This window comes from Salmo salar, chromosome ssa09 (genome assembly GCF_905237065.1).
Source record: "Salmo salar chromosome ssa09, Ssal_v3.1, whole genome shotgun sequence".
In the NCBI taxonomy this organism is placed as follows: domain Eukaryota; kingdom Metazoa; phylum Chordata; class Actinopteri; order Salmoniformes; family Salmonidae; genus Salmo; species Salmo salar.
The window spans coordinates 108,076,089-108,201,961 of record NC_059450.1 but is presented as its reverse complement, the minus strand read 5'-3'; the positions used below and the strand labels follow the sequence as shown (position 1 = coordinate 108,201,961).

At 45.3% G+C, this 125,873-nt stretch overlaps 1 protein-coding gene and 1 pseudogene across 1 annotated transcript; one reads left to right on the top strand and one right to left on the bottom strand.

Annotated features, from left to right (window-relative positions):
* The first annotated feature begins 15,092 nt into the window (after nucleotides 1–15,092).
* On the top strand, nucleotides 15,093–98,544 carry LOC106594318 (vesicle-associated membrane protein 7-like; annotated as a pseudogene).
* Nucleotides 98,545–104,168: 5,624 nt separating this feature from the next.
* On the bottom strand, nucleotides 104,169–119,030 carry LOC106612323 (calnexin). The gene is made up of 12 exons (XM_014213373.2): nucleotides 118,926–119,030; nucleotides 118,568–118,629; nucleotides 117,909–117,982; nucleotides 115,654–115,712; nucleotides 108,552–108,693; nucleotides 108,334–108,415; nucleotides 107,898–108,090; nucleotides 105,394–105,659; nucleotides 105,056–105,175; nucleotides 104,746–104,911; nucleotides 104,589–104,662; nucleotides 104,169–104,501 (listed from the first exon to the last, which is right to left on the bottom strand). Exons 2-12 carry the CDS (start codon nucleotides 118,625–118,627, stop codon nucleotides 104,457–104,459), a joined length of 1,281 nt encoding a protein of 426 aa, XP_014068848.2. The 5' UTR covers nucleotides 118,628–118,629; nucleotides 118,926–119,030; the 3' UTR covers nucleotides 104,169–104,456.
* Between the last annotated feature and the right edge of the window lie 6,843 nt (nucleotides 119,031–125,873).

Sequence of the window (125,873 nt, the reverse complement as noted above, 5' to 3'; positions counted from 1 at the left end):
ATCACTGTGAGGTATTGTTTGTTTTGTGACACACGTCTTTCAGAAATCTGGGTTTCCAGTGAGTTACTCATCCCGTGTATGATCGTTTTTGCCTATTCCCTGCCTGTACTATAGCCTATTGGATTCCCTGTTATCAACCTATTGCCTGATCTCCCAGACTATGTTACTAGCCTTTTCCTGCCTGTACTGTTGTCCTTTTGGACCCCCTGTGTATGACCTTCTGCCTGCCCCTGGACCCAGCTACCTGCCTCCTCCTGTGGTCCTTTCCAATAAACACCTGCTGCGCCCCGCGCGAAACCATCTCTCTGTCTCCCCGTGTTCATTACATGTATATATTAATGATTTGGCTGTACGTATTTTTAGATTTAGGCCTATTGTAAATGTGTATTGTTGCGTCACTATCTTTATTTCAAAAATAAATACAAGTACAAACAATTTTAAGCTACGTATTATTTTGACAGAGGTAATGAACTGTCCATTGATCAGCACAGCAACTGATAAAACAGGACCATGTTTGAAACAAGTGGTCCTGAGCATATGTCAATATTACACAGGTAAGCTACCAGTTCCAGAAATCAGGAATGCAGACCGGCTCTTTATCTGAGCTACTGTGTCCAACACACCACAACCTGTTGTTATGTTGTTACTAACTGACCCCAGAAATATGTAATTATGATCATTTTTCTCAATTACATTTTTTTAAAATAAAGTTAAGGAAATACAGGTATGCATTGCGTACAAGACAAAACAGATCGAATCAAGCCTGATGGTCTTGTAAGTATAAAAGCAAAGGTTGCTTTCATTTAATACAAATGAAGCATAAAAAGGTAGCGTGATGGGATACTGTCTTACTGTGGTGTTTGAAGAATCCATCAATTTGGCTTGCACCTCTAATAGTACTGTATGAATCCAGGCTGTATGAGGAGGTTTGAATCCTTAGCAACCTGCCTACAGGTCTGAAGTACAATACCAACATAACTACTCTAGTAGGTCGAAGCTGTGTGCTGGAAACCCTTGGTAGAGAATAGGTGGAATAGGCATTTTTGGAGCTCATGGGAATTTCCTATACTTCAGACCAGTGCCTATTCTCACTTAAAATGTAGTTTTTGTTTTTAATATATGTACACTCAGTGGCCAGTGTGTTAGGTATACTCATCTAGTACTGGGTCGGACCTCCTTTGCTCCAGAACAACCTGACTTCTTTGGTGCATGGATTCTACAAGGTGTGGTGTTCAAACGTTGCTCAATTGGTATCAAAAGGGACCCTAACGTGTGCTGGAAAACTATTCCCCACACTATTACGCCACCAGCCTGTACCGGTGGACACCAGGCAGGATGGGGACATGTACTCATCCTGACTCTGCCATCAGCATGATGCAACAGGAACTGGGACTTGTGGGACAAGGCGATGTTTTTACACTCCTCAATTGTCCAGTGTTGGTGATCGTGTGCCCACTGGAGCGTCTTCTTCTTGTTTTTAGCTGATATGAGTGGAACCCGGTGGTCATCTGCTATAATAGTCCATTTATGACGAGTTGTGCATTCTGAGATGATGCTCTGCACACCACTGTTGAACTGTGCCGTTATTTGCCTGTTTGTGGCCCGTCTGTTATCCTCCGAACTCTCTCTTCAACAAGCTGTTTCTGCTCACTGGACTGCTGCTGACTTTATGCTTTTTTTTTGTTTGTCGCACCATTCTCGTAAACCCTAGACATTGTCGTGCCTGAAAATCCCAAGAGGCTGGCCGTTTCTGAGAAACTGGAACCGAGCGCGCCTGGCACCGGCAATCATACCACGCTCAAAATCGCTTAGGTCACTTGTTTTTCCCATTCTAACGTTCAATCGAACAGTAACCGAATGCCTCAATGCCTGCCTGCGTATATAGCAAGTCACGACCACGTGACTCGCTGTCTGTAGCAGCGATTTCATTATCGTGAAAGGGGTGGTGTATCTAATAAACTGAGTGTGTATACTGGTATATAATGGAGGTATGTGTGTATATATTGGTGTGTGTGTGTGTGTGTGTTTTGATGAGATGTATTTATTATTGTTCAGTGTCTTATGCCAGTATGTGAATAAAGGTTCAACTGAACTGCCTGGTAACTGTCACCATAAGAATGGTTGGGGACACCTAGTGGCCAGCGTATGACACTGCATGTAACAACCACTAACTCATAGTAGTCTGCAGTGTGCACACCAGTCAGTCAGCAGATAGAAGTCTTTAATTTCCTCAGTGTTGAGAGAACAGAGAACATGGTGAGTACAGCAGAATGGGTCAGAGGTCAAAGGTCATGGTGAGGATAGCAGAACGGGTCAAAGGTCAGAGAACATGGTGAGGAGAGGCAGAATGGGTCAGAGGTCACGGTGAGGAGAGCAGAATGGGTCAGAGGTCATGGTGGAGGAGAGCAGAATGGGTCAGAGGTCATGGTGAGGACAGCAGAATGGGTCAGAGGTCACGGTGAGGACAGCAGAATGGGTCAGAGGTCACGGTGAGGACAGCAGAATGGGCCAGAGGTCACGGTGAGGACTGCAGAATGGGTCAGAGGTCACGGTGAGGAGAGCAGAATGGGTCAGAGATCACGGTGAGGAGAGCAGAATGGGTCAGAGGTCACGGTGAGGACGGCAGAATGGGTCAGAGGTCATGGTGAGGACAGCAGAATGGGTCAGAGGTCACGGTGAGGAGAGCAGGTATAGATGGATAGAGGAAGACGACAGCAGGATCACACAGCTTAATGAGCCCTCACATTGTTTAACATGTTTTTTACAAAAGGATAGATTTGGATTTTTTGGGCAGGTACATATGCAGGATGCTACCCTCCACAGCATGGCCTTCGCTCCAGATCAAAACTCCAAACCTAAAACCTAATTTTGACCAAAATTAACTGGAGATTACTGCTTCCAAGGTTTTCTTTTTCCAAGCTATACGGAGGGTTCTCTAGCAAACAAACAGCAGAGACCTGAGGACACCATCCAACCTGGAACTGAGTGAGTAGTGTTTGGTCTGATGCTATTTTGAAAGCCAAGAAGAAAAAGCAAAATGAAAGTACATTACAATGATATATTTTACTTTATGGGGACTGAATGCTGAGTTAAGGCTCCCATGCTTTCAAGGACATGCCAGATACAAATTCAATTAGCACTAAGGTGTGAAGTAAAAGGCCTTTGGGCCCAACTAGTGTCAGTAGTATTTGAAGCGTCCTCTGAAGCCCCCCTCCCCTGCTGTTCAAAGACCATCCACTGGCATTTTCTACAAGAAATCTGCCTGCAGAAATAAAAGCTTCTCCCAAGCTACTCCCGTTGCCTGCTGCACTGCTGCTTGGATTCCACCTGGCGATCTGTTCACCGTCTGCCCTGGCCTGTCTCCCCCTGTCTGATACAGGTACCACCACCACCTCACCCCTCTCTGTTCACCGCCTGCCCTGGTCTGTCTCCCCCTGTCTGTTCACCGTCTGGCCTCGCCTGTCTCCCCCTGTCTGATACAGGTACCACCACCACACTCACCCCTCTCTGTTCACCGTCTGCCCTGGCCTGTCTCCCCCTGTCTGTTCACCGTCTGCCCTGGCCTGTCTCCCCCTGTCTGGTACAGGTACCACCACCACACTCACCCCTCTCTGTTCACCGTCTGCCCTGGTCTGTCTCCCCCTGTCTGTTCACCGTCTGCCCTGGCCTGTCTCCCCCTTTCTGGTACAGGTACCACCACCACACTCACCCCTCTCTGTTCACCGTCTGCCCTGGCCTGTCTCCCCCTGTCTGTTCACCGTCTGCCCTGGCCTGTCTCCCCCTGTCTGGAACAGGTACCCCCACCACACTCACCTCTCTCCCGAGCTTCAGCTCGCCTCCAGCACACACGCACTGTTGGGGCGAAGTGACTCTGAACTTACAATGGCTAGCCCCAAGCCGTTATATATTTCTAAAAATGATTGTGCATTTTACTATTTGCCTCATGACTCCTGCATACTTTGTTGACAACAAACTTTCTTTACCCAACTGTGGGACATACTATGATTGCTCCCACATTCGGGACTCTGACTGTCTATTGGTTACACAGACTTTTGGCCTCCCACCCTATTCTAACCACCTCTCGCCGGCTTTGTATTCATGTTACGAGATGAAATTGCTGTATAATATGATCTTGTTGCCATCTGATGCACATTCAGGTGTCATAAATCAACACTGCAGAGCTCTCCCTGTCCTCTGCCGTGCCCCAAATTGTATTACTGTTGATGATATCTGGAAATGTGCATGTAGCACCCTGGCCCATCTACTGTTGCTTGCCCCAATTCTGACTTGTGCTCTGATAACTGCTTCACTGATTTCTGCTCTCGTAAAAGCCTGGGTTTTCTAAACGTTAACACTAGAAGCTTATTACCTAAAATTGATCAATTGAAAGTGTGGGTTCACAACTCCATTCCAGATGTGTTGGTCATTACTGAGACGTGGTTAAGGAAGAGTGTTTTCAATACTGATGATAATCTTTCTGGTTATAACATTTTTCAGCAAGACAGATCTTCCAAAAGTAGAGGAGTAGCAATCTTTACCAAGGATCACCTTCAGTGCTCGGTTGTCTCCTCCAAGTCTGTCCCCAAACGATTTGATTTGCTGGTTTTAAGCATTAACCTCTCTAGGGTCGTCCCACCTACTCAACAGCCAGTGGAATCCCAGTGGCGCGATATTCAAATACCTTAGAAATGCTATTACTTCAATTTCTCAAACATATGACTATTTTACACCATTTTAAAGACAAGACTCTCATTAATCTAACCACACTGTCCGATTTCAAAAGCCTTTACAACGAAGAAAAACATTAGATTATGTCAGCAGAGTACCCAGCCAGAAATAATCAGACACCCATTTTTCAAGCTAGCACATAATGTCACAAAAAACAAAACCACAGCTAAATGCAGCACTAACCTCTATAGGCTAGGTGGGACGCTAGCGTCCCCCGTGGTGCACTCCATCAACAGCAGGTGCATTTCAAGAGCGGCAAATTTGAATCCAAATAAATGTCAAAATTCAAATTTTTCAAACATACAACTATTTTACACCCTTTGAAAGATAAACATCTCCTTAATCTAACCACGTTTCTACGATTTCAAAAAGGTTTTACGGCGAAAGCATAAATTTAGAGTATGTTAGGACAGTACATTTACAAGAGTTGTGTGTAATGTTTTGTCAAGTCAAAGACAGGGTCACCAAAACCATAAAACCAGCTAAAATGATGCACTAACCTTTTACAATCTCCATCAGATGACACTCCTAGGACATTATGTTAGACAATGCATGCATTTTTAGTTCTATCAAGTTCATATTTATATCCAAAAACAGCGTTTTACTATGGCATTGATGTTGAGGAAATCGTTTCCTCCAATAACCGGCAGTCAAGTCAACACCACAAATTAAATAATTAAAAATTAGAAAACATTGGTAAAATATTATATTGTCATTTAAAGAATTATAGATTTACATCTCTTGAACGCAATCAACTTGCCAGATTTAAAAATAACCTTACTGGGAAATCACACTTTGCAATAATCTGAGCACTGCGCCCAGATAAATACGCGTTGCGATACAGACTAGATGTCATGTTGGGGAGATCTAAAATTGAAAATACTATGTAAATAATCCATTACCTTTGATTCTCTTCATCAGATGTCACTTCCAGGTATCACAGGTCCATAACGAATGTAGTTTTGTTCAAAAAAGCTCATCATTTATGTCCAAAAATCTCCGTCTTGTTAGCACATGATCTAAGCCAGCCGGACTTCTGGTCATGAACGAGGGGAAAAAAATATATTTACGTTCGTTCAAACATGTCAAACGTTGTATAGCATAAATCATTAGGGCCTTTTTTAACCAGAACATGAATAATATTCAAGGTGGACGAATGCATACTCTTTTATAACGTATTGGAACGAGGGTACCCAACATGAACTCATCGCCAGGTGTCTAATGGGCCATCATCGTTCCATGGCTCTTGTTGGTCAGATCTCCCTCCAGAAGACTCAAAACACTTTGTAAAGGCTGGTGACATCTAGTGGAAGCAATAGGAAGAGCCAAAATATTCCTCAGCCCCTGTGTTTTCAATGGGATAGGTTTAAAGGTAATACAACACATCAGGTATCCACTTCCTGTCAGAAATTGTCTCAGGGTTTTGCCTGCCAAATGAGTTCTGTTATACTCACAGACACCATTCAAACAGTTTTAGAAACTTTAGAGTGTTTTCTATCCATATATAATAAGTATATGTATATTCTAGTTACTGGGTAAGATTAGTAACCAGATTAAATCGGGTACATTTTTTTTATCCAGCCGTGCAAATACTGCCCCCTAGCCCTAACAGGTTAACCTTTAATGATCTTCATCAGATGACACTCCTAGGACATTATGTTATACAATACATGCATGTTTTGTTCAATCAAGTTCATATTTATATCAAAACCAGCTTTTTACATTAGCATGTGACGTTTCAGAACTAGCATACCCACCGCAAACTTCCGGTGAATTTACTAAATTACTCACGATAAACGTTCACAAAAACATAACAATTATTTTAAGAATTATAGATACAGAACTCCTTTGTGCAATCGAGGTGTCCGATTTTAAAAATAGCTTTTCGGTGAAAGCACATTTTGCAATATTCTGAGTACATAGCCCAGCCATCACGGCTAGCTATTTAGACACCCACCAAGTTTAGCCTGACCAAACTCCGATTTACTATTACAAAAAGTTTGATTACCTTTGATGTTCTTCGTCAGAATGCACTCCCAGGACTGCTACTTCAATAACAAATGTTGGTTTGGTCCAAAATAATCCATCGTTATATCCAAATAGCGGCGTTTTGTTTGTGCGTTCAAGACACTATCCGAAGTGTAAGTAAGGGTCACGAGCATGGCGCAATTCGTGACAAAAAATTCTAAATATTCCATTACCGTACTTGAAGCATGTCAACTGCGCTGTTTAAAATCAATTTTATGCCATTTTTCTCGTAAAAAAGCGACAATATTCTGACCGGGAATCTGCGTTTAGGTAAACAGACAAAAGAAAACAAAGCATGGGGTCGAGCACGAAGCCTGAGTCTCACAGTACTGTAACCAGCCACTACCCAAACGCGCTACTTTTTTTCAACCAGAGCCTGCAAAGCCACGATTCAGCTTTTGCCGCCTTCTGAGAGCCCATGGGAGCCGTAGGAAGTGTCACGTAACAGCAGAGATCCTCTGTAATGGATAGAGATAATCAAGAAGGGCAAGAAATTGTCAGACAGGCCACTTCCTGCATGGAATCTTCTCAGGTTTTGGCCTGCCATATGAGTTCTGTTATACTCACAGACACCATTCAAACAGTTTTAGAAACTTTAGGGTGTTTTCTATCCAAAGCCAATAATTATATGCATATTCTAGTTACTGGGCAGGAGTAGTAACCAGATTAAATCGGGTACGTTTTTTATCCGGCCGTGTCAATACTGCCCCTAGCCCTAACAGGTTAAATTCTCTACAACAAAGCTTTCAAAGTGTCCAACAAGCTTTCTCTACCCTTAACCTCTCTTGGGCAGGTGGGACGCTAGCGTCCCACCCACGGTTCACACTATTCAACAGCGCCAAATTCAAAACCACAAAATGTCATAATTCAAAATTCTCAAACATACGACTATTTTACACCATTTTAAAGATACACGTCTCCTTGATGTAACCACATTGTCCGAGTGTTTTCTATCCAAATCTACTTAATATGCATATTCTAGTTTCTGAGCCAGAGTAGTAACCTGTTTAAATTGGGTACAGTTTCATCCGGACGTGAAAATACTGCCCCCCTATCCCAAAGAGGTTTTAATAATCTAAGCTTTCTGCTCATATCAGATATGTCTATGTCCTGGAAAATGTTCTTCTTACTTAAAACCTCATGCTAATCACATTAGCCTATGTTAGGGTCAACCATCCCTCCCGGGGACCCACCGATCCTGTAAATAATTGGTGTAATAAGACTAATAAAGACTGATAATATGTGTTACTGTGAGGAAAATGCTAAAAGATGTCCCAGTATATGTATTTAGTAAAGTATTACCAGAGCATCTGCTAAATTACTCAAATGTAAATGTAATAATGGTAGAAATATGATAAAAAGCTGAAAATAAGGTCAGTTTAAGATGGGCTTAGGAGATCTTATACGTTTCCTTTTATGAGATAATATCAGTCATTTAACATGATCAATTATGAAGCCTTTATGTGCTTTATGTGCATAAATGCTTAAAAAAGCTGATGAAGATGGTTGGTAGAACAAAACGTATAACATTTCCTAAGCCTGTATTTACCAAATAAGTCATTTCGGCAATAATACAAAAACTACAAAAAACAAACATTTATTACCCTATAGACTGTCGAAAGAACCATGGCGGAGTTAATGCCTACAAAAATACGCCATTACTATTTCTCTCTATAGCTGTAACGGGTGCTGGCTGGATGAAGTGGCTACGGGCAGGGGTCGGACCCCCTGCCCTGGGATTGGCTCCGGGTCTCCCTGGGTCGGCCCCAGCCCTCTCTGGGTGAATTTGGTAGCACCCCTATTGCTACTAAACGGGCCCCTTTCTCCAGCGGTCGGCCCCCCCTCCCTGTGTTTGTCCATCCCTCTCTGGCTGTCTCCCTCCTCTCTTCCTGGTGAAGAGAGCAGGGTGGATGTAGTGGCGCCACCTGGGGGTCGAGGGCAGGGTGTCTGCCCCCCTCTCCAGGGGACGCCTCCACTTTCCCCTGGGCCGGCCCCACCCCCTCTCTGGCCCTCTGTAGGGAGCTAGGTGGATGTAGTGGGTCCCCCTGGTGGCCCTGGGTGGGGGTCGGCCCCCCCTCCCTGGGTCTGCCTCAGATCTCTGGCCCTCTCCCCCATATCCCTAGGGAAGGAAGCTGGGTGGATGTATTGGTGCCCCCTGGTTGCCATGGGCGGGGATTGGCCCCCTTCTCTGGGAGATGGCCCCATCACTTGGTGGAGCCTCAGCCCTCTCCCCTCATCTCCCTGGTGCAGGGAGCTGGCTAGATGTACTGGTGACCGCGGGGGGAGGTAGGCACCCCTCTCCGGGAGTCGGGCCCCCTTCCCTGGGTCAGCCTCAGCCCCCTCCGGCCCTTCTCCCCAATATCCCTGGGGAAGGAGGGGGTCGGTCCACCCAGTCTCTGGAGCGAGACTCTAGACAGAGTCCCTGAGTTAGAGCATTAACATCACCTATAAATGCACACTGAACAGGTGTAATGCACACTGAACAGGTGTAATGCACACTGAACAGGTGTAATGGGCCCCCCCGGCCCAGTATGGGCCCCCCCGCCCAGTACAAAAAAAAAATGTATGTATGAAATGTATGCATTCACTACTGTAAGTTGCTCTGGATAAGAGCGTCTGCTAAATGACTTAAATGTAAATGTGTAATGCACACTGAAGCGGGTATAATGCACACTGAACGGGTATAATGCACACTGAACAGGTGCAATGCACACTGAACAGGTGTAATGCACACTGAACAGGTGTAATGCACACTGAACAGGTGTAATGCACACTGAACAGGTGTAATGCACACTGAACAGGTGTAATGCACACTGAACAGGTGTAATGTACGCGTGTAACAATAACCATAACAAGCGTTCTAATTACCTGTAAATGCACACTGGACAGGTGTAAAGAACACATGTACAAAAAATGACATTTGACACTTGAAAAAAGCAAGTGAAAAATGACCTCCAAGGCCTTTACGCTAACTTGCTAGCCTCGGCCTGCTAGCTGCCTGAAGCCACTCACTGGACTCCTATGATTCACTCGGGCTACACATGCCTCTCGCTAACGATCAATATGCCTTGTCCATTGCTGTTTTGGTTAGTATTTATTGCCTTATTTCACTGTAGAGCCTCTAGCCCTGCTCAATACTGCTTATTTAACACTTTAGTTCCACCTACCACACATGCAATGACATCACCTGGTTTAAATGATATTTCTAGAGACAATATCTCCTTCATCGTCACTCTATGCACAGGTTTACCTCCACTGTATTCACATCCTACCATACCTTCGTCTGTACATTATGCCTTGAATCTACTCTACCGTGCCCAGAAATCTGCCCCTTATACTCTCTGTTCTGAATGTACAAGGCGACCAGTTCTTTTAGCCTTTAGCCGTACCCTTATCCTACCCCTCCTCTGTTCCTCTGGTGATGTGCAGGTTAATCCAGGCCAGTGCCTAGCTCCACTCCCACACCCCAGGCGCTATCATTTGCTGACTTCTGTAACCATAAAAGCCTTGGTTTCATGCATGTTAACATTAGAAGCCTCCTCCCTAAGTTTGTTTTATTCACTGCCCTAGCACACTCTGCCAACCCGGATATCCTAGCCGTGTCTGAATCCTGGCTCAGGAAGACTACCAAAAACCCTGAAATTTCCATCCCCTAACTATAACATTTTCCGACAAGATAGAACTGCCAAAAAGGGGCGGTGTTCCAATCTACTGCAGAGATAGCCTGCAGGTCTGTGCTCAAACAATTCGAGCTCCTACTTTTAAAAAATCCACCTTTCCAGAAACAAGTCTCTCACCGTTGCTGCTTGCTATAGACCACCCTCTGCCCCCAGCTGTGCCCTGGACACCATATGTGAACTGATTGCACCCTATCTATCTGCAGAGCTCGTGCTATTAGGTGTCCTAAACAGGCACATGCTTAACACCCCGGCCATCCTACAATCTAAGTTTGATGCCATCAATCTCACACAAATTATTAATGAACCCACCAGGTACAACCCCAAATCCGTAAACACGGGCACCCTCATAGATATCATCCTAACCAACTTGCCCTCTAAATACACCTCTGCTGTTTTCAACCAAGATCTCAGCGATCACTGCCTCATTGCCAGCATCCGTAATGGGTCCGCGGTCAAACGACCTCCCCTCATCACTGTCAAACGCTCCCTAAAACACTTCAGCAAGCAGGCCTTTCTAATCGACCTGGCCCGGGTAGCCTGGAGGGATATTGACCTCATCTCGTCAGTAGAGGATGCCTGGTCATTCTTTAAAAGTGCCTTCCTCACCATCTTAAATAAGCATGCCCCTTTCAGAAAATGTAGAACCAGGAACAGATATAGTCCTTGGTTCTCTCCAGACCTGATTGCCCTTGAACAGCATCAAAACCATCCTGTGGCATTCTGCATTCGCATCGAATAGCCCCCGTGATATGTAACTTTTCAGGGAAGTTAGGAACCAATATACACAGGCAGTTAGCTTTTTCAAGCAGAAATGTGCATCCTGTAGCACAAACTCAAAGTTCTGGGACAATGTAAAGTCCATGGAGAATAAGAGCACCTCCTCCCAGCTGCCCACTGCACTGAGGCTAGAAAACACTGTCACCGCCGATAAATCTACTATAATTGAGAATTTCGATAAGCATTTTCTCTACGGCTGGCCATGCTTTCCACCTGGCTACCCTTACCCTGGTCAACAGCCCTGCACGCCCCACAGCAACTCGCCCAAGCCTCTCCCATTTCTCCTTCACCCAAATCCAGATAGCAGATGTTCTGAAAGAGCTGCAAAATCTGGACCCCTACAAATCAGCCGGGCTAGACAATCTGGACCCTCTCTTTCTAAAATGATCTGCCGAAATTGTTGCAACCCCTATTACTAGCCTGTTCAACCTCTCTTTCGTATCGTCTGAGATTCCCAAAGATTGGAAAGCTGCCGCGGGCATATTGGAAGACACTGTCAGTAGTGATGTAATTTTGTAAATGTTATATTGTGATGTTGTTTCATAAACGTGTTGCAATGTATATATATGTGACATATGGTGGCAGCAGTGGGATTCGAACCCACGCCTCCAGAGAGTATGTCACGTAGAGTAGGCCAGAAGGCTAAACTGGAAAACCTAACCTCTATAAAAAATAAAAAGATGGCGGAGCCGCAAAAGTTCTTCTGTGCAACGGTGTTTATTTACATAGTGATTCCGGAACAAAACAACAGTACTGCCATCAAACGTATACCTTATGGGACAGCTTAAAAACAAAGCTGCCCCACCCACAGCTCAATCCAAAATGCCCCTTTCATGAACTGAAAGAGAGGCTCCTTTTGTAGGGGTAGCCCCTCCCCTCAGAACAATTAACACTAATTAATTAAGCAATTACCTATTCAACATACAGTTTCCATTTATCTAAACATACCAAAATATATACATTGCAACACGTTTATGAAACAACATCACAATATAACATTTACAAAATTACATCACTACTGACAGTGTCTTCCAATATGCCCGTTTACATTAATGAGCCATTCCGGACAGGCACTACAAAGTAAGCCCAATTCCCTTAGCTCGGGTCCTTATCCAGCATACCTGGAAGCTACAGAGATGGAGAGAGAGAGGAACAGAACAAACAACCGTGCTCATCCATAACATCGATAAGTATACTAAATATTGCTTATATTAAATATGAACACCTGTCTTTATTTATTTATACCCTAACTGGTTACTGAAGTAAGTGTGAAATGTATGTACTAAGATAGAGACGTTAACTTGTGTGTCGACCCACATTGTTAACTTATCTGATAACGGAGCAGGGAGGAGTGATGAATGTGTGCGTGCGTTAAAGTACCAAATGCTGCCCGCGGCAGTGACGGACTTCTCACGTCACACAGACTTAACAGCCTTGGTTTCTGAAATGATTGCCTCGCCTGGTTTACCAACTACTTCTCAGACAGAGTTCAGTGTGTCAAATCGGAGGGCCTGTTGTCCGGACCTCTGGCAGTCTCTATGGGGGTGCCACAGGGTTCAATTCTCGGGCCCACTCTCTTCTCTGTATACATCAATGTTGCCCCTTGCTGCTGTTGATTTTCTGATCCACCTCTACGCAGACGACACCATTCTGTATACTTCTGGCCCTTCTTTGGACACTGTGTTAACTAACCTCCAGACCAGCTATAATGCCATACAACTCTCCTTCTGTGGCCTCCAACTGCTCTCAAATGCAAGTAAAACTAAATGCATGCTCTTCAACCGATCACTGCCTGCACCTGCACGCCGTCCAGCATCACTACCCTGGATGGCTCTGACTTAGAATTTGTGGATAACTACAAATACCTAGGTGTCTGGCTAGACTGTAAACTCTCCTTCCAGACTCACATTAAGCATCTCCAATCCAAAATTAAATCTAGAATCGGCTTCCTATTTCGCAACAAAGCATCCTTCACTCATGCTGCCAAACATTCCCTCGTAAAACTGACCATCCTACCGATCCTCGACTCGGCGATGTCATTTATAAAATAGCCTCCAACACTCTACTCAACAAATTGGATGCAGTCTATCACAGTGCCATCCGTTTTGTCACCAAAGCCCCATATACTACCCACCACTGCGACCTGTACACTCTCGTTGGTTGGCCCTCGCTTCAAACTCGTCGCCAAACCCACTGGCTACAGGTCATCTACAAGTCTCTGCTAGGTAAAGCCCCGCCTTAGCTCAGCTCACTGGTCACAATAGCAGCACCCACTCGTAGCACGCGCTCCAGCAGGTATATCTCACGTGGTCATCCCCAAAGCCAATTCCTCATTTGGTCACCTTTCCTTCCAGTTCTCTGCTGCCAATGACTGGAATGAACTACAAAAATCACTGAAGCTGGAGGACTCATATCTCCCTCACTAGTTTTAAGCACCAGCTGTCAGAGCAGCTCACAGATCACTGCACCTGTACATAGCCCATCTGTAAACAGCCCATTCACCTACCTCATCCCCATACTGTATTTATTTATTTATCTTGCTCCTTTGCACCCCAGTATCTTTACTTGCACATTCATCTTCTGCACATCTACCATTCCAGTGTTTAATTGCTATATTGTAATTACTTCGCCACCATGGCCTATTTATTTCCTTACCTCCCTTATCTTACCTCATTTGCACTCACTGTATATAGATTTATTTTTTTCTACTGTATTATTGACTGTATGTTTGTTTATCCATGTGTAACTCTGTGTTGTTGTATGTGTCGAACTGCTATGCTTTATCTTGGCCAGGTCGAAGTTCCACATGAGAACTTGTTTTCAACTAGCCTACCTGGTTAAATTAAGGTGAAATAAAACATAAAAAATCATTAAGTGTTAAAACATGTTCGGGTAAGACGATTTGATTCGTTTGGCATGCCGTAGGCTATTAGGATCTCGCTTGCATGCTTGGCTCTGCCCATCTCCTTGCTTCTGCCCACTATGACTGTTTTCTTATTGGAAGCGACAGGCAGTGGTCTATCTTGGTTTAGATATAAATCTTTGGTAACATCGCTGAACTACAATGCTTCCTGTTTCGTCGCGTAAATGTGACATTTCTGGAAAAATACGTGGCGTTAGTTAGAGACACAACCAGAAAGTAGTTGTACACAAAGAAGTGTAATTCAAATATTTCTCACGCATATTCATTGTAAGCAGTAGTTCCTAGTCATAAATAACCACATTTCCCTTGATTGAACCGGCGAAAGCTTTTAATGAGGATCCGGAAAGCTGAAGTCATTCGATAGGATTATCGAAACCGTTGTTTAATAAATGTTGAAAACACATCGTTTTGAAGACTGCAGAGCCTCGCAGGTGTGTATATTGATGTTTTATTGTTTATTACTGCTAACAAAACATTTTATATGGTCGTATTATTCGCTAACGATGAGGTACCATGATGATCGTAGTCTTAGGTACCCAGGATGCTGTAAGTTTAGCACAGTTTTTGTTAACGTTATTTTTGTAAGTTATACTGACCAGCCATCAACATAACGTTACTTACCTGCAGTACTTTTATTCAAAACAAAAACGGTAATGTAAAGTTAGCCACAGTGGTGAATCTTTTGCCGATGTCACCAGATGTTCACCTTTGCAGGCAAACGGCTAGCTAGTGCACTGGATTTGGTTGGTTAGTTAGTTAGCTAACCTAGTTAGCTACATGTCAGTGTTGTTGATCTTAACAATGTTGTTGTTGACTTGGCTACTATTAATTGCCTACCTTGCCACTAGCTTAGTGGTGAAAATATCTTAACCCACCATTTCACTCTATCCCCAAATTTTTTTCCTTCCTCTCAGTGAATCCCTGACCAGCTGACCTCCCTGACCCTGTCCATAACCATGGCAATCCTGTTTGCAGTGGTTGCCCGTAGCTGCACCATCCTGGCGAAGCGTATGCGTGGTGTGGCGGTAATTTCCTGGAGGTGACAGAACAGATCCTAGCTAAGATACCATCCGAGAACAACAAGCTCACCTACAGCCATGGCAGGTAGGGTTAACACTCAGACAGCACACACATATCTGCCTGGAGTTGGATAGTCCTGTTCTACTTGTAGTGTAACTATGTTAGTGTGACCGTGAAGATCAATTCAAACTGAGTATCTGACTGAGTATCTTGTCTTGTCCTTCAGCTATCTCTTCCACTACATCTGCCATGACAGAATCATATACCTATGTATCACTGATGACGTGAGTATACACAATTTCGTTTTCATGTGTGAGTATGTGAGTGTGCTTTGGTGTATCTCTGTATCTGAGTAATTTGCAATTCTGTATGGATGTGCTGCAATATTTATTTTTTTGTCAACTGTTAACCCCCTAGAGTTGATGTCCGCTCACACACTGAAATCGAATTAGCATAATAAATAAATCACATCAACATCGGGCAATTTAAGCTGCGGCCCTTCCGCATCTGTGGTGAAGGGTGGCCAAGCCACAGCGGTGTTTGTCAGTGCATGAGACTTCTCACAAAAACGTCTGTATCATCCAAACGGTTTGGCCTACCAAAATGACCACAATATGGAAAGATGAGACTCTTACGAACACGATGGTGTTCTCCGTTTTGCTCTACGACCCCCATGTCTGAAGTCGGTACCGCCGATCTGCCAACTTCAATCTGTAGCGTCAGAACAGTGTGCACTACACAATAATATGACCCCACTATGGAAAGTTGATACTCCTAACGAACCCGTTGGTTGGTTTGATCTAGGACACCCACAATCCTCGTCTGAAGGTAGCTCGGAATGGAAGTATAAACTGAGTGTACAAAACATGAGGAAAACCTTCCTAATATTGAGTTGCACCCCCTTGTGCCCTCAGAACAGCCTCAATTTGTCGAGGGCATGGACTCTACAAGGTGTCGTAAGTGTTCCACAGGGATGCTGGCCTATTTTGACTCCAATGCTTCCCACTTGTGTCAAGTTGGCTGGTAGTGGATCTCTACTCCAAATAGCTTGTTCCATCTCATCCCCACAGATGCTCAATTGGATTGAGATCTGGTGACTGGGAAGGCAACTGCTGTAAGCAGAATTCACTGTCATGCTTGTGGAACCATTCCTGTATAGTCCTAGCCTTGTGGCATGGGGCATTATCCTGTTGAAAAAATCTATTTGCAGATGATACACTGCTGCCATGAAGGGATGCACCTGATTGGCATTGATGTTCAGATATCTTGTGGCATTCAAACATTACTCCACTTTTATCAAGGGGCCCAATGTGTGCCATGAAAACACACCACCAGCCTGCAATGTTGACACGTGGCATGCTGGAAACATGTACTCATGGTATCCTCCATACCCTAGTCCTCCCATCAGAGTGAACAACATGCAACATGATGGATACATGTACTCATGGTATTCTCCATACCCTAGTCCTCCCATCACAACATGATGGATACATGTACTCATGGTATTCTCCATACCCAAGTCCTCCCATCAGAGTGAACAACATGATGGATACATGTACTCATGGTATTCTCCATACCCTAGTATAATAATAGTAGTAAGGAAATGCAATGTTTCATAAAACATGTTTTATACCGAAAGGGTCTAAATTACCCCCCGTCCTAAAAGGGTCTAAAGTAACCCCCCACCCCCCCGAGTCCTAAAAGGTCTAAATGAACCCCCTAGAGTCCTAAAAGGTCTAAATTAACCCCCCCAGAGTCCTGAAGGGTCTAAATTACCCCCCAGAGTCCTAAAGGGGTACTAAATTAACCCCCCAGAGTCCTAAAGGGGTACTAAATTAACCCCCCAGAGTCCTAAAGGGTCTAAATTAAACCCCCCAGAGTCTTAATCCTTAAGTTCTGTCTGTCTGTTGGGACTGCAGTGTCTGTCTGTTGGGACTGTAGTGTGTATTGTCTGTCTGTCTGTCTGTCTGTCTGTTGGGACTGCAGTGTCTGTCTGTTGGGACTGCAGTGTCTGTCTGTTGGGACTGCAGTGTCTGTCTGTTGGGACTGCAGTGTCTGTCTGTTGGGACTGCAGTGTCTGTCTGTTGGGACTGCAGTGTCTGTCTGTTGGGACTGCAGTGTCTGTCTGTTGGGACTGCAGTGTCTGTCTGTTGGGACTGCATTGTGTATTCTCTGTCTGTCTGTTGGGACTGCAGTGTGTGTTGTCTGTCTGTCTGTTGGGACTGCAGTGTGTGCTGTCTGTCTGTCTGTCTGTCTGTCTGTCTGTCTGTCTGTTGGGACTGCAGTGTGTGCTGTCTGTCTGTCTGTTAGGACTTTGAGCGGTCGCGTGCATTCAGCTTCCTGGGAGAGGTGAAGAAGCGTTTCCAGACGACGTACGGTTCCAGAGCTCAGACACAGCCCTTCCCTACGCTATGAAATCAGAGTTCCCCTCCACTCTGATGGCTCAGATGGTGAGACACACACACACACACACACACACACGCACACTCCCTGATCAGATGGTGAGTTAGTTGTCCTCCACTCTGGCTCCGGTGATGAGAACCTGTCCTGTAGTATGGTAGTGAGTGGGAGTATGGTAGTGAGTGGTAGTATGGTAGTGAGTGGTAGTATGGTAGTGAGTGGTAGTATGGCAGTGAGTGGTAGTATGGCAGTGGTGGTAGTATGGCAGTGGTGGTGGTATGGCGGTGAGTGGTAGTATGGCAGTGGTGGTAGTATGGCGGTGGTGGTAGTATGGCAGTGGTGGTAGTATGGCGGTGAGTGGTAGTATGGCAGTGAGTGGTAGTGGTGGTAGTATGGTAGTGAGTGTAGTGGTGGAATATGGCAGTGAGTGGTAGTATAGTTAGTGGTAGTGGTGGTAGTATGGCAGTGAGTGGTAGTGGTGGTAGTGTGGCAGTGAGTGGTAGTGAGTGGTAGTATGGCGGTGGTGGTAGTATGGCGGTGGTGGTAGTATGGCGGTGGTGGTAGTATGGCGGTGAGTGGTAGTATGGCAGTGAGTGGTAGTATGGCGGTGAGTGGTAGTGAGTGGTAGTATGGTAGTATGGCGGTGAGTGGCAGTATGGCAGTGAGTGGCAGTATGGCAGTGAGTGGCAGTATGGCGGTGGTGGCAGTATGGCGGTGAGAGGTGGTAGTGTGGTAGTGAGTGGTGGTGGGTGGTATTATGGTAGTATGGCGGTGGTGGTAGTATGGTAGTGAGTGGTAGTATGGTGGTGAGTGGTAGGTGAGTTGGATGCATGTACTCATGGTATTCTCCATGCCCTAGTAGTGAATGGTAGTATGGTAGTGAGTGGTAGTATGGTAGTGAGTGGTAGTATGGCGGTGGTGGTAGTATGGCAGTGGTGGTAGTATGGCGGTGGAGTGGTGGTATGGCGGTGGTGGTAGTATGGCGGTGAGTGGTAGCATGGCGGTGGTGGCGGTGGAGTGGTAGTATGGTGAGTGAGTGGTAATATGGTAGTGGTGGTAGTATGGTAGTGGTGGTAGTATGGTAGTGAGGTAGTGAGTGGTTGAGTGGTAGTCAGGTAGTATGGTAGTGAGTGGTAGTATGGTAGTGAGTGGTAGTGAGTGGTAGTGAGTGGTTTTATGATAGTGAGTGGTAGTATGGTAGTGAGGTAGGGAGTGGTAGTGAATGGTAGTCAGTGGTTGAGTGGTAGTCGGTGTATGGTAGTCAGGTAGTATGGTAGTGAGTGGTAGTATGGTAGTGGTGGTAGTATGGTAGTGAGTGGTAGTATGGTAGTGGTGGTAGTATGGTCGTGGGTGGTAATATGGTGCGTGAGTGATAGTGAGTTGTAGTATGGTAGTAAATGGTAGTATGGTAGTGAATGGTAGTATGGTCGTGGGTGGTAGTGAGTGGTAGTATGGTAGTGTATGGTAGTCAATGGTAGTATGGTAGTGAGTTGTAGTGAGTTGTGGTGTGGTAGTATGGTAGTGAGTGGTAGTATGGTCTTGCGTGGTAGTATGGTCGTCAGTGGTAGTCATTGGTTGAGTGGTAGTCAGGTAGTATGGTAGTCAGGTAGTATGGTAGTGAGTGGTAGTATGGTAGTGAGTGGTTTTATGGTAGTGAGTGGTAGTATGGTAGTGTGGTAGGGAGTGGTAGTGACTGGTAGTCAGTGGTTGAGTGGTAGTCAGGTAGTATGGTAGTCAGGTGGTATGGTGGTCAGGTAGTATGGTAGTCAGTTAGTATGGTAGTGAGTGGTAGTATGGTAGTGAGTTGTAGTATGGTAGTGAGTGGTAGTATGGTCGTGAGTGGTAGTATGGTCTTGCGTGGTAGTATGGTGCGGGGTGGTAGTATGGTAGTGAGGTAGGGAGAGGTAGTGAGTGGTATTCAGTGGTTGAGTGTTAGTGAGTGGTAGTCAGGTAGTGAGTAGTCAGGTAGTGAGTGGTAATATGGTAGTTAGTGGTTGTTGGTAGTGGTGGTAGTATGGTAGTGAGGTAGGGCGTGGTAGTCAGGTAGTGAGTTGTGGTATGGTGGTCTGGTATTGAGTGGTAGTATGGTAGTGAGTGGTGGTATGGTAGTGGTGGTGGTAGTATGGTGGTGTATGGTAGTCAGTGGTCGTGTGGTAGTATGGTAGTGGGGTAGTATGGTAGTGAGTGGTAGTATGGTAGTGGTGGTAGTATGGTAGTGAGATAGGGATTGGTAGTCAGTGGTTGAGTGGTAGTGAGTGGTAGTGAGGTAGTGAGTGGTAGTGAGGTAGTGAGTGGTAGTCAGGTAGTGAGTGGTAGTATGGTGGTCAGGTAGTTAGTTGGAGTATGGTAGTGAGTGGTAGTCAGTGGTTTTATGGTAGTGAGTGGTAGTATGGTAGTGAGGTAGGGAGTGGTAGTGAGTGGTAGTCAGTGCTGAGTGTGGTAGTCAGGTAGTATGGTGGTCAGGTGGTATGGTAGTGGTGGTAGTGAGGTAGTGGAGTGGTGGTGAGGAAGGGAGTGGTGGTGAGGAAGGGAGTGGTAGTCAGGTAGTGGTGGTAGTCAGGTAGTGAGGGGTAGTCAGGTAGTGAGGGGTAGTCAGGTAGTGAGTGTTAGTATGGTAGTCAGGTAGTTAGTGGTAGTATGGTAGTGAGTGGTAGTATTGTAGTGAGTGGTAGTGAGTGGTTTTATGGTAGAGAGGTAGGGAGTGGTAGTCAGTGGTAGTCATTGGTTGAGTGGTAGTCAGGTAGTATGGTAGTCAGGTAGTGAGTGGTAGTGAGGTAGTGGTGGTAGTGAGTGGTAGTGAATGGTAGTGTGGTAGTGAGTGGTAGTATGGTAGTGAGTGGAAGTATGGTAGTGAGTGGTAGTGAGTGGTTTTATGAGGTAGGGAGTGGTAGTGAGTGGTATTCAGTGGTTGAGTTGTAGTCAGGTAGTGAGTGGGAGTATGGTGGTCGGTAGTGGTGGTAGTATGGTAGTGGGTGGTAGTGAGTGGTTGTATGGTAGTATGGTAGTGAGGTAGGGAGTTGTATTCAGTTTGAGTGGTAGTCTGGTAGTGAATGGTAGTCAGGTAGTGAGTGGTTGTATGGTAGTGAGTGGTAGTATGGTAGTGAATGGTAGTCAGGTAGTGAGTGGTAGTCAGTAGTGAGTGGTAGTCAGGTAGTGAATGGTAGTCAGGTAGTGTGGTAGTCAGGTAGTGGTGGTAGTCAGGTAGTGAGTGGTAGTCAGGTAGTGAGTGGTAGTATGGTAGTGGGTGGTTGTATGGTAGTGAGTGGTTGTATGGTAGTGAGTGGTAGTATGGTAGTGAGGAAGGTAGTGGTAGTGAGGAAGGGGAGTGGTAGTCAGGTAGTGGGGGTAGTCAGGTAGTGAGGGGTAGTCAGGTAGTGAGGGGTAGTCAGGTAGTGAGTGGTAGTCAGGTAGTGGTGGTAGTCAGGTGGTGGTGGTAGTATGGTAGTGAATGGTGGTCAGTGGTAGTATGGTAGTGGTGGTAGTGAGTGGTTTTATGGTAGTGAGTGGTAGTATGGTAGTGAGGTAGGGATTGGTAGTCAGTGGTTGAGTGGTAGTCGGGTGGTATGGTAGTGAGTGGTAGTATGGTAGTGAGGTAGGGAGTGGTAGTGAGTGGTAGTCAGTGCTGAGTGGTAGTCAGGTAGTATGGTGGTCAGGTAGTATGGTAGTGAGTGGTAGTGAGGTAGTGAGTGGTAGTGTGGCAGTGGTGGTAGTGTGGCAGTGAGTGGTAGTATGGTAGTGAGTGGTAGTGAGTGGTAGTATGGTGGTGAGTGGTTGTATGGTAGTGAGTGGTAGTATGGTAGTGGGTAGGGAGTGGTAGTGAGTGGTGGTCAGTGATTGAGTGGTAGTCAGGTAGTATGGTAGTCAGGTAGTATGGTAGTCAGTTAGTATGGTAGTGAGTGGTAGTATGGTAGTGGTGGTAGTATGGTAGTGAGTGGTAGTATTGTGGTGAGGGGTAGTATGGTAGTGAGGGTAGTATGGTCATGGTGGTAGTATGGTAGTGAGGTAGGGAGAGGTAGTGAGTGGTATTCAGTGGTTGGTGGTAGTCAGGTAGTGAGTGGTAGTGAGTGGTAGTCAGGTAGTGAGTGGTAATATGGTGGTGAGTGGTAATATGGTAGTGAGTGGTTGTTGGTAGTGAGTGGTAGTATGGTAGTGAGGTGGGGAGTGGTAGTCAGGTAGTGAGTTGTAGTATGCTAGTCAGGTATTGAGTGGTAGTATTGTAGTATGGTAGTGGTGGTAGTATGGTAGTGTATGGTAGTCAGTGGTCGTATGGTAGTATGGTAGTGAGTGGTAGTATGATAGTGAGTGGTAGTATGGTAGTGAGTGCTAGTATGGTAGTGAGTGGTAGTGAGTGGTTTGATGGTAGTGAGTGGTAGTATGGTAGTGAGGTAGGGATTGGTAGTCAGTGGTTGGTGGTGGTCGGGTAGTATGGTAGTGAGTGGTAGTGAGGTAGTGGTGGTAGTGAGGTAGTGAGTGGTAGTGAGGTAGTGAGTGGTAGTGAGGTAGTGAGTGGTAGTGAGGTAGTGAGTGGTAGTATGGTAGTCAGGTAGTTAGTCGTAGTATGGTGAGTGGTGGTAGTATGGTAGTGAGTGGTAGTCAGTGGTTTTATGGTAGTGAGTGGTAGTATGGTAGTGAGGTGGGGAGTGGTAGTGAGTGGTAGTCTGCGCTGAGTGGTAGTCAGGTAGTATGGTAGTGAGTGGTAGTGAGGTAGTGAGTGGTAGTCAGGTAGTGAGTGGTAGTCAGGTAGTGAGTGGTAGTATGGTAGTCAGGTAGTTAGTGGTAGTATGGTAGTGAGTGGTAGTGAGTGGTGTATGGTGAGTGAGTGGTAGTATGGTAGTGAGTGGTGGTATGGTAGTGAGTGGTGGTGAGTGGTAGTATGGCAGTGAGTGGTTGTATGGTAGTGAGTGGTTGTATGGTAGTGAGTGGTTGTATGGTAGTGAGTGGTAGTATGGTAGTGAGGTAGGGAGTGGTAGTGAGTGGTAGTCAGTGATTGAGTGGTAGTCAGGTGTATGGTAGTGAGTGGTAGTATGGTAGTGAGTGGTTTTATGGTAGTGAGTGGTAGTATGGTAGTGTGTTAGGGAATGGTAGTGACTGGTAGTCAGTGGTTGAGTGGTAGTCAGTGGTTGAGTGGTAGTCAGTGGTTGAGTGGTAGTCAGGTAGTGAGTGGTAGTGAGTGGTAGTCAGGAGTGAGTAGTCAGGTAGTGAGTGGTAATATGGTAGTGGTGGTTGTATGGTAGTGAGTGATAGTATGGTAGTGAGGTAGGGAGTGGTAGTCAGGTAGTGAGTTGTAGTATGGTAGTCAGGTATTGGTGGTAGTATGGTAGTGAGTGGTAGTATGGTAGTGAGGTGGTAGTATGGTGGTGTATGGTAGTCGTGGTCGTATGGTGGTATGGTAGTATGGTAGTGAGTGGTAGTATGGTAGTGGTGGTAGTGAGTGGTTTTATGGTAGTGAGTGGTAGTATGGTAGTGAGATAGGGATTGGTAGTCAGTGGTTGAGTGGTGGTCGGGTAGTATGGTAGTGAGTGGTAGTGAGGTTGTGAGTGTGGTAGTGAGGTAGTGAGTGGTAGTGAGGTAGTGAGTGGTGGTCAGGTAGTGAGTGGTAGTATGGTGGTCAGGTAGTTAGTCGGTAGTATGGTAAGAGTGGTAGTATGGTAGTGAGTGGTAGTCAGTGGTTTTTATGGTAGTGAGTGGTAGTATGGTAGTGAGGTAGGGAGTGGTAGTGAGTGGTAGTCAGTGCTGAGTGGTAGTCAGGTAGTATGGTAGTCAGGTAGTATGGTGGTGAGTGGTAGTGAGTGGTTTGATGGTAGTGAGTGGTAGTATGGTAGTGAGGTAGGGATTGGTAGTCAGTGGTTGAGTGGTAGTCGGGTAGTATGGTAGTGAGTGGTAGTGAGGTAGTGAGTGGTAGTGAGGTAGTGAGTGGTAGTGAGGTAGTGAGTGGTAGTGAGGTAGTGAGTGGTAGTGAGGTGGTGAGTGGTAGTATGGTAGTCAGGTAGTTAGTCGTAGTATGGTAGTGAGGTGGTAGTATGGTAGTGAGTGGTAGTCAGTGGTTTTATGGTAGTGAGTGGTAGTATGGTAGTGAGGTGGGGAGTGGTAGTGAGTGGTAGTCTGCGCTGAGTGGTAGTCAGGTAGTATGGTAGTGAGTGGTAGTGAGGTAGTGAGTGGTAGTCAGGTAGTGAGTGGTAGTCAGGTAGTGGTGGTAGTATGGTAGTCAGGTAGTTAGTGGTAGTATGGTGGTGAGTGGTAGTGAGTGGTGGTATGGTAGTGGTGGTAGTATGGTAGTGAGTGGTAGTATGGTAGGAGTGGTAGTGGTGGTAGTATGGCAGTGGTGGTTGTATGGTAGTGAGTGGTTGTATGGTAGTGAGTGGTTGTATGGTAGTGAGTGGTAGTATGGTAGTGAGGTAGGGAGTGGTAGTGAGTGGTAGTCAGTGATTGAGTGGTGAGTCAGGTAGTATGGTAGTGAGTGGTAGTATGGTAGTGAGTGGTTTTATGGTAGTGAGTGGTAGTATGGTAGTGTGTTAGGGAATGGTAGTGACTGGTAGTCAGTGGTTGAGTGGTAGTCAGTGGTTGAGTGGTAGTCAGTGGTTGAGTGGTAGTCAGGTAGTGAGTGGTAGTGAGTGGTAGTCAGGAGTGAGTAGTCAGGTAGTGAGTGGTAATATGGTAGTGAGTGGTTGTATGGTAGTGAGTGATAGTATGGTAGTGAGGTAGGGAGTGGTAGTCAGGTAGTGAGTTGTGTATGGTAGTCAGGTATTGAGTGGTAGTATGGTAGTGAGTGGTAGTATGGTAGTGGTGGTAGTATGGTAGTGTATGGTAGTCAGTGGTGTATGGTAGTATGGTAGTATGGTAGTGAGTGGTAGTATGGTAGTGAGTGGTAGTGAGTGGTTTTATGGTAGTGAGTGGTAGTATGGTAGTGAGATAGGGATTGGTAGTCAGTGGTTGAGTGGTAGTCGGGTAGTATGGTAGTGAGTGGTAGTGGGTTGTGAGTGGTAGTGAGGTAGTGGTGGTAGTGAGGTAGTGGTGGTAGTCAGGTAGTGAGTGGTAGTATGGTGGTCAGGTAGTTAGTCGTGGTATGGTAGAGTGGTAGTATGGTAGTGAGTGGTAGTCAGTGGTTTTATGGTAGTGAGTGGTAGTATGGTAGTGAGGTAGGGAGTGGTAGTGAGTGGTGGTCAGTGCTGAGTGGTAGTCAGGTGGTATGGTAGTCAGGTAGTATGGTAGTGAGTGGTAGTGAGGTGGTTTTATGGTAGAGAGGTAGGGAGTGGTAGTCAGTGGTAGTCATTGGTTGAGTGGTAGTCAGGTAGTGAGTGGTAGTCAGGTAGTGAGTGGTAGTGAGTGGTAGTGGGTGGTAGTGAGTGGTAGTGAGTGGTAGTGTGGTAGTGAGTGGTAGTATGGTAGTGAGTGGTAGTATGGTAGTGAGTGGTAGTGAGTGGTTTTATGAGGTAGGGAGTGGTAGTGAGTGGTATTCAGTGGTTGAGTTGTAGTATGGTAGTGAGTGGTAGTATGGTAGTCAGGTAGTGAGTGGTACTATGGTAGTGAGTGGTACTATGGTAGTGGAGTGGTACTATGGTAGTGAGTGGTACTATGGTAGTGAGTGGTAGTATGGTAGTGAGGTAGGGAGTGGTAGTCAGGTAGTGAGTTGTAGTATGGTGAGTCGGGTATTGAGTGGTAGTATGGTAGTGAGTGGTAGTATGGTAGTGAGTGGTAGTATGGTAGTGTATGGTAGTCAGTGGTCGTATGGTAGTATGGTAGTATGGTAGTGAGTGGTAGTATGGTAGTGAGTGGTAGTATGGTGGTGAGTGGTGGTGAGTGGTTTTATGGTAGTGAGTGGTGTATGGTAGTGAGATAGGGATTGGTAGTCAGTGGTTGAGTGGTGGTCGGGTAGTATGGTAGTGAGTGGTAGTGAGGTTGTGAGTGGTAGTGAGGTTGTGAGTGGTAGTGAGGTTGTGAGTGGTAGTGAGGTAGTGAGTGGTAGTGAGGTAGTGAGTGGTAGTGAGGTAGTGAGTGGTAGTGAGGTAGTGAGTGGTAGTCAGGTAGTGAGTGGTAGTATGGTAGTCAGGTAGTTAGTCGTAGTATGGTAGTGAGTGGTAGTATGGTAGTGAGTGGTAGTCAGTGGTTTTATGGTAGTGAGTGGTAGTATGGTAGTGAGGTAGGGAGTGGTAGTGAGAGGTAGTCAGTGCTGAGTGGTAGAAAGGTAGTATGGTAGTCAGGTAGTATGGTAGTGAGTGGTAGTGAGGTAGTGAGTGGTAGTGAGGTAGTGAGTGGTAGTCAGGTATTGAGTGGTAGTCAGGTATTGAGTGGTAGTCAGGTATTGAGTGGTAGTCAGGTAGTGAGTGGTAGTATGGTAGTCAGGTAGTTAGTGGTAGTATGGTAGTGAGTGGTAGTATGGTAGTGAGTGGTTTTATGGTAGAGAGGTAGGGAGTGGTAGTCAGTGGTAGTCATTGGTTGAGTGGTAGTCAGGTAGTGAGTGGTAGTGAGGTAGTGAGTGGTAGTGTGGTAGTGAGTGGTAGTATGGTAGTGAGGTAGGGAGTGGTAGTGAGTGGTAGTCTGTGATTGAGTGGTAGTCAGGTAGTCTGGTAGTCAGGTACTATGGTAGTGAGTGGTAGTATGGTAGTGAGTGGTTTTATGGTAGTGAGTGGTAGTATGGTAGTGTGGTAGGGAGTGCTAGTGACTGGTAGTCAGTGGTTGAGTGGTAGTCAGTGGTTGAGTGGTAGTCAGTGGTTGAGTGGTAGTCAGGTTGTATGGTAGTCAGGTAGTATGGTAGTCAGTTGTAGTATGGTAGTCAGTTGTAGTATGGTAGTGAGTGGTAGTATGGTAGTGAGTGGTAGTATGGTAGTGAGGGGTAGTATGGTCTTGCGTGGTAGTATGGTCGTGAGTGGTGTGGCGGTAATTTCCTGGAGGTGACAGAACAGATCCTAGCTAAGATACCATCCGAGAACAACAAGCTCACCTACAGCCATGGCAGGTAGGGTTAACACTCAGACAGCCACACACATATCTGCCTGGAGTTGGATAGTCCTGTTCTACTTGTAGTGTAACTATGTTAGTGTGACCGTGAAGATCAATTCAAACTGAGTATCTGACTGAGTATCTTGTCTTGTCCTTCAGCTATCTCTTCCACTACATCTGCCATGACAGAATCATATACCTATGTATCACTGATGACGTGAGTATACACAATTTCGTTTTCATGTGTGAGTATGTAGTGTGCTTTGTTGTATCTGAGTAATTTGCAATTCTGTATGGATGTGCTGCAATATTTATTTTTTGTCAACTGTTAACCCCCTAGAGTTGATGTCCGCTCACACACTGAAATCGAATTAGCATAATAAATAAATCACATCAACATCGGGCAATTTAAGCTGCGGCCTTACGCATCTGTGGTGAAGGGTGGCCAAGCCACAGCGGTGTTTGTCAGTGCATGAGACTTCTCACAAAAACGTCTGTATCATCCAAACGGTTTGGCCTACAAAAATGACCACAATATGGAAAGATGAGACTCTTACGAACACGATGGTGTTCTCCGTTTTGCTCTACGACCCCCATGTCTGAAGTCGGTACCGCCGATCTGCCAACTTCAATCTGTAGCGTCAGAACAGTGTGCACTACACAATAATATGACCCCACTATGGAAAGTTGATACTCTAACGAACCCGTTGGTTGGTTTGATCTAGGACACCCACAATCCTCGTCTGAAGGTAGCTCGGAATGGAAGTATAAACTGAGTGTACAAAACATGAGGAAAACCTTCCTAATATTGAGTTGCACCCCCTTGTGCCCTCAGAACAGCCTCAATTTGTCGAGGGCATGGACTCTACAAGGTGTCGTAAGTGTTCCACAGGGATGCTGGCCTATTTTGACTCCAATGCTTCCCACTTGTGTCAAGTTGGCTGGTAGTGGATCTCTACTCCAAATAGCTTGTTCCATCTCATCCCACAGATGCTCAATTGGATTGAGATCTGGTGACTGGGCAGGCAACTGCTGTAAGCAGAATTCACTGTCATGCTTGTGGATCCATTCCTGTATAGTCCTAGCCTTGTGGCATGGGGCATTATCCTGTTGAAAAAATCTATTTGCAGATGATACACTGCTGCCATGAAGGGATGCACCTGATTGGCATTGATGTTCAGATATCTTGTGGCATTCAAACATTGCTCCACTTTTATCAAGGGGCCCAATGTGTGCCATGAAAACACACCACCAGCCTGCAATGTTGACACGTGGCATGCTGGAAACATGTACTCATGGTATCCTCCATACCCTAGTCCTCCCATCAGAGTGAACAACATGCAACATGATGGATACATGTACTCATGGTATTCTCCATACCCTAGTCCTCCCATCACAACATGATGGATACATGTACTCATGGTATTCTCCATACCCAAGTCCTCCCATCAGAGTGAACAACATGATGGATACATGTACTCATGGTATTCTCCATACCCTAGTATAATAATAGTAGTAAGGAAATGCAATGTTTCATAAAACATGTTTTATACCGAAAGGGTCTAAATTACCCCCCCGTCCTAAAGGGTCTAAAGTAACCCCCCCGAGTCCTAAAAGGTCTAAATGAACCCCCCTTAGAGTCCTAAAAGGTCTAAATTAACCCCCCCAGTCCTGAAGGGTCTAAATTACCCCCCAGAGTCCTAAAGGGGTACTAAATTAAACCCCCCAGAGTCCTAAAGGGGTACTAAATTAACCCCCCAGAGTCCTAAAGGGGGTACTAAATTAACCCCCCCCCAGAGTACTAAAGGGGTACTAAATTAACCCCCCCAGAGTCCTAAAGGGGTACTAAATTAAACCCCCTCCAGAGTCCTAAAGGGGTACTAAATTAACCCCCCAGAGTCCTAAAGGGGTACTAAATTAACCCCCCAGAGTCCTAAAGGGGTACTAAATTAACCCCCCTCCCCCCAGAGTCCTAAAGGGGTACTAAATTAACCCTCCCCAGAGTCCTAAAGGGGTACTAAATTAACCCCCCAGAGTCTTAATCCTTAAGTTCTGTCTGTCTGTTGGGACTGCAGTGTCTGTCTGCAGTGTCGGACTGTAGTGTGTATTGTCTGTCTGTCTGTCTGTCTGTCGGGACTGCAGTGTCTGTCTGTTGGGACTGCAGTGTCTGTCTGTTGGGACTGCAGTGTCTGTCTGTTGGGACTGCAGTGTCTGTCTGTTGGGACTGCAGTGTCTGTCTGTTGGGACTGCATTGTGTATTCTCTGTCTGTCTGTTGGGACTGCAGTGTGTATTGTCTGTCTGTCTGTTGGGACTGCAGTGTGTGCTGTCTGTCAGTCTGTCTGTCTGTTGGGACTGCAGTGTGTGCTGTCTGTCTGTCTGTTAGGACTTTGAGCGGTCGCGTGCGTTCAGCTTCCTGGGAGAGGTGAAGAAGCGTTTCCAGACGACGTACGGTTCCAGAGCTCAGACAGCCCTTCCCTACACTATGAAATCAGAGTTCCCCTCCACTCTGATGGCTCAGATGGTGAGACACACACACACACACACACACACACACACACACACACACACACACACACACACACACACACACACACACACACACACACACACACACACACACACACACTCCCTGATCAGATGGTGAGTTAGTTGTCCTCCACTCTGGCTCCGATGATGAGAACCAGTCCTGTAGTATGGTAGTGAGTGGGAGTATGGTAGTGAGTGGGAGTATGGTAGTGAGTGGTAGTATGGTAGTGAGTGGTAGTATGGCAGTGAGTGGTAGTATGGCAGTGAGTGGTAGTATGGCAGTGAGTGGTAGTATGGCAGTGAGTGGTAGTATGGCAGTGAGTGGTAGTACGGCAGTGGTGGTAGTACGGCAGTGAGTGGTAGTACGGCAGTGAGTGGTAGTAACGGCAGTGGTGGTAGTATGGCAGTGAGTGGTAGTGAGTGGTAGTATGGTAGTGAGTCGTAGTGAGTGGAATATGGCAGTGAGTGGTAGTATAGTTGAGTGGTAGTGAGTGGTAGTGAGTGGTAGTATGGCGGTGAGTGGTAGTGAGTGGTAGTGTGGCAGTGAGTGGTAGTGAGTGGTAGTATGGCAGTGAGTGGTAGTATGGCAGTGGTGGTAGTATGGCGGTGAGTGGTAGTATGGCAGTGGTGGTAGTATGGCGGTGAGTGGTAGTATGGCAGTGAATGGTAGTGAGTGGTAGTATGGCAGTGAGTGGCAGTATGGTAGTGAGTGGCAGTATGGCAGTGAGTGGCAGTATGGCAGTGAGAGGGTGGTAGTGTGGTAGTGAGTGGTAGTGAGTGGTATTATGGTAGTATGGCAGTGGTGGTAGTATGGTAGTGAGTGGTAGTATGGTAGTGAGTGGTAGTGAGTACATGGATACATGTACTCATGGTATTCTCCATACCCTAGTAGTGAATGGTAGTATGGTAGTGAGTGGTAGTATGGTAGTGAGTGGTAGTATGGCAGTGAGTGGTAGTATGGCAGTGAGTGGTAGTATGGCAGTGAGTGGTAGTATGGCAGTGAGTGGTAGTATGGCAGTGAGTGGTAGTATGGCAGTGAGTGGTAGCATGGCAGTGAGTGGTAGCATGGCAGTGAGTGGCAGTGAGTGGTAGTATGGTAGTGTAGTATGGTAGTATGGTAGTGTAGTATGGTAGTGTGGCAGTGAGTGGTAGTGTGGCAGTGAGTGGTAGTGTGGCAGTGAGTGGTAGTATGGTAGTGAGTGGTAGTATGGTAGTGAGTGGTAGTATGGTAGTGAGGTAGTGAGTGGTTGAGTGGTAGTCAGGTAGTATGGTAGTGAGTGGTAGTGAGTGGTAGTGAGTGGTAGTGAGTGGTTTTATGATAGTGAGTGGTAGTATGGTAGTGAGGTAGGGAGTGGTAGTGAGTGGTGTCATGACGTTGGCCTCTTTTGGTACAGGGAGGACAGTTGACCCCTCCCTTTTGCACACAATCCACCCTGTGTGTAAAGGGTCGTAAAAACTTTAAAATTCCAGGAGAGTCTCTGGCCACATGGCTCATAGAGAGACACAGGAAATTCTTCCAACTCATAGAATTGGAGAGCCAAGCGACATTTTGTGTTCTGGAGAAGGTATGGAAGATTGGTGAAGAATCCAGCTACGAACTGATCCGCTTGGTACCATTTTGTCATACTCAGAAGAGACAATATAGCCATATTACCATAAAACTGTTTATATAATAGACTCAGTTTAAGACTGCATCATATGGGTGTATGGAATGTATTAACCTCTTGGGGCTAGGTGGGACGCTAGCGTGCCACCCGTGGTGCACTCCATCAACAGCAGGTGCATTTCAAGAGCGGCAAATTTGAATCCAAATAAATGTCAAAATTCAAATTTTTCAAAAATACAACTATGTTACACCATTTGAAAGATAAACATCTCCTTAATCTAACCACGTTTTACGATTTCAAAAAGGTTTTTCGGCGAAAGCATAAATTTAGAGTATGTTAGGACAGTACATTTACAAGAGTTGTGTGTAATGTTTTGTCAAGTCAAAGACAGGGTCACCAAAACCATAAAACCAGCTAAAATGATGCACTAACCTTTTACAATCTCCATCAGATGACACTCCTAGGACATTATGTTAGACAATGCATGCATTTTTAGTTCTATCAAGTTCATATTTATATCCAAAAACAGCGTTTTACTATGGCATTGATGTTGAGGAAATCGTTTCCCTCCAATAACCGGCAGTCAAGTCAGCGTAACAAATTAAATAATTAAAATTAGAAAACATTGGTAAAATATTATATTGTCATTTAAAGAATTATAGATTTACATCTCTTGAACGCAATCAACTTGCCAGATTTAAAAATAACCTTACTGGGAAATCACACTTTGCAATAATCTGAGCACTGCGCCCAGAAAAATACAGCGTTGCGATACAGACTAGACGTCATGTTGGGGAGATCTAAAATCGAAAATACTATGTAAATAATCCATTACCTTTGATTCTCTTCATCAGATGTCACTTCCAGGTATCACAGGTCCATAACGAATGTAGTTTTGTTCAAAAAAGCTCATCATTTATGTCCAAAAATCTCCGTCTCGTTAGCACATGATGTAAGCCAGCCGGACTTCTCGTCATGAACGAGGGGAAAAAATATATTTCCGTTCGTTCAAACATGTCAAACGTTGTATAGCATAAATCATTAGGGCCTTTTTTAACCAGAACATGAATAATATTCAAGGTGGACGAATGCATACTCTTTTATAAAGTATTGGAACGAGGGTACCCAACATGAACTAGCGCGCCAGGTGTCTAATGGGACATCATCGTTCCATGGCTCTTGTTCGGTCAGATCTCCCTCCAGAAGACTCAAAACACTTTGTAAAGGCTGGTGACATCTAGTGGAAGCAATAGGAAGTGCCAAAATATTCCTAAACCCCTGTGTTTTTCAATGGGATAGGTTTAAAGTCAATACAACACATCAGGTATCCACTTCCTGTCAGAAAATGTCTCAGGGTTTTGCCTGCCAAATGAGTTCTGTTATACTCACAGACACCATTCAAACAGTTTTGGAAACTTTAGAGTGTTTTCTATCCATATATAATAAGTATATGCATATTCTAGTTACTGGGTAGGATTAGTAACCAGATTAAATCGGGTACATTTTTTTTATCCAGACGTGCAAATGCTGCCCCCTAGACCCAACAGGTTAATAAGGATAAAGCTTTTGTAAGACATTGAGATGCTATGTACTGATGTAATGTGATAGAATTGTATTTCTGTAACCAAATCTAACTCAGTCATAGGCACGCCCCCAGGGACCCATACAGGACCAGGCGTCATTTGACAAGCTGTTCTATGGGCACTATAAAACACCCCCGGATTTACATTTCTTCAGACCAGGCCTACACTCCGTTGGCTAATAGGTTTTACCTTCCAATTCCTCTACTGAAAGTGAACCATACCACGTGGTTAACTTTTAGACTATCGATACTGACAGAATAAGAACAAGTCTTTGATATTAATTATTTGTCTGCAGCTAAGTAAATTATATCATTGAACGCGAAGACCGACGAAACAACCATTCTATGACGACATTAATGAATGTTGCTCTGAAAGATCCATTCTAACCGAGAGAGAGAGAGAGAGAGAGAGAGAACGCGGACAAAACTCCCCAACAGAACTACTCTCCAACAAGAATCAGAACGACACACTGAGCGTAAATATATATTGATTGCAATTGTTCCCGAATGAGTGAGCCTTCAATTGTCAATTGTTAATATTAATGAACCCTGTGTAACTTCTCAGCCGACCTTTTATGATCCATTGTTCAACAGGCCGACCTGCCTGTTTAGCCAGTAGGGCACATTCCGATACCAATCCTTTGTGACGATAATTACTGTTTGTATGTTTTTCTGTTAATTACTTAGGGTAGTAAAGAAATGATTTTAAGACAATTGATGTATGGATGATTTTAGTAAAGACTGGGTTTGTGCAGATACAACAATTTACGACGTTTAGGAATGAGACTGGACTAGAGGTAAATACACCATTTAAACTAGAAGATAATCGACCTATACTATAATAGAATATAATATTATAGTACAGGAAAGTTATATTAGGAAAATTATAGCTTTGTAATCTGAATATTCTCCTTGGTGCCCCGATCTCCTAGTTAATTACAATTAAACGATTAATACGTTTAATCGCGTGATAATAATTACAGGGAGCTAATTGATAAACATATCTTCCGTTTAATGGTAACCCAAAGACACGACAGTGGTATTCAGTGGTTGAGTTGTAGACAGGTAGTGAGTGGTAGTATGGTAGTGAGTGGTAGTATGGTAGTGAGTGGTAGTATGGTAGTGAGTGGTAGAATGGTAGTGTATGGTAGTCAGTGGTTGTATGGTAGTATGGTAGTGAGTGGTAATATGGTAGTGAGTGGTAGTGAGTGGTAGTATGGTAGTGATGTAGTGAGTGGTTCAGTGGTAGTCAGGTAGGGAGTGGTAGTATGGTAGTGAGTGGTAGTGAGTGGTAGTGAGTGGTTTTATGATAGTGAGTGGTAGTGAGGTAGGGAGTGGTAGTCAGTGGTTGAGTGGTAGTCAGGTAGTATGGTAGTGAGTGGTAGTATGGTAGTGAGTGGTAGAATTGTCGTGAGTGGTAGTATGGTCGTGAGTGGTAGTATGGTTGTGAGTGGTAGTGAATGGTAGTATGGTAGTGTATGGTAGTCAATGGTAGTATGGTAGTATGGTAGTGAGTGGTAGTGAGTTGTAGTATGGTAGTGAATGGTAGTGAATGGTAGTATGGTTGTGGGTGGTAGTGAGTGGTAGAATGGTAGGGTATGGTAGTCAGTGGTAGTATGGTAGTGAGTGTTAGTGAGTGTTAGTGAGTGGTAATATGGTAGTGAGTGGTAGTGAGTGGTAGTATGGTAGTGAGTTGTAGTGAGTGGTGGTGTGGTAGCACAGTGGTAGTATGGTAGTGAGTGGTAGTGAGTTGTAGTATGGTAGTGAGTGGTAGTATGGTAGTGAGTTGTAGTGAGTGGTGGTGTGGTAGCATAGTGGTAGTATGGTAGTGAGTGGTCGTTAGTGGTAGTATGGTAGTGAGTGGTTTTATGGTAGTGAGTGGTAGTATGGTAGTGAGATAGTGAGTGGTAGTGAGTGGTAGTCAGTGGTTGAGTGGTAGTCAGGTAGTCAGGTAGTATGGTAGTGAGTGGTAGTGAGGTAGTGAGTGGTAGTGAGGTAGTGAGTGGTAGTATGGTCGTGAGTGGGAGTATGGTCGTGAGTGGGAATATGGTCGTGAGTGGGAGTATGGTCGTGAGTGGGAGTGAGTGGTTGTATGGTAGTGTGTGGTAGTATGGTAGTGAGGTAGTGAGTGGTATTCAGTGGTTGAGTTGTAGACAGGTAGTGAGTGGTAGTATGGTAGTCAGGTAGTGAGTGGTAGTATGGTAGTCAGTGGTTGAGTGGTAGTATGGTAGTGAATGGTAGTGAGTGTTAGTATGGTAGTGAATGGTAGTGAGTGGTAGTATGGTAGTGAATGGTAGTATGGTAGTGAGTGGTAGTGAGTTGTAGTATGGTAGTGAGGAAGGGAGTGGTAGTCAGTGGTTGAGTGGTAGTCAGGTAGTATGGTAGTGAGTGGTAGTGTGGTAGTGAGTTGTAGTATGGTAGTGAATGGTAGTATGGTAGTGAATGGTAGTATGGTTGTGGGTGGTAGTGAGTGGTAGTATGGTAGGGTATGGTAGTCAGTGGTAGTATGGTAGTGAGTGTTAGTGAGTGTTAGTGAGTGGTAATATGGTAGTGAGTGGTAGTATGGTAGTGAGTTGTGGTGGTGTGGTAGCATAGTGGTAGTATGGTAGTGAGTGGTAGTGAGTGGTAGTGAGTGGTTTTATGATAGTGAGTGGTAGTGAGGTAGGGAGTGGTAGTCAGTGGTTGAGTGGTAGTCAGGTAGTATGGTAGTGAGTGGTAGTATGGTAGTGAGTGGTAGAATTGTCGTGAGTGGTAGTATGGTCGTGAGTGGTAGTGAATGGTAGTATGGTAGTGTATGGTAGTCAATGGTAGTATGGTAGTATGGTAGTGAGTGGTAGTGAGTTGTAGTATGGTAGTGAATGGTAGTGAATGGTAGTATGGTTGTGGGTGGTAGTGAGTGGTAGAATGGTAGGGTATGGTAGTCAGTGGTAGTATGGTAGTGAGTGTTAGTGAGTGTTAGTGAGTGGTAATATGGTAGTGAGTGGTAGTGAGTGGTAGTATGGTAGTGAGTTGTAGTGAGTGGTGGTGTGGTAGCATAGTGGTAGTATGGTAGTGAGTGGTAGTGAGTTGTAGTATGGTAGTGAGTGGTAGTATGGTAGTGAGTTGTAGTGAGTGGTGGTGTGGTAGCATAGTGGTAGTATGGTAGTGAGTGGTCGTTAGTGGTAGTATGGTAGTGAGTGGTTTTATGGTAGTGAGTGGTAGTATGGTAGTGAGGTAGTGAGTGGTAGTGAGTGGTAGTCAGTGGTTGAGTGGTAGTCAGGTAGTCAGGTAGTATGGTAGTGAGTGGTAGTGAGGTAGTGAGTGGTAGTGAGGTAGTGAGTGGTAGTATGGTCGTGAGTGGGAGTATGGTCGTGAGTGGGAATATGGTCGTGAGTGGGAGTATGGTCGTGAGTGGGAGTGAGTGGTTGTATGGTAGTGTGTGGTAGTATGGTAGTGAGGTAGTGAGTGGTATTCAGTGGTTGAGTTGTAGACAGGTAGTGAGTGGTAGTATGGTAGTCAGGTAGTGAGTGGTAGTATGGTAGTCAGTGGTTGAGTGGTAGTATGGTAATGAATGGTAGTGAGTGTTAGTATGGTAGTGAATGGTAGTGAGTGGTAGTATGGTAGTGAATGGTAGTATGGTAGTGAGTGGTAGTGAGTTGTAGTATGGTAGTGAGGAAGGGAGTGGTAGTCAGTGGTTGAGTGGTAGTCAGGTAGTATGGTAGTGAGTGGTAGTGTGGTAGTGAGTTGTAGTATGGTAGTGAATGGTAGTATGGTAGTGAATGGTAGTATGGTTGTGGGTGGTAGTGAGTGGTAGTATGGTAGGGTATGGTAGTCAGTGGTAGTATGGTAGTGAGTGTTAGTGAGTGTTAGTGAGTGGTAATATGGTAGTGAGTGGTAGTATGGTAGTGAGTTGTGGTGGTGTGGTAGCATAGTGGTAGTATGGTAGTGAGTGGTAGTGAGTAGTAGTATGGTAGTGAGTGGTAGTATGGTAGTGAGTTGTAGTGAGTGGTGGTGTGGTAGTATGGTGGTAGTTAGTGGTAGTATGGTAGTGAGTGGTAGTGAGTTGTAGTATGGTAGTGAGTGGTAGTGAGTTGTAGTATGGTAGTGAGTTGTAGTATGGTAGTGTGGTAGTGAGTGGTAGTGTGGTAGTGAGTGGTAGTATGGTAGTGAGTGGTAGTATGGTAGTGTGGTAGTGAGTGGTGGTGTGGTAGTGAGTGGTAGTATGGTAGTATGATAGTGAGTGGTAGTGAATGGTGGTGAGTGGTAGTATGGTAGTGAGTGGTAGTTTGGTAGTGAGTGGATGTGTGGTAGTGAGTGGTTGTATGGTAGTGAGTGGTAGTGAGTGGTTGTATGGTAGTGAGTGGTTGTATGGTAGTGAGGTAGGGAGTGGTAGTGAGTGGTAGTCAGTTGTTGATTGGTAGTCAGTTGTTGAGTGGTAGTCAGGTAGTATGGTAGTCAGGTAGTATGGTAGTGAGTGGTAGTATGGTAGTGAGTGGTAGTATGGTAGTGAATGGTAGTGAGTTGTAGTATGGTAGTGAGTGGTAGTGAGTGGTAGTATGGCAGTGAGTGGTAGTGAGTGGTTTTATGAGGTAGGGAGTGGTAGTGAGTGGTATTCAGTGGTTGAGTTGTAGTCAGGTAGTGAGTGGTAGTATGGTAGTGAGTGGTAGTATGGTAGTCAGTGGTTGTATGGTAGTGAGTAGTAGTATGGTAGTGAGTGGTAGTGAGTGGTAGTATGGTAGTGAGTGGTAGTGAGTGGTTGTATGGTAGTGAGTGGTAGTGAGTGGTTGTATGGTAGTGAGTTGTAGTATGGTAGTGAGTGGTGGTGTGGTAGTGAGTGGTAGTCAGTGGTTGAGTGGTAGTCAGGTAGTATGGTAGTGAGTGTTAGTGAGTGGTAGTATGGTAGTGAGTGGTGGTGTGGTAGTATGGTGGTAGTATGGTAGTGAGTGGTAGAATGGTAGTGTATGGTAGTCAGTGGTTGTATGGTAGTATGGTAGTGAGTGGTAATATGGTAGTGAGTGGTAGTGAGTGGTAGTATGGTAGTGATGTAGTGAGTGGTTCAGTGGTAGTCAGGTAGGGAGTGGTAGTATGGTAGTGAGTGGTAGTGAGTGGTTTTATGATAGTGAGTGGTAGTGAGGTAGGGAGTGGTAGTCAGTGGTTGAGTGGTAGTCAGGTAGTATGGTAGTGAGTGGTAGTATGGTAGTGAGTGGTAGAATTGTCGTGAGTGGTAGTATGGTCGTGAGTGGTAGTATGGTTGTGAGTGGTAGTGAATGGTAGTATGGTAGTGTATGGTAGTCAATGGTAGTATGGTAGTATGGTAGTGAGTGGTAGTGAGTTGTAGTATGGTAGTGAATGGTAGTGAATGGTAGTATGGTTGTGGGTGGTAGTGAGTGGTAGAATGGTAGGGTATGGTAGTCAGTGGTAGTATGGTAGTGAGTGTTAGTGAGTGTTAGTGAGTGGTAATATGGTAGTGAGTGGTAGTGAGTGGTAGTATGGTAGTGAGTTGTAGTGAGTGGTGGTGTGGTAGCATAGTGGTAGTATGGTAGTGAGTGGTAGTGAGTTGTAGTATGGTAGCGAGTGGTAGTATGGTAGTGAGTTGTAGTGAGTGGTGGTGTGGTAGCATAGTGGTAGTATGGTAGTGAGTGGTCGTTAGTGGAAGTATGGTAGTGAGTGGTTTTATGGTAGTGAGTGGTAGTATGGTAGTGAGGTAGTGAGTGGTAGTGAGTGGTAGTCAGTGGTTGAGTGGTAGTCAGGTAGTCAGGTAGTATGGTAGTGAGTGGTAGTGAGGTAGTGAGTGGTAGTGAGGTAGTGAGTGGTAGTATGGTCGTGAGTGGGAGTATGGTCGTGAGTGGGAATATGGTCGTGAGTGGGAGTATGGTAGTGAGTGGTAGTATGGTAGTGCGGTAGTGAGTGGTATTCAGTGGTTGAGTGGTAGTCATGTAGTGAATGGTAGTGAGTGGTAGTATGGTAGTGAGTGGTAGTATGGTAGTGTATGGTAGTCAGTGGTAGTATGGTAGTGAGTGGTAATATGGTAGTGAGTGGTAGTATGGTAGTGGGTGGTAGTGAGTGGTTGTATGGTAGTATGGTAGTTAGTGGTAGTATGGTAGTGAGTGGTAGTATTGTAGTGAGTGGTAGTGAGTGGTTTTATGGTAGAGAGGTAGGGAGTGGTAGTCAGTGGTAGTCATTGGTTGAGTGGTAGTCAGGTAGTATGGTAGTCAGGTAGTATGGTAGTGAGTGGTAGTATGGTAGTGAGTGGTTTTATGGTAGTGAGTGGTAGTATGGTAGTGTGGTAGGGAGTGGTAGTGACTGGTAGTCAGTGGTTGAGTGGTAGTCAGTGGTTGAGTGGTAGTCAGTGGTTGAGTGGTAGTCAGGTAGTATGGTAGTCAGGTAGTATGGTAGTCAGTTAGTATGGTAGTGAGTGGTAGTATGGTAGTGAGTGGTAGTATGGTAGTGAGTTGTAGTATGGTAGTGAGTGGTAGTATGGTAGTGAGTGGTAGTATGGTAGTGAGGGGTAGTATGGTCTTGCGTGGTAGTATGGTCGTGAGTGGTAGTATGGTAGTGAGGTAGGGAGAGGTAGTGAGTTGTATTCAGTGGTTGAGTGTTAGTGAGTGGTAGTCAGGTAGTGAGTAGTCAGGTAGTGAGTGGTAATATGGTAGTTAGTGGTTGTATGGTAGTGAGTGGTAGTATGGTAGTGAGGTAGGGCGTGGTAGTCTGGTATTGAGTGGTAGTCTGGTATTGAGTGGTAGTATGGTAGTGAGTGGTAGTATGGTAGTGAGTGGTAGTATGGTAGTGTATGGTAGTCAGTGGTCGTATGGTAGTATGGTAGTATGGTAGTATGGTAGTGAGTGGTAGTATGGTAGTGAGTGGTAGTATGGTAGTGAGTGGTAGTGAGTGGTTGTATGGTAGTGAGTGGTAGTGAGTGGTTGTATGGTAGTGAGTTGTAGTATGGTAGTGAGTGGTGGTGTGGTAGTGAGTGGTAGTCAGTGGTTGAGTGGTAGTCAGGTAGTATGGTAGTGAGTGTTAGTGAGTGGTAGTATGGTAGTGAGTGGTGGTGTGGTAGTATGGTGGTAGTTAGTGGTAGTGAGTAGTAGTATGGTAGTGAGTGGTAGTATGGTAGTGAGTGGTAGTATGGTAGTGCGGTAGTGAGTGGTATTCAGTGGTTGAGTGGTAGTCATGTAGTGAATGGTAGTGAGTGGTAGTATGGTAGTGAGTGGTAGTATGGTAGTGTATGGTAGTCAGTGGTAGTATGGTAGTGAGTGGTAATATGGTAGTGAGTGGTAGTATGGTAGTGGGTGGTAGTGAGTGGTTGTATGGTAGTATGGTAGTTAGTGGTAGTATGGTAGTGAGTGGTAGTATTGTAGTGAGTGGTAGTGAGTGGTTTTATGGTAGAGAGGTAGGGAGTGGTAGTCAGTGGTAGTCATTGGTTGAGTGGTAGTCAGGTAGTATGGTAGTCAGGTAGTATGGTAGTGAGTGGTAGTATGGTAGTGAGTGGTTTTATGGTAGTGAGTGGTAGTATGGTAGTGTGGTAGGGAGTGGTAGTGACTGGTAGTCAGTGGTTGAGTGGTAGTCAGTGGTTGAGTGGTAGTCAGTGGTTGAGTGGTAGTCAGGTAGTATGGTAGTCAGGTAGTATGGTAGTCAGTTAGTATGGTGTGAGTGGTAGTATGGTAGTGAGTGGTAGTATGGTAGTGAGTTGTAGTATGGTAGTGAGTGGTAGTATGGTAGTGAGTGGTAGTATGGTAGTGAGGGGTAGTATGGTCTTGCGTGGTAGTATGGTCGTGAGTGGTAGTATGGTAGTGAGGTAGGGAGAGGTAGTGAGTTGTATTCAGTGGTTGAGTGTTAGTGAGTGGTAGTCAGGTAGTGAGTAGTCAGGTAGTGAGTGGTAATATGGTAGTTAGTGGTTGTATGGTAGTGAGTGGTAGTATGGTAGTGAGGTAGGGCGTGGTAGTCTGGTATTGAGTGGTAGTCTGGTATTGAGTGGTAGTATGGTAGTGAGTGGTAGTATGGTAGTGAGTGGTAGTATGGTAGTGTATGGTAGTCAGTGGTCGTATGGTAGTATGGTAGTATGGTAGTATGGTAGTGAGTGGTAGTATGGTAGTGAGTGGTAGTATGGTAGTGAGTGGTAGTATGGTAGTGAGTGGTAGTGAGTGGTAGTATGGTAGTGAGATAGGGATTGGTAGTCAGTGGTTTAGTGGTAGTCGGGTAGTATGGTAGTGAGTGGTAGTGAGGTAGTGAGTGGTAGTGAGGTAGTGAGTGGTAGTCAGGTAGTGAGTGGTAGTATGGTAGTCAGGTAGTTAGTCGTAGTATGGTAGTGAGTGGTAGTATGGTAGTGAGTGGTAGTCAGTGGTTTTATGGTAGTGAGTGGTAGTATGGTAGTGAGGTAGGGAGTGGTAGTGAGTGGTAGTCAGTGCTGAGTGGTAGTCAGGTAGTATGGTAGTCAGGTAGTATGGTAGTGAGTGGTAGTGAGGTAGTGAGTGGTGGTGAGGAAGGGAGTGGTAGTCAGGTAGTGAGTGGTAGTCAGGTAGTGAGGGGTAGTCAGGTAGTGAGGGGTAGTCAGGTAGTGAGTGTTAGTATGGTAGTCAGGTAGTGAGTGGTAGTATGGTAGTGAGTGGTAGTATTGTAGTGAGTGGTAGTGAGTGGTTTTATGGTAGAGAGGTAGGGAGTGGTAGTCAGTGGTAGTCATTGGTTGAGTGGTAGTCAGGTAGTGAGTGGTAGTGAGGTAGTGAGTGGTAGTGAGGTAGTGAGTGGTAGTGAGGTAGTGAGTGGTAGTGAGTGGTAGTATGGTAGTGAGTGGTAGTGAGTGGTTTTATGAGGTAGGGAGTGGTAATGAGTGGTATTCAGTGGTTGAGTTGTAGTCAGGTAGTGAGTGGGAGTATGGTAGTCAGGTAGTGAGTGGTAGTATGGTAGTGGGTGGTAGTGAGTGGTTGTATGGTAGTATGGTAGTGAGGTAGGGAGTTGTATTCAGTGCTTGAGTGGTAGTCTGGTAGTGAATGGTAGTCAGGTAGTGAGTGGTTGTATGGTAGTGAGTGGTAGTATGGTAGTGAATGGTAGTCAGGTAGTGAGTGGTAGTCAGGTAGTGAGTGGTAGTCAGGTAGTGAGTGGTAGTCAGGTAGTGAGTGGTAGTCAGGTAGTGAGTGGTAGTATGGTAGTGAGTGGTTGTATGGTAGTGAGTGGTTGTATGGTAGTGAGTGGTAGTATGGTAGTGAGGTAGGTAGTGGTAGTCAGGTAGTGAGGGGTAGTTAGGTAGTGAGGGGTATTCAGGTAGTGAGTGGTAGTCAGGTAGTGAGTGGTAGTCAGGTAGTGAGTGGTAGTCATGTAGTGAGTGGTAGTATGGTAGTGAGTGGTAGTATGGTAGTGTATGGTAGTCAGTGGTAGTATGGTAGTGAGTGGTAGTGAGTGGTTTTATGGTAGTGAGTGGTAGTATGGTAGTGAGGTAGGGATTGGTAGTCAGTGGTTGAGTGGTAGTCGGGTAGTATTGTAGTGAGTGGTAGTATGGTAGTGAGGTAGGGAGTGGTAGTGAGTGGTAGTCAGTGCTGAGTGGTAGTCAGGTAGTATGGTAGTGAGTGGTAGTGAGGTAGTGAGTGGTAGTGAGGTAGTGAGTGGTAGTGTGGCAGTGAGTGGTAGTATGGTAGTGAGTGGTAGTGAGTGGTAGTATGGTAGTGAGTGGTTGTATGGTAGGGAGAGGTAGTATGGTAGTGAGGTAGGGAGTGGTAGTGAGTGGTAGTCAGTGATTGAGTGGTAGTATGGTAGTCAGGTAGTATGGTAGTCAGGTAGTATGGTAGTCAGTTAGTATGGTAGTGAGTGGTAGTATGGTAGTGAGTTGTAGTATGGTAGTGAGTGGTAGTATGGTAGTGAGTGGTAGTATGGTAGTGAGTGGTAGTATGGTAGTGAGGGGTAGTATGGTCTTGCGTGGTAGTATGGTCGTGAGTGGTAGTATGGTAGTGAGGTAGGGAGAGGTAGTGAGTGGTATTCAGTGGTTGAGTGGTAGTCAGGTAGTGAGTGGTAGTGAGTGGTAGTCAGGTAGTGAGTAGTCAGGTAGTGAGTGGTAATATGGTAGTGAGTGGTTGTATGGTAGTGAGTGGTAGTATGGTAGTGAGGTAGGGAGTGGTAGTCAGGTAGTGAGTTGTAGTATGCTAGTCAGGTATTGAGTGGTAGTATGGTAGTATGGTAGTGAGTGGTAGTGAGGTAATGAGTGGTAGTGTGGTAGTGAGTGGTAGTATGGCAGTGAGTGGTAGTATGGTAGTGAGTGGTAGTGAGTGGTAGTATGGTAGTGAGTGGTTGTATGGTAGGGAGAGGTAGTATGGTAGTGAGGTAGGGAGTGGTAGTGAGTGGTAGTCAGTGATTGAGTGGTAGTCAGGTAGTATGGTAGTCAGGTAGTATGGTAGTCAGGTAGTATGGTAGTCAGTTAGTATGGTAGTGAGTGGTAGTATGGTAGTGAGTGGTAGTATGGTAGTGAGTGGTAGTATGGTAGTGAGGGGTAGTATGGTCTTGCGTGGTAGTATGGTCGTGAGTGGTAGTATGGTAGTGAGGTAGGGAGAGGTAGTGAGTGGTATTCAGTGGTTGAGTGGTAGTCAGGTAGGAGTGGTAGTGAGTGGTAGTCAGGTAGTGAGTAGTCAGGTAGTGAGTGGTAATATGGTAGTGAGTGGTTGTATGGTAGTGAGTGGTAGTATGGTAGTGAGGTAGGGAGTGGTAGTCAGGTAGTGAGTTGTAGTATGCTAGTCAGGTATTGAGTGGTAGTATGGTAGTATGGTAGTGAGGTAGGGATTGGTAGTCAGTGGTTGAGTGGTAGTCGGGTAGTATGGTAGTGGTGGTAGTATGGTAGTGAGGTAGGGAGTGGTAGTGAGTGGTAGTCAGTGCTGAGTGGTAGTCAGGTAGTATGGTAGTCAGGTAGTATGGTAGTGAGTGGTAGTGAGGTGGTGAGTGGTAGTGAGGTAGTGAGTGGTAGTATGGCGTTCAGTGGTAGTATGGTAGTGGTGGTAGTGAGTGGTAGTATGGTAGTGAGTGGTTGTATGGTAGGGAGAGGTAGTATGGTAGTGAGGTAGTATGGTAGTCAGGTAGTATGGTAGTCAGTTAGTATGGTAGTGAGTGGTAGTATGGTAGTGAGTGGTAGTATGGTAGTGGTGGTAGTATGGTGGTGAGTGGTAGTATGGTAGTGAGTGGTAGTATGGTAGTGAGGGGTAGTATGGTCTTGCGTGGTAGTATGGTCGTGAGTGGTAGTATGGTAGTGAGGTGGGGGAGAGGTAGTGGGTGGTATTCAGTGGTTGAGTGGTAGTCAGGTAGTGAGTGGTAGTGAGTGGTAGTCAGGTAGTGAGTAGTCAGGTAGTGGTGGTAATATGGTAGTGAGTGGTAATATGGTAGTGAGTGGTTGTATGGTAGTGAGTGGTAGTATGGTAGTGAGGTAGGGAGTGGTAGTCAGGTAGTGAGTTGTAGTATGCTAGTCAGGTATTGGTGGTAGTATGGTAGTATGGTAGTGAGTGGTAGTATGGTAGTGTATGGTAGTCAGTGGTGATATGGTAGTATGGTAGTATGGTAGTATGGTAGTGAGTGGTAGTATGATAGTGAGTGGTAGTATGGTAGTGAGTGGTAGTATGGTAGTGAGTGGTAGTGAGTGGTTTTATGGTAGTGAGTGGTAGTATGGTAGTGAGGTAGGGATTGGTAGTCAGTGGTTGAGTGGTAGTCGGGTAGTATGTTAGTGAGTGGTAGTGTGGTAGTGAGGTAGTGAGTGGTAGTGAGGTAGTGAGTGGTAGTGAGGTAGTGAGTGGTAGTATGGTATTCAGGTAGTTAGTCATAGTATGGTAGTGAGTGGTAGTATGGTAGTGAGTGGTAGTCAGTGGTTTTATGGTAGTGAGTGGTAGTATGGTAGTGAGGTGGGGAGTGGTAGTGAGTGGTAGTCTGTGCTGAGTGGTAGTCTGTGCTGAGTGGTAGTCAGGTAGTATGGTAGTGAGTGGTAGTCAGGTAGTGAGTGGTAGTCAGGTAGTGAGTGGTAGTCAGGTAGTGAGTGGTAGTATGGTAGTCAGGTAGTTAGTGGTAGTATGGTAGTGAGTGGTAGTGAGTGGTAGTATGGTAGTGAGTGGTAGTATGGTAGTGAGTGGTAGTGAGTGGTAGTATGGCAGTGAGTGGTTGTATGGTAGTGAGTGGTTGTATGGTAGTGAGTGGTTGTATGGTAGTGAGTGGTAGTATGGTAGTGAGGTAGGGAGTGGTAGTGAGTGGTAGTCAGTGATTGAGTGGTAGTCAGGTAGTATGGTAGTCAGGTAGTATGGTAGTGAGTGGTAGTATGGTAGTGAGTGGTTTTATGGTAGTGAGTGGTAGTATGGTAGTGTGGTAGGGAATGGTAGTGACTGGTAGTCAGTGGTTGAGTGGTAGTCAGTGGTTGAGTGGTAGTCAGTGGTTGAGTGGTAGTCAGGTAGTGAGTGGTAGTGAGTGGTAGTCAGGTAGTGAGTAGTCAGGTAGTGAGTGGTAATATGGTAGTGAGTGGTTGTATGGTAGTGAGTGGTAGTATGGTAGTGAGGTAGGGAGTGGTAGTCAGGTAGTGAGTTGTAGTATGGTAGTCAGGTATTTAGTGGTAGTATGGTAGTGGTGGTAGTATGGTGGTGAGTGGTAGTATGGTAGTGTATGGTGGTCAGTGGTCGTATGGTAGTATGGTAGTATGGTAGTGGTGGTAGTATGGTGGTGAGTGGTAGTATGGTAGTGAGTGGTAGTATGGTGGTGAGTGGTAGTGAGTGGTTTTATGGTAGTGAGTGGTAGTATGGTAGTGAGATAGGGATTGGTAGTCAGTGGTTGAGTGGTGGTCGGGTAGTATGGTAGTGAGTGGTAGTGAGGTTGTGAGTGGTAGTGAGGTTGTGAGTGGTAGTGAGGTAGTGAGTGGTAGTGAGTTAGTGAGTGGTAGTCAGGTAGTGAGTGGTAATATGGTAGTGAGTGGTTGTATGGTAGTGAGTGGTAGTATGGTAGTGAGGTAGGGAGTGGTAGTCAGGTAGTGAGTTGTAGTATGGTAGTCAGGTATTGAGTGGTAGTATGGTAGTGAGTGGTAGTATGGTAGTGAGTGGTAGTGAGTGGTTTTATGGTAGTGAGTGGTAGTATGGTAGTGAGGTAGGGATTGGTAGTCAGTGGTTGAGTGGTAGTCGGGTAGTATGTTAGTGAGTGGTAGTGTGGTAGTGAGGTAGTGAGTGGTAGTGAGGTAGTGAGTGGTAGTATGGTATTCAGGTAGTTAGTCATAGTATGGTAGTGAGTGGTAGTATGGTAGTGAGTGGTAGTCAGTGGTTTTATGGTAGTGAGTGGTAGTATGGTAGTGAGGTGGGGAGTGGTAGTGAGTGGTAGTCTGTGCTGAGTGGTAGTCTGTGCTGAGTGGTAGTCAGGTAGTATGGTAGTGAGTGGTAGTCAGGTAGTGAGTGGTAGTCAGGTAGTGAGTGGTAGTCAGGTAGTGAGTGGTAGTATGGTAGTCAGGTAGTTAGTGGTAGTATGGTAGTGAGTGGTAGTGAGTGGTAGTATGGTAGTGAGTGGTAGTATGGTAGTGAGTGGTAGTGAGTGGTAGTATGGCAGTGAGTGGTTGTATGGTAGTGAGTGGTTGTATGGTAGTGAGTGGTTGTATGGTAGTGAGTGGTAGTATGGTAGTGAGGTAGGGAGTGGTAGTGAGTGGTAGTCAGTGATTGAGTGGTAGTCAGGTAGTATGGTAGTCAGGTAGTATGGTAGTGAGTGGTAGTATGGTAGTGAGTGGTTTTATGGTAGTGAGTGGTAGTATGGTAGTGTGGTAGGGAATGGTAGTGACTGGTAGTCAGTGGTTGAGTGGTAGTCAGTGGTTGAGTGGTAGTCAGTGGTTGAGTGGTAGTCAGGTAGTGAGTGGTAGTGAGTGGTAGTCAGGTAGTGAGTAGTCAGGTAGTGAGTGGTAATATGGTAGTGAGTGGTTGTATGGTAGTGAGTGGTAGTATGGTAGTAAGGTAGGGAGTGGTAGTCAGGTAGTGAGTTGTAGTATGGTAGTCAGGTATTGAGTGGTAGTATGGTAGTGAGTGGTAGTATGGTAGTGAGTGGTAGTATGGTAGTGTATGGTAGTCAGTGGTCGTATGGTAGTATGGTAGTATGGTAGTGAGTGGTAGTATGGTAGTGAGTGGTAGTATGGTAGTGAGTGGTAGTATGGTAGTGAGTGGTAGTGAGTGGTTTTATGGTAGTGAGTGGTAGTATGGTAGTGAGATAGGGATTGGTAGTCAGTGGTTGAGTGGTAGTCGGGTAGTATGGTAGTGAGTGGTAGTGTGGTTGTGAGTGGTAGTGAGGTTGTGAGTGGTAGTGAGGTAGTGAGTGGTAGTGAGGTAGTGAGTGGTAGTCAGGTAGTGAGTGGTAATATGGTAGTGAGTGGTTGTATGGTAGTGAGTGGTAGTATGGTAGTGAGGTAGGGAGTGGTAGTCAGGTAGTGAGTTGTAGTATGGTAGTCAGGTATTGAGTGGTAGTATGGTAGTGAGTGGTAGTATGGTAGTGAGTGGTAGTATGGTAGTGTATGGTAGTCAGTGGTCGTATGGTAGTATGGTAGTGAGTGGTAGTTGGTGGTGGTGGTAGTATGGTAGTGAGTGGTAGTATGGTAGTGAGTGGTAGTGGTGGTTTTATGGTAGTGAGTGGTAGTATGGTAGTGAGATAGGGATTGGTAGTCAGTGGTTGAGTGGTAGTCGGGTAGTATGGTAGTGAGTGGTAGTGAGGTTGTGAGTGGTAGTGAGGTTGTGAGTGGTAGTGAGGTAGTGAGTGGTAGTGAGGTAGTGAGTGGTAGTCAGGTAGTGAGTGGTAGTATGGTAGTCAGGTAGTTAGTCGTAGTATGGTAAGAGTGGTAGTATGGTAGTGAGTTGTAGTCAGTGGTTTTATGGTAGTGAGTGGTAGTATGGTAGTGAGGTAGGGAGTGGTAGTGAGTGGTAGTCAGTGCTGAGTGGTAGTCAGGTAGTATGGTAGTCAGGTAGTATGGTAGTGAGTGGTAGTGAGGTAGTGAGTGGTAGTGAGGTAGTGAGTGGTAGTCAGGTATTGAGTGGTAGTCAGGTATTGAGTGGTAGTCAGGTATTGAGTGGTAGTCAGGTAGTGAGTGGTAGTATGGTAGTCAGGTAGTTAGTGGTAGTATGGTAGTGAGTTGTAGTATGGTAGTGAGTGGTAGTGAGTGGTTTTATGGTAGAGAGGTAGGGAGTGGTAGTCAGTGGTAGTCATTGGTTGAGTGGTAGTCAGGTAGTGAGTGGTAGTGAGGTAGTGAGTGGTAGTGAGTGGTATTCAGTGGTTGAGTTGTAGTCAGGTAGTGAGTGGTAGTATGGTAGTCAGGTAGTGAGTGGTACTATGGTAGTGAGTGGTACTATGGTAGTGAGTGGTAGTATGGTAGTGAGTGGTCAGGTAGTGAGTGGTAATATGCTAGTGAGTGGTTGTATGGTAGTGAGTGGTAGTATGGTAGTGAGGTAGGGAGTGGTAGTCAGGTAGTGAGTTGTAGTATGGTAGTCAGGTATTGAGTGGTAGTATGGTAGTGAGTGGTAGTATGGTAGTGAGTGGTAGTATGGTAGTGTATGGTAGTCAGCGGTCGTATGGTAGTATGGTAGTATGGTAGTATGGTAGTATGGTAGTGAGTGGTAGTATGGTAGTGAGTGGTAGTATGGTAGTGGTGGTAGTATGGTGGTGGTGGTAGTATGGTAGTGAGTGGTAGTGAGTGGTTTTATGGTAGTGAGTGGTAGTATGGTAGTGAGATAGGGATTGGTAGTCAGTGGTTGAGTGGTAGTCGGGTAGTGAGGTAGTGAGTGGTAGTGAGTGGTAGTCAGGTAGTGAGTGGTAGTATGGTAGTCAGGTAGTTAGTCGTAGTATGGTAGTCAGGTAGTTAGTCGTAGTATGGTAGTGAGTGGTAGTATGGTAGTGAGTGGTAGTCAGTGGTTTTATGGTAGTGAGTGGTAGTATGGTAGTGAGGTAGGGAGTGGTAGTGAGAGGTAGTCAGTGCTGAGTGGTAGAAAGGTAGTATGGTAGTCAGGTAGTATGGTAGTGAGTGGTAGTGAGGTAGTGAGTGGTAGTCAGGTATTGAGTGGTAGTCAGGTATTGAGTGGTAGTCAGGTATTGAGTGGTAGTCAGGTAGTGAGTGGTAGTATGGTAGTCAGGTAGTTAGTGGTAGTATGGTAGTGAGTGGTAGTATGGTAGTGAGTGGTAGTGAGTGGTTTTATGGTAGAGAGGTAGGTAGTGGTAGTCAGTGGTAGTCATTGGTTGAGTGGTAGTCAGGTAGTGAGTGGTAGTGAGGTAGTGAGTGGTAGTGTGGTAGTGAGTGGTAGTATGGTAGTGAGGTAGGGAGTGGTAGTGAGTGGTAGTCTGTGATTGAGTGGTGGTCAGGTAGTATGGTAGTCAGGTAGTATGGTAGTGAGTGGTAGTATGGTAGTGAGTGGTTTTATGGTAGTGAGTGGTAGTATGGTAGTGTGGTAGGGAGTGCTAGTGACTGGTAGTCAGTGGTTGAGTGGTAGTCAGTGGTTGAGTGGTAGTCAGTGGTTGAGTGGTAATCAGTGGTTGAGTGGTAGTCAGGTTGTATGGTAGTCAGGTAGTATGGTAGTCAGTTGTAGTATGGTAGTGAGTTGTAGTATGGTAGTGAGTGGTAGTATGGTAGTGAGTGGTAGTATGGTAGTGAGGGGTAGTATGGTCTTGCGTGGTAGTATGGTCGTGAGTGGTAGTATGGTAGTGAGGTAGGGAGAGGTAGTGAGTGGTATACAGTGGTTGAGTGGTAGTCAGGTAGTGAGTGGTAGTGAGTGGTAGTCAGGTAGTGAGTAGTCAGGTAGTGAGTGGTTGTATGGTAGTGAGTGGTAGTATGGTAGTGAGGTAGGGAGTGGTAGTCAGGTAGTGAGTTGTAGTATGGTAGTCAGGTATTGAGTGGTAGTATGGTAGTGAGTGGTAGTATGGTAGAGAGTGGTAGTATGGTAGTGTATGGTAGTCAGTGGTCGTATGGTAGTATGGTAGTGAGTGGTAGTATGGTAGTGAGTGGTAGTATGGTAGTGAGTGGTAGTATGGTAGTGAGTGGTAGTGAGTGGTTTTATGGTAGTGAGTGGTAGTATGGTAGTGAGATAGGGATTGGTAGTCAGTGGTTGAGTGGTAGTCGGGTAGTGAGGTTGTGAGTGGTAGTGAGGTTGTGAGTGGTAGTGAGGTAGTGAGTGGTAGTGAGGTGGTTAGTGGTAGTCAGGTAGTGGTGGTAGTATGGTAGTCAGGTAGTTAGTCGTAGTATGGAAAGAGTGGTAGTATGGTAGGGAGTGGTAGTCAGTGGTTTTATGGTAGTGAGTGGTAGTATGGTAGTGAGGAATGGAGTGGTAGTGAGTGGTAGTCAGTGCTGAGTGGTAGTCAGTGCTGGTGGTGAGTCAGGTAGTATGGTAGTCAGGTAGTATGGTAGTGAGTGGTAGTGAGGTAGTGAGTGGTAGTGAGGTAGTGAGTGGTAGTCAGGTATTGAGTGGTAGTCAGGTATTGAGTGGTGGTCAGGTAGTGAGTGGTAGTATGGTAGTCAGGTAGTTAGTGGTAGTATGGTAGTGGTGGTAGTATGGTAGTGAGTGGTAGTGAGCAGTTTTATGGTAGAGAGGTAGGGAGTGGTAGTCAGTGGTGGTCAGTGGTAGTCATTGGTTGAGTGGTAGTCAGGTAGTGAGTGGTAGTGAGGTAGTGAGTGGTAGTGAGTGGTAGTGAGTGGTAGTGTGGTATTGAGTGTTAGTATGGTAGTGAGTGGTAGTATGGTAGTGAGTGGTAGTGAGTGGTTTTATGAGGTAGGGAGTGGTAGTGAGTGGTATTCAGTGGTTGAGTTGTAGTCAGGTAGTGAGTGGTAGTATGGTAGTCAGGTAGTGGTGGTACTATGGTAGTGGTGGTACTATGGTGGTGAGTGGTAGTATGGTAGTGAGTGGTAGTATGGTAGTGGGTGGTAGTGAGTGGTTGTATGGTAGTATGGTAGTGTGGTAGGGAGTGGTATTCAGTTAGCTTGAGTGGTAGTCTGGTAGTGAATGGTAGTCAGGTAGTGAGTGGTTGATTGGTAGTGAGTGGTTGATTGGTAGTCAGGTAGTATGATAGTGAGTGGTAGTATGGTAGTGAGTGGTGGTGTGGTAGTATGGTGGTAGTTAGTGGTAGTGAGTAGTAGTATGGTAGTGAGTGGTAGTATGCTGGTGAGTGGTAGTATGGTATTGAGGTAGTGAGTGGTATTCAGTGGTTGAGTGGTAGTCAGGTAGTGAGTGGTAGTCAGGTAGTGAGTGGTAGTCAGGTAGTGAGTGGTAGTCAGGTAGTGAGTGGTAGTCAGGTAGTGAGTGGTAGTCAGGTAGTGAGTGGTAGTCTGGTAGTGAGTGGTTGTATGGTAGTGAGGAAGGGAGTGGTAGTGAGGAAGGGAGTGGTAGTCAGGTAGTGAGTGGTAGTCAGGTAGTGAGTGGTAGTCAGGTAGTGAGGGGTAGTCAGGTAGTGAGTGGTAGTCTAGTAGTGAGTGGTAGTCTAGTAGTGAGTGGTAGTCTAGTAGTGAGTGGTAGTCAGGTAGTGAGTGGTAGTCAGGTAGTGAGTGGTAGTCAGGTAGTGAGTGGAAGTCAGGTAGTGAGTGGAAGTCAGGTAGTGAGTGGAAGTCAGGTAGTGAGTGGAAGTCAGGTAGTGAGTGGTAGTATGGTAGTGAGTGGTAGTATGGTAGTGAGTGGTAGTATGGTAGTGTATGGTAGTCAGTGTTAGTATTGTAGTATGGTAGTGAGTGGTTTTATGGTAGTGAGTGGTAGTATGTTAATGAGGTAGTGAGTGGTAGTCAGTGGTTGAGTGGTAGTCAGGTAGTGAGTGGTAGTGTGGTAGTGAGTGGTAGTATGGTAGTGAGGTAGGGAGTGGTAGTGAGTGGTAGTCTGTGATTGAGTGGTGGTCAGGTAGTATGGTAGTCAGGTAGTATGGTAGTGAGTGGTAGTATGGTAGTGAGTGGTTTTATGGTAGTGAGTGGTAGTATGGTAGTGTGGTAGGGAGTGCTAGTGACTGGTAGTCAGTGGTTGAGTGGTAGTCAGTGGTTGAGTGGTAGTCAGTGGTTGAGTGGTAATCAGTGGTTGAGTGGTAGTCAGGTTGTATGGTAGTCAGGTAGTATGGTAGTCAGTTGTAGTATGGTAGTGAGTTGTAGTATGGTAGTGAGTGGTAGTATGGTAGTGAGTGGTAGTATGGTAGTGAGGGGTAGTATGGTCTTGCGTGGTAGTATGGTCGTGAGTGGTAGTATGGTAGTGAGGTAGGGAGAGGTAGTGAGTGGTATACAGTGGTTGAGTGGTAGTCAGGTAAGGAGTGGTAGTGAGTGGTAGTCAGGTAGTCAGGTAGTGAGTGGTTGTATGGTAGTGAGTGGTAGTATGGTAGTGAGGTAGGGAGTGGTAGTCAGGTAGTGAGTTGTAGTATGGTAGTCAGGTATTGAGTGGTAGTATGGTAGTGAGTGGTAGTATGGTAGTGAGTGGTAGTATGGTAGTGTATGGTAGTCAGTGGTCGTATGGTAGTATGGTAGTGAGTGGTAGTATGGTAGTGAGTGGTAGTATGGTAGTGAGTGGTAGTATAGTAGTGAGTGGTAGTGAGTGGTTTTATGGTAGTGAGTGGTAGTATGGTAGTGAGATAGGGATTGGTAGTCAGTGGTTGAGTGGTAGTCGGGTAGTGTGGTAGTGAGGTTGTGAGTGGTAGTGAGGTAGTGAGTGGTAGTGAGGTAGTTAGTGGTAGTCAGGTAGTGAGTGGTAGTATGGTAGTCAGGTAGTTAGTCGTAGTATGGAAAGAGTGGTAGTATGGTAGGGAGTGGTAGTCAGTGGTTTTATGGTAGTGAGTGGTAGTATGGTAGTGAGGTAGGGAGTGGTAGTGAGTGGTAGTCAGTGCTGAGTGGTAGTCAGGTAGTATGGTAGTCAGGTAGTATGGTAGTGAGTGGTAGTGAGGTAGTGAGTGGTAGTGAGGTAGTGAGTGGTAGTCAGGTATTGAGTGGTAGTCAGGTATTGAGTGGTAGTCAGGTAGTGAGTGGTAGTATGGTAGTCAGGTAGTTAGTGGTAGTATGGTAGTGAGTGGTAGTATGGTAGTGAGTGGTAGTGAGCAGTTTTATGGTAGAGAGGTAGGGAGTGGTAGTCAGTGGTATTCAGTGGTAGTCATTGGTTGAGTGGTAGTCAGGTAGTGAGTGGTAGTGAGGTAGTGAGTGGTAGTGAGTGGTAGTGAGTGGTAGTGTGGTAGTGAGTGTTAGTATGGTAGTGAGTGGTAGTATGGTAGTGAGTGGTAGTGAGTGGTTTTATGAGGTAGGGAGTGGTAGTGAGTGGTATTCAGTGGTTGAGTTGTAGTCAGGTAGTGAGTGGTAGTATGGTAGTCAGGTAGTGAGTGGTACTATGGTAGTGAGTGGTACTATGGTAGTGAGTGGTAGTATGGTAGTGAGTGGTAGTATGGTAGTGGGTGGTAGTGAGTGGTTGTATGGTAGTATGGTAGTGTGGTAGGGAGTGGTATTCAGTGCTTGAGTGGTAGTCTGGTAGTGAATGGTAGTCAGGTAGTGAGTGGTTGATTGGTAGTGAGTGGTTGATTGGTAGTCAGGTAGTATGATAGTGAGTGGTAGTATGGTAGTGAGTGGTGGTGTGGTAGTATGGTGGTAGTTAGTGGTAGTGAGTAGTAGTATGGTAGTGAGTGGTAGTATGCTGGTGAGTGGTAGTATGGTATTGAGGTAGTGAGTGGTATTCAGTGGTTGAGTGGTAGTCAGGTAGTGAGTGGTAGTCAGGTAGTGAGTGGTAGTCAGGTAGTGAGTGGTAGTCAGGTAGTGAGTGGTAGTCAGGTAGTGAGTGGTAGTCTGGTAGTGAGTGGTTGTATGGTAGTGAGGAAGGGAGTGGTAGTGAGGAAGGGAGTGGTAGTCAGGTAGTGAGTGGTAGTCAGGTAGTGAGTGGTAGTCAGGTAGTGAGGGGTAGTCAGGTAGTGAGTGGTAGTCTAGTAGTGAGTGGTAGTCTAGTAGTGAGTGGTAGTCTAGTAGTGAGTGGTAGTCAGGTAGTGAGTGGTAGTCAGGTAGTGAGTGGTAGTCAGGTAGTGAGTGGAAGTCAGGTAGTGAGTGGAAGTCAGGTAGTGAGTGGAAGTCAGGTAGTGAGTGGTAGTATGGTAGTGAGTGGTAGTATGGTAGTGAGTGGTAGTATGGTAGTGAGTGGTAGTATGATAGTGAGTGGTAGTGAGTGGGAGTATGGTAGTGAGTGGTAGTATGGTAGTGAGTGGTAGTATGGTAGTAAGGTAGGGAGTGGTAGTGAGTGGTAGTGGTAGTGAGTGGTAGTATGGTAGTAAGGTAGGGAGTGGTAGTGAGTGGTAGTGGTAGTGAGTGGTAATATGGTAGTGAGTGGTAGTATGGTAGTGAGTGGTAGTATGGTAGTGAGTGGTAGTATGGTAGTGAGTGGTAGTATGGTAGTGAGTGGTAGTGAGTGGTAGTATGGTAGTGAGTGGTAGTATGGTAGTGAGTGGTAGTATGGTAGTAAGGTAGGGAGTGGTAGTGAGTGGTAATATGGTAGTCAGTGGTAGTATGGTAGTGAGTGGTAGTGAGTGGTAGTATGGTAGAGAATGGTAGTGAGTGGTAGTATGGTAGTGAGTGGTAGTCAGTGGTTGAGTGGTAGTGAGGTAGTGAGTGGTAGTATGGTAGTGAGTGGTAGTATGGTAGTGAGTGGTAGTGAGTGGTTGTATGGTAGGGAGAGGTAGTATGGTAGTGAGGTAGGGAGTGGTAGTGAGTGGTAGTCAGTGATTGAGTGGTAGTCAGGTAGTATGGTAGTCAGGTAGTATGGTAGTCAGGTAGTATGGTAGTCAGTTAGTATGGTAGTGAGTGGTAGTATGGTAGTGAGTGGTAGTATGGTAGTGAGTGGTAGTATGGTAGTGAGGGGTAGTATGGTCTTGCGTGGTAGTATGGTCGTGAGTGGTAGTATGGTAGTGAGGTAGGGAGAGGTAGTGAGTGGTATTCAGTGGTTGAGTGGTAGTCAGGTAGTGAGTGGTAGTGAGTGGTAGTCAGGTAGTGAGTAGTCAGGTAGTGAGTGGTAATATGGTAGTGAGTGGTTGTATGGTAGTGAGTGGTAGTATGGTAGTGAGGTAGGGAGTGGTAGTCAGGTAGTGAGTTGTAGTATGCTAGTCAGGTATTGAGTGGTAGTATGGTAGTATGGTAGTGAGGTAGGGATTGGTAGTCAGTGGTTGAGTGGTAGTCGGGTAGTATGGTAGTGAGTGGTAGTATGGTAGTGAGGTAGGGAGTGGTAGTGAGTGGTAGTCAGTGCTGAGTGGTAGTCAGGTAGTATGGTAGTCAGGTAGTATGGTAGTGAGTGGTAGTGAGGTAGTGAGTGGTAGTGAGGTAGTGAGTGGTAGTATGGCGTTCAGTGGTAGTATGGTAGTGAGTGGTAGTGAGTGGTAGTATGGTAGTGAGTGGTTGTATGGTAGGGAGAGGTAGTATGGTAGTGAGGTAGGGAGTGGTAGTGAGTGGTAGTCAGTGATTGAGTGGTAGTCAGGTAGTATGGTAGTCAGGTAGTATGGTAGTCAGGTAGTATGGTAGTCAGTTAGTATGGTAGTGAGTGGTAGTATGGTAGTGAGTGGTAGTATGGTAGTGAGTGGTAGTATGGTAGTGAGTGGTAGTATGGTAGTGAGTGGTAGTATGGTAGTGAGGGGTAGTATGGTCTTGCGTGGTAGTATGGTCGTGAGTGGTAGTATGGTAGTGAGGTAGGGAGAGGTAGTGAGTGGTATTCAGTGGTTGAGTGGTAGTCAGGTAGTGAGTGGTAGTGAGTGGTAGTCAGGTAGTGAGTAGTCAGGTAGTGAGTGGTAATATGGTAGTGAGTGGTAATATGGTAGTGAGTGGTTGTATGGTAGTGAGTGGTAGTATGGTAGTGAGGTAGGGAGTGGTAGTCAGGTAGTGAGTTGTAGTATGCTAGTCAGGTATTGAGTGGTAGTATGGTAGTATGGTAGTGAGTGGTAGTATGGTAGTGTATGGTAGTCAGTGGTGATATGGTAGTATGGTAGTATGGTAGTATGGTAGTGAGTGGTAGTATGATAGTGAGTGGTAGTATGGTAGTGAGTGGTAGTATGGTAGTGAGTGGTAGTGAGTGGTTTTATGGTAGTGAGTGGTAGTATGGTAGTGAGGTAGGGATTGGTAGTCAGTGGTTGAGTGGTAGTCGGGTAGTATGTTAGTGAGTGGTAGTGTGGTAGTGAGGTAGTGAGTGGTAGTGAGGTAGTGAGTGGTAGTGAGGTAGTGAGTGGTAGTATGGTATTCAGGTAGTTAGTCATAGTATGGTAGTGAGTGGTAGTATGGTAGTGAGTGGTAGTCAGTGGTTTTATGGTAGTGAGTGGTAGTATGGTAGTGAGGTGGGGAGTGGTAGTGAGTGGTAGTCTGTGCTGAGTGGTAGTCTGTGCTGAGTGGTAGTCAGGTAGTATGGTAGTGAGTGGTAGTCAGGTAGTGAGTGGTGAGTCAGGTAGTGAGTGGTAGTCAGGTAGTGAGTGGTAGTATGGTAGTCAGGTAGTTAGTGGTAGTATGGTAGTGAGTGGTAGTGAGTGGTAGTATGGTAGTGAGTGGTAGTATGGTAGTGAGTGGTAGTGAGTGGTAGTATGGCAGTGAGTGGTTGTATGGTAGTGAGTGGTTGTATGGTAGTGAGTGGTTGTATGGTAGTGAGTGGTAGTATGGTAGTGAGGTAGGGAGTGGTAGTGAGTGGTAGTCAGTGATTGGTGGTAGTCAGGTAGTATGGTGAGTCAGGTAGTATGGTAGTGAGTGGTAGTCAGGTAGTGAGTGGTTTTATGGTAGTGAGTGGTAGTATGGTAGTGTGGTAGGGAATGGTAGTGACTGGTAGTCAGTGGTTGAGTGGTAGTCAGTGGTTGAGTGGTAGTCAGTGGTTGAGTGGTAGTCAGGTAGGGAGTGGTAGTGAGTGGTAGTCAGGTAGTGAGTAGTCAGGTAGTGAGTGGTAATATGGTAGTGAGTGGTTGTATGGTAGTGAGTGGTAGTATGGTAGTGAGGTAGGGAGTGGTAGTCAGGTAGTGAGTTGTAGTATGGTAGTCAGGTATTGAGTGGTAGTATGGTAGTGAGTGGTAGTATGGTAGTGAGTGGTAGTATGGTAGTGTATGGTAGTCAGTGGTCGTATGGTAGTATGGTAGTATGGTAGTGAGTGGTAGTATGGTAGTGAGTGGTAGTATGGTAGTGAGTGGTAGTATGGTAGTGAGTGGTAGTGAGTGGTTTTATGGTAGTGAGTGGTAGTATGGTAGTGAGATAGGGATTGGTAGTCAGTGGTTGAGTGGTAGTCGGGTAGTATGGTAGTGAGTGGTAGTGAGGTTGTGAGTGGTAGTGAGGTTGTGAGTGGTAGTGAGGTAGTGAGTGGTAGTGAGTTAGTGAGTGGTAGTCAGGTAGTGAGTGGTAATATGGTAGTGAGTGGTTGTATGGTAGTGAGTGGTAGTATGGTAGTGAGGTAGGGAGTGGTAGTCAGGTAGTGAGTTGTAGTATGGTAGTCAGGTATTGAGTGGTAGTATGGTAGTGAGTGGTAGTATGGTAGTGAGTGGTAGTGAGTGGTTTTATGGTAGTGAGTGGTAGTATGGTAGTGAGGTAGGGATTGGTAGTCAGTGGTTGAGTGGTAGTCGGGTAGTATGTTAGTGAGTGGTAGTGTGGTAGTGAGGTAGTGAGTGGTAGTGAGGTAGTGAGTGGTAGTGAGGTAGTGAGTGGTAGTATGGTATTCAGGTAGTTAGTCATAGTATGGTAGTGAGTGGTAGTATGGTAGTGAGTGGTAGTCAGTGGTTTTATGGTAGTGAGTGGTAGTATGGTAGTGAGGTGGGGAGTGGTAGTGGTGGTAGTCTGTGCTGAGTGGTAGTCTGTGCTGAGTGGTAGTCAGGTAGTATGGTAGTGAGTGGTAGTCAGGTAGTGAGTGGTAGTCAGGTAGTGAGTGGTAGTCAGGTAGTGAGTGGTAGTATGGTAGTCAGGTAGTTAGTGGTAGTATGGTAGTGAGTGGTAGTGGTAGGGTGTGGTGGTAGTTGGTAGTGAGTGGTAGTGAGTGGTAGTATGGCAGTGAGTGGTTGTATGGTAGTGAGTGGTTGTATGGTAGTGAGTGGTTGTATGGTAGTGAGTGGTAGTATGGTAGTGAGGTAGGGAGTGGTAGTGAGTGGTAGTCAGTGATTGAGTGGTAGTCAGGTAGTATGGTAGTCAGGTAGTATGGTAGTGAGTGGTAGTATGGTAGTGAGTGGTTTTATGGTAGTGAGTGGTAGTATGGTAGTGTGGTAGGGAATGGTAGTGACTGGTAGTCAGTGGTTGAGTGGTAGTCAGTGGTTGAGTGGTAGTCAGTGGTTGAGTGGTAGTCAGGTAGTGAGTGGTAGTGAGTGGTAGTCAGGTAGTGAGTAGTCAGGTAGTGAGTGGTAATATGGTAGTGAGTGGTTGTATGGTAGTGAGTGGTAGTATGGTAGTAAGGTAGGGAGTGGTAGTCAGGTAGTGAGTTGTAGTATGGTAGTCAGGTATTGAGTGGTAGTATGGTAGTGAGTGGTAGTATGGTAGTGAGTGGTAGTATGGTAGTGTATGGTAGTCAGTGGTCGTATGGTAGTATGGTAGTATGGTAGTGAGTGGTAGTATGGTAGTGAGTGGTAGTATGGTAGTGAGTGGTAGTATGGTAGTGAGTGGTAGTGAGTGGTTTTATGGTAGTGAGTGGTAGTATGGTAGTGAGATAGGGATTGGTAGTCAGTGGTTGAGTGGTAGTCGGGTAGTATGGTAGTGAGTGGTAGTGAGGTTGTGAGTGGTAGTGAGGTTGTGAGTGGTAGTGAGGTAGTGAGTGGTAGTGAGGTAGTGAGTGGTAGTCAGGTAGTGAGTGGTAATATGGTAGTGAGTGGTTGTATGGTAGTGAGTGGTAGTATGGTAGTGAGGTAGGGAGTGGTAGTCAGGTAGTGAGTTGTAGTATGGTAGTCAGGTATTGAGTGGTAGTATGGTAGTGAGTGGTAGTATGGTAGTGAGTGGTAGTATGGTAGTGTATGGTAGTCAGTGGTCGTATGGTAGTATGGTAGTGAGTGGTAGTATGGTAGTGAGTGGTAGTATGGTAGTGAGTGGTAGTATGGTAGTGAGTGGTAGTGAGTGGTTTTATGGTAGTGAGTGGTAGTATGGTAGTGAGATAGGGATTGGTAGTCAGTGGTTGAGTGGTAGTCGGGTAGTATGGTAGTGAGTGGTAGTGAGGTTGTGAGTGGTAGTGAGGTTGTGAGTGGTAGTGAGGTAGTGAGTGGTAGTGAGGTAGTGAGTGGTAGTCAGGTAGTGAGTGGTAGTATGGTAGTCAGGTAGTTAGTCGTAGTATGGTAAGAGTGGTAGTATGGTAGTGAGTTGTAGTCAGTGGTTTTATGGTAGTGAGTGGTAGTATGGTAGTGAGGTAGGGAGTGGTAGTGAGTGGTAGTCAGTGCTGAGTGGTAGTCAGGTAGTATGGTAGTCAGGTAGTATGGTAGTGAGTGGTAGTGAGGTAGTGAGTGGTAGTGAGGTAGTGAGTGGTAGTCAGGTATTGAGTGGTAGTCAGGTATTGAGTGGTAGTCAGGTAGTGAGTGGTAGTATGGTAGTCAGGTAGTTAGTGGTAGTATGGTAGTGAGTTGTAGTATGGTAGTGAGTGGTAGTGAGTGGTTTTATGGTAGAGAGGTAGGGAGTGGTAGTCAGTGGTAGTCATTGGTTGAGTGGTAGTCAGGTAGTGAGTGGTAGTGAGGTAGTGAGTGGTAGTGAGTGGTATTCAGTGGTTGAGTTGTAGTCAGGTAGTGAGTGGTAGTATGGTAGTCAGGTAGTGAGTGGTACTATGGTAGTGAGTGGTACTATGGTAGTGAGTGGTAGTATGGTAGTGAGTGGTCAGGTAGTGAGTGGTAATATGCTAGTGAGTGGTTGTATGGTAGTGAGTGGTAGTATGGTAGTGAGGTAGGGAGTGGTAGTCAGGTAGTGAGTTGTAGTATGGTAGTCAGGTATTGAGTGGTAGTATGGTAGTGAGTGGTAGTATGGTAGTGAGTGGTAGTATGGTAGTGTATGGTAGTCAGCGGTCGTATGGTAGTATGGTAGTATGGTAGTATTGTAGTGAGTGGTAGTATGGTAGTGAGTGGTAGTATGGTAGTGAGTGGTAGTATGGTAGTGAGTGGTAGTATGGTAGTGAGTGGTAGTGAGTGGTTTTATGGTAGTGAGTGGTAGTATGGTAGTGAGATAGGGATTGGTAGTCAGTGGTTGAGTGGTAGTCGGGTAGTGAGGTAGTGAGTGGTAGTGAGTGGTAGTCAGGTAGTGAGTGGTAGTATGGTAGTCAGGTAGTTAGTCGTAGTATGGTAGTCAGGTAGTTAGTCGTAGTATGGTAGTGAGTGGTAGTATGGTAGTGAGTGGTAGTCAGTGGTTTTATGGTAGTGAGTGGTAGTATGGTAGTGAGGTAGGGAGTGGTAGTGAGAGGTAGTCAGTGCTGAGTGGTAGAAAGGTAGTATGGTAGTCAGGTAGTATGGTAGTGAGTGGTAGTGAGGTAGTGAGTGGTAGTCAGGTATTGAGTGGTAGTCAGGTATTGAGTGGTAGTCAGGTATTGAGTGGTAGTCAGGTAGTGAGTGGTAGTATGGTAGTCAGGTAGTTAGTGGTAGTATGGTAGTGAGTGGTAGTATGGTAGTGAGTGGTAGTGAGTGGTTTTATGGTAGAGAGGTAGGTAGTGGTAGTCAGTGGTAGTCATTGGTTGAGTGGTAGTCAGGTAGTGAGTGGTAGTGAGGTAGTGAGTGGTAGTGAGTGGTAGTGTGGTAGTGAGTGGTAGTATGGTAGTGAGGTAGGGAGTGGTAGTGAGTGGTAGTCTGTGATTGAGTGGTGGTCAGGTAGTATGGTAGTCAGGTAGTATGGTAGTGAGTGGTAGTATGGTAGTGAGTGGTTTTATGGTAGTGAGTGGTAGTATGGTAGTGTGGTAGGGAGTGCTAGTGACTGGTAGTCAGTGGTTGAGTGGTAGTCAGTGGTTGAGTGGTAGTCAGTGGTTGAGTGGTAATCAGTGGTTGAGTGGTAGTCAGGTTGTATGGTAGTCAGGTAGTATGGTAGTCAGTTGTAGTATGGTAGTGAGTTGTAGTATGGTAGTGAGTGGTAGTATGGTAGTGAGTGGTAGTATGGTAGTGAGGGGTAGTATGGTCTTGCGTGGTAGTATGGTCGTGAGTGGTAGTATGGTAGTGAGGTAGGGAGAGGTAGTGAGTGGTATACAGTGGTTGAGTGGTAGTCAGGTAGTGAGTGGTAGTGAGTGGTAGTCAGGTAGTGAGTAGTCAGGTAGTGAGTGGTTGTATGGTAGTGAGTGGTAGTATGGTAGTGAGGTAGGGAGTGGTAGTCAGGTAGTGAGTTGTAGTATGGTAGTCAGGTATTGAGTGGTAGTATGGTAGTGAGTGGTAGTATGGTAGAGAGTGGTAGTATGGTAGTGTATGGTAGTCAGTGGTCGTATGGTAGTATGGTAGTGAGTGGTAGTATGGTAGTGAGTGGTAGTATGGTAGTGAGTGGTAGTATGGTAGTGAGTGGTAGTGAGTGGTTTTATGGTAGTGAGTGGTAGTATGGTAGTGAGATAGGGATTGGTAGTCAGTGGTTGAGTGGTAGTCGGGTAGTGAGGTTGTGAGTGGTAGTGAGGTTGTGAGTGGTAGTGAGGTAGTGAGTGGTAGTGAGGTAGTTAGTGGTAGTCAGGTAGTGAGTGGTAGTATGGTAGTCAGGTAGTTAGTCGTAGTATGGAAAGAGTGGTAGTATGGTAGGGAGTGGTAGTCAGTGGTTTTATGGTAGTGAGTGGTAGTATGGTAGTGAGGAATGGAGTGGTAGTGAGTGGTAGTCAGTGCTGAGTGGTAGTCAGTGCTGAGTGGTAGTCAGGTAGTATGGTAGTCAGGTAGTATGGTAGTGAGTGGTAGTGAGGTAGTGAGTGGTAGTGAGGTAGTGAGTGGTAGTCAGGTATTGAGTGGTAGTCAGGTATTGAGTGGTAGTCAGGTAGTGAGTGGTAGTATGGTAGTCAGGTAGTTAGTGGTAGTATGGTAGTGAGTGGTAGTATGGTAGTGAGTGGTAGTGAGCAGTTTTATGGTAGAGAGGTAGGGAGTGGTAGTCAGTGGTAGTCAGTGGTAGTCATTGGTTGAGTGGTAGTCAGGTAGTGAGTGGTAGTGAGGTAGTGAGTGGTAGTGAGTGGTAGTGAGTGGTAGTGTGGTATTGAGTGTTAGTATGGTAGTGAGTGGTAGTATGGTAGTGAGTGGTAGTGAGTGGTTTTATGAGGTAGGGAGTGGTAGTGAGTGGTATTCAGTGGTTGAGTTGTAGTCAGGTAGTGAGTGGTAGTATGGTAGTCAGGTAGTGAGTGGTACTATGGTAGTGAGTGGTACTATGGTAGTGAGTGGTAGTATGGTAGTGAGTGGTAGTATGGTAGTGGGTGGTAGTGAGTGGTTGTATGGTAGTATGGTGTGTGGTAGGGGAGTGGTGTTCAGTAGCTTGGTGGTGGTCTGGTAGTGAATGGTAGTCAGGTAGTGAGTGGTTGATTGGTAGTGAGTGGTTGATTGGTAGTCAGGTAGTATGATAGTGAGTGGTAGTATGGTAGTGAGTGGTGGTGTGGTAGTATGGTGGTAGTTAGTGGTAGTGAGTAGTAGTATGGTAGTGAGTGGTAGTATGCTGGTGGTGGTAGTATGGTATTGAGGTAGTGAGTGGTATTCAGTGGTTGGTGGTAGTCAGGTAGTGAGTGGTAGTCAGGTAGTGAGTGGTAGTCAGGTAGTGAGTGGTAGTCAGGTAGTGGTGGTAGTCAGGTAGTGAGTGGTAGTCTGGTAGTGAGTGGTTGTATGGTAGTGAGGAAGGGAGTGGTAGTGAGGAAGGGAGTGGTAGTCAGGTAGTGAGTGGTAGTCAGGTAGTGAGTGGTAGTCAGGTAGTGAGGGGTAGTCAGGTAGTGAGTGGTAGTCTAGTAGTGAGTGGTAGTCTAGTAGTAGGTGGTAGTCTAGTAGTGAGTGGTAGTCAGGTAGTGAGTGGTAGTCAGGTAGTGAGTGGTAGTCAGGTAGTGAGTGGAAGTCAGGTAGTGAGTGGAAGTCAGGTAGTGAGTGGAAGTCAGGTAGTGAGTGGAAGTCAGGTAGTGAGTGGTAGTATGGTAGTGAGTGGTAGTATGGTAGTGTATGGTAGTCAGTGTTAGTATTGTAGTATGGTAGTGAGTGGTTTTATGGTAGTGAGTGGTAGTATGTTAATGAGGTAGTGAGTGGTAGTCAGTGGTTGAGTGGTAGTCAGGTAGTGAGTGGTAGTGTGGTAGTGAGTGGTAGTATGGTAGTGAGGTAGGGAGTGGTAGTGAGTGGTAGTCTGTGATTGAGTGGTGGTCAGGTAGTATGGTAGTCAGGTAGTATGGTAGTGAGTGGTAGTATGGTAGTGAGTGGTTTTATGGTAGTGAGTGGTAGTATGGTAGTGTGGTAGGGAGTGCTAGTGACTGGTAGTCAGTGGTTGAGTGGTAGTCAGTGGTTGAGTGGTAGTCAGTGGTTGAGTGGTAATCAGTGGTTGAGTGGTAGTCAGGTTGTATGGTGGTCAGGTAGTATGGTAGTCAGTTGTAGTATGGTAGTGAGTTGTAGTATGGTAGTGAGTGGTAGTATGGTAGTGAGTGGTAGTATGGTAGTGAGGGGTAGTATGGTCTTGCGTGGTGGTATGGTGCGTGAGTGGTAGTATGGTAGTGAGGTAGGGAGAGGTAGTGGGTGGTATACAGTGGTTGAGTGGTAGTCAGGTAAGGAGTGGTAGTGAGTGGTAGTCAGGTAGTGAGTAGTCAGGTAGTGGTGGTTGTATGGTAGTGAGTGGTAGTATGGTAGTGGGGTAGGGAGTGGTAGTCAGGTAGTGAGTTGTAGTATGGTGGTCGGGTATTGAGTGGTAGTATGGTAGTGAGTGGTAGTATGGTGGTGAGTGGTAGTATGGTGGTGTATGGTGGTCGGTGGTCGTATGGTAGTATGGTAGTGAGTGGTAGTATGGTGGTGAGTGGTAGTATGGTAGTGAGTGGTAGTATGGTAGTGAGTGGTAGTGGTGGTTTTATGGTAGTGAGTGGTAGTATGGTAGTGAGATAGGGATTGGTAGTCAGTGGTTGAGTGGTAGTCGGGTAGTGTGGTAGTGAGGTTGTGAGTGGTAGTGAGGTAGTGAGTGGTAGTGAGGTAGTTAGTGGTAGTCAGGTAGTGAGTGGTAGTATGGTAGTCAGGTAGTTAGTCGTAGTATGGAAAGAGTGGTAGTATGGTAGGGAGTGGTAGTCAGTGGTTTTATGGTAGTGAGTGGTAGTATGGTAGTGAGGTAGGGAGTGGTAGTGAGTGGTAGTCAGTGCTGAGTGGTAGTCAGGTAGTATGGTAGTCAGGTAGTATGGTAGTGAGTGGTAGTGAGGTAGTGAGTGGTAGTGAGGTAGTGGTGGTAGTCAGGTAGTGAGTGGTGAGTCAGGTATTGAGTGGTAGTCAGGTAGTGAGTGGTAGTATGGTAGTCAGGTAGTTAGTGGTAGTATGGTAGTGAGTGGTAGTATGGTAGTGAGTGGTAGTGAGCAGTTTTATGGTAGAGAGGTAGGGAGTGGTAGTCAGTGGTATTCAGTGGTAGTCATTGGTTGAGTGGTAGTCAGGTAGTGAGTGGTAGTGAGGTAGTGAGTGGTAGTGAGTGGTAGTGAGTGGTAGTGTGGTAGTGAGTGTTAGTATGGTAGTGAGTGGTAGTATGGTAGTGAGTGGTAGTGAGTGGTTTTATGAGGTAGGGAGTGGTAGTGAGTGGTATTCAGTGGTTGAGTTGTAGTCAGGTAGTGAGTGGTAGTATGGTAGTCAGGTAGTGAGTGGTACTATGGTAGTGAGTGGTACTATGGTAGTGAGTGGTAGTATGGTAGTGAGTGGTAGTATGGTAGTGGGTGGTGGTGAGTGGTTGTATGGTAGTATGGTAGTGTGGTGGGAAGTGGTATTCATGCTTGAGTGGTAGTCTGGTAGTGAATGGTGGTCAGGTAGTGAGTGGTTGATTGGTAGTGAGTGGTTGATTGGTAGTTCGGGTAGTATGATAGTGAGTGGTAGTATGGTAGTGAGTGGTGGTGTGGTAGTATGGTGGTAGTTAGTGGTAGTGAGTAGTAGTATGGTAGTGGTGGTAGTATGCTGGTGAGTGGTAGTATGGTATTGAGGTAGTGAGTGGTATTCAGTGGTTGAGTGGTAGTCAGGTAGTGAGTGGTAGTCAGGTAGTGAGTGGTAGTCAGGTAGTGAGTGGTAGTCAGGTAGTGAGTGGTAGTCAGGTAGTGAGTGGTAGTCTGGTAGTGAGTGGTTGTATGGTAGTGAGGAAGGGAGTGGTAGTGAGGAAGGGAGTGGTAGTCAGGTAGTGAGTGGTAGTCAGGTAGTGAGTGGTAGTCAGGTAGTGAGGGGTAGTCAGGTAGTGAGTGGTAGTCTAGTAGTGAGTGGTAGTCTAGTAGTGAGTGGTAGTCAGGTAGTGAGTGGTAGTCAGGTAGTGAGTGGTAGTCAGGTAGTGAGTGGAAGTCAGGTAGTGAGTGGAAGTCAGGTAGTGAGTGGAAGTCAGGTAGTGAGTGGAAGTCAGGTAGTGAGTGGTAGTATGGTAGTGAGTGGTAGTATGGTAGTGAGTGGTAGTATGGTAGTGTATGGTAGTCAGTGTTAGTATTGTAGTATGGTAGTGAGTGGTTTTATGGTAGTGAGTGGTAGTATGTTAATGAGGTAGTGAGTGGTAGTCAGTGGTTGAGTGGTAGTCAGGTAGTGAGTGGTAGTGTGGTAGTGAGTGGTAGTGTGGTAGTGAGTGGTAGTATGGTAGTGAGTGGTAGTATGGTAGTGAGTGGTAGTGAGTGGTTTTATGGTAGTGAGTGGTAGTATGGTAGTGAGGTAGTGAGTGGTAGTCAGTGGTTGAGTGGTAGTCAGGTAGTATGGTAGTGAGTGGTAGTATGGTAGTGAGTGGTAGTGAGATAGTGAGTGGTAGTATGGTAGTGAGGGGTAGTATGGTAGTGAGTAGTAGTATGGTAGTGAGTGGTAGTATGGTAGTGAGTGGTAGTGAGTGGTAGTATGGTAGTGAGTGGTAGTATGGTAGTGAGTGGTAGTATGGTAGTCAGTGGTAGTATGGTAGTGAGTGGTAGTGAGTGGTAGTATGGTAGAGAATGGTAGTGAGTGGTAGTATGGTAGTGAGTGGTAGTCAGTGGTTGAGTGGTAGTGAGGTAGTGAGTGGTAGTATGGTAGTGAGTGGTAGTGAGTGGTTGTATGGTAGTGAGTGGTAGTATGGTAATGAGGTAGGGAGTGGTAGTGAGTGGTAGTATGGTAGTGAGTGGTACTATGGTAGTGAGTTGTAGTGTGGTATTATGGTAGTTAGTGGTAGTATGGTAGGGAGAGGTAGTGAGTGGTATTCAGTGGTTGAGTGGTAGTCAGGTAGTGAGTGGTAGTGAGTGGTAGTCAGGTAGTGAGTGGTAGTCAGGTAGTGAGTGGTAGTCAGGTAGTGAGTGGTAATATGGTAGTGAGTGGTTGTATGGTAGTGAGTGGTGGTATGGTAGGGAGTGGTAGTCAGGTAGTGCGTTGTAGTATGGTAGTCAGGTAGTGAGTGGTAGTCAGGTAGTGAGTGGTAGTATGGTAGTGAGTGGTAGTGAGTGGTAGTATGGTAGTGTATGGCAGTCAGTGGAATTATGGTAGTATGGTAGTGAGTGGTAGTATGGTAGTGAGTGGTAGTATGGTAGTGAGTGGTAGTATGGTAGTGAGTGGTAGTGAGTGGTAGTATGGTAGTGAGGTATGGAGTGGGAGTCAGTGGTTGAGTGGTAGTCAGTTAGTATGGTAGTCAGGTAGTATGGTAGTGAGTGGTAGTATGGTAGTGAGTGGTAGTATGGTAGTGGTGGTAGTATGGTAGTGAGTGGTAGTATGGTAGTGAGTGGTAGTATGGTAGTGAGTGGTAGTATGGTAGTGAGTGGTAGTGAGGCAGGGAGAGGTAGTGTGTGGTATTCAGTGGTTGAGTGGTAGTATGGTAGTGAGTAGTAGTATGGTAGTGAGTGGTAGTATGGTAGTGAGTGGTAGTGAGTGGTAGTATGGTAGTGAGTTGTAGTATGGTAGTCAGGTATTGAGTGGTAGTATGGTAGTGAGTGGTAGTATGGTAGTGAGTGGTAGTATGGTAGTGTATGGTAGTCAGTGGTCGTATGGTAGTATGGTAGTGAGTGGTAGTATGGTAGTGAGTGGTAGTATGGTAGTGAGTGGTAGTATGGTAGTGGTGGTAGTATGGTGGTGGTGGTAAGTATGGTGGTGGTGGTAGTGAGGCAGGGAGAGGTAGTGTGTGGTATTCAGTGGTTGAGTGGTAGTATGGTAGTGAGGTAGGGAGAGGTAGTGAGTGGTATTCAGTGGTTGAGTGGTAGTCAGGTAGTGAGTGGTAGTCAGGTAGTGAGTGGTAGTCAGGTAGTGAGTGGTAGTATGGTAGTGAGTGGTAGTATGGTAGTCAGGTAGTGAGTTGTAGTATGGTAGTGATTGGTAGTATGGTAGTGAGTGGTAGTATGGTAGTGAGGTATGGAGTGGTAGTGAGTGGTAGTCAGTGGTTGAGTGGTATTCAGGTAGTATGGTAGTGAGTGGTAGTATGGTAGTGAGTGGTAGTATGGTAGTGAGTGGTAGTATGGTAGTGAGTGGTAGTATGGTAGTGAGTGGTAGTATGGTAGTGAGTGGTAGTATGGTAGTAAGGTAGGGAGTGGTAGTGAGTGGTAGTGGTAGTGAGTGGTAATATGGTAGTGAGTGGTAGTATGGTAGTGAGTGGTAGTATGGTAGTGAGTGGTAGTATGGTAGTGAGTGGTAGTATGGTAGTGAGTGGTAGTGAGGCAGGGAGAGGTAGTGTGTGGTATTCAGTGGTTGAGTGGTAGTATGGTAGTGAGGTAGGGAGAGGTAGTGAGTGGTATTCAGTGGTTGAGTGGTAGTCAGGTAGTGAGTGGTAGTAAGGTAGTGAGTGGTAGTCAGGTAGTGAGTGGTAGTCAGGTAGTGAGTGGTAGTCAGGTAGTGAGTGGTAGTCAGGTAGTGAGTGGTAGTATGGTAGTGAGTGGTAGTATGGTAGTCAGGTAGTGAGTTGTAGTATGGTAGTGATTGGTAGTATGGTAGTGAGTGGTAGTATGGTAGTGAGGTATGGAGTGGTAGTGAGTGGTAGTCAGTGGTTGAGTGGTAGTCAGGTAGTATGGTAGTGAGTGGTAGTATGGTAGTGAGTGGTAGTATGGTAGTGAGTGGTAGTGTGGTAGTGAGTGGTAGTATGGTAGTGTGTAGTAGTATGGTAGTGAGTGGTAGTATGATAGTGAGTGGTAGTGAGTGGTAGTATGGTAGTGAGTGGTAGTATGGTAGTGAGTGGTAGTATGGTAGTAAGGTAGGGAGTGGGTGTGGTAGTGAGTGGTAATATGGTAGTGAGTGGTAGTATGGTAGTGAGTGGTAGTATGGTAGTGAGTGGTAGTATGGTAGTGAGTGGTAGTATGATAGTGAGTGGTAGTGAGTGGTAGTATGGTAGTGAGTGGTAGTGTGGTAGTATGGTAGTGAGTGGTAGTATGGTAGTGAAGGTAGGGAGTGGTAGTGAGTGGTAGTCGTTGTGGTGGTGGTAGTATGGTAGTGAGTGGTAGTATGGTAGTGAGTGGTAGTATGGTAGTGAGTGGTAGAATGGAAGTGAGTGGTAGTATGGTAGTGAGTGGTAGTATGGCAGTGGTGTAGTGGTAGTATGAGGTAGGGAGTGGTAGTGGAGTGGTAGTAGTGGTGAGTGGTAGTGGTAGTGAGTGGTAGTAAGGTAGTAGGTGGGAGTTGGTAGTGATGGTAGTGGGTAGTGAGTGGTAGTATGGTAGTGAGTGGTAGGGAGTGGTAGTATGGTAGTAGTGGTAGTGAGTGGTTGTATGGTAGTGAGTGGTAGTAGTGGTGTGAGTGGTAGTATGGTAGTGAGTGGTAGTATGGTAGTGAGGTGGGTACTGAGTGGTAGTGGTGTGAGTGGTGTGGTAGTGAGTGGTAGTGAGTGGTAGTATGGTAGTGAGTGGTAGTATGGTAGTGAGTGGTAGTATGGTAGTGAGTGGGTGGTGGGTAGTATGGTAGGGAGGTAGGGAGTGGTAGTGAGTGGTAGTCAGTGGTGGATTGTGGTAGTGAGGTAGTGAGTGGTAATATGGTAGTATGGTAGTGAGTGGTGTATGGTAGTGGTAGAGTGAGTGGAGTGGTAGTGAGTGGTAGTCAGTGGTTGAGTGGTAGTAAGGTAGTTGGTAGTGAGTGGTAGTATGGTAGTTGGTAGTGTAGTATGGTAGTGAGTGGTAGTAAGTGAGTGGTAGGAGTGGTAGTATGGTAGTGAGTGGAGGGATGGTGGTGAGGTAGTGAGTGGTAGTGAGTGGTAGTGAGTGGTAGTGAGTGGTAGTATGGTAGTGAGTGGTAGTATGGTAGTGAGTGGTAGTATAGTGGTGGTAGTGAGGGTAGTATGGTAGTGTGTGGTAGTGAGTGGTAGTATGGTAGTGAGTGGTAGTATGGTAGTGAGTGGTAGTGAAGTGGTAGTATGGTAGTGAGTGGTGTATGGTAGTGAGTGGTAGTATGGTAGTGAGTGGTAGTATGGTAGTGAGTGGTAGTGTGGTAGTTAGTGGTAGTATGGTAGTATGGTAGTGAGTGGTAGTGTGGTAGTGAGTGGTAGTGGTAGTATGGTAGTGGGTGGTAGTGGTAGTGGAGTGGTAGTATGGTAGTGAGTGGTAGTATGGTAGTGAGTGGTAGTATGGAGTGGTGGTCGTATGGTAGTGAGTGGTAGTATGGTAGTGAGTGGGTATGGTAGTGAGTGGTAGTATGGTAGTGAGTGGTAGTATGGTAGTGAGTGGTAGTATGGTAGTGAGGGAGTGGTAGTGAGTGGTATTGTGGTGAGTGGTAGTCAGGTAGTGAGTGGTAGTAGGTAGTTAGTGGTGATATGGTAGTTAGTGGTAGTAGAGTAGTGGGTAGGGAGTGGTAGTGAGTGGTAGTCAGTGGGTGGTAGTGAGTGGTAGTATGGTAGTGAGTGGTAGTATGGTAGTGAGTGGTAGTGTGGTAGTGAGTGGTAGTATGGTAGTGAGTGGTAGTATGGTAGTGATTGGTAGTGAGTGGTTGTATGGTAGTATGGTAGTGAGGTAGGGGTGGTAGTGAGTGGTAGTGAGTGGTTGAGTGGTAGTGAGGTAGTGGTGGTAGTATGGTAGTGAGTGGTAGTATGGTAGTGAGGTAGGGAGTGGTAGTGTGTGGTATTCAGTGGTTGAGTGGTAGTCAGGTAGTGGTGTAGGTAGTATGGTAGTGAGTGGTAGTATGGTTGTGAGTGGTAGTATGGTTGTGAGTGGTAGTTTGGTAGTATGGTAGTATGGAAGTGAGTGGTAGTATGGTTGTGAGTGGTAGTATGGTAGTGAGGTAGGGAGTGGTAGTGTGTGGTATTCACTGGTTGAGTGGTAGTCAGGTAGTATGGTAGTCAGGTAGTATGGTAGTCAGGTAGTATGGTAGTGAGTGGTAGTATGGTAGTGAGTGGTAGTATGGTAGTGAGTGGTAGTGTGGTAGTGAGTGGTAGTATGGTAGTGAGTGGTAATATGGTAGTGAGGTAGTGTGTCGTATTCAGTGGTTGAGTGGTAGTCAGGTAGTGAGTGGTAGTATGGTAGTGAGGTAGGAGAGGTAGTGAGTGGAATTCAGTGGTTGGTGGTATTAGTGGTTGAGTGGTAGTCAGGTAGTGAGAGGTAGTATGTTAGTCAGGTAGTGAGTTGTGGTAGTCAGGTAGTGAGTGGTAGTATGGTAATGAGTGGTAGTATGGTAGTGAGTGGTAGTATGGTAGTGAGTGGTTTTATGGTAGTGAGTGGTAGTATGGTAGTGAGGTAGGGAGTGGTAGTGAGTGGTAGTCAGTGGTTGAGTGGTAGTCAGGTAGTATGTAGTGTGGTAGTATGAGTAGTAAGTGGTAGTGAGGTAGTGAGTGGTAGTGAGGTAGTGATTTGATGTATGGTAGTGAGTTGTAGTATGGTAGTGAGTGGTAGTATGGTTGTGGGTGGTAGTGATGGTTGTGAGTGGTAGTATGGTTGTGGTGGTAGTATGCTTGTGGTGGTAGTGCTAGTGGTGGTAGTATGGTTGTGAGTGGTAGTATGGTAGGAGTAGGTGAGTGGTAGTGAGTGGTAGTATTCAGGTAGTGAGTGGTAGTATGGGGCTGGTAGTGAGTGGTAGTATGGTAGTGGTGGTAGTATGGTAGTGAGTGGTGTTGGAGTATGGTAGTGAGTGGTAGTATGTGGTAGTGGTGGTAGTATGGTAGTGGTGGTAGTTGGTAGTGAGTGGTGAGTGAGTGGTAGTGAGTGGTAGTATGGTAGTGAGGTGGAGTGTTAGTGAGTGGTAGTCAGTGGTTGAGTGGTGTATGGTAGTCGTGCAGTATGGTGAGTCAGGTAGTATGGTAGTCAGGTAGTGAGTGGTAGTATTGTTGTGAATGGTAGTATGGTAGTATGGTAGTGGTGGTAGTATGGTAGTGAGTGGTAGTGAGTGGTTTATGGTAGTGAGTGGTAGTATGGTAGTATGGTAGTGGTTGTGAGTGGTAGTATGGTAGTGAGTGGTAGTGAGTGGTTTATGGTAGTGAGTGTTAGTATGGTAGTGAGGTAGGGAGTGTTAGTGAGTGGTAGTCAGTGGTTGGTGGTAGTATGGTAGTCAGCAGTATGGTGAATCAGGTAGTTGGTATGGTAGTCAGGTAGTGAGTTGTAGTATGGTAGTGAGTGGTAGTATGGCAGTGAGTGGTAGTATGATAGTGAGGTAGTGAGTGGTATTCAGTGGTTGAGTTGTAGTGAGTGGTAGTATGGTAGTGAGTGGTTTTATGGTAGTGAGTGGTAGTATGGTAGTGAGGTAGGGAGTGGTAGTGAGTGGTAGTCAGTGGTTGAGTGGTAGTCAGGTAGTATGGTAGTCAGGTAGTATGGTAGTAAGTGGTAGTGAGGTAGTGAGTGGTAGTGAGGTAGTGATTTGATGTATGGTAGTGAGTTGTAGTATGGTAGTGAGTGGTAGTATGGTTGTGAGTGGTAGTATGGTTGTGAGTGGTAGTATGGTTGTGAGTGGTAGTATGCTTGTGAGTGGTAGTATGCTTGTGAGTGGTAGTATGGTTGTGAGTGGTAGTATGGTAGGGAGTGGTAGTCAGGTAGTGATTGGTAGTATGGTAGTCAGGTAGTGATTGGTAGTATGGTAGTCAGGTAGTGAGTGGTAGTATGGTAGTGAGTGGTAGTATGGTAGTGAGTGGTAGTATGGTAGTATGGTAGTGAGTGGTAGTATGCTAGTGAGTGGTAGTATGGTAGTGAGTGGTAGTATGGTAGTATGGTAGTATGGTAGTGAGTGGTAGTATGGTAGTGAGTGGTAGTGAGTGGTTTATGGTAGTGAGTGGTAGTATGGTAGTGAGTTGGGAGTGGTAGTGAGTGGTAGTCAGTGGTTGGGTGGTAGTATGGTGGTCATGCAGTTGGTGGTCGGTAGTATGGTGGTCAGGTGGTGAGTGGTAGTATTGTTGTGAATGGTAGTATGGTAGTATGGTAGTGAGTGGTAGTATGGTGGTGAGTGGTAGTGAGTGGTTTATGGTAGTGAGTGGTAGTATGGTAGTATGGTAGTATGGTTGTGGTGGTAGTATGGTAGTGAGTGGTAGTGGTGGTTTATAGTAGTGAGTGTTAGTATGGTAGTGAGGTGGGGAGTGTTAGTGAGTGGTAGTCAGTGGTTGAGTGGTAGTATGGTAGTCAGGCAGTATGGTAGTCAGGTAGTATGGTAGTATGGTAGTCAGGTAGTGAGTTGTAGTATGGTAGTGAGTGGTAGTATGGCGGTGAGTGGTAGTATGATGGTGAGGTAGTGGTGGTATTCAGTGGTTGGGTTGTAGTGAGTGGTAGTATGGTAGTGAGGTAGTGAGTGGTATTCAGTGGTTGAGTGGTAGTCAGGTTGTGGGTGGTAGTATGGTAGTGAGTGGTAGTTGGTAGTGAGTGGTAGTATGGTAGTGTTGGTAGTGAGGTGGGAGTGGTAGTGGGTGGTGGTCAGTGGTTGGTGGTAGTATGGCAGTGTGGTAGTTGGCAGTGAGTGGTAGTATGGCAGTGGTGGTAGTATGGCAGTGAGTGGTAGTGAGTGGTAGTATGGTAGTGAATGGTAGTGAGGTGGGGAGTGGTAGTGAGTGGTAGTCAGTGGTTGAGTGGTAGTCAGGTTGTATGGTAGTGAGTGGTACTGAGTTATGGTTGGCAGTGGGTGGTTGTATGTTAGTGGTGGTTGAATGGTAGTGAGTGGAATTATGGTAGTGAGGTAGGGGAGTGGTAGTGAGATGTAGTCAGTGGTTGAGTGGTAGTCAGGTAGTATTTCAGTCAGGTAGTATGGTAGCTAGTGGTAGTATGGTTGTGAGTGGTAGTATGGTTGTGAGTGGTAGTATGGTAGTGGTGGTAGTATGTTGGTGAGTGGTAGTATGGTAGTGAGTGGTAGTGGGGTAGTGAGTTGTAGTATGGTAGTGAGTGGTAGTGAGTTGTAGTATGGTAGTGAGTGGTAGTATGGTAGTGAGGTAGGGAGAGGTACTGAGTGGTATGTAGTGGTTGAGTGGTAGTCAGGTGGTGAGTGGTAGTGAGTGGTAGTATGGTAGTGTATAGTGATCAGTGGCAGTATGGTAGTGAGTGGAGTGGTAGTATGGTAGTGAGTGGGTGGTAGTATGGTAGTGGTGGGTGGTAGTATGGTAGTGAGTGGAGTGGTAGTATGGTAGTGAGTGGTAGTATGGTAGTGAGTGGTAGTATGGTAGTGAGTGGAGTGGTAGTATGGTAGTGAGTGGTGGTCTGGCAGTGAGTGGTGGTATGGCAGTGAGTGGTGGTATGGCAGTGAGTGGTTGTATGGTAGTGAGTGGTTGTATGGTAGTGAGTGGTAGTATGGTAGTGAGATGTAGTATGGTAGTGAGGTAGGGAGTGGTAGTTAGTGGTATTCAGTGGTTGAGTGGTAGTCAGGTGGTATGGTAGTGAGTGGTAGTATGGTAGTCAGGTAGTGAGTGGTAGTATGGTAGAGAGTGGTTGTATGGTAGTGAGTGGAGTGGTAGTATGGTAGTGAGTGGTAGTATGGTAGTGAGTGGTAATATGGTAGTGAGTGGTAGTATGGTAGTGAGTGGTTGTATGGTAGTGAGATGTAGTATGGTAGTGAGGTAGGGAGTGGTAGTTAGTGGTATTCAGTGGTTGAGTGGTAGTCAGGTGGTATGGTAGTGAGTGGTAGTATGGTAGTCAGGTAGTGAGTGGTAGTATGGTAGTGAGTGGTTGTATGGTAGTGAGTGGAGTGGTAGTATGGTAGTGAGTGGTAGTATGGTAGTGAGTGGTAGTATGGTAGTGAGTTGTAGTGAGGTAGTGAGTGGTAGTGAGTGGTAGTATGGTAGTGAGTGGTAGTTAGTAGTAGTATGGTAGTGAGGTAGGGAGAGGTAGTGAGTTGTATTCAGTGGTTGAGTGGTAGTCAGGTAGTGAGTGGTAGTATGGTACTGAGCGGTAGTATGGTACTGAGCGGTAGTATGGTAGTGAGTGGTAGTATGGTAGTGAGTGGTAGTATGGTAGTGAGTGGTAGTATGGTAGTGAGTGGTAGTGAGGTAGTGAGTGGTAGTATGGTAGTGAGTGGTAGTGAGTGGTAATATGGTAGTGAGTGGTAATATGGTAGTGAGTGGTGGTATGGTAGTGAGTGGTGGTATGGTAGTGTGGTAGGGAGTGGTAGTCAGTGGTTGAGTGTTAGTCAGGTAGTATGGTAGTGATTGGTAGTATGGTAGTGAGTGGTAGTATGGTAGTGAGGTAGGGAGTGGTAGTGAGTGGTATTCAGTGGTTGAGTGGTAGTCAGGCGGTGGTGGTAGTATGGTGGTCAGGTAGTGGTGGTAGTATGGTAGTGAGTGGTAGTATGGTAGTGAGTGGTAGTATGGTAGTGAGTGGTAGTATGGTAGTGAGTGGTAGTATGGTAGTGTATGGTAGTCAGTGGTTGTATGGTAGTATGGTAGTGAGTGGTAATATGGTAGTGAGTGGTTGTATGGTAGTGGTGGTAGTGAGTGGTTGTATGGTAGTGAGTGGCAGTGAGTGGTTGTATGGTAGTGAGTGGTAGTGAGTGGTTGTACGGTAGTGAGTTGTAGTGAGGTAGGGAGTGATAGTGAGTGGTAGTCAGATAGTATGGTAGTGTGTGGTAGTGAATGGTAGTGAGTGGTAGTGAGCGGTATAATGGTAGTGAGTGGTAGTATGGTAGTGAGTGGTAGTATGGTAGTGAGTGGTTGTATGGTAGTGAGGTAGGAAATGGCAGTGAGTGGTAGTATGGTAGTGAGTGGTAGTATGGTAGTGAGTGGTAGTATGGTAGTGAGTGGTAGTATGGTAGTGAGTGGTAGTATGGTAGTGAGTGGTAGTATGGTAGTGAGTGGTAGTGAGGTAGTGAGTGGTAGTATGGTAGTGAGTGGTAGTGAGTGGTAATATGGTAGTGAGGTAGTGAGTGGTAGTCAGGTAGTGAGTGGTGGTATGGTAGTGAGTGGTGGTATGGCAGTGAGTGGTGGTATGGCAGTGAGTGGTGGTGTGGCAGTGAGTGGTGGTATGGTAGTGAGGTAGGGAGAGGTACTGAGTGGTATTCAGTGGTTGAGTGGTAGTCAGGTAGTGAGTGGTAGTCAGGTAGTGAGTGGTAGTGAGTGGTAGTATGGTAGTGAGAGGTTGTATGGTAGTGAGTGGTAGTAAGGTAGTGAGTCGTAGTATGGTAGCCAGGTAGTGAGTGGTAGTATGGTAGTGAGTGGTAGTACGGTAGTGTATGGTAGTCAGTGGTAGTATGGTAGTATATAAGTGAGTGGTAGTGAGTGGTAGTGAGTGGTAGTGAGTGGTGGTATGGCAGTGAGTGGTGGTATGGCAGTGAGTGGTTGTATGGTAGTGAGTGGTTGTATGGTAGTGAGTGGTTGTATGGTAGTGAGGTAGGGGGTGGTAGTGAGTGGTAGTATGGTAGTGAGTGGTTTTATGGTAGTGAGTGGTTTTATGGTAGTGAGTGGTAGTATGGTAGTGTGGTAGGGAGTGGTAGTCAGTGGTTGAGTGGTAGTCAGGTAGTATGGTAGTGAGTGGTAGTATGGTAGTGAGTGGTAGTATGGTAGTGATTGGTAGTATGGTAGTGAGTGGTAGTATGGTAGTGAGGTAGGGAGTGGTAGTAATTGGTATTCAGTGGTTGAGTGGTAGTCAGGCAGTGAGTGGTAGTATGGTAGTCAAGTAGTGAGTGGTAGTATGGTAGTGAGTGGTAGTATGGTAGTGAGTGGTAGTATGGTAGTGAGTGGTAGTATGGTAGTGTATGGTAGTCAGTGGTTGTATGGTAGTATGTTAGTGAGTGGTAATATGGTAGTGAGTTGTTGTATGGTAGTGAGTGGTAGTGAGTGGTTGTATGGTAGTGAGTGGTAGTGAGTTGTTGTACGGTAGTGAGTTGTAGTGAGGTAGGGAGTGGTAGTGAGTGGTAGTCAGTGGTTGAGTGGTAGTATGGCAGTGAGTGGTAGTATGGCAGTGAGTGGTAGTATGGCAGTGAGTGGTAGTATGGCAGTGAGTGGTAGTATGGTCGTAAGGTAGGGAGTGGTAGTGAGTGGTAGTGGTAGTGAGTGGTAATATGGTAGTGAGTGGTAGTATGGTAGTGAGTGGTAGTATGGTAGTGAGTGGTAGTATGGTAGTGAGTGGTAGTATGGTAGTGAGTGGTAGTATGGTCGTAAGGTAGGGAGTGGTAGTGAGTGGTAGTGGTAGTGAGTGGTAATATGGTAGTGAGTGGTAGTATGGTAGTGAGTGGTAGTATGGTAGTGAGTGGTAGTATGGTAGTGAGTGGTAGTATGGTAGTGAGTGGTAGTATGGTAGTGAGTGGTAGTATGATATTGAGTGGTAGTGAGTGGTAGTATGGTAGTGAGTGGTAGTATGGTAGTGAGTGGTAGTGAGTGGTAGTATGGTAGTGAGTGGTAGTATGGTAGTAAGGTAGTGAGTGGTAGTGATAGTGAGTGGTAATATGGTAGTGAGTGGCAGTATGGTAGTGAGTGGTAGTGAGTGGTAGTGAGTGGTAGTGAGTGGTTTATGGTAGTGAGTGGTAGTATGGTAGTGAGGTAGGGAGTGGTAGTGAGTGGTAGTCAGTGGTTGAGTGGTAGTCAGGTAGTGAGTGGTAGTATGGTAGTCAGGTTGTGAGTGGTAGTATGGTAGTGAGTGGTAGTATGGTAGTGAGTGGTAGTATGGTAGTGAGGTAGGGAGTGGTAGTGAGTGGTAGTATGGTAGTGAGTGGTAGTTTGGTAGTGAGTGGTAGTGAGTGGTAGAATGGTAGTGAGTGGTAGTTAGTGGTTTATGGTAGTGAGTGGTAGTATGGTAGTGAGGTAGGGAGTGGTAGTGAGTGGTAGTCAGTTGTTGAGTGGTAGTCAGGTAGTATGGTAGTCAGGTAGTATGGTAGTGAGTGGTAGTATGGTAGTGAGTGGTAGTATGGTAGTGAATGGTAGTGAGTTGTAGTATGGTAGTGAGTGGTAGTATGGCAGTGAGTTGTAGTGAGTGGTTTTATGAGGTAGGGAGTGGTAGTGAGTGGTATTCAGTTGTTGAGTTGTAGTCAGGTAGTGAGTGGTAGTATGGTAGTCAGGTAGTGAGTGGTAGTATGGTAGTGTATGGTAGTCAGTGGTTGTATGGTAGTGAGTGGTAGTATGGTAGTGAGTGGTAGTGAGTGGTATTATGGTAGTAAGTGGTAGTGAGTGGTTGTATGGTAGTGAGTGGTAGTGAGTGGTTGTATGGTAGTGAGTGGTAGTATGGTAGTGAGTGGTGGTGTGGTAGTGAGTGGTAGTGAGTGGTAGTCAGTGGTTGAGTGGTAGTCAGGTAGTATGATAGTGAGTGGTAGTATGGTAGTGAGTGGTGGTGTGGTAGTATGGTGGTAGTTAGTGGTAGTGAGTAGTAGTATGGTAGTGAGTGGTAGTATGGTAGTGAGTGGTAGTATGGTATTGAGGTAGTGAGTGGTATTCAGTGGTTGAGTGGTAGTCAGGTAGTGAGTGGTAGTATGGTAGTGAGTGGTAGTGAGTGGTAGTATGGTAGTGTATGGTAGTCAGTGGTAGTATGGTAGTGAGTGGTAATATGGTAGTGAGTGGTAGTGAGTGGTAGTATGGTAGTGAGTGGTAGTATGGTAGTGAGTGGTAGTGAGTGGTAGTATGGTAGTATGGTAGTCAGGTAGTGAATTGTAGTATGGTAGTGATTGGTAGTATGGTAGTGAGTGGTAGTATGGTAGTGAGTGGGAGTATGGTAGTGAGTGGTAGTGATTGGTTTTATGGTAGTGAGTGGTAGTATGGTAGTGAGGTAGGGAGTGGTAGTCAGTGGTTGAGTGGTAGTCAGGTAGTATGTTAGTGAGTGGTAATATGGTAGTGAGTGGTAGTGGGTTGTAGTATGGTAGTGAGTGGTAGTATGGTAGTCAGGTAGTGAGTTGTAGTGTGGTAGTGAGTGGTAGTATGGTAGTGAGTGGTAGTGAGTTGTAGTGAGTGGTAGTGAGTGATAGTATAGTAGTGAGGTGGGGAGAGGTATTCAGTGGTTGTATGGTAGTGAGGTAGGGGGTGGTAGTGAGTGGTAGTATGGTAGTGAGTGGTAGTGATTGGTAGTATGGTAGTGTATGGTAGTCAGTGGTAGTATGGTCGTGAGTGGTAGTGTATGGTAGTCAGTGGTAGTATGGTAGTATGGTAGTGAGCGGTAATATGGTAGTGAGTGGTAATATGGTAGTGAGTGTTAGTGAGTGGTAGTATGGTAGTGAGTGGTGGTGTGGTAGTATGGTGGTAGTTAGTGGTAGTGAGTGGTAGTATTTTAGTATGGTAGTGAGTGGTAGTATGGTAGTTAGTGGTAGTGAGTGGTAGTGAGTGGTAGTATGGTAGTGATTGGTAGTATGGTAGTGATTGGTAGTATGGTAATGAGTGGTTGTATGGTAGTGAGTGGTTGTATGGTAGTGAGTGGTTGTATGGTAGTGAGGTAGGGGGTGGTAGTGAGTGGTAGTATGGTAGTGAGTGGTTTTATGGTAGTGAGTGGTTTTATGGTAGTGAGTGGTAGTATGGTAGTGTGGTAGGGAGTGGTAGTCAGTGGTTGAGTGGTAGTCAGGTAGTATGGTAGTGAGTGGTAGTATGGTAGTGAGTGGTAGTATGGTAGTGATTCGTAGTATGGTAGTGAGTGGTAGTATGGAAGTGAGGTAGGGAGTGGTAGTGAGTGGTATTCAGTGGTTGAGTGGTAGTCAGGCAGTGAGTGGTAGTATGGTAGTCAAGTAGTGAGTGGTAGTATGGTAGTGAGTGGTAGTATGGTAGTGAGTGGTAGTATGGTAGTGAGTGGTAGTATGGTAGTGAGTGGTAGTATGGTAGTGTATGGTAGTCAGTGGTTGTATGGTAGTATGTTAGTGAGTGGTAATATGGTAGTGAGTTGTTGTATGGTAGTGAGTGGTAGTGAGTGGTTGTATGGTAGTGAGTGGTAGTGAGGTCGGGAGAGGTAGTGAGTGGTATTCAGTGGTTGAGTGGTAGTCAGGTAGTGAGTTGTAGTATGGTAGTGAGGTAGGGAGAGGTACTGAGTGGTATACAGTGGTTGAGTGGTAGTCAGGTAGTGAGTGATGGTATGGTAGTGAGTGGTGGTATGGCAGTGAGTGGTGGTATGGCAGTGAGTGGTGGTATGGCAGTGAGTGGTGGTATGGCAGTGAGTGGTGGTATGGCAGTGAGTGGTGGTATGGCAGTGAGTGATGGTATGGTACTGAGGTAGGGAGAGGTACTGAGTGGTAGTCAGGTAGTGAGTGGTAGTATGGTAGTGAGTGGTAGTATGGTAGTGAATGGAGTGGTAGTATGGTAGTGATTGGTAGTATGGTAGTGAGTGGTTGTATGGTAGTGAGTGGTAGTGAGTGGTAGTATGGTATTGAGTGGTAGTGTATGGTAGTCAGTGGTAGTTTGGTAATATGGTAGTGAGTGGTACTATGGTAGTATGGTAGTGAGTGGTAGTATGGTAGTGAGTGGTTGTATGGTAGTGAGTTGTAGTATGGTAGTGAGGTAGGGAGTGGTAGTGAGTGGTTGTATGGTAGTGAGTGGTATTGAGTGGTAGTATGGTATTGAGTGGTAGTGTATGATAGTCAGTGGTAGTTTGGTAATATGGTAGTGAGTGGTAATATGGTAGTGAGTGGTAGTATGGTAGTGAGTGGTTGGATGGTAGTGAGATTTAGTATGGTAGTGAGGTAGGGAGTGGTAGTGAGTGGTATTCAGTGGTTGAGTGGTAGTCAGGTAGTATGGTAGTGAGTGGTAGTATGGTAGTCAGGTAGTGAGTGGTAGTATGGTAGTGAGTGGTAGTATGGTAGTGAGTGGTAGTATGGTAGTGAGTGGTAGTATGGTAGTGAGTGGTAGTATGGTAGTGAGTGGTAGTTAGTAGTAGTATGGTAGTGAGGTAGGGAGAGGTAGTGAGTTGTATTCAGTGGTTGAGTGGTAGTCAGGTAGTGAGTGGTAGTATGGTACTGAGTGGTAGTATGGTAGTGAGTGGTAGTATGGTACTGAGTGGTAGTATGGTAGTGAGTGATAGTATGGTAGCGAGTGGTAGTATGGTAGTGAGTGGTAGTATGGTAGTGAGTGGTAGTATGGTACTGAGTGGTAGTATGGTACTGAGTGGTAGTATGGTACTGAGTGGTAGTATGGTAGTGAGTGGTAGTATGGTAGTGAGTGGTAGTATGGTAGTGAGTGGTAGTGTGGTAGTGAGGTAGTGAGTGGTAGTATGGTAGTGAGTGGTAGTATGGTAGTGAGTGGTAGTGAGTGGTAGTCAGGTAGTGAGTGGTGGTATGGCAGTGAGTGGTGGTATGGCAGTGAGTGGTGGTATGGCAGTGAGTGGTGGTATGGCAGTGAGTGGTGGTATGGCAGTGAGTGGTGGTATGGCAGTGAGTGGTAGTGAGGTAGGGAGTGGTAGTCAGGTAGTGAGTGGTAGTATGGTAGCCAGGTAGTGAGTGGTAGTAAGGATGTTGAATGGTAATACTGTAGTGTATGGTAGTTAGTGGTATTATGGTAGTATAGAAGTGAGTGGTACTGAGTGGTAGTATGGTAGTGAGTGGTAGTATGGTAGTGAGTGGTATTCAGTGGTTGAGTGGTAGTCAGGTAGTATGGTAGTGAGTGGTAGTATGGTAGTGAGTGGTAGTATGGTAGTGAGTGGTAGTATGGTAGTGAGTGGAGTGGTAGTATGGTAGTGAGTGGTAGTATGGTAGTGAGTGGTAGTATGGTAGTGAGTGGTAGAAAAGTATGTGAGTGGTTGTGAGTGGTAGTATGGTAGTGAGTGGTAGTTAGTAGTAGTATGGTAGGGAGGTAGGGAGAGGTAGTGAGTTGTATTCAGTGGTTGAGTGGTAGTCAGGTAGTGAGTGGTAGTATGGTAGTGAGTGGTAGTATGGTAGTGAGTGGTAGTATGGTACTGAGTGGTAGTATGGTAGTGAGTGATAGTATGGTAGCGAGTGGTAGTATATTAGTGAGTGGTAGTATGGTAGTGAGTGGTAGTATGGTACTGAGTGGTAGTATGGTAGTGAGTGGTAGTATGGTAGTGAGTGGTAGTATGGTAGTGAGTGGTAGTATGGTAGTGAGTGGTAGTGAGGTAGTGAGTGGTAGTATGGTAGTGAGTGGTAGTATGGTAGTGAGTGGTAGTGAGTGGTAGTCAAGTAGTGAGTGGTGGTATGGCAGTGAGTGGTGGTATGGCAGTGAGTGGTGGTATGGCAGTGAGTGGTGGTATGGCAGTGAGTGGTGGTATTGCAGTGAGTGGTGGTATGGCAGTGAGTGATCGATTGGTAGTGAGGTAGGGAGAGGTACTGAGTGGTATTCAGTGGTTGATTGGTAGTCAGGTATTGAGTGGTAGTGAGGTAGTGAGTGGTAGTATGGTAGTGAGAGGTTGTATGGTAGTGAGTGGTAGTGAGGTAGGGAGTGGTAGTCAGGTAGTGAGTGGGGGTATGGTAGCCAGGTAGTGAGTGGTAGTATGGTAGTGAGTGGTAGTACGGTAGTGTATGGTAGTCAGTGGTAGTATGGTAGTATAGAAGTGAGTGGTAGTGAGTGGTGGTATGGCAGTGAGTGGTGGTATGGCGGTGAGTGGTGGTATGGCGGTGAGTGGTGGTATGGCGGTGAGTGGTGGTATGGCGGTGAGTGGTGGTATGGTAGTGAGTGGTGGTATGGTAGTGAGTGGTTGTATGGTAGTGAGTGGTTGTATGGTAGTGAGTGGTTGTATGGTAGTGAGTGGTTGTATGGTAGTGAGGTAGGGAGTGGTAGTGAGTGGTAGTATGGTAGTGAGTGGTAGTATGGTAGTTAGTGGTTTTATGGTAGTGAGTGGTAGTATGGTAGTGAGGTAGGGAGTGGTAGTCAGTGGTTGAGTGGTAGTCAGGTAGTATGGTAGTCAGTGGTAGTTTGGTAATATGGTAGTGAGTGGTAATATGGTAGTGAGTGGTAGTATGGTAGTGAGTGGTTGTATGGTAGTGAGATGTAGTATGGTAGTGAGGTAGGGAGTGGTAATGAGTGGTATTCAGTGGTTGAGTGGTAGTCAGGTAGTATGGTAGTGAGTGGTAGTATGGTAGTCAGGTAGTGAGTGGTAGTATGGTAGTGAGTGGTAGTATGGTAGTGAGTGGAGTGGTAGTATGGTAGTGAGTGGTAGTATGGTAGTGAGTGGTAGTGAGGTAGTGAGTGGTAGTGAGGTAGTGAGTGGTAGTGGTGGTAGTATGGTAGTGACTGGTAGTTAGTAGTAGTATGGTAGTGAGGTAGGGAGGTAGGGAGAGGTAGTGAGTTGTATTCAGTGGTTGAGTGGTAATCAGGTAGTGAGTGGTAGTATGGTAGTGAGTGGTAGTATGGTAGTGAGTGGTAGTGAGGTAGTGAGTGGTAGTATGGTAGTGAGTGGTAGTATGGTAGTGAGTGGTAGTGAGTGGTAGTCAGGTAGTGAGTGGTGGTATGGCAGTGAGTGGTGGTATGGCAGTGAGTGGTGGTATGGCAGTGAGTGGTGGTATGGCAGTGAGTGAAGGAATGGTAGTGAGGTAGGGAGAGGTACTGAGTGGTATTCAGTGGTTGAGTGGTAGTCAGGTAGTGAGTGGTAGTCAGGTAGTGAGTGGTAGTCAGGTAGTGAGTGGTAGTATGGTAGTGAGAGGTTGTATGGTAGTGAGTGGTAGTGAGGTAGGGAGTGGTAGTCAGGTAGTGAGTGGTAGTATGGTAGCCAGGTAGTGAGTGGTAGTATGGTAGTGAGTGGTAGTACGGTAGTGTATGGTAGTCAGTGGTAGTATGGTAGTATAGAATGAGTGGTACTGAGTGGTAGTGAGTGGTGGTATGGCAGTGAGTGGTGGTATGGCGGTGAGTGGTGGTATGGCGGTGAGTGGTGGTATGGTAGTGAGTGGTGGTATGGTAGTGAGTGGTTGTATGGTAGTGAGTGGTTGTATGGTAGTGAGTGGTTGTATGGTAGTGAGTGGTTGTATGGTAGTGAGTGGTTGTATGGTAGTGAGGTAGGGAGTGGTAGTGAGTGGTAGTATGGTAGTGAGTGGTAGTATGGTAGTTAGTGGTTTTATGGTAGTGAGTGGTAATATGGTAGTGAGGTAGGGAGTGGTAGTCAGTGGTTGAGTGGTAGTCAGGTAGTATGGTAGTCAGTGGTAGTTTGGTAATATGGTAGTGAGTGGTAATATGGTAGTGAGTGGTAGTATGGTAGTGAGTGGTTGTATGGTAGTGAGATGTAGTATGGTAGTGAGGTAGGGAGTGGTAATGAGTGGTATTCAGTGGTTGAGTGGTAGTCAGGTAGTATGGTAGTGAGTGGTAGTATGGTAGTCAGGTAGTGAGTGGTAGTATGGTAGTGAGTGGTAGTATGGTAGTGAGTGGAGTGGTAGTATGGTAGTGAGTGGTAGTATGGTAGTGAGTGGTAGTGAGGTAGTGAGTGGTAGTGAGGTAGTGAGTGGTAGTGGTGGTAGTATGGTAGTGACTGGTAGTTAGTAGTAGTATGGTAGTGAGGTAGGGAGGTAGGGAGAGGTAGTGAGTTGTATTCAGTGGTTGAGTGGTAGTCAGGTAGTGAGTGGTAGTCAGGTAGTGAGTGGTAGTATGGTAGTGAGTGGTAGTATGGTAGTGAGTGGTAGTATGGTAGTGAGTGGTAGTATGGTAGTGAGTGGTAGTATGGTAGTGAGTGGTAGTATGGTAGTGAGTGATAGTATGGTAGTGAGTGGTAGTGAGGTAGTGAGTGGTAGTATGGTAGTGAGTGGTAGTGAGTGGTAGTGAGTGGTAGTGAGTGGTAGTCAGGTAGTGAGTGGTGGTATGGCAGTGAGTGGTGGTATGGCAGTGAGTGGTGGTATGGCAGTGAGTGATGGAATGGTAGTGATGTAGGGAGAGGTACTGAGTGGTATTCAGTGGTTGAGTGGTAGTCAGGTAGTGAGTGGTAGTCAGGTAGTGAGTGGTAGTATGGTAGCCAGGTAGTGAGTGGTAGTATGGTAGTGAGTGGTAGTACGGTAGTGTATGGTAGTCAGTGGTAGTATGGTAGTATAGAAGTGAGTGGTAGTGAGTGGTAGTGAGTGGTAGTGAGTGGTGGTATGGCAGTGAGTGGTGGTATGGCGGTGAGTGGTGGTATGGCGGTGAGTGGTTGTATGACGGTGAGTGGTGGTATGGTAGTGAGTGGTGGTATGGTAGTGAGTGGTGGTATGGTAGTGAGTGGTTGTATGGTAGTGAGTGGTTGTATGGTAGTGAGTGGTTGTATGGTAGTGAGTGGTTGTATGGTAGTGAGGTAGGGAGTGGTAGTGAGTGGTAGTATGGTAGTGAGTGGTAGTATGGTAGTTAGTGGTTTTATGGTAGTGAGTGGTAGTATGGTAGTGAGGTAGGGAGTGGTAGTCAGTGGTTGAGTGGTAGTCAGGTAGTATGGTAGTCAGTGGTAGTTTGGTAATATGGTAGTGAGTGGTAATATGGTAGTGAGTGGTAGTATGGTAGTGAGTGGTTGTATGGTAGTGAGATGTAGTATGGTAGTGAGGTAGGGAGTGGTAGTGAGTGGTATTCAGTGGTTGAGTGGTAGTCAGGTAGTATGGTAGTGAGTGGTAGTATGGTAGTATGGTAGTGAGTGGTAGTATGGTAGTGAGTGGAGTGGTAGTATGGTAGTGAGTGGTAGTATGGTAGCGAGTGGTAGTATGGTAGTGAGTGGTAGTGAGGTAGTGAGTGGTAGTGAGTGGTAGTATGGTAGTGAGTGGTAGTTAGTAGTAGTATGGTAGTGAGGTAGTGAGTTGTATTCAGTGGTTGAGTGGTAGTAAGGTAGTGAGTGGTAGCATGGTAGTGAGTGATAGTATGGTAGTGAGTAGTACTATGGTAGCGAGTGGTAGTATGGTAGCGAGTGGTAGTATGGTAGTGAGTGGTAGTATGGTAGTGAGTGGTAGTATGGTAGTGAGTGGTAGTATGGTAGTGAGGTAGTGAGTGGTAGTGAGGTAGTGAGTAGTAGTATGGTAGTGAGTGGTGGTATGGCAGTGAGTGGTGGTATGGCAGTGAGTGGTGGTATGGCAGTGAGTGGTGGTATGGCAGTGAGTGGGTGTATGGCAGTGAGTGATGGAATGGTAGTGAGGTATGGAGAGGTACTGAGTGGTATTCAGTGGTTGAGTGGTAGTCAGGTAGTGAGTGGTAGTCAGGTAGTGAGTGGTAGTCAGGTAGTGAGTGGTAGTCAGGTAGTGAGTGGTAGTATGGTAGTGAGAGGTAGTGAGGTAGGGAGTGGTAGTCAGGTAGTGAGTGGTAGTATGGTAGCCAGGTAGTGAGTGGTAGTATGGTAGTGAGTGGTAGTACGGTAGTGTATGGTAGTCAGTGGTAGTATGGTAGTATAGAAGTGAGTGGTAGTGAGTGGTAGTGAGTGGCAGTGAGTGGTGGTATGGCGGTGAGTGGTGGTATGGTAGTTAGTGAGTGGTTGTATGGTAGTGAGGTAGGAAGTGGTAGTGAGTGGTAGTCAGTGGTTGAGTGGTAGTCAGGTAGTGAGTGGTAGTGTGTGGGAGTGAGTTGTAGTGAATGGTAGTATGGTAGTAAGTGGTAGTATGGTAGTGAGTGGAGTGGTAGTATGGTAGTGAGTGGAGTGGTAGTATGGTAGTGAGTTGTAGTATGGTAGTGAGTGGTAGTGTATGGTAGTCAGTGGTAGTATGGTATTGAGTGGTAGTGTATGGTAGTCAGTGGTAGTTTGGTAATATGGTTGTGAGTGGTAATATGGTAGTATGGTAGTGAGTGGTAGTATGGTAGTGAGGTAGGGAGTGGTAGTCAGTGGTATTCAGTGGTTGAGTGGTAGTCAGGTAGTATGGTAGTGAGTGGTAGTATGGTAGTCAGGTAGTGAGTGGTAGTATGGTAGTGAGTGGTAGTATGGTAGTGAGTGGAGTGGTAGTATGGTAGTGAGTGGTAGTATGGTAGTGAGTGGTAGTGTGGTAGTGAGTGGTAGTGTGGTAGTGAGTGGTAGTGTGGTAGTGAGTGGTAGTATGGTAGGGAGTGGTAGTATGGTGGGGAGTGGTAGTCAGGTAGTGAGTTGTAGTATAGTAGTGAGTGGTTGTATGGTAGTGAGTGGTAGTGAGTGGTAGTATGGTATTGAGTGGTAGTTTATGGTAGTCAGTGGTAGTTTGGTAATATGGTAGTGAGTGATAATATGGTAGTGAGTGGTAGTATGGTAGTGAGTGGTTGTATGGTAGTGAGATGTAGTATGGTAGTGAGGTAGTGAGTGGTATTCAGTGGTTGAGTGGTAGTCAGGTAGTATGGTAGTGAGTGGTAGTATGGTAGTGAGTGGAGTGGTAGTATGGTAGTGTGTGGTAGTATGGTAGTGAGGTAGGGAGAGGTAGTGAGTTGTATTCAGTGGTTGAGTGGTAGTCAGGTAGTGAGTGGTGGTATGGCAGTGAGTGGTGGTATGGCAGTGAGTGGTGGTATGGTAGTGAGTGGTGGTATGGCATTGAGTGGTGGTATGGTAGTGAGGTAGGGAGAGGTACTGAGTGGTATTCAGTGGTTGAGTGGTAGTCAGGTAGTGAATGGTAGTATGGTAGTGAGAGGTTGTATTTTAGTGAGTTGTAGTGAGGTAGGGAGTGGTATTAAGGTAGTGAGTGGTAGTACTGTAGTGTATGGTAGTCAGTGGTAGTATGGTAGTATAGAAGTGAGTGGTAGTGAGTGGTAGTGAGTGGTGGTATGGCAGTGAGTGGTGGTATGGCAGTGAGTGGTGGTATGGCAGTGAGTGGTGGTATGGCAGTGAGTGGTGGTATGGTAGTGAGTAGTTGTATGGTAGTGAGTGGTTGTATGGTAGTGAGGTAGGGAGAAGTAGTGAGTGGTAGTATGGTAGTGAGTGGTAGTATGGTAGTGAGTGGTTTTATGGTAGTGAGTGGTAGTATGGTAGTGAGGTAGGGAGTGGTGAGTCAGTGGTTGAGTGGTAGTCAGGTAGTATGGTAGTGAGTGGTAGTATGGTAGTGAGTGGTAGTATGGTAGTGATTGGTAGTATGGTAGTGAGTGGTAGTATGGTAGTGAGGTAGGGAGTGGTAGTCAGGTAGTGAGTGGTAGTATGGTAGTGAGTGGTAGTATGGTAGTGAGTGGTAGTATGGTAGTGGTGGTAGTATGGTAGTGAGTGGTAGTATGGTAGTGAGTGGTAGTGAGTGGTTGTATGGTAGTATGGTAGTATGGTAGGGAGTGGTAGTGAGTGGTATTCAGTGGTTGAGTGGTAGTATGGTAGTGATTGGTAGTATGGTAGTGAGTGGTAGTATGGTAGTGAGGTAGGGAGTGGTAGTCAGGTAGTGAGTGGTAGTCAGGTAGTGAGTGGTAGTCAGGTAGTGAGTGGTAGTCAGGTATATAGTGGTAGTCAGGTAGTGAGTGGTAGTCAGGTCTAGTGAGTGGTGGTGAGTGGTGGTATGGCGGTGAGTGTTGGTATGGCAGTGAGTGGTGGTATGGCAGTGAGTGGTGGTATGGCAGTTAATGGTTGGTATGGTAGTGAGTGGTGGCATGGTAGTGAGTGGTGGCATGGTAGTGAGTGGTAGTATGGTAGTGAGTGGTAGTGAGGTAGGAAGTGGTAGTGAGTGGTAGTCAGTGGTTGCGTGGTAGTCAGTGGTTGCGTGGTAGTCTGGTAGTGTGGTAGTGAGTGGTAGTATGGTAGTGAGTGGTAGTGAGTGGTAGTATGGTAGTGAGTGGTAGTGAGTGGTAGTATGGTAGTGAGTGGTAGTGTGGTAGTATGGTAGTTAGTGGTATTGTGGTAGTGAGTGGTAGTATGGTCGTGGGTGGTAGTGAGTGGTAGTATGGTAGTGAGTGGTAGTATTTTAGTATGGTAGTGAGTGGTAGTGAGTAGCAGTATGGTAGCGAGTGGTAGTGTGGTAGTGAGTGGTAGTATGGTAGTGTGTGGTAGAATGGTAGTGAGTGGTAGTATGGTAGTGAGTGGTAGTATGGTAGTGAGTGGTAGTATGGTAGTGAGTGGTAGTATGGTAGTGAGTGGTAGTGAGGCAGTGAGTGGTGAGTGAGTGGTAGTATGGTAGTGAGTGGTAGTATGGTAGTGAGTGGTAGTTAGTAGTAGTATGGTAGTGAGGTAGGGAGAGGTAGTGAGTTGTATTCAGTGGTTGAGTGGTAGTCAGGTAGTGACTGGTAGTATGGTAGTGAGTGGTGGTATGGTGGTGAGTGGTAGTGAGTTGTTGTATGGTAGTATGGTAGTGAGGTAGGGAGTGGTAGTGAGTGGTATTCAGTGGTTGAGTGGTAGTCAGGTAGTGAGTGGTAGTATGGTAGTCAGGTAGTGAGTGGTAGTATGGTAGTGAATGGTAGTGAGTGGTAGTATGGTAGTGAGTGGTAGTATGGTAGTGGTGGTAGTGAGTAGTAGTATGGTAGTTGCGGTAGGGAGAGGTAGTGAGTGGTATTCAGTGGTTGAGTGGTAGTGAGTGGTAGTCAGGTAGTGAGTGGTAGTCAGGTAGTGAGTGGTAGTCAGGTAGTGAGTGGTAGTCAGGTAGTGAGTGGTAGTATGGTAGTGAGTGGTAGTGAGTGGTTGTATGGTAGTATGGTAGGGAGTGGTAGTGAGTGGTATTGAGTGGTTGAGTGGTAGTCAGGTAGTGAATGGTAGTCATTTAGTGAGTGGTAGTGAGTGGTAGTCAGGTAGTGAGTGGTAGTATGGTAGTGAGTTGTAGAATGGTAGTGAGTGGTAGTATGGTAGTGAGTGGTATGGTAGTGAGTGGTAGTATGGTAGTGAGTGGTAGTATGGTAGTGAGTGGTTGTATGGTAGTGAATGGATGATGGTGAGTTGTAGTATGGTAGTCAGGTAGTGAGTGGTAGTCAGGGGTAGTGAGTGGTGGTGAGTGGTGGTAAGGTAGTGAGCTGTAGTATGGTAGCCAGGTAGTGAGTGGTAGTATGGTAGTGAGTGGTAGTACGGTAGTGTATGGTAGTCAGTGGTAGTATGGTAGTATAGAAGTGAGTGGTAGTGAGTGGTAGTGAGTGGTGGTATGGCAGTGAGTGGTGGTATGGCGGTGAGTGGTGGTATGGCGGTGAGTGGTGGTATGACGGTGAGTGGTGGTATGGCGTTGAGTGGTGGTATGGTAGTGAGTGGTGGTATGGTAGTGAGTGGTTGTATGGTAGTGAGTGGTTGTATGGTAGTGAGTGGTTGTATGGTAGTGAGTGGTTGTATGGTAGTGAGGTAGGGAGTGGTAGTGAGTGGTAGTATGGTAGTGAGTGGTAGTATGGTAGTTAGTGGTTTTATGGTAGTGAGTGGTAGTATGGTAGTGAGGTAGGGAGTGGTAGTCAGTGGTTGAGTGGTAGTCAGGTAGTATGGTAGTCAGTGGTAGTTTGGTAATATGGTAGTGAGTGGTAATATGGTAGTGAGTGGTTGTATGGTAGTGAGATGTAGTATGGTAGTGAGGTAGGGAGTGGTAGTGAGTGGTATTCAGTGGTTGAGTGGTAGTCAGGTAGTATGGTAGTGAGTGGTAGTATGGTAGTATGGTAGTGAGTGGTAGTATGGTAGTGAGTGGAGTGGTAGTATGGTAGTGAGTGGTAGTATGGTAGCGAGTGGTAGTATGGTAGTGAGTGGTAGTGAGGTAGTGAGTGGTAGTGAGTGGTAGTATGGTAGTGAGTGGTAGTTAGTAGTAGTATGGTAGTGAGGTAGTGAGTTGTATTCAGTGGTTGAGTGGTAGTAAGGTAGTGAGTGGTAGCATGGTAGTGAGTGATAGTATGGTAGTGAGTAGTACTATGGTAGCGGTGGTAGTATGGTAGCGAGTGGTAGTATGGTAGCGAGTGGTAGTATGGTAGTGAGTGGTAGTATGGTAGTGAAGTGGTAGTATGGTAGTGAGGTAGTGAGTGGTAGTGAGGTAGTGAGTAGTAGTATGGTAGTGAGTGGTGGTATGGCAGTGAGTGGTGGTATGGCAGTGGTGGTGGTATGGCAGTGAGTGGTGGTATGGCAGTGAGTGGGTGTATGGCAGTGAGTGATGGAATGGTAGTGAGGTATGGAGAGGTACTGAGTGGTATTCAGTGGTTGAGTGGTAGTCAGGTAGTGAGTGGTAGTCAGGTAGTGAGTGGTAGTCAGGTAGTGAGTGGTAGTCAGGTAGTGAGTGGTAGTATGGTAGTGAGAGGTAGTGAGGTAGGGAGTGGTAGTCAGGTAGTGAGTGGTAGTATGGTAGCCAGGTGGTGAGTGGTAGTATGGTAGTGAGTGGTAGTACGGTAGTGTATGGTAGTCAGTGGTAGTATGGTAGTATAGAAGTGAGTGGTAGTGAGTGGTAGTGAGTGGCAGTGGTGGTGGTATGGCGGTGAGTGGTGGTATGGTAGTTAGTGAGTGGTTGTATGGTAGTGAGGTAGGAAGTGGTAGTGAGTGGTAGTCAGTGGTTGAGTGGTAGTCAGGTAGTGAGTGGTAGTGTGTGGGAGTGAGTTGTAGTGAATGGTAGTATGGTAGTAAGTGGTAGTATGGTAGTGAGTGGAGTGGTAGTATGGTAGTGAGTGGAGTGGTAGTATGGTAGTGAGTTGTAGTATGGTAGTGAGTGGTAGTGTATGGTAGTCAGTGGTAGTATGGTATTGAGTGGTAGTGTATGGTAGTCAGTGGTAGTTTGGTAATATGGTTGTGAGTGGTAATATGGTAGTATGGTAGTATGGTAGTGAGTGGTTGTATGGTAGTGAGTTGTAGTATGGTAGTGAGGTAGGGAGTGGTAGTCAGTGGTATTCAGTGGTTGAGTGGTAGTCAGGTAGTATGGTAGTGAGTGGTAGTATGGTAGTCAGGTAGTGAGTGGTAGTATGGTGAGTGAGTGGTAGTATGGTAGTGAGTGGAGTGGTAGTATGGTAGTGAGTGGTAGTATGGTAGTGAGTGTTAGTGTGGTAGTGAGTGGTAGTGTGGTAGTGAGTGGTAGTGTGGTAGTGAGTGGTAGTATGGTAGGGAGTGGTAGTATGGTGGGGAGTGGTAGTCAGGTAGTGAGTTGTAGTATAGTAGTGAGTGGTTGTATGGTAGTGAGTGGTAGTGAGTGGTAGTATGCTATTGAGTGGTAGTGTATGGTAGTCAGTGGTAGTTTGGTAATATGGTAGTGAGTGATAATATGGTAGTGAGTGGTAGTATGGTAGTGAGTGGTTGTATGGTAGTGAGATGTAGTATGGTAGTGAGGTAGGGAGTGGTAGTGAGTGGTATTCAGTGGTTGAGTGGTAGTCAGGTAGTATGGTAGTGAGTGGTAGTATGGTAGTCAGGTAGTGAGTGGTAGTATGGTAGTGAGTGGTAGTATGGTAGTGAGTGGAGTGGTAGTATGGTAGTGTGTGGTAGTATGGTAGTGAGGTAGGGAGAGGTAGTGAGTTGTATTCAGTGGTTGAGTGGTAGTCAGGTAGTGAGTGGTAGTATGGTACTGAGTGGTAGTATGGTAGTGAGTGGTAGTATGGTAGTGAGTGGTAGTGAGTGGTAATATGGTAGTCAGGTAGTGAGTGGTAGTCAGGTAGTGAGTGGTGGTATGGCAGTGGAGTGGTGGTATGGCAGTGGTGGTGGTATGGTAGTGAGTGGTGGTATGGCAGTGAGTGGTGGTATGGCATTGAGTGGTGGTATGGTAGTGAGGTAGGGAGAGGTACTGAGTGGTATTCAGTGGTTGAGTGGTAGTCAGGTAGTGAATGGTAGTATGGTAGTGAGAGGTTGTATTTTAGTGAGTTGTAGTGAGGTAGGGAGTGGTATTAAGGTAGTGAGTGGTAGTACTGTAGTGTATGGTAGTCAGTGGTAGTATGGTAGTATAGAAGTGAGTGGTAGTGAGTGGTAGTGAGTGGTAGTGAGTGGTGGTATGGCAGTGAGTGGTGGTATGGCAGTGAGTGGTGGTATGGCAGTGAGTGGTGGTATGGCAGTGAGTGGTGGTATGGTAGTGAGTAGTTGTATGGTAGTGAGTGGTTGTATGGTAGTGAGGTAGGGAGAAGTAGTGAGTGGTAGTATGGTAGTGAGTGGTAGTATGGTAGTGAGTGGTTTTATGGTAGTGAGTGGTAGTATGGTAGTGAGGTAGGGAGTGGTAGTCAGTGGTTGAGTGGTAGTCAGGTAGTATGGTAGTGAGTGGTAGTATGGTAGTGAGTGGTAGTATGGTAGTGATTGGTAGTATGGTAGTGAGTGGTAGTATGGTAGTGAGGTAGGGAGTGGTAGTCAGGTAGTGAGTGGTAGTATGGTAGTGAGTGGTAGTATGGTAGTGAGTGGTAGTATGGTAGTGAGTGGTAGTATGGTAGTGAGTGGTAGTATGGTAGTGAGTGGTAGTGAGTGGTTGTATGGTAGTATGGTAGTATGGTAGGGAGTGGTAGTGAGTGGTATTCAGTGGTTGAGTGGTAGTATGGTAGTGATTGGTAGTATGGTAGTGAGTGGTAGTATGGTAGTGAGGTAGGGAGTGGTAGTCAGGTAGTGAGTGGTAGTCAGGTAGTGAGTGGTAGTCAGGTAGTGAGTGGTAGTCAGGTATATAGTGGTAGTCAGGTAGTGAGTGGTAGTCAGGTCTAGTGAGTGGTGGTGAGTGGTGGTATGGCGGTGAGTGTTGGTATGGCAGTGAGTGGTGGTATGGCAGTGAGTGGTGGTATGGCAGTTAATGGTTGGTATGGTAGTGAGTGGTGGCATGGTAGTGAGTGGTGGCATGGTAGTGAGTGGTAGTATGGTAGTGAGTGGTAGTGAGGTAGGAAGTGGTAGTGAGTGGTAGTCAGTGGTTGCGTAGTAGTCAGTGGTTGCGTGGTAGTCTGGTAGTGTGGTAGTGAGTGGTAGTATGGTAGTGAGTGGTAGTGAGTGGTAGTATGGTAGTGAGTGGTAGTGAGTGGTAGTATGGTAGTGAGTGGTAGTGTGGTAGTATGGTAGTTAGTGGTATTGTGGTAGTGGTGGTAGTATGGTCGTGGGTGGTAGTGAGTGGTAGTATGGTAGTGAGTGGTAGTATTTTAGTATGGTAGTGAGTGGTAGTGAGTAGCAGTATGGTAGCGAGTGGTAGTGTGGTAGTGAGTGGTAGTATGGTAGTGTGTGGTAGAATGGTAGTGAGTAGTAGTATGGTAGTGAGTGGTAGTATGGTAGTGAGTGGTAGTATGGTAGTGAGTGGTAGTATGGTAGTGAGTGGTAGTGAGGCGGTGAGTGGTAGTGAGTGGTAGTATGGTAGTGAGTGGTAGTATGGTAGTGAGTGGTAGTTAGTAGTAGTATGGTAGTGAGGTAGGGAGAGGTAGTGAGTTGTATTCAGTGGTTGAGTGGTAGTCAGGTAGTGACTGGTAGTATGGTAGTGAGTGGTGGTATGGTGGTGAGTGGTAGTGAGTTGTTGTATGGTAGTATGGTAGTGAGGTAGGGAGTGGTAGTGAGTGGTATTCAGTGGTTGAGTGGTAGTCAGGTAGTGAGTGGTAGTATGGTAGTCAGGTAGTGAGTGGTAGTATGGTAGTGAATGGTAGTGAGTGGTAGTATGGTAGTGAGTGGTAGTATGGTAGTGAGTGGTAGTGAGTAGTAGTATGGTAGTGCGGTAGGGAGAGGTAGTGAGTGGTATTCAGTGGTTGAGTGGTAGTGAGTGGTAGTCAGGTAGTGAGTGGTAGTCAGGTAGTGAGTGGTAGTCAGGTAGTGAGTGGTAGTCAGGTAGTGAGTGGTAGTCAGGTAGTGAGTGGTAGTCAGGTAGTGAGTGGTAGTGAGTGGTTGTATGGTAGTATGGTAGGGAGTGGTAGTGAGTGGTATTGAGTGGTTGAGTGGTAGTCAGGTAGTGAGTGGTAGTCATTTAGTGAGTGGTAGTGAGTGGTAGTCAGGTAGTGAGTGGTAGTATGGTAGTGAGTTGTAGAATGGTAGTGAGTGGTAGTATGGTAGTGAGTGGTAGTATGGTAGTGAGTGGTAGTATGGTAGTGAGTGGTAGTATGGTAGTGAGTGGTTGTATGGTAGTGAATGGATGGTGGTGAGTTGTAGTATGGTAGTCAGGTAGTGAGTGGTAGTCAGGGGTAGTGAGTGGTGGTGAGTGGTGGTAAGGCGGTGAGTGTTGGTATGGCAGTGAGTGGTGGTATGGCAGTGAGTGGTGGTATGGTAGTGAGTGGTGGCATGGTAGTGAGTGGTAGTATGGTAGTGAGTGGTAGTGAGGTAGGAAGTGGTAGTGAGTGGTAGTCAGTGGTATGCGTGGTAGTCAGTGGTTGCGTGGTAGTCAGGTAGTGTGGTAGTGAGTGGTAGTGAGTGGTTTTATGGTAGTGAGTGGTTTTATGGTAGTGAGTGGTTTTATGGTAGTGAGTGGTATAATGGTAGTCAGGTAGGGAGTGGTACTCAGTCGTTGAGTTGTTGTCAGTCGTTGAGTTGTAGTCAGGTAGTATGGTAGTGAGTGGTAGTATGGTAGTGGAGTGGTAGTATGGTAGTGAGTGGTAGTATGGTAATGAGTGGTAGTATGGTAGTGAGTGGTAGTGTGGTAGTATGGTAGTGAGTGGTAGTGTGGTAGTATGGTAGTGAGTGGTAGTATGTTCGTGAGTGGTAGTATGGTCGTGAGTGGTAGTATGGTCGTGAAGTAGGGAGTGTTAGTGATTGGTATTCAGTAGTTGAGTGGTAGTCAGGTAGTGAGTGGTAGTATGGTAGTCAGGTAGTGAGTGGTAGTCAGGTAGTGAGTGGTAGTCAGGTAGTGAGTGGTATTATGGTAGTGAGTGGTATTATGGTAGTGAGTGGTAATATGGTAGTGAGTGGTAATATGGTAGTGAGTGGTAATATGGTAGTGAGTGGTAATATGGTAGTGAGTGGTAGAGAGTGGTTGTATGGTAGTGAGTTGTAGTGAGCGGTAGTCACTGGTTGAGTGGAAGTCAGTTAGTATGGTAGTGAGTGGTAGTGAATGGTAGTGAGGTAGTGAGTGGTAGTATGGTAGTGAGTGGTAGTGAGTGGTTGTATGGTAGTGAGTTGTAGTATGGTAGTGAGTGGTTGTGAGTTGTATTATGGTAGTTAATGGTAGTATGGTAGTGAATGGTAGTATGGTCGTGGGTGGTAGTGAGTGGTAGTATGGTAGTGTATGGTGAGTCAGTGGTAGTGGAGTGGTAATATGGTAGTGAGTGGTAGTGAGTGGTGGTGTGGTAGTATGGTGGTAGTTAGTGGTAGTGAGTGGTAGTATGGTAGTGAGTTATAGTGAGTTGTAGTGAGTGGTAGTATGGTAGTGAGTGTGGTAGTGAGTGGTAGTATGGTAGTGTGTGGTAGTGAGTTGTGGTATGGTGAGTGAGTGGTAGTATGGTAGTGAGTGGCAGTATGTTAGTATGGTAGTGAGTGGTAGTGAGTGGTAGTGAATGGTAGTGAGTGGTACTATGGTAGTGAGTGGCAGTATGTTAGTATGGTAGTGAGTGGTAGTGAGTGGTGTAGTGAATGGTAGTGAGTTGTAGTATGGTAGTGAGTGGTAGTATGGTAGTGAGTGGTTGTATGGTATGGAGTCGTAGTGAGTGGTAGTGAGTGGTAGTCAGGTAGTGAGTGGTAGTATGGTAGTGAGTGGTAGTGAGTGGTAGTATGGTAGTGAGTGGTAGTGAGTGATATTATGGTAGTGAGTGGTAGTATATGGTAGTCAGGGTTAGTATGGTAGTATGGTAGTGAGTGGTAATATGGTAGTGGAGTGGTAGTGGTGGGTTGTATGGTAGTGAGTGGTAGAGAGTGGTTGTATGGTAGTGTATGGTTGTCAGTGGTAGTATGGTAGTATGGTAGTGAGTGGTAATGTGGTAGTGAGTGGTTGTATGGTAGTGAGTTGTAGTATGGTAGTGTATGGTAGTCAGTGGTAATATGGTAGTGAGTGGTAGTATGGTTGTGGAGTGGTGGTGTGGTAGTGAGTGGTAGTATGGTAGTGAGTGGTAGTATGGTAGTGAGTGGTAGTATGGTAGTGAGTGGTAGTATGATAGTGAGTTGTAGTATGCTCGTCAGGTAGTGAGTGGTAGTGAGTGGTAGTGTGGTAGTATGGTAGTGAGTGGTAGTATGGTAGTGTATGGTAGTCAGTGGTAATATGGTAGTGAGTGGTAGTATGGTAGTGAGTGGTGGTGTGGTAGTATGGTGGTAGTGAGTGGTAGTATGGTAGTGAGTGGTAGTATGGTTGTGAGTGGTAGTGTAGTAGTATGGTAGTATGGTAGTGAGTGGTCAGAACAGGCTGTGAGACAGTGTTGCCAGTTGTAGCTGAAATTTCCAGAATAATGATCAATCAAAACTTGCCCGCAAGGTCCAGTCACCTTGATAATGCTGCTCTCCTCTCACTCAGGTGACTCAGGTGACTGCTGCCCCCCTTCCCTCCCTGCCCCCCTTCCCTCCCTGCCCCCCTTCCCTCCATGCACCACCCTCCCTGCACCACCCTCCCTGCCCCCCTCCCAGACCCCCCTCCCTGCCCCCTCCCCTCCCTGCCCCCCTGCCACCCTCTTTTTCCACATTTTGTTACATTGCAGCCTTATTCTGAAATTGATTAAATAAATAAAAATCAAAAAAAATAAAATCAATCTACGCACAATATCCCATAATGACGAAGCGAAAACAGGTTTTAAAAAAAACCAACAGAAATACTTTATTTACATGAATATTCAGACCTTTTGCTATGATACTCTAAATTGAGCTCATGTGCATCCTGTTTCCACTGATCATCGTTGAGATGTTTCTACAACTTGATTGGAGTCCATCTGTGGTAAATTTAAATTTATTGGACATGATTTGGAAAGGCACACATCTGTCTTTATAAGGTCCCACAGTTGACAGTGCATGTCATAGCAAAAGGAATTGTCGGTAGAGCTCTGAGACAGGATTGTGTCAAGGCACAGATCTGGAGAAGGGTAACCACATGACCTTTGTTTTGGAGGTGTTCAGAACAAGGTTAAGGGCAGAGAAAGCTTGTTGGATACTGAGAAAGCTTTGTTGTAGAGCGTTTAACACAAAAGCCGGGAGGGGCCAGCTGAGTATTAGACTGTATCATCTGCATATAAATGGATGAGAGAGCTTCTTACTTCTTGTTGATGTAAATTTGAGAAGAGCGTGGGCCTAGGATTGAGCCTTGGGCTACTCCCTTGGTGACAGGCAATGGCTGAGTGGAATAAGGCTGTAACGTAACAAAATGTGGAAAAAGTCAAGGGGTCTGAATCCTTCCCGAATGCACTGTCAAACACTTTAAAACACAGGTTTTAAATGTGTAAGTGTCTTAGACATATCATATAGCTAAGTGTTTATAAAATGTCTAAAACACTAAAGTGCTGTATCTCCACAACAAACGTTCTGCTTTCTTCTTCCTGCTTATTTCTCTCATCTAAACATTTGGTCTGTTAAAAATGTAAGTGAACTCGCATGTCATCTGACATAATCCAAGGCAATGTTGTAGGCTTTACATTAGAGATGAGCTATTTTTACATGGTTTTAGGTACATTTTAAGCACTAGTGAACAAAGAGCCGTTTAGGAGCCAAATCAGCCAGCTCACTGAAAAGACTCAGAATGCCCATCACTAATGGCAGGGGAGATTAGGAAAACACATTCTCCAGTTTAAAGGGGCCAGAGCAGGGGTCTTACAGCGACGGGGCTGAAATGATTATGGCTGTGGGGAAGCTGGAGGAAGGGTTAGTGGATAAAAGATTGGACTGAAAGGATGTTTAGTGGAGGTTGAATAAGGCAGGAGGGGCTCGTAAGGGGAACATGACAAGTCTGCCTCTGGGGAACTCTGAGCACATGACCACACCACTGAAAAAACACACACTCCATTTGTGTGTTAGTGAGGGCTGCCTGTGTGTTAGTGCGGACTGCCTGTGTGTTAGTGCGGACTGCCTGTGTGTTAGATGCGGACTGCCTGTGTGTTAGTGAGGACTGTCTGTGTATATTGTTTACCTTCAGTCACATGAACACCATACCACTGATCCTCTCTCCCGCTCTCCTCTCTCTCTCTCCTGTCTCTCTCTCTCTCCTCCCTCTCTCCTTCTCTGTGTCTCTCTCTCCTCTCTCCTCTCCCTCTCCTTCTCTGTGTCTCTCTCTCCTCTCTCTCTCCTCTCTCTCCTCTCTCTCTCCTTCTCTGTCTCTCTTTGTCTCTCTAGAAGCACCATTCCTCTCGTTCATCAGATCGCCTGACTGAGACTCAGATGCAGGTTGACGAACTGAAAGGCATCATGGTACGCAACATCGGGTGAAATAAGACTCCAATCCTACATCCACCACTGCCGCTGTATTAGGGTCTAGGGGAGAAGTGTCTAGGGTCTGAGGATCCAGTGTATTTTAGTTTCTTGTGTTTACTCTGTGTTTCCTACAGATTTGGTGGCTCAGAGGGGAGAGAAGTTGGAGTTGCTGATTGATAAAACGGAGAACCTGGTCGGCTCAGTGAGTCACATTCTAATCTACTACAATTACTCAACAATACACCAACTATCCTACTACTGCGCCTATAACCCAGCTCAGAGCATCATTAACTTCCTCTCTCCTCCAGTCTGTGAGTTTTAAGACCACCAGCCGTAACCTGGCCAGAGCTATTGTATGAAGAACCTCAAACTTACTGTCGTCGTAGTGGTGGTGTCACTGGTAGGTACTGTCTGTCTGTTCACCCGTCTGTGTGCTGTGTGTGTGTGTGTGTGTGTGTGTGTGTGTGTGTGTGTGTGTGTGTGTGTGTGTGTGTGTGTGTAATAGTCTGAACTATGTTGTCCGTTCTCGTCAGGTGGTCCTGTATGTAGTTGTGTCTGCAGCCTGCCGAGGACTCAGCTGGCCCAACTGCATCAGGAAATAAGAGAGGGGGAGGAAGACGAGGGAGCAAGAGAAAGAAGACAAGACAGCGGACCCACAGGGGGAAAAAATCACTCTTCTCTCCTGTCTCTCCTCTTGTCTTCCAGTCAGCAGGGAGGAGAGGATCCTCTTTTGGACAGAATGGTGACACAACAAGGCATCCAGATAGTGGAGATTTAACAACGTTGTGATTGTCTTGCTTTCTGTTCCTAAACAAGAGAATGTGTTTATCTGTCCAAAGACTTGTGATTGTTGGATATGCAGCCTGAAGATATTGTGCTAGTGGAATTCAGGAAGTCGTCCATACGGCTCTCCAGTCCAGACCATGGTCCTCTCATCGTGCTGTGGCGGGATGGCCAACCCAACCCAGCTCCTGGAGAGATACTGGCTGTGCAGGCTTTTGCGCCAACCTTACCCACCTCCAGCTCCAGATTCTCCCCCCCAGTCAGTCCAGCAGATTAAGCCACTGGACCAGCATGCATCTGTACCCAGACAGAGACATTTAGCTGTCTGTAATAATTCTCTCTCTGTGTTCCTACTCTACGTAGGGCTTGGCAATATGGCCAATATATCATATCATGGTATTGTTCACATGTTTTACTGTATTTAATGTTTTTGATTAATAAAAGTTCTACATTTGCTTTATGAGTAGTGAGTGATCCCAGGGTGCTTTATGGGTAGTGAGTGATCCCAGGGTGCTTTATGAGTAGTGAGTGATCCCAGGGTGCTTTATGAGCAGTGAGTAGTGAGTGATCCCAGGGTACTTTATGAGTAGTGAGTGACCCCAGGGTGCTTTATGAATAGTGAGTGACCCCAGGGTGCTTTATAAATAGTGAGTGACCCCAGGGTGCTTTATGAGCAGTGAGTGATCCCAGGGTGCTTTATGAGCAGTGAGTAGTGAGTGATCCCAGGGTGCTTTATGAGCAGTGAGTGATCCCAGGGTGCTTTATGAGTAGTGAGTGATCCCAGGGTGCTTTATGAGTAGTGAGTAGTGAGTGATCCCAGGGTGCTTTATGAGCAGTGAGTAGTGAGTGATCCCAGGGTGCTTTATGAGTAGTGAGTGATCCCAGGGTGCTTTATGAGTAGTGAGTGATCCCCAGGGTGCTTTATGAGTAGTGAGTGATCCCAGGGTACTTTATGAGTAGTGAGTGACCCCACTGAAATAGCTTTTTGGTGAAAGCACATTTTGCAATATTCTAAGTACATAGCCCTGGCATCACGGGCTCGCTATTTAGACACCCGGCAAGTTTAGCACTCACCATAATCATATTTACTATTACAAAAGTTTGATTACCTTTTGTTGTCTTCGTCAGAATGCACACCCAGGACTGCTACTTCAATAACAAATGTTGGTTTGGTCCAAAATAATCCATCGTTATATCCGAATAGCGGCGTTTTGTTCGTGCGTTCCAGACACTGTCCGAAATAGTAAAGAAGTGTCGCGCGCATGGCGCAATTCGTGACAATAAAATTCTAAATATTCCATTACCGTACTTCGAAGCATGTCAACCGCTGTTTAAAATCCATTTTTACGACATTTTTCTCGTAGAAAAGCGATAATATTCCGACAGGGAATCTCCTTTTTCGGCAAACAGAGGAAAAAATCCCAAAGGCGGGGCGGTCGGGTCACGCGCCTAAGCCCAGTGTCCCTTGATCGGCCACTTGAGAAAGGCGATAATGTGTTTCAGCCTGGGGCTGGAATGACGACATTCTGTTTTTTCCCGGGCTCTGAGCGCCTATGGACGACGTGGGAAGTGTCACGTTAGAGCAGAGATCCTTAGTAAATGATAGAGATGGAAAAGAAGTTCAAGAAATGGTCAGACAGGCCACTTCCTGTAAAGGAATCTCTCAGGTTTTGACCTGCCATTTGAGTTCTGTTATACTCACAGACACCATTCAAACAGTTTTAGAAAATTTAGGGTGTTTTCTATCCATATGTAATAAGTATATGCATATTCTAGTTACTGGGTAGGAGTGGTAACCAGATTAAATCGGGTATGTTTTTTATCCAGCCGTGTCAATACTGCCCCCTATCCTAAACAGGTTAAGGCTTGCTTTAGTGTATCTTAACTTCTTCCAGTAGGAAGTAATTGGTCAACTATACTTTCAGAGTAGCTTCACCAACTCTATTAACTAGTAATTCTATGTATATGGCTTCCTCATTCTAACTCAACTGTGTCAGTGTGGGTGCAGGATTAAATCGGGTATGTTTTTTATCCAGCCGTGTCAATACTGCCCCCTAGCCCTAACAGGTTAACTTGGGTCAAATGTTCCAGGTAGCCTTCCACAAGCTTCCCACAATAAGTAGGGTGAATTTTGGCCCATTCCTCCTGACAGAGCTGGTGTAACTGAGTCAGGTTTTTATGCCTCCTTGCTCGCACACGGTTTTTCAGTTCTGCCCACAAATGTTCTATAGGATTGAGGTCAGGGCTTTGTGATGGCCACTCCAATACCTTGACGTTGTTGTCCTTAAGCCATTTTGCCACAACTTTGGAAGTATGCTTGGGGTCATTGTCCATTTGGAAGACCCATTTGCGACCAAGATTTAACTTTCTGACTGATGTCTTGAGATGTTGCTTCAATATATCACATCATTTTCTTTCCTCATGATGCCATCTATTTTGTGAAGTGCACCAGTCCCTCCTGCAGCAAAGCACCCCCACAACATGATGCTGCCACCCTCGTGCTTCACGGTTGGGATGGTGTTCTTTGGCTTGCAAGCCTCCCCCTTTTTCCTCCAAGCATACCGATGGTCATTATGGCCAAACAATTCTATTTTTGTTTCGTCAGACCAGAGGACATTTTCCAAATTGTACGATCTTTGTCCCCATGTGCAGTTGGAAACCGTAGTCTGGCTTTTTTATGTCGGTTTTGGAGCAGTGGCTTCTTCCTTGCTGAGCGGCCTTTCAGGTTATGTCGATATAGGACTCGTTTTACTGTGGATATAGATACGTTTGTACCTGTTTCCTCCAGCATCTTCACAAGGTCCTTTGCTGTTGTTCTGGGAATGATTTGCACTTTTAGCACCAAAGTACGTTCATCTCGAGGAGACAGATTGCGTCTCCTTCCTGAGTGGTATGACGGCTGTGTGGTCCTATGGTGTTTATACTTACGTACTATTGTTTGTATAGGTGAATGTGGTACCTTCAGGCTTTTGGAAATTGCTCCCAAGGATGAACCAGACTTGTGGAGGTCTACAATTTTTTTTCAAGCTAAGAGGCACTGAGTTTGAAGGTAGGCCTTGAAATACATCCACAGGTACACCTCCAATTGACTCAAATTATGTAAATTAGCCTATCAGAAGCTTCTAATGCCATGACATCATTTTCTGGAATTTTCTGAGCTGTTTAAAGGCACAGTCAACTTAGTGTATGTAACTTCTGACCCACTGGAATTGTGATACAGTTAATTATAAGTCTGTAAACAATTGTTGGAAAAATTACTTGTGTCATGCACAAAGTAGATGTCCTAACCAACTTGCCAAAAATTAGTTTGTTAACTAGAAATTTGTGGAGTGGTTGAAAACCTTTGTATGCTTGCAATGTTCAATGGTGGAAAAGTACTGGGTAAATGGAGATGTACTGCTTTACTTCTCAGGCTGAGAACTGTCTGCACCTGCTGATAGTCACACAGGCTCAAGGCCAAGATAGTAGAGTGAGAAACCACAGTCTAGACATGTTTTTCTCATTTTAGATACAAGGTTCCTGCCACACAAAGGGGATGCCACCCTGAAATTCTTGGTATAATCAAGTGCTTGTCAAATTGTGACTGATGTAATGTGTTCAGCAGCATTTCTTAAAGTATGGGTCGCGGACCTGTTAATGGTGGGTCAGGACGTAAATGTATTGAGTTGATTTGGCCAAGTAAAACTGCGCTCTCGGTTCAGTGCTGCTTATCAGCGGTCTCTGCTCAGTTTGGCAGCTGCAGAGAGGGAGAGGTTGTGGAGGGAGATGTCCTTGTGCATCTCGGTTTACCGGATCTTTTTCTGCAGTTTTCTTGAAAACCGATCCCACACGCTGTAGCGCTGTTGTTCAAGCCACTGACTTGTTATTCCCACTAGCCTTCACTCACCACTGTCATGAAATGGACTCATGCTAGCCACAAGTTCTGACTGAGCTCAATCTGCATGAAACGCAAATACAGTGATTTACTTTTTCTCTTTCATACAAACTTTGAGAAAAAAACTAGGAGCGCCCACAATGTGTTTTTGTGTGTGGAAGTGCTCAGTAATGAGTCTCTCAAAACCAACAAATTAATAAAACAACACGTCCTGACCAAACATCCACAACATGACGGTAAACACTGTTCTTTCAGAACAGGGCAGAATGCTTCAGGAAACAGGGCTTCAGGAAACAGGGCTTCAGGAAACAGGGCTTCAGGAAACAGGGCTTCAGGAAACAGGGCTTCAAGAAACAGGGCTTCAGGAAACAGGGCTTCAGGAAACAGGGCTTCGACAGTGGAAAGTAAGTCAACTAGCAAGGCATTGTTGTCATTTTATAACAGGTGATGAGAAGCATAAATAAGGGAGTACTAACTAACTCATAGTAGTAGATGTGAGTTCTCTTTAAAACAATCCCCTGGCCTTGTAACGTTACACAGCTAATAGCTAACGTTAGCCAAAGCAAGCTAACTAGCTTTTGAAAGTGCAACCCTAAGTAACAACACAGATGAAGATGAAAAATTATCAGGCCTACTGCACATTTTACTGTAGAAATGATGGTTGAAAATAAGTCTAGATTGAAACGGTTGCTGTTACAAGTAATCATTTTTATTCTGTACTGGAATAAACTGATTGAAGCAAGATGCTTTTTGAGGCAAACACACAGAGTTCTGGGTTGTTCATCTACAACAGGAAGTGGTCTCCTGCCTGACTGAGAACACACACACAGTTCTGGGTTGTTCATCTACAACAGGAAGTGTTCTCCTGCCTTACTGAGAACCCACTCACACAGTTCTGGGTTGTCCATCTACAACAGGAAGCGGTTTCCTGCCTGACTAAGAAAGCAGTAGATGTTCTGATCCAGTTTGGCACCACATGCCCATGTGAGTCAGGGTTCTGAAGTACAGAAACAGTCTCATTGCTGAGCATGACCTCAGTGTTGTACTGGCTCAAACTGAGTCCAGAATAGACATGCTTGTTGAAATCTTCAACCAGCCACACACCTCTCATTAAGACTGTGTGTTTCCTGGTCTACACCTGTGTGATGTGATCAGTTTATTCCAGTTCAGAATAAAAAAATATGTATTTTAACAGCAACAGTTCCAACCTAGACTGTCTATCAACAGTAATTTATACAGTAGGATGTGCAGTAGGATGTGCAGTAGGATGTGCAGTAGGATGTGCAGTAGGCCTGAATTGTTCATCTGTACTGTTACTTAGTGTTGAACTACCAAAAAGCCTGTGTCTGTTCTGTTATACATCTGTGTGATGTGATCAATTTGTTTATTCCAGTTCAGAATTAAATTGTCTTGTATTTTAACAGCACCAGTTCCAACCTAGACAGGTGCGTAAGAATAAACGAAATAAAAATAGACATGAAAATATATTTATGGGTATTTCATTGATATTCGTTTTTGTCTAAATTGCAGCATTTTTTTTAGGCATAAGGGCAATGAAATGTTCCGATATTTACGTATAGTTGCACATTTTCCTGAGCTTGGGTCCCAGGAAAACACAGAATTTCTCATTTGGGTCCCAGGCTGAAAAAGTTTAAGATCCCCTGGTGTACAGCCTCAAAAAACAGAGCAGAGCTCAGGCCTTTCAGGCAACTTGTTTCAAATCATCATTGGAGTCTCATCATGCAGCCTTACAATGTATTAAACATCTAAACATAACCCAACGTCTGTAGAACAACTAAAGTTACATTAATAACTCTACATTAAGCATATAGGAGGACCTATTTCTTTGTTAACCGCTCAACACAGAATAGCTGCACTTCATCAAATCGTTTGGAGAAAATATCCTTTTATTCTGTTCCACTGTATTCTTCATACTATAGAATAATATATAATATTAACATGGAATTCTAAGCAAATCTTGTCTGCTAAATGAACTAGTGTAGCCCACAGCCATATGGCACAGGCACATCAGGACCTGCTAAATGAACTAGTGTAGCCCACAGCCATATGGCACAGCCACATCAGGACCTGCTAAATGAACTAGTGTTGCCCACAGCCATATGGCCTAGCCACATCAGGACCTAACATAAGGACAGCTCAGAGTATGCTATTCTGTTCTTCAGAAATAGACCACATTTTCTTCAAATCATGTTTCTTTAGACCTGTCTAAAATAAATAATGGATTTATTTTTGATGGTGTAGGCTATATTACATGGATTTATTATACTTTTTAAAATGTAGATGTTCCAAAGGTCTGTATCAGGGGCAATAACCGTGAGAACGACAGTTATTTACTTGACAATCACTGGCTGATGAAATGTCGTGCCCGCCACAGCTCTAGTTGTCCTCAGGCTGGTTAGGGTCGGTTAGTCCTCAGGCTGGTTAGGGTCGGTTAGTCCTCAGGCTGGTTAGGGTTGGTTAGTCCTCAGGCTGGTTAGGGTCGGTTAGTCTTCAGGCTGGTTAGGGAATGTCTCTCATTCTGTAGACAAACACAAAGACACATAAGTGATGTCTGTAGAAAGACATCTAACACATAAAGGTGAGAAGTTAAAGGTCATGTCTTCACCTCAACCTCCAGGTCGGACTTCCTCTGAACCTTCCGAGTTTCTCTCCTCCTGGCCCCCTCTCTGCTCACCGCACCTACACACACATACAGCACATCTTAAACGTGTAATGAGTGTTCCTGCACATACAGTGTGTGGGTGTGTGTTTGTGTATCTCACCATAGTCTGAGAGGCTGGTTGGTCTGTCTGGATGGTCTCTCTCTGGTTGTCTGTCTGGCTGGTCGCTCGCTGGTTGTCTGTCTGGCTGGTCTCTTTCTGGTTGTCTGTCTGGCTGTGGTTCATCATACTTCTTATAGTAGTAGTCCTGGTCAGGGGGGCCGAATCTCTGACAGATAAAGTACTATTGGATTAGTGTGTGTGTGTGTGTGTGTGTGTGTGTGTGTGTGTGTGTGTGTGTGTGTGTGTGTGTGTGTGTGTGTGTGTGTGTGTGTGTGTGTGTGTGTGTGTGTGTGTGTGTGTGTGTGTGTACCTTGTCCGGCCACATGTAGCTGATGAAGAGGATGATGGGTAATCCCACCGTGAAGACGTAGACCCCCCAGAGCCAGGGACGAGAGTTAGTTGCTATCAGGAGTCGCTCCAACAGGCCGGGCTGGGAGAACACACACACACACCATACGGACACCGCACACACACACACACACACACACACACACACACACACACACACACACACACACACACACACACAGTTATTTCCGAGTGGAGTATCAAAGAGAGACATACAGATTGGAGAGAAAGATGAGTGAAACAGAGAGAGACAAACAAATTGGAGAGAGAGATGAGTGAAACAGAGAGAGAGAGACGTACTTGTTTCCGTCCCCAGGTGTCCTGTGTCCATCTTTCAGCCAGCTTCAGGTCATCAGTCAACAGAAAATTGTCAAACATAACTTCCCCCGACAATGACCACAGTTCCAGACCCAGCGCCGCGACTGACCCCGCCCCTAACCCAGACACCGGGGACTCTGGTTGGCTGTCAGGGGATTCTGTGTACTGGACTTCGTCTGTCAGCAGGCGGCCTTGACTGATCAGCGATTGGTCAATGAAAATCTCATACCTGCTGTCTTGATACAATTCTACACGCGCACACACACACACACACACACACACACACACACGTTAAATACTTTATTTGAATCCACCAATCAAAGGTCCCTGTATGCATGTCCCTCAAGGGTCCAGAAAGCACCTCCTCCAAGCAGAGCAGCACCTAGCCAACTGCTTTGCTCTAAACCCACGACAGCTGAAACAGAGCAGTACCTAGCCAACTGCTTTGCCCCAGTCCCACGACAGCTGAAACAGAGCAGTACCTAGCCAACTGCTTTGCCCTAGTCCCACGACAGCTGAAACAGAGCAGTACCTACCCTCCACCCGAGGCTGTTCCAGCCTGCCTGCACCTCAACCCGAGGCTGCCCCTCCCGAGGCTGTTCCAGCCTGCCTGTACCTCCACCCGATGCTGTTCCAGCCTGCCTGCACCTCCACCCGAGAATGTTCCAGCCTGCCTGCACCTCCACCCGAGGCTGTTCCAGTCTGCCTGCATCTCCACCCGAGGTTGTTCCAGTCTGCCTGCACCTCCACCCGAGGCTGTTCCAGTCTGCCTGTACCTCCACCCGAGGCTGTTCCAGCCTGCCTGCACCTCCACCCGAGTCTGTCCCATCATGCCATGAGGGGCTGGTATTTAAGCAGATTCTCTGCCAAGGCCTTCTCCATGTAGCCGTCCAATGAGCAGCCCACTTCCACAATGAGCGCCTCCCCCCACAACAACAATATCTGGTGTATTTGGCTCACAGGAAAACACATCATCATCAACATCACACCAGCTTCCCCTTACACAACAATGTTCGTGCATGTGTGCTGTTGGTGAGACCACTTGTCTTACCTCGCTGGCTATCAGGTCAACAAGCCAGTCATGTCTAGCAATGTACAAATCCTTGTATGAACCATCAGCCATTCACAACATGGGCAATGGACTCCATTACATTTGACTGATGTAGAAAACACAAAGGGTCATGGTCCGTAGGGTACCAGAGTGCTGGATCATATATTTTGCGTAGAACTTGCAGCCTCGCCTTAACAGTAAAGGTGAGAACGTCCTCGCCAATGGTTCACTACCCATCCCCAGTTCCATCTGGTGGGCGGAGCGTTCACTACCCATCCCCAGTTCATCTGGTGGGCGGAGCGTTCACGACCCATCCCCAGTTCATCTGGTGGGCGGAGCGTTCACGACCCATCCCCAGTTCATCTGGTGGGCGGAGCGTTCACGACCCATCCCCAGTTCATCTGGTGGGCGGAGCGTTAACGACCCATCCCCAGTTCATCTGGTGGGCGGAGCGTTCACGACCCATCCCCAGTTCATCTGGTGGGCGGAGCGTTCACGACCCATCCCCAGTTCATCTGGTGGGCGGAGCGTTAACGACCCATCCCCAGTTCATCTGGTGGGCGGAGCGTTAACGACCCATCCCCAGTTCATCTGGTGGGCGGAGCGTTCACGACCCATCCCCAGTTCATCAGGTGGGCAGGGATACCTGGACAGATTTCCTCGGGTATGAACATCGACTGTCGCAACATGAATGGTAACAATTGCAGACTCGTGGCGAGCCTTCAGAAAAAGCATGGACACTAAACTGCTCCAGGAGAAAACCCTCTTCTCTCCACCGGAGATTCAGGAAATGGAATAGAGTGGCGGCTATCCTGAAGGGAACTTTCTATAGGAAAGCCATGTGTTTCACACACAGATGTGAGGTTTACGGTGTAGTATTTAGTGGTTAGGGTGCATACTAACATAGTGTGTAAAGGTAGGGTTTAGTGGTTAGGCTGCATACTAACGCAGAGGTAGGGGTTTAGTCGTTAGGGTGCATACTAACATAGTGTGTAGAGGTAGGGTTTAGTGGTTAGGCTGCATACTAACGCAGAGGTAGGGTTTAGTGGTTAGGGTGCATACTTACGTAGTGTGTAGAGGTAGGGTTTAGTGGTTAGGCTGCATACTAATGTAGTGTGCAGAGGTAGGGTTTAGTGGTTAGGCTGCATACTAACGCAGAGGTAGGGGTGTAGTGGTTAGGGTGCATACTAACGCAGAGGTAGGATTTAGTGGTTAGGGTGCATACTAACGCAGAGGTAGGGTTTAGTGGTTAGGGTGCATACTAACGAAGAGGTAGGGTTTAGTGGTTAGGGTGCATACTAACATAGTGTGCAAAGGTAGGGTTTAGTGGTTAGGGTGCATACTAATGTAGTGTGTAGAGGTAGGGTTTAGTGGTTAGGGTGCATACTAACATAGTGTGTAGAGGTAGGGTTTAGTGGTTAGGATGCATACTAACGTAGTGTGTAGAGGTGTGGTTGTTGGTCGGTGAAGTACACCGTCAGGTCATCGGCGGGTTGGGGGGCGTGTATCTCTTGGTTACGGCCGTTGCTAGAGTCCGTTACCCTGACGATGAGATGGAGGCGATGGCTGGTGCCGCACTTATCAGGACCAAACATCACCGAGTACGGAGTGGACTCACTGAACTGGCTCTACACACACACACACACACACACACACTTTGACACATGCACGAACACAACATCATACAACTGCCTCCATATAAAACAAGCAGCATCGTTAGAGCTAGAGGAGGACCAGATGTTGAGCAGCATCGTTAGAGCTAGAGGAGGACCAGATGTTGAGCAGCATCGTTAGAGCTAGAGGAGGACCAGATGTTGAGCAGCATCGTTAGAGCTAGAGGCGGACCAGATGTTGAGCAGCAGTTGACTCACCAGTCGTAGCAGATGGGTCTGAGTCGGGAGTTTGATGTAGGCTCCACTGCACTCTACATCTCTCCCGAACCTCACCTCATACCTGTACACATTCACACTGTAGTAAGTAGTTTGATAAAGGCTCAACTGATATGGGCGTTTCTTGCGTACATATGTGTGTGTGTACTCACTGCAGGCAGAGCGGTGTGTGTATGATGGTGAAGGGTGTGTGTACTCACTGCAGGCAGAGCGGTGTGTGTATGAAGCTGAAGGGTGTGTGTAGGTAGGCAGCGATGGCATGGTGTCGTCCTGATGACTTCATCACCAGTGCTCGGTTCCCAGGATACATTGCAGCCGCTGGCTCTTCCACCACCCATTGGCCTGGAGGAAACACACCTTTAACCCCTGGCTCTAACGCTAAACTCTGGATACTCTACTGCCTTGTAGGAAAACACACCGATGACCTTTAACCCCTGGCTCTAACCTCTGGATACTCTACTGACCTGTAGGAAAACACACTGATGACCTTTAACCCCTGGCTCTAATGCTAACCTCTGGCTACTCTACTGCCCTGTAGGAAAACACACCGATGACCTTTAACCCCTGGCTCTAATGCTAACCTCTGGATACTCTACTGCCCTGTAGGAAAACACACAGATGACCTTTAACCCCTGAAATTGTACACTTAACGTCGGTGACAGCTCCTGGTGTAGTCTAACTACCATCATAATGTCAGTACTGTCAGTCTACCTACCATCATACTGTCAGTACTGTCAGTCTACCTGCCATCATATGGTCACAGTGTAGTCTAGCTACCATTGTACTGTCAGTACTGTCAGTCTACCTACCATCATTCTGTCAGTACTGTCAGTCTACCTGCCATCATACTGTCACAATGTAGTCTACCTGCAATCATACTGTCAGTCTACCTATCATCATAATGTCAGTACTGTCAGTCTACCTGCCATCATACTGTCAGTCTACCTACCATCATACTGTCAGTACTGTCAGTCTACCTGCCATCATACTGTCAGTCTACCTGCCATCATACTGTCAGTACTGTCAGTCTACCTGCCATCATGCTGTCACAGTGTAGTCTACATACCATCGTGCACTCCAGTCTACCTGCCATGATACTTTCAGCACTGTCAGTGTACCTACCATTGTACTGTCATAATGTAGTTTACCTAGCATCATGCTGTCATACTGTCAGTCTACCAACCACATGGTACTGTCACAGTATAATCTGCCTACCATCATACTGTCAGTTCTGTCAGTATACCTCCCATCATATTGTAAGTACTATCAGTCTACCTACCATCATATTGTCAGTACTGTCAGTCTACCTACCATCGTACTGTCAGTCTACCTGCCATCATACTGTCAGTACTGCCAGTCTACCTGCCATCATACTGTCAGTACTGCCAGTCTACCTACCATCATACTATCACAATGTAGTCTACCTGCAATCATGTCAGTACTGTCATTCTACCTGCCTTCATACTTTACATAATGTCAGTCTACCTACCATCATACTGTCAGTACTGTCAGTCTACCTGCCATCATGCTGTCACAGTGTAGTCTACATACCATCGTACCTCCAGTCTACCTGCCATGATACTTTCAGCACTGTCAGTGTACCTACCATTGTACTGTCATAATGTAGTTTACCTAGCATCATGCTGTCATACTGTCAGTCTACCAACCACATGGTACTGTCACAGTATAATCTGCCTACCATCATACTGTCAGTTCTGTCAGTATACCTCCCATCATATTGTAAGTACTATCAGTCTACCTACCATCATATTGTCAGTACTGTCAGTCTACCTACCATCGTACTGTCAGTCTACCTGCCATCATACTGTCAGTACTGCCAGTCTACCTGCCATCATACTGTCAGTACTGCCAGTCTACCTACCATCATACTATCACAATGTAGTCTACCTGCAATCATGTCAGTACTGTCATTCTACCTGCCTTCATACTTTACATAATGTCAGTCTACCTACCATCATACTGTCAGTACTGTCAGTCTACCTACCGCCATACTGTCACAGTGTAGTCTACCTACCATCAAATTGTCAGTACTGTCAGTCTACCTACCATCATACTGTCACAGTGTAGTCTACCTACCATCATACTGTCAGTACTGTCAGTCTACCTACCATTGTACTGTCAGTACTGTCAGTCTACCTACCATCATACTGTCACAGTGTAGTCTACCTACCATCATACTGTCACAATGTGGTCTACCTACCATGGTACCATCAGTACTGTCAGTCTACCTACCATCATACTGTAAGTACTGTCTTTCTACCTACCATCATCCTGTCAATTTGTAGTCTACCTTTCAATCATACTGTCAGTAATATCAGTCTACCTACCGTCGTACTGTCACATTGTAGTCTACCTACCATCATACTATCAGTATTTTCATTTTACATACCATCATACTGTCAGTCTTCCTACCATCATGCTATCACAGTGTAGTCTACCTATCATTGTACTGTCACTGTGTAGTCTACCTTCCATCGTAGTGTAAGTACTGTCAGTCTACCTACCATCATACTGTCACAGTGTAGTCTACCTACCATCATACTGTCACATTCTAGTCTACCTAACATTGTAATTTAAGTACTCTGTCTACCATCATACTGTCACAGTGTAGTCTACCTTCCATTGTAATGTAAGTACTGTCAGTCTACCTTCCATTGTAATGTAAGTACTGTCTATCTACCAACCATCGTATTGTCACAGTGTAGTCTACCGTCCATTGTAATGTAAGTACTGTCAGTCTACCTACTGAGAAAAGTGCTAAAAATAGCCCATACTAACATACGCAGCCTGAGAAACAAGATCCATGAAGTCCATAACTTGCTTACTACAGGTTCATCTGCCTCACCTAAAGTCCATACTTGTGGGAAGCTGCTTTAGACCACCAAGCTTTTTACATTAGCATGTTTTGTTCAGAACTAGCATCCCCACCGAAAACTTCCGGTGAATTTACTAAATTACTCACGATAAACGTTCACAAAAACATAACAATTATTTTAAGAATTATAGATACAGAACTCCTTTATGCAATCGCGGTGTCCGATTTTAAAATAGCTTTTCGGTGAAAGCACATTTTGCAATATTCTGAGTAAGCCCGGCCATCATGGCTAGCTATTTTGACACCCACCAAGTTTGGCACTCACCAAACTCAGATTTACTATAAGAAAAATTGTATTACCTTTGCTGTTCTTCGTCAGAATGCACTCCCAGGACTTCTACTTCAACATCCAATGTTGTTTTGGTTCCAAATAATCCACAGTTATATCCAAATAGCTGCGTTTTGTTCTTGCGTTCAAGACACTATCCGAAGGGTGATGCGCCGCGCATATCGTGACAAAACATTTCAAAATATTCCATTAGCATACTTCGAAGCATGTCAAACGCTGTTTAACCTGTTAGGGCTAGGGGGCAGCATTGACACGGCTGGATAAAAAAACATACCCGATTTAATCTGGTTACCACTCCTACTCAGTAACTAGAATATGCATATACTTATTACATATGGATAGAAAACACCCTAAATTTTCTAAAACTGTTTGAATGGTGTCTGTGAGTATAACAGAACTCAAATGGCAGGTCAAAACCTGAGAGATTCCTTTACAGGAAGTGGCCTGTCTGACCATTTCTGGAACTTCTTTGCCATCTCTATCATTTACTAAGGATCTCTGCTCTAACGTGACACTTCCCACGTCTTCCATAGGCTCTCAGAGCCCGGGAAAAAAACAGAATGTCGTCATTCCAGCCCCAGGCTGAAACACATTATCGCCTTTCTCAAGTGGCCCATCAAGAGACACTAGCTTATGCGCGTGACCCCGACCGCCCCCGCCTTTGGGATTTTTTTCCTCTGTTTGCCAAAAAGGAGATTCCCTGTCGGAATATTATCGCTTTTCTACGGAAAAATGACGTAAAAATTGATTTTAAACAGCGGTTGACATGCTTCGACGTACGGCAATGGAATACTTTGAATTTTATTGTCAGGAATTGCGCCAAGCGGCGTGACACTTCTTTACTATTTCGGATAGTGTCTGGAACGCATCGAACAAAACGGGCGCTATTCGGATATAACGATGGATTATTTTGGACCAAACCAACATTTGTTATTGAAGTAGCTGTCCTGGGTGTGCATTCTGACGAAGACAACAAAAGGTAATGACATTTTTATAATAGTAAATATGATTATGGTGAGTGCTAAACTTGCCGGTGTCTAAATAGCGAGCCCGTGATGCCTGGGCTATGTACTTAGAATATTGCAAAATGTGCTTTCACCAAAAGCTATTTTAAAATCGGACATATCGAGTGCATAGAGGAGGTCTGTATCTATAATTCTTAAAATAATTGTTATGCTTTTTGTGAACGTTTATCGTGAGTAATTTAGTAAAATGTTAGCGAATTCCCGGAAGTTTGCGGGGGGTATGCTAGTTCTGAACGTCACATGCTAATGTAAAAAGCTGTTTTTTGATATAAATATGAACTTGATTGAACAAAACATGCATGTATTGTATAACATAATGTCCTAGGGTTGTCATCTGATGAAGATCATCAAAGGTGAGTGCTGCATTTAGCTGTCTTCTGGGTTTTGGTGACATTATATGCTGGCTTGAAAAAATGGGTGTCTGATTATTTCTGGCTTGGTACTCTGCTGACATAATCTAATGTTTTGCTTTCGTTGTAAAGCCTTTTTGAAATCGGACAGTGTGGTTAGATTAACGAGAGTCTTATCTTTAAATGGCTGTAAAATAGTCATATGTTTGAGAAATTGAAGTAATAGGATTTTTAAGATTTTGAAAATCGCGCCACAGGCTGGCAGTGGCTGTTACGTAGGTGGGACGAATTCGTCTCCCCGGTCCCATAGAGGTTAAAAACAATTTTTATGTGATTTTTCTCGTAAAATAGCGATAATATTCCAACCGGGAGACGTTGTATCCGTTCAAACACTGATAGTAGAAAATGGAGTCGTCACATGCACGCGCGGACCTGTGTCATTGTTCTCAGAACGACCACTTTCCAAAACCCCTACTGTTTTTCGCCCAGGGACTGCAGAGTTATCATTCCACGTTCTGGCGCCTTCTGAGAGCCTATGGGAGCCTTAGAAAATGTCACGTTACAGCAGAGATCCTGTATTTTCGATAAAGAGGCTACAGAAGGCCAAGAAATGGTCAGACAGGGCACTTCCCATATAGAATCTTCTCAGGTTTTGGCCTGCCATATGAGTTCTGTTATACTCACAGACACCATTCAAACAGTTTTAGAAACTTTAGGGTGTTTTCTATCCAAATCAAATAATTATATGCATATTCTAGTTCCTGGGCAGGAGTAATAACCAGATTAAATCAGGTATGTTTTTTATCCGGCCGTGAAAATACGCCCCCTATCCTAAACAGGTTCAATTAAATATTGGGGAAAAAGGCAAACTCAGCTCCATCATTCATTGAATCAGATGGCTCATTCATCACAAAACCCACTGATATAAACTACTTTAATTACTTTTTCATTGGCAAGAGAAGCAAACCTAGGGATGACATGCCAGCAACAAACGCTTACACTACACATCCAACTATATCTGACCAAATTATGAAAGACAAGATTGTAATTTTAAATTCCGTAAAGTCACTGTGGAAGAGGTGAAAAAATTATTGTTGTCTATCAACTGTCAAAGCACAGTCGGTGTACCTACCATCATACTGTCAGTCTACCTACCATCATACTGTCAGTACTGTCAGTCTACCTACCATCATACTGTCAGCACTGTCAGTCTACCTACCATCATACTGTCAGCACTGTCAGTCTACCTACCATCATACTGTCAGCACTGTCAGTCTACCTACCGTCAGTCTACCTACCATCATACTGTCAGCACTGTCAGTCTACCTACCATCATACTGTCAGCACTGTCAGTCTACCTACCATCATATTGTCAGTCTACCTACCATCATACTGTCAGTCTACCTATCATCATACTGTTAGTCCATTTACCATCATACTGTCAGTCTACCTACCATCATACTGTCAGTCTACCTACCAGCGTTCTGTCACAGTGTAATATTTAATATTTATTTAACTAGGCAAGTCAGTTAAGAACAAATTGTTATCTACAATGATGGCCTACCTCGGCCAAACCTGGATGACGCTTGGCCAATTCTGTGCTGCCCTATGGGACTCCCAATCACGGATGGATGTGATACAGCCTGGATTTGAACCAGGGACTGTAGTGACACCTCTTACACTGAGATGCAGAGCCTTAGACCACTGCGCCACTCGCGAGCCCTAGTCTATCTACCATCATACTGTGACAGAGTAGTCTATCTATCATAATGCCACAGCGCAGTCAACCTGCCATCGTACTGGCAGTACCATCAATCTACCTCCCATCTTACAGTCAGTTCTCAGTCTACCTCCCCATCATACTGTCAGTACTCTGTCTACCTCCCATCATACTGTCAGTAGTCTGTTTACCTCCCATCATACTTTCAGTACTCTGTCTACCTCCCATCATACTGTTAATACTCTGTCTACCTCCCATCATACTGTCAGTACTCTGTCTACCTGTCATTATACTGTCACAGTGTAGTCTACCTACCATTGCACCATCACAGTGTAATCACTACCAACCACAGGCTCCCTGCCTGTGCCATTAAACCCCCACAACTCATCCAGAACGCCGCAGCCCGTCTGGTGTTCAACCTTCCCAAGTTCTCTCACGTCACCCCGCTCCTCCGCTCTCTCCACTGGCTTCCAGTCGAAGCTCGCATCCGCTACAAGACCATGGTGCTTGCCTACGGAGCTGTGAGGGGAACGGCACCTCCGTACCTTCAGGCTCTGATCAGGCCCTACACCCAAACAAGGGCACTGCGTTCATCCACCTCTGGCCTGCTCGCCTCCCTACCTCTGAGGAAGCACAGTTCCCGCTCAGCCCAGTCAAAACTGTTCGCTGCTCTGGCACCCCAATGGTGGAACAAGCTCCCTCACGACGCCAGGACAGCGGAGTCAATCACCACCTTCCGGAGACACCTGAAACCCCACCTCTTTAAGGAATACCTGGGATAGGATAAAGTAATCCTTCTAACCCCCCCTTAAAAGATTTAGATGCACTATTGTAAAGTGGTTGTTCCACTGGATATTATAAGGTGAATGCACCAATTTGTAAGTCGCTCTGGATAAGAGCGTCTGCTAAATGACTTAAATGTAAATGTAAATGTCCTGTCAGTACTGTCATTCTACCTACAATCGCACTGTCAGTACTGTCAGTCTGCCAACCATCAAACTGTCACAGTGTAGTCTACATACCATCGTATTTGAGAGCCTCAGCATTTGTGGCTTTCACAGCCTTGGACTGGACCCATCTCCTGTAAAACACATGACACATTGTCTTACTGATACGACATTACTAATATTACTAAGACATTACTATTACTAACTACTATTACCAAGATATTATTATTACTAACTACTATTATTAAGACATTACTATTACTAACTGCTATTACTATTAGTAACTACTATTACTAAGATATTACTATTAGTAACTACTATTACTAAGATATTACTATTAGTAACTACTATTACTAAGATATTACTATTACTAACTACTATGACTAAGACGTTACCACTACTAACTACAATTACTAAGACGTTACCATTACTAACTACAATTACTAAGACGTTACCATTACTAACTACAATTGCTAAGACTCTTCCATTACTAACTACTATTACCACGACATTACTATTACTAACTACTATTACTAGGACATTATTATTACTAACTACTATTATTAAGACAATTCCATTACTAACTGCTATTACAAAGACATTACTATTGCTAACTGCTGCTACAAAGACTACTATTGCTAACTGCTATTACAAAGACATTACTATTGCTAACTACTATTACTAAGACATTACTATTACTAACTACTATTACCAAGATATTATTATTACTAACTACTATTATTAAGGCAATTCCATTACTAACTAGTATTACCAAGATATTACTAATTACTATTACTAAGATATTACTGTTACTAACTACTATTACAAAGACATTACTACTACTAACTACTATTACCAAGACATTACTATTACTAACTACTATTACCAAGACATTACTATTACTAAGATATTACTATTACTAAGACAATAGTATTACTAACTACTATTATTACGACAATTCTATTACTAACTACTATTATTAAGACAATTCCATTACTAACTACTATTACCAAGACATTACTATTACTAACTACTTTTAACAAGACATTACTATTACTAAGATATTACTATTACTAAGACAATAGTATTACTAACTACTATTATTACGACAATTCTATTACTAGCTACTATTATTAAGACAATTCCCATTACTAACTACTATTACTAAGACATTACTATTACTAACTACTATTACTAAGACATTACTATTACTAACTACTATTACTAAGACATTACTATTACTAACTACTATTACCAAGACATTACAACTACTAACTGCTATTACTAAGAGATTAATATTACTAACTACTATTACCAAGATATTATTATTACTAACTACTATTATTAAGGCAATTCCATTACTAACTAATATTACCAAGATTGAACTATTACTTAGACATTACTATTATTAAGACATTACCATTACTAGCTACTATTTCCAAGATTTGACGATTACTAACTACTATTACCAAGACATTACCATTACTAACTACTATTATCAAGACAATATTATTACTAACTACTATTACCAAGAATTGACTATTACTAACTACTATTACTTAGACATTACTATTACTAACTACTATTACTAAGACATTATTATACTAACTACTACTAAGACAATTCCATTACTAACTACTATTACCAAGACATTACTATTACTAACTACTATTACTAAGACATTACTACTACTAACTACTATTACTAAGACATTACCATTACTAACTACTATTACCAAGACATTATTATTACTAACTACTATTACCAAGACATTACTATTAGTAACTACTATAAGTAAGATTTTACTTTTACTAACTACTATTACCAATACATTACTATTACTAACTACTATTACCAAGATATTACTAATTACTATTACTAAGATATTACTGTTACTAACAACTATTATTAAGACATTACTAAGATATTACTATTACTAACTACTATTACAAACTAATGTTACTAAGGAATGACCATTACTAACTACTATTAATACGATATTACTATTACTAACTACTATTACCAAGACATTACTATTACTAACTACTATTACCAAGATATTACTATTACTAACTACTATTACTAAGATATTACTATTACTAACTACTATTACAAACTAATGTTACTAAGGATCTACCATTACTAACTACTATTACCAAGATATTACTATTACCAACTACTGTTACTAAGGAATTACCATTACTAACTACTATTACTACGATATTACTATTACTAACTACTATTACTAAGACAATACTACTACTAACTACTACTACCATGACATTACTATATGGTGAATGTAGAATACAGATTTAAACAGATCGCGTCACCTGTCTAGAGGATCTGAGTCAAACGTCTCTGCAAAATGTGCTTCTTCTGCAACCTGAACAAGTCTGTAGGTAGCCTGAAAGAGAGAGAGAGCGAGATGGAGAGAGAGAGAGAGAGAGAGAGAGAGAGAGAGAGAGAGAGAGAGAGAGAGAGAGAGAGAGGGGAATAGAGTGAAGAGAGAGAGAGTGAGAGAGAGAGAGAGAGAGAGAGAGAGAGAAGAGAGGAGAGAGAGAGGAGAGAGAGAGAAGAGAGAGAGAGAAGGGAGCGAGAGAGAAGGGAGAGAGAGAGAAGGGAGAGAGAGAGAGAGAAGAGAGAGAGAGAAGAGAGAGAGAGAAGAGCGAGAGAGAAGAGCGAGAGAAAAAGAGAGAGGTAAACAACAGTTTATAGGTTAACAGGGTAGTTAAAAGAGGTCAGTGTCACATCAGTTAATAGAACATCACTCAATAACACTTATATAATGGCACATGTAGTAGACATTAAAGTAATCCAGGTCATATATCTAGTATGAATGATATTAATCCAGGTCATATATCTAGTATGAATGATATTAATCCAGGTCATATATCTAGTATGAATGATATTAATCCAGGTCATATTACTAGTATGAATGATATTAATCCATGTCATATATCTAGTATGAATGATATTAGCAGAGCCTGACCTGAACTGGATCCACCGGGGTTAAACACACACAGGCAAGCAGCAGGCGGCCGAACATCATGTCTGTTACACACACACACACACACACACACACACACACACACACACACACACACACACACACACACACACACACACACACACACACACACACACACACAATACATAACCATGTTTCCCCTCTCGTCAAGGGTTACGTCGCTAGCTACTAGATAACAGGATACTGTATCAACACAACAGAGTCCTATAACCTACAAACACCGCCACTCCAACAAGATACAGTACGTAATCCCCACGTGTGTAAAAACACATACCGGTATTTACCTGTTAATACATGTATAATAGTTGTGAGTGTTTACCTGGTCAGACGAGGTTCTCAGAGACTGGTGGCTCGGTGGGAAACAGACTTCGTCAAAGTGTTCATTGTAATTACAGCTGGACTCTGACCCCTCCTCAGTCAGTCAGCCATCTCTTAGCAACCAAGGAGCTTTGTCACCATTACTTCACGAAGGCATTAACAGCAGCAATGCACTGTGGGATTGACATCAGGTACTGCAGTTTAATCTGTATTGGTCATCATTATTGAGTGATGTAAAACCAGTTTAATCTGTATTGGTCATCATTATTTAGTGATGTAAAACCAGTTTAATCTGTATTGGTCATCATTATTGAGTGATGTAAAACCAGTTTAATCTGTATTGGTCATCATTATTGAGTGATGTAAAACCAGTTTAATCTGTACTGGTCATCATTATTGAGTGATGTAAAAACCAGTTTAATCTGTATTGGTCATCATTATTGAGTGATGTAAAACCAGTTTAATCTGTACTGGTCATCATTATTAAGTGATGTAAAACTATCTTAATCTGTATTGGTCATCATTATTGAGTTATGTAAAACAAAGGATACGTATGTAACCAAGGTTATGTGAGCTATATGGATCACTCCAATATATTGGTATCACTCCGCTGGGCGGAGGGATACACCCGAGGTGAGGATTTACAGATTTACTCCCGTGTACACCTGTGTCACGGTTAGGGTCCGCTCCTGTGTACAGACCCCATGGCCGGGACACACATTCTCTACATACGTTTTGAGGCACCTCTAGCACCGAGAGGATTGAGTGATCCATATAGCTCACATAACCGTGGTTACATACGTAACCTTCGTTATGTTTCACCATATTGGATCACTCCAATATATTGGTATACATGTACCAGATTAGTCGGTGCTAGAGGGACCTGGCCAGCCAGCGGCAAAGTCCCAGCGCGGGACCAAGACGCAGGGGCCATCAATGTGGAAGCGTGTCCCGGCACAGTCCCCGGAAGGGGAGGCGATGCCCAGGACCGCAGAGGGAGGTGCCACATTTACCCTCTTTTCTTTTTTCTTGAATAGTCTCCCAGTCCCTTTTGCTGAAAAACATCCCCACAGCATGATGCTGCCACCACCATGCTTCACTGTATGGAGGGTTCCTCTAAACGTGACGCTTGGCATTCAGGCCAAAGTGTTCAATCTTGGTTTCATCAGACCAGAGAATCTTGTTTCTGAGAGTCCTTCATGTGCCTTTTACTGAGGAGTGGCTTCCATCTGACCGCTTTAACATAAAGGCCTGATTGGTGGAGTGCTGCCGAGATGGTTGTCCTTCTGGAAGGTTCTCCCATCTCTACAGAGGAACTCTGGGGCTCTGTCAGAGTGACCATTGGGTTCTTGGTCACCTTCCTGACCATTTTTTGGTACCCTTCCCCAGATCTGTGCCACAACATAATGCTGACTCGGAGCTCTACGGACAATTCCTTCGACCTCATGGCTTGGTTTTTGCTCTGACATGCACTTTCAACTGTGAGACTTTATATAGACAGGTGTGTGCCTTTCCAATCAATTGAATTTACCGCAGGTGACTCCAATCAAGTTGCAGAAACAACTCAAGGATGATCAATGGAAACAGGAAGCACCTGTGCTCAATGTTGAGTCTCATAGCAAAGGTTCTGAATACTTATACGAATAAGGTATTTCTGTTTTTTATTTTTAATATAACAAAATGTCTAAAAACCTGTTTTCACTTTATGGGGTATTGTATATAGATTGATGAGGATTTTTTAAATCAATTTTAGAATAAGGCTGTAACGTAACAAAATGTGGAAAAAGTCAAGGTGTCTGAATACTTTTCAAATGCACTGTAAAATATTTCCTGTATTTGTGGACAGTCTCTAGTCATTGTTTTACAAATCTCACAGTATCAAATTTGCTGTAGCTTTCTTTTAAGCCTGCTAGGTTACAGCAGACACAATAATCTGAGCCATCTGATTGGCCAGCGGTAGGCCTATAGTGCACTTGATTTGCTCTCCGGGCCCACAGCAAAGGCATAATTTGTACCTCCAGACACTTCAAATGGTTCAAAATGGGGAACAGTTTGCCTACCCGGCCAGCAGGGCAGCTGAATCGGGTGCATCTACCGCCAACAGCCCGAGACAAATAAAAAAGGCTTTATCGTTTTTTACTGAAATGTTTGGTGATTGACTAGGAATGCCTTGGAGATCGACCAGTGGATCGTGATTGACTAGGAATGCCTTGGAGATCGACCAGTGGATCGTGATGGACTAGGTATGCCTTGGAGATCGACCAGTGGATCGTGATGGACTAGGTATGCCTTGGAGATCGACCAGTGGATCGTGATGGACTAAGTATGCCTTGAAGATCGACCAGTGGATCGTGATGGACTAGGGAATGCCTTGGAGATCGACCAGTGGATCGTGATGGACTAGGTATGCCTTGGAGATCGACCAGTGGATCGTGGTTGACTCGGTATGCCTTGGAGATCAACCAGTGGATCGTGATTGACTAGGTATGCCTTGGAGATCAACCAGTGGATTGTGATTGACTTGGTACATGCCTTGGAGATCGACCAGTGGATCGTGATTGACGAGGTATGCCTTGGAGATCGACCAGTGGATCGTGATGGACTAGGAATGCCTTGGATATTGACCAGTGGATCGTGATGGACTAGGAATGCCTTGGAGATCAACCAGTGGATCGTGATGGACTAGGAATGCCTTGGAGATCGACCAGTGGATTGTGATGGTGACCAGTGCTTTAACCCCATTCTCAACCATCTGGTAGAGCATGTTTTGACAAAAGAAGTGGATATGAAAATAATTTCACTTGAACTGATTGGTCAACTCCCCCAACCCTCCTGCTGCAATTGACATAATTGGTATCCTTTTGGGTTGCTGCAGTTCAGTGTTGTGGCACTGTAAGCTGTCCCACTCAGAGGGGTGTAAGAAAACACTAAATCACTCACCAAAGATATTGCATAAAAGGCAGGAATTCAGTTGTTGAGGGATTAATCAAATCAAATCAAATTGTATTTGTCACATGCGCTGAATACAACAGGTGTAGACCTTACAGTGAAACACGTCCTTACAAGCCCTTAACAAACAATGCAGTTTTAAGAAGAATAAAAAAGTAAAAGATAAGAATAACAAATAATTAAAGAGCAGCAGGAAATAACAATAGTGGGGCTCTATACAGGGGGTTCTGGTACAGAGTCAATGTGGAGGCTATATACAGGGGGTACCGGTACAGAGTCAATGTGGAGGCTATATACAGGGGGTTACGGTACAGAGTCAATGTGGAGGCTATATACAGGGGGTTACGGTACAGAGTCAATGTGGAGGCTATATACAGGGGGTACCAATACAGAGTCAATGTGTGGGGGGCACCGGTGTCGAGGTAATTGAGGTAATATGTACATGTAGGTAGAGTTATTAAAGTGACTGCATAGATAATAACAGAGAATAGAAGCAGCGTAGAAAAGAGGGGGGGCAATGCAAATAGTCTGGGTAGCCATTTGATTAGATGTTCAGGAGTCTTATAGCTTTGGGGTAGAAGCTGTTTAGGGCCTTCCTCTGACACCGCCTGGTATAGAGGTCCTGGATGACAGGAAGATTGGCCCCGGTGATGTACTGGGCCATACGCACTAGCCTCAGTAATGCCTTGCGGTCGGGAGGCCGAGCAGTTGCCATACCAGGCAGTGATGCAACCCGGTCAGGATGCTCTCAATAGTGCAGCTATAAAACCTTTTGAGGATCTGAGGACCATTTCAAATCTTTTCAGGCTCCTGAGGGGGAATAGGTTTTGTCGTGCCCTCTTCAAGACTGTCTTGGTGTGCTTGGACCATGTTAGTTTGTTGGTGATGTGGACGCCAAGGAACTTGAAACTCTCAACCTGCTCTACTACAGCCCTGTCGATGAGAATGGTGGCATGCTTGGTCCTCCTTTTCCTGTAGTCCACAATCATCTCCTTTGTCTTGATCACATTGAGGGAGAAGTTGTTGTCCTGGCACCACACGGTCAGGTCTCTGACCTCCTCCCTACAGCTGTCTCATCGTTGTCAGTGATCAGTCCTACCACTATTGTGTCATTGGCAAACTTAATGATGGTGTTGGAGTCGTGCCTGGCCGTGCAGTCATGAGTGAACAGGGAGTACAGGAGGGGACTGAACACGCACCCCTGAGGGGCCCCTGTGTTGAGGATCAGCATGGCGGATGTGTTGTTACCTACCCTTACCACCTGGGGACGGCCCGTCAGGAAGTCCAGGATCCAGTTGCAGAGGGAGGTGTTTAGTCCCAGGGTCCTTAGCTTAGTGATGAGCTTTGAGGGCACTATGGTGTTGAACGCTGAGCTGTAGTCAATTAATAGCGTTCTCAGGTGTGAAAGGGCAGTGTGGAGTGCAATAGAGAATGCATCATCTGTGGATCTGTTGGGGCGAGTCTAGGGTTTCTGGGATAATGGTGTTGTTGTGAGCCATGACCAGCCTTTCAAAGCATTTCATGGCTATGGGTCGGTAGTCATTTAGGCAGGTTACCTTAGTCCCTGTGCCCAAGAATACTATGGTGGTCTACTTGAAGCATGTTGGTATTACAGACTCAGTCAGGGGAGAGGTTGAAAATGTCAGTGAAGACACTTGCCATTTGGTCAACGCATGCTCGGACTACACGTCCTGGTAGTCCATCTGGCCCTGCGGCTGTGTGAATGTTAACCCGTTTAAAGGTTTTACTCACATCGGCTGCGGTGAGCAGGATCACACAGTCGTCCGGAACAGCTGATGGTCTCATGCATGTTTCAGTGTTACTTGCCTTGGAGCGAGCATAGAAGTTATTTAGCTCATCTGATATGCTCGTGTCACTGGGCAGCTCTCGTCTGTGCTTCCCTTTGTAGTTGGTTATACTTTGCAAGCCCTGCCACATCCGACGAGAGTAGGAGCCGGTGTAGCTGATTCGATCTTTGTTCTGTATTGATGCTTTGTCTGTTTGATGGTTTGTCCGAGGGCATAGTGGGATTTCTTATAATCTTCCGGGTTAGAGTCCCGCTCCTTGAAAGCGGCAGCTCTACTCTTTAGCTCAGTGCGAATGTTGCCTGTAATCCATGACTTCTGGTTGGGGTATGTACGTACAGTCACTGTGTTTGCAAAGTAATCGATGCACTTATTGATGAAGCAAATGTTTGATGTGATGTACTCCTCAATGCCATTTGAAGAATCCCGGAACATATTCCAGTCTGTGCTAGCAAAACCATTCCTGTTAATAGAGACCTTGAACTGTAGGAATATTAATATAAATAGTTACAATTTAAAAGGCTAAAAAGCTAGATAAAAAATAATCTGTGCTCAAACAAGTGGTTGATATGTCAATAAAAGGTAGACTAAGAATAAGGTACTTTTATTTTTTTTATATACTTATTTTGGTGAAAAGTATTATTGAATTGTTGACAACATACTATATTAGAACACATGAATTGGTTAAACCACATTTCCTGACCAATGGGGTAAATGAGTAAATTTTCAGACTTAAGGTCACCTCCACAATAATGACTTAAGGTCACTTATACAATAATGACTTAAGGTCACCTACACAATAATGACTTAAGGTCACCTATACAATAATGACTTAAGGTCACCTATACAATAATGACTTGTCACCTATACAATAATGACTTAAGGTCACCTATACAATAATGACTATAATTGTAATAAAAGATGGAACTTTATATTATCTCAAAAGTTAATGCTGTTGTACACGGAATGTGTAATGAGGGAGAGCTCGGTTTGTTGTTTTGGAAAGTTTGTTGTTTTGGAAAGTTTTGAAAGTCTTTTGAAAAAGTTTGGTTACTAGCTAGCTACCTTTTTGATTTTGGTTCCAGTGATGCGGTTGGCATCAGTTGCTGGGAAAGCTACTATCTGTCCAGTGATCCTGCTGACCAAGGCCAGGTCTGAGGAGCTGCTTGGCGTAGTAGCTAAACTAGCTGCCAGCTAGCTGCCTATCAAGCTAGCAGGGTTTTCTTCAGAGCTTAAATGCAGCCCACAAAACGGTTAGCCATTGTGGTTAAAATAAATTGATAATAGGAAGGTTGTAGGAGCTGTACTGTTAGATTTCATTGCAACCTTTGTTATTATTGACCATAATCTATTGTTGAGAAAACGTGTGTTATGGGTTTTCAACCTCCATATCGTGGATTGAGAGCTATCTAATAGAACAGAGGGTTTTCTTTAATGGAAGCTTCTCTAATGTCAAACATGTAAATGACTTCTACACCTGCATTGCTTGCTGTTTGGGGTTTTAGGCTGGGTTTCTGTACAGCACTTTGAGATATCAGCTGATGTAAGAAGGTGTAACTCCCTGGCCATAGAGAGGGTTTTTTTGTTCTTTATTTTGGTTAGGCCAGGGTGTTACATTGGGTGGGCGTTCTATGTTCCTTTGTCTATGTTTTTGTATTTCTTTGTTTTGGGCCGTGTGTGTGGCTCCCAATCAGGCACAGCTGAAGCTCGTTGTTGCTGATTGGGAGTCACACATAAGGAGCATGTTTTTCCTTTCGGTTTTGTGGGTAATTGTTTCTGTTAGTGTTTGCACCTGACAGGACTGTTTTGGCTGTCAGTTTTCTTGTATAGTGTTCACGTTGTTCTATTAAAATTCTAATGATGAACACATCCTCTGCTGCACCTTGGTCTACTTCCATAGACAGCTGTTACAGAAGGGCTATATAAATACATTTGATTTGATGTAAAGTGGGGTGTACCGCAGGGCAGCTCTCTAGGCCCTCTACTCTTCTCTATTTTTACCAATGACCTGGCATTAAACAAAGCATGTGTGTCCATGTATACTGATGATTCAACCATATACACATCAGCAACCGCAGATGAAGTCACTGAAACCCTTAACAAAGAGTTAGTCTGTTTTGGAATGGGTGGCCAGTAATAAACTGGTCCTGAACATCTCTAAAACTAAGAGTATTGTATTTGGTACAAATAACTCC

Bases quoted from the DNA above. Each gene is read 5' to 3' on its own strand.
- LOC106612323 (XM_014213373.2), bottom strand. From the start codon at position 118,627: ATGATGTTCGGCCGCCTGCTGCTTGCCTGTGTGTGTTTAACCCCGGTG. The intron at 105,660-107,897 runs GTTAGTATGCAT...GTGCGCGTGTAG, and splicing joins ACCACACCTCTACACACTAC to AATTGTATCAAGACAGCAGG. The intron at 104,912-105,055 runs GTACACACACAC...TTTATCTGTCAG, and splicing joins GCTACATGTGGCCGGACAAG to AGATTCGGCCCCCCTGACCA.